Raw genomic sequence first — 121896 nt, forward strand, 5'->3', positions numbered from 1 at the left:
GAGCGTGAGATCCAGGCCAGAACTAATAGAAGCGATCACAACCGAGGATATTGGCAAAGTTTAACGCCCAAATAGTTGAGGATACAATTTCCGATTTGTCGCTAACAAACTTGCTTTATTTACTCGTCGAATCTTCCAGCTTGCTTGTTGTTATTTGAGTCCATTGTGATGGATGTACCTTTATGCATTTTTTAAATTGTCGGCCAGCTACTGGTAAAGTGTAGCATTTTGAAAAATTCTTCGCAAGAACTGACGGCAGCTGTACATATTTTTACAGTTCTTTCTGTAGTCCTACTACAGTTAAACCAAGCAAATTTTGCATATAATTTTCAATTACAAAGAACAAAGTTACATAACATAGTTAGTTTTACAAGTTTTTTGGAGAAATCGCGAAACGTCTGGTTGACGTAACTGGTGACCGAAGAGCTGGCGGCTTCCTCGCACAACGTATCAGTATTGCGATACAACGAGGAAATGCCGCCAGCATCCTTGGTACAATGCCTCAAGGGCCTATTTTAGATATAAGCTAGTTATAGTAATCATCTGTATATATCCATTATGTATATTGTTGTTGTCAATAAATAGATTACGTTTAAAAAATAAAAAGAACAAAGTGTGTTAAAGTGTACGTTTAAGTGTTATCATAAGACTGATTTCTATACGTTATCGTATTTCCAGCACGTCAAAGCTGGTGCAGAGTAGGCTTAGACGGCCTCTAACTATTTATCTATTTTGACATACGAATATAATCCACCCAGATTTATATCTGTACAAAAATCCAAGCGAAGCAGTGTTGTGTAACAAACTAAATTACAAACTGCGGGATGAAATTAAAGGCTTAGTATACTTAAAGTTACGGCCAGAAATCAAGCCACGGCGCAGCTGGCGGCGCTAACTTGCAGGTGGGATTTGCATTAATTTAGGCGAACATGCAACAACAGAGGCACCTGGGTATGCTAAGCTTATACTTATTGCTGGCTAACTCTGGAGCGACAATTAACCGTGCGGCTCGTGACGTGGTCCCGCCGTGACCGAACTCCATGAGTTTTGGCTTACCTTTATTCAAAATTACTATGTATATAGGTACTAAACTTATACCGTCAACAAGAAATTGGATTGACAGAGTTGTTAGATAAAATGAATTTTTAGGGAGATATGAGTCGATTTTACTTCTTGCGAAATAAAGTTGTTTCAAAACGTATGGAAGAAATCATGAAAAGTACAAGATTTTCGTTATTTCGCAGTAAAAAACCTTAAAGATATTAGGAATACAGTTCCTATACATATTTACTGTCCTATAATATTTATTTGTTCGCAAGTGTATCGTACAATGTTATACAGTATAATATATAATTATACATATGGCCCTTAAAATTTTCGACATAGACACCGCACTAGGTTCGTTAAAGTAGCACCATAACTACTGTAAAAAAACTTACGTTTACAAACTTTCAAAGTTTTCATTACAAAAACGTTACAAAATAATTTTCGGTTTTCACATTTTTGCATTGATTTGGTGTTGTTGAACGTGTTTGAGACACGTGAACAAAAATGATATAAATTGAGAACATGCATAAGAAATACCATCCATTATTCTCAAGGTAGATACTACACGTATAAGATATTTAACTATTATTTATGTATTTATTCTTTATTGCATAGTACATAATAGTACAAATGGCTGACTTAATGCCGTACTCTACTCTACCAGTCAACCAATGGTTCAAACCAGAAAAAATATTAAGATTAAGTTAGATATTGTACCTATTTAGACTCTTACTTGATATCTGCGAAATACAGTTATAGTACTTATAGTAACTTACTTTTCAAAGCCAGTGTTTTAAGAATGTGTACATACAATTATTTTCTAAAGATTCATTGTATTATAAAATAAAACACTTAAAAACCTGTCCTTTCTCTATCCCTCAGAAATGAAAAGTCGATTAATAAATATAACCTTGATCTTGATTGATAAATTATAATAACCTTGATCTTACGCCGCAGCGATACGAGAATAGCCTAAGACCCTTAAATCCTCCTAAGAAGTAGATAATGTAATTCGCATTAAGATGAATATTAATAAGATTAACGATAAATTCCTTTAAGGCGCACTTGGATATTTCAGGGATTTAGATTTAATAAACCATTTTATCTACACACATATTATAAACCCTCTATGATGTCTTCAAAACCCGTAAATAAATAATAATAAATAAATAAATAAAAATGTTATTTACTCAGGTATCAACCCATTAAATTACAATAACGCAAATATACAATTAAATTAAATATACAATTAAATTTGTCTAGACTAAAATTAAAGCTAATTATATAGGTGCAGCGGCCAACATTACGATAAACTGTTTTGTTGTAACAAGTTTCTTATCTGTGATGATGTTGTAATTGCTTCATAACTACATCAAAATCGATTTGGTTATACATTCAAATTTGGAACATCTCTGAAAAAATCGGCCAAGAGCATATCGGGCCATGCTCAGAGTAGGGTTTCGTAGTTACTCTTCCGTCACAATAAGCTAAACTGGAGCTTAAAGTATAGTAGATTATTAACCAAGGGATGAACTGTGGATAGTACGTGTTTTTACTATGAAGGGGAAACTTTTTGCGATAACTCAAAAACAGCTAAACTGATCATGTCCGCTATAGTTTTCATTTGATGTCTTTCTTAAGCTCTACTTCCACTACTACTTCCACGATTTTTTTCATATTTTTTGACCTATGGTTCAAAAGTTAGAGGACGGGGGGACACATTTTTTTTTTCTTTCGGAGCGATTATCTCCGAATATATTCACTTTATCAAAAAAAAATTGTTGAAGACCCCTATTGATTTTGAAAGACATTTCAAAAGATATCCCACACTGTAGGGTTGAAGCAAAAAAAAAATTCACCCCCACTTTACGTGTAGGGGCGGTACACTAAAAATTTTGATTTTATTCTACGACTTTGTCGGCTTTATTGATTTATATTTCCATGCCAAATTTCAGCTTTCTAGCACTAACGACCACGGAGTAAAGCCTCGGACAGACAGACAGACAAACAGACAGGCAGACGGACATGGCGAAATTATAAGGGTTCCTAGTTGACTACGGAACCCTAAAAAAGAACAATTCGATTTGCCCTCTATTCTAATATCAATCGAGATGCCTTTTTGTTCGAAATGAAATGTCAATTGCATTATACAATTTTGACATATATTGCATGTTAGTTTGTATCGAATGATACGGAAATAGGCCCCCGACTCTAGTTTGACTCTGAATTTAAAAAAAAAACTACGAATGCGTGACATGCGTGAAAAAAGTTTTCATTTACCGCCATTTGACGTACAGTTTATCTTTTAATTCGTTTTAAGTATAAAATGAATATGGTTTTGTTGTTTTTAAAGTAACTATAGCAAAAGGTGCGTGTAAAATGAGCAATAAAAATATTTCGGTGAAGCCACCACATATCCGCGAGTTCCGCCAAGAGAGCAAAGATGACCCAACGTTGGCTGTAATTTGGTTTAGTGAATATATCATAGAAAGTTTACAATATGTGTGTAGATTAAATAGTGTATGTAGCTACATAATTAGGCATTAAAACACTCCTGTGATCATATTAAGAAACTCACTTCGTTCGTTTCTTAAACCCACACTCGTGTATTTTAATGCCCTCATAACACATAAACAACTATTAATAATTGAGAAATGATTCAAATTGATCTCAAAAATTATTATTCAAGGCTACGATGACTTTTAGGTTACAGTTCAGTCGTTCTGTACGAGTATGAGGACCAACGCTTAGTCATCTAATTTTTCATACGTGTATTTTACAGAAATACTACGAAATATATAAGTAACTGAAACTTCATTTAGGCACCCTAAATTTAACGGTAACAGCCTAAGTACAACACGAAGAAGTATTAAGTCACCTTTCTTTGGCAGGACCTATTTGTTACATGTAATCCTATATACTTGTTCGAAACTTTGAACGTCGGGTCGTATCCATTACCCAAATATTCGGAATCATTCCTCGTAGCAGAAAATTATATCATTCAAGTTAGGCGTCTACCATGCATATAAATGAGTTGCCTAATAGAATCGAACAAACTTTTGTTGCGAGTGTCAACGTTGCCCTTGCGAAAAAGAAATTGTTGAATTAGATAATGCTCCGCTGCTTTTATAGATTTCATTAAATTAACCCTCATACTTTTGGTATTTATGTAAATATAGACGTTATAAATCTCGAAGTTTTTAAAGGATCTGGGGGCCTAGCCAAGATTACAATGGTTGATAGAAAACGCCATTCGTAACTTAAATAATGTATGGATATATATGAATAGTTTGAATTAAAACCCCGATTTGGTCACTGACTCACTCACTCACTCACTGATGATCTTAGTATTAGTACACAAACAACAAAACAATCTAAAACTGGGAACTTTTATCCCCCAACCCGTTAAACTAGGGGATGAAAGTTAAATCTAAAAAACTGAAAGTATCATTAAATAAAATACGTATTTCAGTATTTTAGTAAATCACACGTCACCCTTTAATTTAGGGGATGGAAGATTGTCATAAGCAACTTACAAAAAGAAGTGAAACCCTTGGTGGTTCAAAAACGGTTTTAATATAAGTTACAGATAATTCCCATGGAATCAATACATACAGTACAATACAAATACTCTTTATTGCACAACCTCAGAATAACATTTACAGAAAGACATACATAATACATGAAGACAGAGATGACAACAGGTTATCGCTAAACACATTTCATGCCCAAAAAATATTTTTTCTTAATAATTTTTTCACCTTCATAAAACAAACGGGCAATAAGCCTTCAATGAACTTATTTCCCCATCAGCTTGCCTACTTTGAGACCACTGAGCACATTTTCTTTTTTATAGTTACGTGTGCAATTTGACTATTTTCTGAAAATCCCATCTACTTAGGTTATTACATACGAATATCATCGCACTATTGGGGAATAAGGGAAAATAGGACACTTGTTGTCTAGGGAATTGATGTCTACATCACTTAGGTAAGTTTTAGTACAGATACTTAAGTATAAGAAGTACCTACTCAATTATTTTATTGCAAACAACCCGAGCGAGCACCGCTAAATCCCCCCACTCATTCATTACAATATTTAACTTTAAGTCCGTTTTTCCGCCGGTGCCGTTTATTTCCAAAACAATTATAATCCAATCATAACGCGAGAACGTTCCAACTCGCAAATGGAAATGTCAACGTAATCCCGACAAACGACGTTAACAGGACCACTGTATCTGGATTGCTACTTCGCCATTTCGGTACTTGTGACAGTGACAGTAATGAGAAATTCGACGGCCAGATGCCACTCGAACTAAGTCACGTTAGTTTAGCACTAGGACGCTGGGCTGGACATTCAACAAATAATCTGGTGGTGTAGAGAAAGTCATCAGTATAATATAAAGGTTTGCAACCTTTATAGTCTTCTGGACGATGACTGGCAACAGTTACATGTTTGAACTTAGAATCAGATATCGCTGACAGACGGAATAAAATCTGCAGGCGGGCATTCCAGAAGCACTTCGCATTGCGAATGCATATCAAACAGCCCCTTACATGAGTGCAAACCTTCGCACAATTTACGAATCTTCGTATGATTATGAGTTGCTTGAGTAAACAACCCAGAACATTGTGTACCCTTTTTATTCAGAAGCCATCAGGATGATATGGATATGCACGTAATAAGTAAGTACCTACATCAGCAACAGCAAGTGAGCCATCAAAGTTTGTCGCAAGCGCAACCTTCGTCAATTTCCATCGCGCTTGTTACTGACGTAGACAATTACAACATTCAATTTTAATTATAACTTTCTTTTAATGCAAAAATTAGACTTAAAATGTAATTGATTTACGTATTTAAATGTAAGTGCCATTCCTGGTGTTAAGTTGAAGCATTTGCAAAATCTCGTTTTTGATTACTGAGCATTGTGAAACGTAATGAAGACGATTCAATTTGTTGCAGCTAAGTATACCTACTCTCCAAATGCTGTCGAGGAAGAATTTATGAAAAATCAAAATTGCCTTTATCTTGGCAAGTTTTGATATCTGAATAGCTAGAGGATAATTTAATCTTTCTCCTCCCTTCGGTCGTGTTTTAATTTATCACCACTCGTTTTGAATTTCCTATTTTTCGCACTTGTATCGTAATAAATCGTAAAGTGAATAATTATACTTATGTTGCTAAGAGGGTTGGTTTTGTATAGCAAGAGTGTGTAAGTGGGTGTTTTACTGCGCACTTTAAATACTGCGTACACGAAAGAACACGAGTTTATAATAAGTTTAATAAACGATAGATCCTTCTGTAGGTACTATTAAATACATTTTGAAACTGCATTGCAATGCATTGTTCCGTGTACAAAAGTTTAATACAAAATGATATCTTACCTAATAATAACTGTTGGTTCACAGAACTGGGTTAATAGAGTAAATTAATGTAAACACTCCTCGCGAGAGCACAATGCAAATCGTTAATTAACCAACATAGTAAGAAGGGCATTTCGAACTTTAAAAATCTTATCCCAATTCTTTATTGGTTTTGCATCACGTCCTTTACCTTTGGTGTGAGCCACAGTTATGCAGAAATATCTTTAAAATAGGTATTAAAAAATTAAGATTCGATTCTGTAAGCTTGAATGCGCTTCAAGGTTAGTTTATTCACCGGGCTAATAGTGCAACGGTGCAGCAGCAAAATAGATTTAACAATTCATTCATAACGATTACAGAAGCGACTTTACCCAAAACTTGCTTTGGAGTTTCGTGCCATTGTCTTTAAATTTCGAGGTGACGAAATTAAGTGCAAGTAGGCTTGGCACAGGTGTGCCGTGAGCGTGACAGTACTTATCACTTTCTAGGAGAAATAGACGAGTAGGTATACTCTGGCACAGCGAGCTTGTCAGTACAAAAAGGGCGGCAAATTTAAAAATTGTAGGCGCGAAGAGTTGACTTTTCGCATAGAAAATTTATATTTTGCGCCTTTTTCTACTGACAAGTTGGGTATGTTTTACTATACATCGTGTTTTTTTTAAACGTCGTTTATATAGTAATAAATAATAATAATAAATAATAATAAACGTCGTTTTAGAGAACGGTCTGATAGCGAAGAGTCTCGACCAACAACCTTGAGAGACTCTCGCTAGGTGGTTGGATCAAGGGCCAGACGCAGAAGCCAGAAGGTAATCTTGGACACGGCGTGGATAGTCCGGCGGTTCCTCTCTCTGCGGCCCTGACCACCTTGGGCCCTGCCCCGCAGCTGGCAGCACCCTAGGTTAGGGTTTTTATAATGTGTTTATATTTATTTTGTCTTGTTTTGTAAGTGTTTTTATATTTTACTATTATTCATATTATAAATAATCTAAATAATAATAACACCTTAAGAGCAATTTCTATCTGAGCAACTTTTCAAATCTCGAAGTTTTGAAACTATGTTTTTGTCGCGCTGCGGTGGGCGGGAGTACGTGCGTGCGACAAAGACAACTGCAGGTCGAACTAAAATTCCCACGCAAAAAACTCAAAAATCAAGGTTGCGCTCTCGACTGTTACCTCCTCCAAAACGCAACCAATCATTACGAAATTTTGGAAACTGCAAGAGGAGGAAATAATCTATGTGGTTATGTTTTGATTTTTTGGATATTTGTTGTCATATTTGCATACTGCGCCATTTTTTGCAGCCAATTCAATTGAGCCGTATTTGCGATTTTCAAGGCGCTGTAAGTTTCTTCAAAATAAAGTAATCCAAAAAAGCAAAACATATTGATGATATTGATCTTATTTGATAAAATCATTGCTCTAGGTTAAAAATCCAGGGACGAAACCGTCGAGAGCGTTTGTATTAAAAAATCGCAACTATGAATTCCTCTTAAGGGGTTCTTGTCTCATTCTCACTGAGCTTAAGCGTGAGCGAGTTGGATATGCGTACTCGGGACCGCAGATATCATGTTTTTGAATATTAATTTTTTGTAAGTTTTACATAAAAAAGAGAAAAGTAATCGCTGATTTGCCTTAAAAATATAATTGCGCATATTTAGAAGCAATAAATTGTAACATAATGTTAAAGTGCGTTTTATACCTATGTTCGTGATTTTTTCTATCGAGCGAAAATTAAAAAATCTAGATTCGAATCGCTCAAGACTTAAGTCCCTACAGAAAATCCTCAAGACAGTTAATTCATTTTTTGGTAGCCATATTGTTATCTAAAGAAGCGGTATGATTTTTTTTAAACTCCGCTCCCTGAACCTCAACATATGTGCACCATAAAAATATGTATACCTCTACTACCTTATATACCTTAGCAAATAAAATATCTGCCATATACTAAATTTAAAACAGTGCTTTTTAAATGGCTACTGGCAAAAAAAAAACTCTTTTAATGAATTTATTGCTTATAAAATTCATATTAGTCAAATTTATATTATATATACTTTATTACCATGACATTACATACTAAATTATTATTATTACTTAATTTATGTGTAGTTTTACATGACTGTATTTAAAATGTATAATAGTTGGTGCAATTAAGAATATTTACTTACTTTGATTCATTATTTTATTATCTATTTCTGGCATCGATGTGTATATTGTAAAATTGACTTATTGTGCATTCTATTTTAGTTTAATTTAAGTTAATTTAGTTTAATTAATAATAAATTAATTAAGTTAAAAAGAAATTTGTCTAAACTACACCGTCTGGGCTATCAAATTCGCTGCCAACCTAGCTTGGTCTGACTTTGATTTTATAATAAAAATGACTCAAAAGACAAACTTATCACTTCAATGACTGACTTTCGACCATAAGGTCGATAATTACATGATTATCACTGTCTGGAACAATCCATACAGATAATAAACAAAATTGTACAATTTTATCGAAAGGTACGAGTACCCACTGTCTACGAATAAAAGCGATAGGTATATATAGTTATAGATAAATATATGGGAACAAGCTTTTGCCCGCGACCTCGTCTATGTGGAGTGATGATGATGGTATTGATGATTGATAAAAACTATGCTATGTCCTATCCCGAGCTCCAATTATCTCCGTACTAAATTTCATCTAAATCGGTTCAGCAGTTAAGACTTGAAGAGGTAACTGTTAGAACATATAAACCAAACAGGTTTTAAACCCAATGTTCCTTAGCTGGAAGCTATTTGTTTTTGTCTGTGGTTCTTTATTTTGTCAGTTTACAAACAAATGAATACACGTATCGTTTTGCTGTCTGCGACAATATAATGTTTTACTCTATTCAATCCTGGTAGAATTCCACTCCAAACCCAATAGGTTTTGGGCCCAGGATACGCGAATAATTAGTACGTAAATAGTTTTCGGCAAAAAGTTCAAAAATTAATTCGAAAATGTCGTATGAAAATTTGCCGACGACGACCTCGTCTTCCACGTCGAGTTCCGGGATCGCAGTCAATTTTGAAAAGCTCAGTGGCATAGCTAACTATGGAAACTGGAAGTTTTTGATGCGTATGTACTTGATTCACGAAAATCTATGGGATTGCATACAGGAAGAGTCTACCGGCGTTCCCAAGGTCAGCGATGAGCGTCAACAACAAAGAACGCTTGCAAAAATATGCCTGATGGTGCAGCCGTCATCGTTTTCACATGTACGTAACGCAAAGACTGGATACGAAGCTTGGAACAATTTGAAAAATGCCTACGAAGATAAAGGGCTATGTAGAAGACTAGGACTGCTACGTACTTTATTTGGATTGAAACTAGAGCAATTTAAGGATATGGAGGCCTATCTCTTGAAGATCACTGATTTAGATCAACAACTACGAGACATAAATTCTCCATTAGATGATGATTTCCTGTCAGTAATTATGTTAAGTGGTCTACCACCAGACTATGATCCACTTATTATGGCATTGGAAAATTCTAACATTAAATTGTGCAGTGAAACAGTAAAAAGTAAATTACTACAAGAAAATTTACGACGAGACGATAAGACCGAAGAAAGTTCTATGTTTACAAACCGGGGTTCTAGTTCAAAAAGTGTCAACAAACATCCATCGAAGGTTAAGTGCTTCATATGTAAGAAACCGAATCATTATGCGAAAAACTGTCCAAACAAAGCCAATAAAAGTGAGAAACGCAGTGAGAAGACTGAAAAAGCGTGGAACGGAACGTTGCTAACCGCTTTGGCAGTTGACGTTAAGTCAAACTCCTTTTACATTGACAGCGGCTCAACTTGTCATATGTCAAACGATAAAACGTTATTGCAAAATTATGTTTTGGAAACTCCGCGTTCAGTAACAGTGGCGAATAAAGAAAAGTTGCATAGTGAGGGACATGGAACCGTCGAATTGTTGTTAAAAGGACACAGTGAAACTACGAAAATAAGCGATGTTGTTTACGTGCCGGGATTGTCAACAAATCTTATTTCCGTTGGCAAGATGGTAGACAAAGGACTCGAAGTGCATTTTAAGAAGCAGAAATGCGATATTTATTGCGGCAAAGATGTAATTGCCAGTGCTACGAAGGTGAACGGCGTCTATGAACTGGACATGGCGAGTCAACCGTCACATGGATACGAGCTAGCTGCGGCATGTCACTCTGAGGATTTGGGTGAGCCAGTACTTAAGGTTCTTTCAAGGGATCAAGAAGCTGCTAATCTGTGTGAAATGAAGTCATCCCAGGAGTTGTGGCATCGTAGACTTTCACATCTAAACAGACGGAGTATGGATTTACTAAAAAAAGGTATGGCTAGTGGAATTGATTACACTAATGATAAACATATTCCCTGCGTAGCATGTCTTGAAGGGAAACAAAGTCGATTACCATTCCCCAAAAGGTCTTATACCAGAGCTACTGAGAAACTTGGTCTGATTCATTCTGATTTAATGGGACCTATGCCAGTTTCATCATTCAGTGGTAGTAGATATCTCTTGACTTTCATTGATGATTATTCTAGAATGACTTTTGGATATTTTATTAAAAGTAAAGATGAAGTATTGTCTGTATTTAAAACCTTTAAGAGTTTTGTTGAGAATCAAACTGATTTGAAAATAAAAGCGATTCGTTCAGATAATGGCACTGAATATGTGAATAAACAGTTCCAGATGTTTCTGAAAGAGCACGGCATCCAGCATCAGACAACCATACCATATTGTGCAGCCCAGAATGGAGTCGCAGAACGCGCCAACCGCACGGTTATGCAGGCAGGACGCTGCATGCTGCAGGATGCTGGAATGGACCCGAGGTTCTGGGCCGAGGCATTGAATACAGCAATATACATTAAGAATAAGTCACCAAGTAAGGCGGTAAGAGGGACCACACCTGAAGAGCTATGGTCAGGTAATAAAGTCAATTTATCTAATTTGAGAGTATTTGGCTGTGTCGCCTATGCAATGATCCCTAGTGAAAAACGTAAGAAATTAGATGCAAAAAGCAAAATGTATGTATTTGTGGGATATTGCGATGGATCAAAAGGATATAGACTAATTGACCCTGAAAACCCGTCTAAATGTATTAAGTCTCGAGATGTACAGTTCTTTGAAGATAAAATGTATAAAGATATAAAACTGAATCAGCAAAATTCTACTACAGATGGCCAGTTACATTTAATTAGTGATGGCATAGATAATACTATTAGAAATGCAGATCCTTTAACTGCAGATCCTTTGTCAGCTGATCCTGTTGTGGAAGTATCTGAAACTGAACCAAGCACTTCTAGTTCCAGTTTTGTAGATGATCCTAATGATGTCACTTGGAATCCTGATATGACTACGGATCAAGGCTCTAGTGAGTATGAGGAAATGACAGACTCCGTTAATGCAGAGATTGCAATGACAGTTGCATGTCAAGGTGCTGAACCAAAGACAATTCATGAAGCGCTGTCAGGACATGATAAAGTACATTGGAAGGAAGCAATTGTGGATGAGTACAAGTCATTTGAAAAGAACAGAGCCTGGACATTGACAACATTACCTGCTGGAAAGAAAGCTGTAAATTGTTAAATGGATTTTCAAAAAGAAACTTGGATTGGAAGATTTGCAACAGCCAAATTAACCATAGTAGAAGTAAACATATAGACATTCAACATCATTATGTGCGGCAAGTCGTAAGTGATAAAATTATTAACTTAGAATACTTGTCTACTGATCAAATGCCTGCGGATGTTTTGACAAAGCTTCTAGGCAAAGACAAACATTTTAATTGTGTTTCTAATCTTGATTTAAACTGTTCGGTTTAAGGGCAGGTGTTAGAACATATAAACCAAACAGGTTTTAAACCCAATGTTCCTTAGCTGGAAGCTATTTGTTTTTGTCTGTGGTTCTTTATTTTGTCAGTTTACAAACAAATGAATACACGTATCGTTTTGCTGTCTGCGACAATATAATGTTTTACTCTATTCAATCCTGGTAGAATTCCACTCCAAACCCAATAGTAACAGACATACAGAGTTACTTTTGCATTTATAATATTAGAAGGGATTTAGATCCCTTAAATTATCATATGAAGACTTTTGAAACCCACTTTAATAAACCCAATGTCCATATAATATCCATTCAATTCAAAAGGGCTGTTTTTATCAGGAAAACACATTAAAAAGTAGGCAAAAATATTAAAAAGTACACCTTTAAATTTATCTAGTGTGTACAGAGTGTACACACCGCACTATTTTTCAAGTATATTTACTATCGCGCCTGGAACAGCAGCTATTTTTAACCGTCTTCAAGATTTCAAAAGAGAAGGTTATCAATTCGGTTGTATGTTTTTTTTTTTAACGTTTGTTACTCCATAACTCCGTCATTTCTACACGATTTTGAAAATTATTTATTTGTTTGAATTGATATATATACAGATTGGTCCCGTTTTTGTCAAAACTCAGTTCTGATGATGGGATCCATGAGGAATCGAGGGAACTCTTCAAATGTTAGGAGGCATATAGTGATTTTTGTATTTTCTGTAACAAATCAATCATTTACATTTAAAAAAGTGACATTTGATGAAGTGGAACTGCTGATGATGATCAGGATGGAACTCTTCAACGACGCATAGTACACGTTTGGCGATTTCTCCTCTTCGCTCTGTTTGATAAGTAAATTAAATTTTCAAAACAAATTTTTGTCAAGTTCGAGTTCTGACAATGGGGTCCATGAGGACTCGAGGGAACTCCTCAAATGTTAAAGGCATATATATATATATAGTGATCTTAGTATTTTCATTAACAAATCAAGCATTTACATTTGTAGAAGTGACATTTGATGAAGTGGAACTACTGATGATGAACAGAACGGGACTCTTCAATGATGCATAGTTCACGTTTGGCAATTTGTTCTCTTTGCCAAGCAGTTAGGTTTTCAAGACACATTTTTATATTTCTGTCCTATTTAGTTTTTTTTAATAATTATCTGGTGCTTTATTTAATGCGAAAGACGTTCATGCAGTAATTAAATCAATGGCTCGGGGAAAATCACCTGGACACGACAGCCTTAGCATAGAACACCTTAAGTATGCTGGCTCTCACCTACCTAGAGTACTGGCCTTATTATTTAACCTTTGCATAAGTCATTCTCACTTGCCGGATGCTCTCATGAAAACTGTAGGTAGTTGTGCCAATAGTTAAAAACAAAAATGGCGATATTAGTGATAGAAACAACTATAGGCCGATTTCATTGGCAACTGTGATCGCTAAAGTACTTGACAGTCTGCTCAGCACTCAGCTTGACAAATACCTAAATCTACATCACAACCAATTCGGTTTCAGACCGGGCCTATCAACCGAAACAGCTATCTTGTGCCTAAAGCAGACTGTCAGGTATTATACGGATCGAAACACGGCTGTGTATGCGTGTTTTCTTGACCTCTCTAAAGCGTTCGACCTGGTTAATTATGATATATTATGGCAGAAACTAAAAAAGATCGATATTCCTACTGAACTTTACCACCTTTTTAAGTTCTGGTATGTTAACCAGGTCAACGTGGTGAGATGGTCAAACGCATATTCGGATCCATACAGGCTGGAGTGCGGGGTGAGGCAAGGGGGTGTCTCCTCACCCAAGCTCTTCAACCTGTATATAAATGCATTAATAGAGGAGCTCAGCAGCACTCATGTCGACTGCCACATTGATGACAACTTAAGCTACGCTGACGACATGGTGCTGTTGAGTGCCTCTCCGTGTGGCCTTGGGCAGCTGCTTGGCATCTGTGAGCAATTTGCTAGCAGCCATGGCCTAATATATAATGTAAAAAAGAGCGAATGCATGGTCTTTTAAGTCAAAGGTAGCACCTGCCACCTGTGCCGCCTATTCGCTTATATGGTACTCCTTTGGATAGGGTAGAATCTTTTAAGTATCTTGGCCATGTGGTAACCTCTGACTTGAAAGATGATGCCGATATAGAGCGAGAACGGAGGGCGTTGTCTGTTAGGGCAAATATGGTGGCCCGCAGGTTTGCTCGTTGCTCTGCCGAAGTTAAGGTAACTCTATTTAGAGCCTTTTGCACAACTTTTTACACGAGCAGCCTGTGGATCTCTTATACCCAGAAACGGTACAACGCTCTCCGTGTACAGTACAACAATGCCTTCAGAATGATGATGGGGCTGCCTCGCTACTGCAGCGCATCGGGGATGTTTGCTGAAGCTAGGGTAGACTGTTTCTACACCACAATGCGGAAGCGGTGCACATCCCTGTCGCGTAGGGTGCGGGACAGCTCTAACATCATCCTGAGGGCATTTGCGTCAAGGTTTGACTGTCAGTACATGAACCATTGCCATATGATACATGTACTGACAGGCAAGCCAATATACTGTATGTAGAAATAGTATGTTATGTCATGTGTTTACTAACCTTAGTTGTAGGAAGACTAATTAATGTAAATGTGTAATTTAATATAGTATAATGTAATTACTAACAAACTATATGGGCCTATTTGACCTGAAATAAATGTATTGAATTGAATTAAATTGAATTTCAAGCATATAGGGCAAATCTGCAATGTGTCAAAGTGGGTGCAGTGGCAAAAAAAAACATGTTACCTCCTTTTCTACATAATCAGGCGTAGCACGCTGTCTTTTTAATTTCATTGTATGAAATCTAAAATCAACAATAATTGTTCTTTCACCGGTCTCCCTCAATGAAGTCGGTTTTTTTTTCTTAAAAATTATGTGTAGTTATAACGGTCCAAGTCCTAGTAGGTACCTAAGGACCGACCTTACGAACAAGTGAACGATAGCGCCAACCAACACGGACACCTTTTAACCATGCGCCTATTTACGGCCAATACTCCATCCCAAGGTTTCTGCCAATCTATGATGTCGTACTAATGAGTGACGCGCAGCGATAACAGCACGCCTATTCCCAAGGCCTACCAAGCACGTCGCCTTGCTTACACAAACCAGCATAATTGTAACCTCGAAATCTAAATAAATATGCTAAACCAAAGATTGCTCTACACTGGTTCGTCTTATTGGTTACACTGAGTATGTTTAATTATAACCCAGCTCCACATATCGCTTGACTCAGCAAATCTCTGATAACTTATCACACTTACCCACTGACAAAATGCCATATTGTTTTACATACGAAGCGTCAACGCAACTATCGTTCACGGTTTTTTTAACAATAATGGTCAAATAATGTGAGTGTTATACGCAAAATAATAATGAATAATACATGGGCGACGGTGATATTTTGTTTAAGTTTGATAGTGTTAGTGTCTGCTGACTTTAGTGACAAAGGTAAATAAATAACAAGTATAGGTATAATCACATCAGCAAACCGAGACAGATATAGGTACTTCCTGACGAGTTTTATCTTAATAATAGAAAGTATTGGAAAAGCAAACTCAAGTATTTACTTGTTATATCAAATATCAATAGACTGCCCAATAATAATGATACGGTGTATATATCATGTCGTTTAAGATGACGCGTGCCTTGATTCGTAATGACATGTTTTTAAAGGTTGGATTTGACAAAACTGCGCGTCATCATGAATAACACATTATAAATGATTAACGCATTTTAGTCTTCTTGGTTTACTCTGTGGGGTAGTTATTATAAATGCGAAAGGGACTCTGTCTGTCTATCTGTCTGTCTGTTACCTTTTCACGCTTAGACCTCTGAACCGATTTAGATGTAATTTGATATGACAATAGTTTGTCATAGAAGATATGTAGAAGAATATAAGATAGTTTTTATGCATTATCATCAAAATTCCACGCAGACGTAGTCGCAGGCAGAAGCTACACCGCATGTCCAATAAAAAAAATCGAACAGAAGTTTTACTTTTCTCTTTGTAAATATTTTAAAAATATATTTCTTACTATTTTGGGTACTCAATCCAGTAGCGGCTTACAAAACGTACCTATTTTTCAAATTTGTATGCCCCTTTCAGCATTATAAATAGTTAATACCGACCAATTTGGGTAAACACGAGTAAATACGGGTATATTGATTAAAATCTGAGTATTTACTCGGTATTTACCCCTGAGCTGAGTATAGTACTACTCGTAAGTCTTCAAACAAGTCGTTAGTTAACCATATTAACTACTTGCCAACACTTTTCTTTAAATATGCGTTATTAAGAATATTTTCTTTAAAATTTCGATAAAAAGTTTGCGTCGTCATTTTTTTAAAAAAAATCTCCGGCCGAAGAGACTCTCGAACCTTCTCCACCTCGACGGCAGGGCTGGAGCCCTAGTTGTTCGCCCGCCGTCGCCCCGGCTCCTGCCAAGTCTATTGCGCAGTATACGTACGTGAATACCAAGGTATACGTGGTGTGCAGTATAAATTAAATTACTTCCAGAACAATGCACGATCTCACACTGCATAGGCAAAGAATACCTGTGCATAGGCGATAGATGCTACTGCGCGGTTGGCTATATAACCAACCCAACACAAACTGCCTGCGTCAAATGTCCAGGTAAGTTGGTAAATAAGGTGGTGGTATACATAAATAAATGGTTGATAGGTAATTGGCGATTGATTGGCTAAAATTATCATCCTCTAACATGATTCTTGTGTTTTTTCTACCATTTTTATGGTACTTATAGATACACAAGGCTTGATTTAAATGTAGGTTGTTTTACGAGTAGGTATATCTAGCCCGTTAAAGGGTTAAGGCCCTTCTAGAGGTTTGTTAACCAATCTCCAAGGTGACTTTTGTTAAAATTAAAACTGACTTTTGATTATGGATACCAGCAATAGAAATTTGATGGAAAAACTAGTCACGTTGGCGGGAAGCATGACTGGGAACTGTTTAGAAAGACTTTAGGGATTTGAATTCACAGTTAGAAAGCGCGTAGATACTTACTTACCTCATTCATTATGTTACTTTGTACCTATTGAAGTCCTAATTAGGAATAAATAATCAATATTAGCACGCGTATCTACAATGGAATCGGTTGCTGCTAAATGCTGAATCTTATCAACACACTGTCACAATTAAACGGATCTGAGGTATGATTTGCAGATTATATTTTATTGTAGATAATCTGCAATCGGAATTAATTATCAATATATTTATTACCACAAACAGGCTTTATAATACCCCCGGTTTATCGTGAAAATGGGATTTAAACATATCATTTTATATCTCTACCGCTGCACTTTATTATTTTTCGCGTCATAACATAAAAATAGACATAAAAAGTGTAGTATATTTTATATTTTGTTCTGAGCTATATTCAGAAGCGAATATTTAAAAACAAATTAAAATGAAGATCGAATTTGTTATTCTGCCTGTAAGTAATATATTTTCGACGTGATTTTAAGTCTAAAGGTGACAGTCCATTTCCAACTACAGCTGCACTACCGTTGCGACATTACTGGTGCGACATTACTGCAGCGGCCGACTGCTGCTGTTTGCGGCGTACAGTTGCGGCAGCGTTCGTCAGTTGATTGTCAAAGTCAATGAGTTATATATAGAAATATTATGTTGTCACATTTTTATGCTGTTTATGCTGTGTGTACATGATTGTATGATGAATAACGGTTAGCATACCTACATCGATCTTATTCTAACACATACGTGCGTCCTGTAATTTAGTAGTAGTAAAACTCTTTATTGTACAAAAATGAAAACAAAACAGGAAAAAAACACTCATCATTAGTACAAAGGCGACCTAGTTTTCCAGTTTTTTCACTTTTATCAGTCATGTAAATAATTTATATATACATACATACATACATACATACGTAGCTGCTATCTACTTATTGCTTACCATGAAAATCTTAATTTGAAAATTGTATATTTGCCTCTCTATCGCTTTTGCCCTTTCGAGCTTATATCTGTTCTCGGAAAACTACGAAAAAAGTAAAGAACAGTTTATGCAATGAATTTGTCAGGAAACATAAAAAAAAAACAATAATAGCAACGCAAACAATAGCAAATACAGAGGAACTACCGCGAAACACAGAAACTATCGGAGTTGTTTATCCGCGGGTGTAATAAACACCTTAGAATGTAGTGGTTATATCCTCTTTGCTTAGAGCTACTAATATCTGTGACCAAAGACATTTCTGTACAGGTGAAAGATTTGACGTGCGGTTCGCAGCCGCAGTTGCGGTCCAAACCTAAAAATCACCATGCTACGTCGGTCTTGTCATCATTTTACTCAAAGAGCATATAATCACTACGTTCTTGATTTTACTCATAGAAATAGGATAGTATAGAACGACTGTTAAACTTCGAAAGTGTGACCAAAAACGAAATGCAAGTGTGTGCGTAAATTGTCTATGTGCGAACAAAAATAGTGATGTCATGTCATGTTACAACATATTAATAATCTATCGATGTTTAACTGCTTTATCGACTACTTTTTCAAATGTGTTGTGCACCTTAAAAAAAAGGTATTACTTATAACAATCGTTATTATTTTGAGTCGGTTATAAAGGTAATATCTTAATGATGTCTTGCGAACAACTAATTCCATACCTACTATTAATACCGACAAGTTATCGATACAGTCATATAAACATTTTGTCAAGCCCTAGCGTAAAGTAACAGTTTAGGTTTTTACACAAATTCTAAATTATTGACTAATATGATGAAATATTATTGAAGAAAAACTTATAACGAACTGTATAAATGGGTTTTTTACACTTTTTATGCTGTTAATTTGATAAAATATTTTACGAAAATTTCGCTAGGAATATCATAATTACCTGTGTAATGAGTATTTTCCTGGGTTTTTTGGCCCTGAAACACTACAACCCGGCACACAACAAGACACCATCTTCACTAAATTACCTAATATATATTTTTCACGTCAAAAAATACGACAATATGATCTTGGCCGCCTCGGCCGACTTCGAACTCAAAAAATGATTACTTTTTCTCATATGTAGTCTGCCTCTTTCGCACTCATGGCTTGTTCATATACGTGATGGCTTCCCTTTCGCACACTTCATCTGTCTATTTTATTATGGAATTTGACAATAACACCTACGCATTCAGGCCGCTGCAGTACTGTCGGAGCAGTAGTGCAGCTGCGGTCGGAAATACGTTAAAATTACCATATTAGGTGCAGTCGGTAACGTCATTGATTTTACTATGGAAATTGACAATAACACCAACGCGTTCAAGCCGCTGCTGTAATGTCGGAGCAGTAGTGCAGCTGCAGTCAGAAATGGACTGTCGCCTTTATTCACATTCTTAAATAAAGCCCCCGGAAACCACAGTTGAAACTGCGAGATACTTACACATTCACATTAAAATGAATAAAAATCTCTCATGTCTTGATTTTATGGGTCGTTATATGAAGTCGTAATAAACCGACTGCACTTAAATAATCGAACACGTTCTCATGAAAAATTACGTAAGGAAGCCGTACTTATACATATTAAGTACCTACACTCATTGCTTAAATAAAACAGAACTTATCCACTGAAAGCATCGAAATATTGGAAATGTCAAAATCATAATAATTATTGTCATTGGCACACTAAATACCTAATAAAGTAATGATCATAAACAAAAAAGTCTATAACAAGAATTATTAACCTGGATTAAGAAAGAATAACAGCATGATTAGCATCTGTTATCCACACGCGACGATTAGGAAAAATCAGTACGTACGTCAGCGAACAAGAATAAGTACTCAAATTCCATATACATACATGTATAATATGTAGGTAAAATAAGGGTTCATTTTTATGCCATTTGGCTACGGAACCCTAAAAAGCGGCCAAGTGCGACTCGGACTCGCCCATGAAGGGTTCCGTACCATTTATGACGGATTAAAAAAAACTACTTACTAGATCTCATTCAAACCAATTTTCGGTGGAAGTTTGCATGGTAATGTATATCATATATTTTTTTTAGATTTTTCTTTTTGTTATTTTAGAAGTTACAGGGGGGGGGGACACAATTTTTTCACTTTGGAAGTGTCTCTCGCGCAAACTATTCAGTTTAGAAAAAAATGATATTAGAAACCTAAATATCATTTTTGAAGACCTTTCCATAGATACCCCACACGTATGGGTTTGATGAAAGTTTTTTTTTTAATTTTATGACGTATTAAAAAAAACTACTTACTAGGTCTCGTTCAAACCAATTTTCGGTGGAAGTTTGCATGGCAATGTATATCATATATTTTTTTTAGATTTTTCATTCTGTTATTTTAGAAGTTACGGGGGGGGGGACACACATTTTACCACTTTGGAAGTGTCTCTCGCGCAAACTATTCAGCTTAGAAAAAAATGATATTAGAAACCTCAATATCATTTTTAAAGACCTATCCATAGATACCCCACAGGTATGGGTTTGACGAAAAAAGATTTTTTGAGTTTCAGTTCTAAGTATGGGGAACCCCCAAAATTTATTGTTTTTTTTTCTATTTTTGTGTAAAAATCCTAATGCGGTTCATAGAATACACCCTAAAAATTAAGCTCACTTTAAAGTCAATCCAAAATTACGAAACTGTCTTTTTAGGGTTCCGTAGCCAAATGGCAAAAAACGGAACCCTTATAGATTCGTCATATCCGTCTGTCTGTCCGATTATGTCACAGCCACTTTTTTCCGAAACTATAAGAGCTATACTGTTCAAACTTAGTAAGTGGATGTATTCTATGAACCGCATTAAGATGTTCACACAAAAATAGAAAAAAAAAACAATAAATCTTGGGGGTTCCCCATACTTAGAACTGAAACTCAAAAAATCTTTTTTCGTCAAACCCATACGTGTGGGGTATCTATGGATAGGTCTTCAAAAATGATATTTAGGTTTCTAATATCATTTTTTTCGAAACTGAATAGTTTGCGCGAGAGACACTTCCAAAGTGAAAAAATGTGTGTCCCCCCCTGTAACTTCTAAAATAACAGAATGAAAAATCTAAAAAAAAATATATGATATACATTACCATACAGACTTCCACCGAAAATTGGTTTGAACGAGATCTAGTGAGTAGTTTTTTTTAATACGTCATAAAATTTAAAAAAAAATTTTTTCATCAAACCCATACATGTGGGGTATCTATGGATAGGTCTTCAAAAATGATATTTAGGTTTCTAATATCATTTTTTTCTAAGCTGAATAGTTTGCGCGAGAGACACTTCCAAAGTGGTAAAATGTGTGTCCCCCCCCCCCCCCCCCCCCCCCGTAACTTCTAAAATAACAGAATGAAAAATCTAAAAAAAATATATGATATACATTACCATGCAAACTTCCACCGAAAATTGGTTTGAACGAGATCTAGTGAGTAGTTTTTTTTAATACGTCATAAAATTTAAAAAAAAAAATTTTCATCAAACCCATACATGTGGGATATCTATGGATAGGTCTTCAAAAATGATATTTAGGTTCCTAATATCATTTTTTTCTAAACTGAATAGTTTGCGCGAGAGACACTTCCAAAGTGGTAAAATGTGTGTCCAAAGTGGTAAAATGTTGAACAAGATCTAGCAAGTAGATTTTTTTTAATACGTCTTAAATGGTACGGAACCCTTCATGCGCGAGTCCGACTCGCACTCAAAAGGAGGAGGATTTTTAAATTATTTTTTTGATTGAATCTATATATATATATATATATACAGATTGGTCCCGTATTTGTCAAAACTCAGTTCTGATGATGGGGTCCATGAGGAATCGAGGGAACTCCTCAAATGTTAAAGGCATATATGTATATATATTACCTGGGCGACCGAGCTTTGATCGATTATAACTATTTATTGTAATATGGTGGTGTATAGGTGATAATCTTAACTACATTTTTTTACTAAATTAAACTTGTCTAAAACAATAAAAATTAAAAAATTAAATATAAACTTGAACATATAAAAATAAAAAAATTAGTCACCGGGTGAGATTCGAACCCGTAACACTCGTTTAGCAGTCCGCGTCTTAACCCGCTGGACCAGACGGACAGTGGCCGGGAACACGAAATTAGCGACCATATTCTGCGTCGAAAGAAAAACGCATGAAAACTCGAAAACACATCCCAAACATAAGAATAATCTAGATAGATTGTATACCCCCATATACCAAATTTCAGCGAAATCGTTAGAGCCGTTTCCGAGATGACAGAAATATATATATAAATATATATACAAGAATTGCTCGTTTAAAGGTATAAGATATAGTGGTCTTAGTATTTTCATCATCAAATCAAGCATGACATTTGATGAAGCGGAACTGCTGATGATGAACGGAATGGAACTGTTCAACGCCGCATAGTTCACGTATGGCAATTTGATCTCTTCCCATGTTTGTGACACAACAGTTAGGTTTTCAAGGCACATTTTAGTCAAGCTCGAGTTCTGATGATGGATTCCATGAGGAATTGAGGGTACTTCACAACTCTTTTAAGCAAACTTATAGACATTTTTATTATTATTTCATGTATGGTGTGAAATAATTTATTTTAAATACATAATACTGTCGAATATATTTAGGGTATTTTACCAGTCAACTAGCAAATCTGAAATGTGTCAAGGTGGGTGCAGTGACAAACCTCCTTTTACCTCCTTTTCTACATAATTAGGCGTAGGACGCTGTCTTTTTAATTTCATTGTATGAAATCCAAAATCAACAATAATCTTTCTTTCATCGGTCTATCATTGATCTCGGTTTTTTTTTTCTTAAAAATTATATTCTACTATATATTTTTGAAAGGCTATTTTGTGTCCCGCTTCTGGGCACAGGCCTCCCCTTTCTTTCTCCACTCATCACGGTTTTGTGCACCGATCCGGGTGCATTTAGCAAGCCGCGGAGCCAACGTTACAATCGTTCACGCTCCGTAGCTATCTCTCTCTATCACTCTTCCATATTAGTGCGACTGTGACAGTTGCGTTTCGTTCGCCACGGAGCGTGAACGATATGCACGTTGGCTACGCGACCAGACGTGTCCCGCCCAATCTCACTTAAGCTTAGCGGCCGCGATACCAGTTTTGGAGCGCCCTTCCTTACCCGATCGGTTCCAGGCTATAGTGCGCTCCACTGCTGCTGGCAAATCTCGAGTCGGGAGTTCGGGACCCCTGAAAATAATATGAAATTAAATCAATCAAGAAAAATATGACGTCTTTTTTATTTACTCGCTTAAATACAGGTATAATACGACCACGCTGAGTTTTCACCGACTCACGGCAGTGACATACATAGGATCATAGGAGTGCCATACTAGACATGAAAACTTAACGTGGTCAACAATGGCCAAACCCGTAATAAATTAAATTATTTTACAGGATACATGGAAAAATGTTACGGGCCATGCTGTAACCCACACGGCAATGGTAGCCTTCAGTGCTTTCAGGGGGTCTGTCAGCGTTGCTATGATCCTCTCGACAATTGGATTTGCAGGTCAGTATCAATAATTGTCGATAACAATACTCGTACTTCTACATACCTGTGCAACGGCCAGAACCTTAACTGGATAACAGAAGCTTCGTACAGATTTGCACCAAAAAAGGCCCATGGTTATTTTTATTTCTTATAGTTCTCATGTTTAAAAAGAGTTTATAGTTTGTCCCATTCAACCCATTCACATTAACACTTATTAAAGTATGTACTTTTGAAAGTAGGTAGGCTCAAGAACCGCCCTACTCGGCACAGATACCCTATTTGATGGCGATTGACGACTAGATTGTCATGTTTTTTTGTGATATAGTCGTTAAGTGTCAAGGTCAAGGTACGAAAACCACATATTAACTTACCTTTTTTTACTATACCTACTCTAAGAAACATTCGACAAATTTTATTTTTTTTGGAACTGTGACACAAAATCGAGGTGGCAAACAAACATACGGCTTGGTTGATAGTGTCACGGTTACCGCCCTATTAACCCTTTTTAAGGCACTACATATAATAATTAATAATACAAGGTGCTTTGTTTCAGAGACCCCCTGGATCAAATACTATTGATATCCATAACCCAGGTGGTTATGGCTACAGCGCTGGTGCTGGGCATCATCGCAACATTCGTGCTTCTGTACAAACTGTGTGCTGCGACCAACTTGAGGTACCTGTTGACTGACTGCATCAGAGTGGCGCCACTCTGGCGGCTAGCAATATTACGAGTAGTATTTGACAACCATTTTACAAAAAAACTAAACTTTCACCTTTGCTACCATTGGACCGTAGAGGATTTATATAATCACTTTGTTTGCCGCGGCTAACGTAGTAAGTTTGACAGATTCATGATCCTTAATTTATTTATTACTTTAGTTGGAAACTTAGTACTAAATGCTAGGGGACTCACTAAGTCCAGGGACCGGACCCGCTTACCCTAACCCGTTCAAAAACCCGGGTTATTGTAAAGCTGTGTTCCAAAAACCGCTTCATTTCGGTAAGCTTTTGATTGGCTTACCGGTTAAGAAACTAATCCTATTATTTGAATTAATTCAGGTTAGCGCTTACCGATATTAAAAACCCGGGAAAGGGTTACCGCTTCAAGCGCTGATTAAATACGAACAAGCTGTTTTAACTTTTACGTGAACTGCATATGGTCTATTAACGTAGCGCCCGACGCGAAACACGGCGGTTCCATTCCCTACGTGCACGTGCGAGTGCGCGGCGCGGCGCGGCGGCAGTCGGTATTTGTCAAAGGCTTTGTAATTTGCCGACCTAATATTGCTAATTCAAACAAAAGTGTACGTTAAGTCAAGTAGCGCACAACGTAGATTTCAAAACACATGCTAAAGTTTAAGGCAAATTACCTAATATGGTAAGGCGTTGCATTGATTTTGGTATATTTTTGTTTAGTACCTATTACTCCTATTATAGTCACGTTCTTTATCGTTAGCTGTCTGTGCACATCTCCTGTATCAGTGGAACTCATCAATGGCTTCTAATAATTTTATCGAGTTCGGGCTCATTTTAAAGGTCTTGACTAGTTCTTTACGATACACATGGTGGAGAGGGTCTGATGGTGGAATCGGAAGGTGTCGATGGAACTCATCGATAACTACTAATAATGCTATCGAGTTAGGGCTCATTTTAAAGGTCTTGACGAGTTCTTTACGATACACATGGTGGCGAGGGTCTGATGGTGGAATCGGAAGGTGTTGATGGAACTCATCGATAACTACTAGTAATGCTATCGAGTTTAGGCTCATTTTAAATATCTTGACGAGTTCTTTACGATACACATGGTGGCGAGGGTCTGATGGTGGAATCGGAAGGTGTCAGTGGAACTCATCGATAACTACTAGTAATGCTATCGAGTTTGGGCTCAATATAAAGGTCTTGACGAGTTCTTTACGATACACATGGTGGCGAGGGTCTGATGGTGGAATCGGAAGGTGTTGATGGAACTCATCGATAACTACTAGTAATGCTATCGAGTTTAGGCTCATTTTAAATATCTTGACGAGTTCTTTACGATACACATGGTGGCGAGGGTCTGATGGTGGAATCGGAAGGTGTTGATGGAACTCATCGATAACTACAAGTAATGCTATCGAGTTTGGGCTCATTTTAAATGTCATGACGAGTTCTTTACGATACACATGGTTGAGGTTCATCATTTTTGAAAACCACATTCCCTAAAACCTATAAAACGACATCCATGACAACTTTTATGACAAGTTGCATGGCCGCCATCTTGGATTCCAAAATAGTCATGACTTTCGAAATCCGCACTCCCTAAAACCTATAAAACGACATCCATGACGACTTTTATGACAAATTTCATGGTCGGCATCATGAATTCCAAAATGATCATCTTTTTCGAAATCCGCACTCTTTAAAACCTATAAAACGACATCCATGATGACTTTTATTAAATAGTACGTGGCCGTCATCTTGGAATTCCAAAATAGTCATCATTTTCAAAACCCGCACACCCTAAAACCTATAAAACGATATCCATGACGACTATTATGACAAAAAACAAGGCAGCCATCTCGGATTCCAAAATAGTCATGATTTTCGAAATCCGCACTCCCTAAAACCTAAAAAATGACTTCCATGATGACTTTTATGACAAAATGTGTGGCCGCCACCTTTGATTTTAAAATGGTCATCATTTTCGAAATCCGCACTCCCTAAAACCTATTAAACGATATCTATGACGACTTTTATGACATATTGCATGGCCTCCACCTTGGATTCGAAAATAGTCATCATTTTCGAAATCTGCACTCCCTAAAACCTATATAATGACATCCATGACGATTTTTATGACATTGTACATGGTCACAATCTTGGACTCCAAAATGGTAATCTTTTTGAAATCTGCACTTCCTAAAACGTATAAAACGACATCCATGACAACTTTTATGACAAATTGCATGGCCGCCATCTTGGATTCCAAAATAGTCATGATTTTCGAAATCCGCATTCCCTAAAACCTATAAAACGACATCAATAAAGACTTTTATGACAAATTGCATGGCCGCCATCTTGGACTTCGAAATGGTCATCATTTTCGAAATCCGCACTCCCTAAAACGTATAAACTTTTTCGTTTCGTTTCGTTTTAAACGTATAAACGTATAAACCGCGCGATACACACTGCCGGCAAGATCGACCGTGAGTCACAGCCGTGTCGTGTGAATGACAAATCCTTTGCCACAATTGCTCGGGAGGGCGAGTGGAAAGCGGAAGAGGCCAGTGAGGAATGGATAACTATACAAAGGAAAAAACTTAGAAATCGATTTGTTGGTAACAAAGGGATAGCCACAGTAGATCCGAATAGCAATTTCAAAGCAGCGGACATTAAGGTTCCCATATATATTTACAACGTATCTAAGGAGGCAACTGAGGCTGAAATTTTAAGATTTATTAAGAGCAAAATTAACGTTACTGTGTCTTTACAAAAAATGAACATGAAGAAAATGAAGGATTACGATGCATACAAAGTGTTTGTCCCGAAGCATAAAGCGGATATTTTCCTAAAGGAGGACTTTTGGCCAGACGGTGTAATATATCGCCGTTATGTTGATTTCAGTCGGAATAATAATAACAAAGTGAAATAGTTCGGTTAATAATAATAATAATAATTGAAGCAAAATGAATAGCAGTAAAATTCAACTTATTAGTTTTAATTGCAAAAATGTGATCCGCTCCGTGGACTGCGTGAGGAAGTTGTGTCGTACTGCGGATGTGATTGCACTGCAGGAAACGTGGCTGCTGCCTCATGATATACCTTTCCTGGGGGGCATCGACGATAACTTCGCGTTTACGGGCACCTCGGCAGTAGACACATCTACTGGCATTCTAAGAGGTAGACCTTACGGAGGAGTTGCTCTTATATGGCGAAAATCTACGTGCCCGTGTGTATCGGTGGTTAAGTGCAACAGCGTAAGGCTAGCCGCTATTAAACTTGTTTTTAATGATCGCTCCATTCTAATTGTATCTGTGTATATGCCTACCGCGTCGGCCGATAATCTTATTGAGTTTACGGAATGTTTAAGTGAGATAAGTGCAATAATTGATAGTTGTGGTGTGGAGTCAGTCTACATACTCGGGGACTTCAACGCGCACCCAGGTGAGCTATTTAACCACGAACTATTAGACTTTTGTGCAGAGCAATCGTGGTCGTGCGTTGATATGGATATTTTACCTATTGACACTTATACGTTTGTAAGTGATGCGCACGGGTGTCGGCGCTGGCTTGACCACTGCGTTGTGACTAATGCGGCGAGGCAGTCTATAGTGAACGTTAATGTTATAAAGGACGTCTATTGGTCAGATCATTACCCCTTACGTATTGAGTGCAATGTTAATACTGTAACACCTAAAATGCCATGCTCGGATAATATTGACAACGGCGTGATATGGGGTGACAGAGACAAGGAACAAATAGACAAATATCATGAGTTATGTAATTCTAAGTTCAGGGACTTTGATTTTCCGAGTGATTATATTCAATGTGCTAATAAGAGATGTTTTAATCATAATCATAAGTTATTACTGGATAATATGTATAGCAGTATAACATGTACACTTAGAGAGGCGGCCGAATATACTCGAATATCGTCTGCTCGTAAAAAACACAAATATGTAACTGGGTGGAATAAACATGTCGGTAACGCTCATAGGGAGGCTCGGCACTCTTATCTTAATTGGCTATCGTGTGGGAAACCTAATAGTGGTCATATATATAATAATATGTGTGAGACCAGGCGTATATTTAAGTCTAAATTAAAATACTGCCAAAACAATGAGCAAAAAATAAAAATGGAAATAATTGCTCAACATCACTCGTGTGGGAAATTTTCTAGTTTCTGGAAAGCTACAAGTAAATTAAATCCGAGGCCGGGTACCCCTGTGAGCGTAGCCGGTTGTCATGAGCCTATCGAAATTGCGAATGCTTTTCGTGGTCATTTTCGTGTTCAGTCGCCCCTAGTGGCCCCGGTGCAGGAGCCCGACGCTGATAGTTCTCCCGAGGATTACAGTGTCACCTTCTCTGCCAAAGAAGTATCTTCCGTAATTAAAAAGATGGCAAGAGGAAAGTCACCAGGTAAGGATAGCCTCAGTATCGAGCACCTGAAGTACGCCGGGGTTCACTTACCGAGGGTCCTGGCTATGTTTTTCAATTTGTGTCTTAGTCATTGCTATCTGCCAGATGATCTGATGCACACAGTTGTTGTACCTATTCTAAAAGATAGGACCGGCGATCCCTCTGACATGTCCAACTACAGGCCTATCTCGCTAGCAAACGTTATAGCTAAGATATTGGACAGGCTGCTTGACAGACATTTGGATAGGCACATAAAGTTACATGATGCTCAATTTGGGTTCTGCCCTGGCCTATCCACAGATAGTGCCATCCTGAGTCTCAAGCAGACTGTTCAGTATTACACAGCTAGAAAGACTCCTGTATTTGCCTGTTATCTGGACCTGTCAAGGGCTTTCGACCTGGTATCTTACAATAGGCTATGGCAGAAGATGAAAGAAGAGACTGACATACCTAGTGAAGTCATTTCCATTATTAGGTACTGGTATAGCAGGCAGAAAAACAATGTTAAGTGGGCAGGGGCGCACTCGGAAGTGTATGGGTTGGAGTGCGGGGTGCGGCAGGGTGGGTTAAGCTCGCCCCGACTGTTCAACCTGTACATGAACCGACTCATCGAGGAGCTGAGCAACACCAACCTAGGATGCTCAGTGGATGGAGTTTGCATAAATAACATCAGTTATGCCGATGATATGGTGTTGCTCAGCCCTTCGATTAGTGCGTTGCAGAAAATGTTGCACATCTGTGAGTCATACGCGGAGACCTATGGACTTAAATATAACACAGTAAAGAGCGAATTCATGGTTTTCAAGGCCGGCACTAAAACATATCATGATGTACCACCTGTCAGGTTGTGTGGAGCACCGTTAAAGCAGGTACAGCAATTTAAATATTTAGGGCACTGGGTCACCGATGACCTAAGTGACAACCTTGATATAGAGAGGGAACGTAGGGCGCTGGCTGTACGTTGTAATATGCTGGCCCGGCGGTTCGCGCGTTGTACTGATGCAGTCAAAGTAACCCTTTTCAGGGCGTACTGCCAATCCTTTTACACGTGTAGCCTATGGGTCAGACATACGCAGCGTACATACAGTGCCTTGCGCGTCCAGTATAATGATGCGTGTAGGGTGCTGTTCGGGCTGCCGCGACACTGCAGCGCCTCCGTGATGTTTGCGGAGCGGCAAATTGATGGCTTTTATGCCGTTATCAGGAAGCGGGCCGCCTCGATGATGAAACGTGTGCGCGGCTCCACGAACACCATCCTACAAACGCTGGCCGAGAGGTGGGACTCCCCGATACTTAGGCGATGGATGCAGCTCCATACCACAGCGGGGAAATAATATATTTTTTTTTTTGATTAGGCCAATTTATTACTAACATAGTTCTTAAGGATTTACCCATTGTCACTAACATATTTAATTATAATTTTAATTTTAATTTTTATCTTAATTTATATTGTATTTTAATGTATGGAATTTATTTTCTGAATTAAAATTATTGAATTGAATTGAATTGAATAAAACGACATCCATGACGACTTATATGACAAATTGCATGGCCGCCATCTTGGATTCCAAAATAGTCATGATTTTCGAAATCCGCACTCCCTAAAACCTATAAAACGACATCCATGACGATTTTTATGACGTAGTACATGGTCACCATCTTGGACTCCATCCATGACGACTTTTATGACAAATTGCATGGCCGCCATCTTGGATTCCAAAATAGTCATGATTTTCGAAATCCGCATTCCCTAAAACCTATAAAACGACATCAATAAAGACTTTTATGACAAATTGCATGGCCGCCATCTTGGACTTCGAAATGGTCATCATTTTCGAAATCCGCACTCCCTAAAACGTATAAAACGACATCCATGATGACTTTTATGACAAATTGCATGGCCGCCATCTTGGATTCCAAAATGGTCATCATTTTCGAAATCCGCACTCCCTAAAACGTATAAAACGACATCCATGACGACTTTTATGAAAAATTGCATGGCTGCCATCTTGGATTCCAAAATAGTCATGATTTTCGAAATCCGCACTCCCTAAAACCTATAAAACGACATCCATGACGATTTTTATGACATAATACATGGTCACCATCTTGGACTCCATCCATGACACTTTTATGACAAATTGCATGGCCGCCATCTTGGATTCCAAAATAGTCATGATTTTCGAAATCTGCACTCCCTAAAACCTATATAACGACATCCATGACGATTTTTATGACATAGTACATGGTCGCCAACTCGCCATCTTGGACTCCAAAATGGTCATCTTTTTCTAAATCTGCACTCCCATAAACCTAAAAACCGATTTACATGACTACTTTTATGACTTACTGCATGGCCGCCATCTTGGATTACAAAATAGTCATGATTTTCAAAATCTGCACTCCCTAATACTTATATAACGACATCCATGACGATTTTTATGACATTGTACATGGTCACCATCTTGGACTCCAAAATGGTCATCTTTTTCGGAATCTGCACTCCCTAAAACGTATGAAACGACATCCATGACGACTTTTATGACAAATTGCATGGCCACCATCTTGGATTCCAAAATTGTCATGATTTTCGAAATCCGCACCCCCTAAAACCTATAAAACGACATCCATGAAGACTTTTATGACAAATTGCATGGCCGCCATCTTGGACTCCAAAATGGTCATCATTTTCGAAATCCGCACTCCCTAAAACCTATAAAACGACATCCATGACGATTTTTATGACATAATACATGGTCACCATCTTGGACTTCATCCATGACACTTTTATGACAAATTGCATAGCCGCCATCTTGGATTCCAAAATAGTCATGATTTTCGAAATCTGCACTCCCTAAAACCTATATAACGACATCCATGACGATTTTTATGACATAGTACATGGTCGCCATCTTGGACTCCAAAATGGTCATCTTTTTCTAAATCTGCACTCCCATAAACCTAAAAACCGATTTACATGACTACTTTTATGACTTACTGCATGGCCGCCATCTTGGATTCCAAAATCGTCATCATTTTCGAAATCGGAACTCCCTAAAACCTAAAAATGATGATTTTTATGACAAAGTGTGTGGCCGCCATCTTACTAAAACCGGATACAAATAAGCATCTATATAGTAAGTCAACATTAACGAAAAGTACTTTTACGTCGGTAGTTACAATATAACTATCGAATCAATTACGTAATGCCCATCTCTGCCGCGGTGCCGCACCGGTGGGGGAAAGGCGCGGGAGAGGGGTAAGGCTTACCCTAAACCGAAAGGTTACCGGTTAGTACACGCAAAACACAAACCGAATCAGCTCCTGTAAGCGGTAACCACTTGTTACGATTAGGTTAATCTGAATAATACGGGTTAATCATTATTGTTGGGTAACCGGTTGAACGGGTTACCCAAACGATTAGCTTATCATATGAAGGGGTTACCCATTCGAACGGGTAAGCCAAATGAACGGGTTTTCCGGTCCCTGCTATACTAAGTCACAAAGAACCATTATAACGGCTATCAAAGACCACACTAAGACCAAACATCAAAAAAATGAGACAGTCCGACGGTTCTAAAGCACTCAAAGTGATATAATAAAATTCCAAAAAATATAAAAAATCTATGCCTTAACCAGTTTAAAACAAATTTGTATGCCTGGTTATGTGACCTAAATGTTTATACTATAGAATAATTTTTTAATGTTAAATGTACATAGTAATAGTATGCATGTTGTTCGATAAAACTTTTTAATAGGCTAAGTCTCTGTATTTTGTTGGATCATTAACAATTAATCAAAAATACAGATAATTTTTTGCATGCTTGTTTAAGTAGAATATGGAGAACTTGTACATACTATATTTTTAACAACCCTATGTAACCCGTATTCCGCAAATAAAATTCATTCATTCATTCAAAGCTTTTTATGCAAGGAGTAGACTCCGGTTGGAGCAAAAAGCTATGGAAACTTAACAACAGACTAACTTCAACTTATAACAGGGGTGTTTACGAGCCATTGCGGGGTCAAAGGAGTTTTGGCCAGGTCCCATCCTGCATCCCACTCCATCAATAACACCGATTTTTTTTTTATACTACGTCGGTGGCAAACAAGCATACGGCCCGCCTGATGGTAAGCAGCCTCCGTAGCCTATGTACGCCTGCAACTCCAGAGGAGTTACAAGCGCGTTGCCGACCCTAAACCCGCCCCCCCTCATTGAGCTCTGGCAACCTTACTCACCGGCAGGAACACAACACTATGAGTAGGGTCTAGTGTTATTTGGCTGCAGTTTTCTGTAAGGTGGAGGTACTTCTCCAGTTGGGCTTTGCTCTAGATCTGTAATGACATCCACTGGCTGTGCCCTACCCCACAAAGCGAGATGACATTCACAATGCCCATACCTCTCTTTTGGACGTAGTTTAAGGACGTACCCGGGTCCAAAATTGTCGAATGTGTGGCGAAGAGGAAGATACAGTAATTACACCTAATGTGTTAATGTCACGCCCTCGCCAGACAAAGAATGAAGGATTTTGGAAGCAACCCATGAGCTCCATTATCCGGCACATGGAGATGGTCAAAAAAGTTCTTGAGTAGCTGACAGATCGTTCCTAAGGGGGCAACTACACAAAAGATCCCTATGGGTCGAAGTGTATCTGCAATGGCCCCCGAAAATCATAAGATAGTACTAAATGCTACCTAGTAGTTAATTGTCAAATTGGATCACAATCTTTAAGTCGATGTTTTATTTTTCGTAGTTGGAGTTCTTATTTATACATGTATATACATATATTATACTTATACAATTATTTGACATAAAATAGGGTTGGCAGCTACAAAAGTTTTGATAGATGACGTCAACATAGGTTTTACCTGTCTCTGCCTACCTGGACAGACGGAGTCGCACCATAAGCGCTCCTTTTGTACATTTTTTTTACGGAACCCTAAAAACAGGGATAGGATTGACAGGTACAACCTATGCTGGCGAAATTTGTATAATACTTCGACCGGAGAATCCTATTATAGGTATAATAGGTTCCTTATGTGTACACAAGATGTATTTTGTCATAAACCGTAATTATCTCAAAATTGGAATGGAAAACTCTTGATTGTTTTTTTTAAGTATATTTGTATTGAATTTGACTGTATTATTGTCTTATATTATGTTTGTAAGAGAAAAAAGGTATACTTTAACAAATTAACATTTTGTTTGTATTTCTAGGCCATCCAGCAGTAGAAGTCGATTATCCGTAGGAAGCCTTCAAGTATATGTCGAGGAAAGACTAAGAGATGCGCCGCCTAGGTAAGATGAGGACTGTATATTGTTGGTGCAACAAGGGGCCAAGGTCCGCGGGCAATTCGAAACTCGCACTCAATTTTGGGTGGTACTGGTACGAGTAAACCGTTTTAAGCTTAGAAGGCTTATTCTGGTTGTAACGACGGGCTATGAACTTGATCTGGATTTTGTTATGGATATATCTGTCAGCTCTCAATAGTGACTTTTCTTCAAACAGAAATGTAACTTGTCACTTTTGAGAGATGACAGATCATATTTATAACAAATCCAGATCAAATTCATAACCCTTTATTTTATTACAGTCAGAAGCCCCCAGGGCGAAATGTCAAATCGTAATAATGTCCGCCATCCATGCCCATTTCATTTTCTTTTTAGTTGTCTTGTTTATTGTACAAGATCATGTAGGTAGTAATAATAGTTTTAATCCAGATTATAAATTACTTCAAAATATATTAATATGTAAGCAACATTTCAGGTACTCGCGAACAGCGCCAGCTGGGTCATCAGTGTATCCAGCAGTTGCATTTTTGAACGCAGGATTCGTAAGTACCAATGTGGTACCAATAGCTAGGTACTAGTATTAATAATGAATAGGTAATACTTAGTATTAATGATGAGCTAAAGGTCCCCTTGACTAGTTAAGAAAGGTCCCCTGATTTATAATAAGATTAACCTTTCGTATGTCTTGTCCCGTATACGTCCCATATAATTTGGACAATAAATTATTACTTCAAGGTTATTATTCAGTAGTCAATTTTTGACAAGGGTATATGAAGGGTCAATAGAAATCGTGCCGGTAAAACGTGCCGTGGTCGTATCGTGACGGTAAAACGTGCCGTGGTCGTCCAAGTCAAAGAGCGACACGCTCTTATAATAGGTATATTAGGATACCTTCTTTATTTGTCTTGATACATTTGATTGAAGTGCATAACACAATAAAAAAAAGGTATAAATTATTATAGTTATAACATATTTACAATGATAATTTTATTTGCATTTCAGATACACGACAGCAGTGTCCCTCCGCCGCCTTACAGCCCTGAGAGAAAAGAGGAAGAAACACTACCTCCAAGCCCTCAAATCCATATATAATATAAGGAAGTTATGTATAATTTAATAAAAATAAAAAATCACTTTAAAATTTGAGACCTACTAAATATTTTTTTAGAGGTGTGCAATAAAAAGTTTTGTATTATATTGTACTCCTCTACGATTGCACAATACCTACACGAAATTACAAAATGGCACATGACAGAAGGATTTTTCTATCCGTCAACCATGGACTATGCCGAAGAATAAGTTGGTGCAGGGTCAAGGGTCATACAAATAGAGTAAAAGGAAGAAAAATATGACTCAAGTCTCAAAACCGTAGGTACATAAATATTATATTGGTACGAATTAATAATATTAAAAAGGGTCACTACGTATTTGAAATCGCAGATCTATTGCTCGACATGTTTCGCTTCATAACGAGGAGCATCCACGGGAGCACGCGTTGGCGGACCGACGCAGACTGCCGGGCTACGGCTCTCCGGGACAAATACAAAAGATATATTGGGAGCGTGCACGACTGTCACGCAACCTAGTGACCGCAATTCTAGGGGAAAACGTCAATTCACTACATCTTATAAAACTACTCCAAAACTAAAAACTACTGAACGGATTTTCATACGACTTTCATCTATCAATATAGTGATTCTTGAGGAAGGCTTAAGTATATAACTTGTTAAGGTTTTGTGTAAATTGTTTGAAATATAACGATGTTGTCGGAAAAAATCACGCTGGCTAGGAGCTTTAATCGAAAACGCTGCCTAATCCGTTTGAGCTATAACAACACAATGTATGGTGGGGTTGTTTCTCATTCATAGGTCTACAAAAAAGTCCGCGATGTGAAATGTCTCTTTTAAGGATAACTTACTATATCCATTCTTAACTTCTAGAAAAAGATCACGTAATATGTGGCATTTGCAAAGCTATTTACATGGATACATTATTAACAATTATCAAAATAAATACGTTAGTTATATTAAGCATTTCATACAGATTACAATGGTCCCTTACACCATACAATTTAAATGAATATTTCAGGAGTAATCGTAAATTAAAGTTTCATTTCGAGCCATGTAACTTGTACGAAATGTTAAAGACGCTATCCGCAGTTAGTTCAATTTTTTACCACCTTATGCGCTGGGATCGCTTTACTTACCCCCACCACGCACTTCGCACGGTCCCAATACAAGAAAGAAAATACATATATAACCTTGTGCAATATGTACCTTCACTACTCCAATTGAAAGTGGTCCAAATTAGGGGGTGGTGCCTTGCATTGAATAAGGATCAGCTTATTTTTTTAAATATGTTAATAGAGTAAGCCTGCTCTTGTTAAATTCAAGTTTTTGATCTTAAAAACCCACCGAATCATTTGCGACGAAACTTCGATTTCGTTTTTCGTAGCCTCAGATTGCCTGGACAGTGACGGAATTGGACATAAACTCTGTTTGATGTGAGAGGACAATGAGCTTAAGGCTATGGGAGGTATGGAGATCAGTGCCGGGGTTTTACCCCGTCCAGTATCCAAATTTTAATTCTCCATGCATCCTTATCATATAAGGTTTCTACTCGAGAATTCTCGAGACTATAATTGTATTTGTGTTTTTTAATAAAACGACACGTCAAGATCGCTTATTTTCTTTCTAATGCTAAAAAAACGAATTATAGGGCCATGTAGCAAATATTACAAAACTAAATTACTTAATTTTAGGTATTTTACGTTACTATTAGGAAGAACCATATACATGTACGGTTTTTTGATGGATTCAATTTATTAGTTTTGATGTAATATCGTGTAACGCGTGGTGCTGTGGGAACCTCCGCACCGGCGACAGGTCAAGGCATGGTGCCCGTGGCTCTCCACCATAGACCCGCAGATGCATAACTGTGGTTCACAAACATTGCAGCCTAGACGAAGAGCAACGGCCACCCGCAACGAGTCGTTGTCAAGCAGGGTGCCAAAGTTAGGGGAGCAGGGTACCAAAGTTAGGGGAGCAGGGTGCCAAAATTAGGGGAGTTTATATTAAATAAATATTGGCATAAATCTAGCGCAGATGAAGTATTTCTTAGTTCTATAAATGGTAAAAATCAAGGAAGGGGGTTGAAATTGTTTTAAAAATGTTTTTCATATATGTCCAATCATTTCAGTAATTTATACGTATATTTATCGAAAACAAATTCATCGAAGTTTCTATTAAAGTACTAACAGCACTAAGAACATTGGGTAGTGCAGCAGAGCAGTAGAGCGTTGGCTGCCAACTAGGGATTGGAAACCGGTTAATCAAAAACCGGTTAACTGAGATTTTTGAGCTCGGTTAATAACCGGTTTTGCGGACCCACAAACCGGTTAATAACCGAAATTTAATTTCTTTCATAATTTGTTTTTGACCACTCTACTTTTGTTTTTTTTTTCTACACTTTTTACTAAATGATCAACCTACTTGGCCGTATAGCATTGTTTCACTGTTTGATGACATTTTTTGTTCCCACTCTCCCTGCGCAAAATTAGCACAGTAATATTTCTTGCTTTAATAAGCATGGATTTCCGCAAAGTAACGCCTGATTCTATTAATTGATCGTGATTGTTTATCATAACTCAATCTTTTTGTTTAGCCAAGAGAATGTCTGGCCATGCTCAGTGTAGGGTTCCGTAGCTACCCGTCCGTCAAAATATACTTATTGCAATAAAACTAAAAACGGTTAGGCCGTTCAGGTTCGCTGAAGTATTCCTCGAAAATCTTTATTAAGTTTTACTTTCTCGATTTTTTCATATTTTTTGGAACGGTTCAGAAGTTAGGGGAAGTAGAGGGGAAATCATTTTTTTTTCTTCGGGCCCGAATATAGTACATTACGATACAAGTGCGAAAAATAGGAACTCGTGTCGATTTAAAACACTCCCTTCGGTCGTGTTTTAATTTATCGCCACTCGTTTCGAATTACCTATTCGCACATGCAGATGTTTACAGTACATATATGGCCCTTTAAATGTTTGATACAGTAACGTAATGTGCTAATTTTCGCACTAGTGCGGTAAAGTAGCACCATATGTACTACATAAATAATATTTTCCGTTTCCGTCGTGTAAAAAAATGGTTCATTACGCAGTATGGCTTAGAGCTTTAGCCTGTCCAGATGGACGAAAAAATATTAACCATGGAGATATAAAATGGAGCACACTCTTACTTTTTTTTTATAGTAAATTGAACCTTATCACGGAGGCAGAAAGGTGTTCTTACCAGACTAGAGAAAACGGTCAACTTGAGATAGCAAAAGTGGGGCGCGATGTCTCACTCGCACATGTTGCCAATGTTAAAAACATATTGTGGTAGTATTTATATCAATATACTACTGAAATTAAATACTTTCTTATACTATTTTAATGCTATATACAGAGGGCGGTTCTCAAATCTTTTAAGTAATTTGTAAATAATTATGATGTCAATATTATTAACTGATTAAACCAAGCATGAGCATAACAAAAAAATATATAATTTTAATATGGTAGACATTGTAGAAACTTTGAATACCTATTAATTGGTATCCCCAACTTGATGACATATTTTCGAGATATTTCCAAAACCCGTAAATGGTAGAGCTCAGTATTTAATTGCGAAATATTTGAAAAATGGGTAAAAAATTTTGTGTGACATGTTGTAGAAGTGAAAGTTTTGCTGATTGTGGTACATATTTTTACAGGTGAACCACAATCATTCAATTTTACGATAAAAATACAAGACGATAATTGTCAAACTCATTAGGGTGACCATGATGTCGGCACAATGTGAATCTGTTTTTCACAATTCTTATTAAGTAATTAAGTAAGTTTATCTAATTAGGTATGTCTATATTTCGGCATGATTAAATTGGTGGATTGATAGCTATTACAGAATAATTAATTGCCAAAATTGAAATCCAAAGTCCGAAACGGTTTTAATAACTATTTATATATAACGCGCATGTAATGCCTCTGGTGTTGCAGGCGTCCATAGGCTACGGTGACTGCTTACCATCAGGCGGGCCGTATGCTTGTTTGCCACCGTCGTGGTATAAAAAAAAATATACCTAATCGATTCGATATTGGTTGGACACACATTTCCGTCAGTAGAAAAAGGCGGCAAATTAGAAAACTAGTTGCAATTACAGATCTACGATGAGTAGATGACGCTTAAAGAATTAAAGATAGTTAAAGTGTGCAAAACGTAAGCCATCACGTATAGAAACATACCATGAGTGCGAAAGAGGCAGACTATAAATGAAAAATCGTGACCATTTTTGAGTTTGACAGTGGCGGCTAATGGCCGCCATTTATTTATTTTCAAACACATGTCCGGCATCGTAACACCTTAAGTATTTTAATTAGAAAATATTAATGTCATCCACATGGAATCCAGGGCTAAAACCGCGAAAATCGAAATTCATCAATTGCGGGCGTTTTTCTCTGTCACTCTTATTACGTCTTAGTGAGAGTAAAGGACAAAGATCCCCACGATTTGCGAATTACGGTTTTTGCGGTAGGCCCCCCCAGTTATTAGTATGTGTAAGCGAGAACGAATATCGAAAGAAGTTACGGCGGACCACCTTCCTCACGATCGATCATGGTAGCGGTCCGGTACGCCTATCAGCTATCAGTAACAGCTTTTAGGACGACTAAATTAAGTAAGATTTTGTGAAGCGTTTTACAGAAGAGAATAAACTATATCCATCCCTTTTCAGGGGCCATAATACTAGCACAGCAAAAAGACAGTAAGATTCTCTCTGACTATGCACAAATGACAAAAGATCTTGGCCAAACTATATATTCCACATTATCCTAATATCCCAGATACATATAACTCATGGTCACCCTAATTAGAAAGAGATGCAACGGCCCACCTTTACTTCTCATGTGGACACACTTTTTGGCCAATGTCCCCTATCCGGTTAATCTTATAAGTCCGTGCATTGAACATTCTCGGCTATTAGAGACAAAGCATTTTTTAAATTTCAAATTTTTTACGATGTGCTGATATTCCTTGAAACGGAAAACGATTATCAGGCCCGGAATCGGGACTGATTTTGGGCCCGTTATCGGGAAGTGTGGATGTAATTGCAGGGACCGGACCCGCTTACCCTAACCCGTTCAAAAACCCGGGTTATTGTAAAGCTGTGTTCCAAAAACCGCTTCATTTCGGTAAGCTTTTGATTGGCTTACCGGTTAAGAAACTAATCCTTTTATTTGAATTAATTCAGGTTAGCGCTTACCGATATTAAAAACCCGGGAAAGGGTTACCGCTTCAAGCGCTGATTAAATACGAACAAGCTGTTTTAACTTTTACGTGAACTGCATATGGTCTATTAACGTAGCGCCCGACGCGAAACACGGCGGTTCCATTCCCTACGTGCACGTGCGAGTGCGCGGCGCGGCGCGGCGGCAGTCGGTATTTGTCAAAGGCTTTGTAATTTGCCGACCTAATATTGCTAATTCAAACAAAAGTGTACGTTAAGTCAAGTAGCGCACAACGTAGATTTCAAAACACATGCTAAAGTTTAAGGCAAATTACCTAATATGGTAAGGCGTTGCATTGATTTTGGTATATTTTTGTTTAGTACCTATTACTCCTATTATAGTCACTTTCTTTATCGTTAGCTGTCTGTGCACATCTCCTGTATCAGTGGAACTCATCAATGGCTTCTAATAATTTTATCGAGTTCGGGCTCATTTTAAAGGTCTTGACGAGTTCTTTACGATACATATGGTGGAGGGTCTGATGGTGGAATCGGAAGGTGTCGATGGAACTCATCGATAACTACTAATAATGCTATCGAGTTAGGGCTCATTTTAAAGGTCTTGACGAGTTCTTTACGATACACATGGGGGAGAGGGTCTGATGGTGGAATCGGAAGGTGTAGATGGAACTCATCGATAACTACTAGTAATGCTATCGAGTTTGGGCTCATTTTAAATATATTGACGAGTTCTTTACGATACACATGGTGGCGAGGGTCTGATGGTGGAATCGGAAGGTGTTGATGGAACTCATCGATAACTACAAGTAATGCTATCGAGTTTGGGCTCATTTTAAAGGTCTTCACGAGTTCTTTACGATACACATGGTGGCGAGGGTCTGATGGTGGAATCGGAAGGTATTGATGGAACTCATCGATAACTACTAGTAATGCTATTGAGTTTGGGCTCATTTAAAATGTCTTGAAAAGTTCTTTACGATACACATGGTGACGAAGGTCTGATAGTGAAATCGGAAGTTGTCAATGGAACTCATCGATTACTTCCCATAATGCTATCGAGTTTAAGCTCATTTTAAATGTCATGACGAGTTCTTTACGATACACATTCCCTAAAACCTATAAAACGACATCCATGACAACTTTTATGACAAGTTGCATGGCCGCCATCTTGGATTCCAAAATAGTCATGACTTTCGAAATCCGCACTCCCTAAAACCTATAAAACGACATTCATGACGACTTTTATGACAAATTGCATGGTCGCCATCTTGGATTCCAAAATAGTCATGATTTTCGAAATCCGCACTCCGTAAAACCTATACAACGACATCCATGACTATTTTTCTGACATATTTCATGGTCGGCATCATGAATTCCAAAATGATCATCTTTTTCGAAATCCGCACTCTCTAAAACCTGTAAAACGACATCCATGATGACTTTTATTAAATAGTACGTGGCCGTCATCTTGGAATTCCAAAATAGTCATCATTTTCAAAACCCGGGAGTGCGGGTAATAAAACCTATAAAACGATATCCATGACGACTATTATGACAAAAAACAAGGCCGCCATCTCGGATTCCAAAATAGTCATGATTTTCGAAATCCGCACTCCCTAAAACCTAAAAAATGACTTCCATGATGACTTTTATGACAAAATGTGTGGCCGCCACCTTTGATTTCAAAATGGTCATCATTTTCGAAATCCGCACTCCCTAAAACCTATTAAACGATATCTATGACGACTTTTATGACAAATTGCATGGCCTCCACCTTGGATTCGAAAATAGTCATCATTTTTGAAATCTGCACTCCCTAAAACCTATATAATGACATCCATGACGATTTTTATGACATTGTACATGGTCACCATCTTGGACTCCAAAATGGTAATCTTTGACTTTTATGACAAAATGTGTGGCCGCCATCTTGGATTCCAAAATAGTCATGATTTTCGAAATCCGCACTCCCTAAAACCTATAAAACGACATCCATGACGATTTTTATGACGTAGTACATGGTCACCATCTCGGACTCCATCCATGACGACTTTTATGACATATTTCATGGCCGCCATCTTGGATTCCAAAATAGTCATGATTTTCGAAATCCGCATTCCCTAAAACCTATAAAACGACATCAATAAAGACTTTTATGACAAATTGCATGGCCGCCATCTTGGACTTCGAAATGGTCATCATTTTCGAAATCCGCACTCCCTAAAACGTATAAAACGACATCCATGACGACTTTTATGACAAATTGCATGGCCGCCATCTTGGATTCCAAAATAGTCATGATTTTCGAAATCCGCACTGCCTAAAACCTATAAAACGACATCCATGAAGACTTTTATGACAAATTGCATGGCCGCCATCTTGGACTCCAAAATGGTCATCATTTTCGAAATCCGCACTCCCTAAAACGTATAAAACGACATCCATTACGACTTTTATGAAAAATTGCATGGCTGCCATCTTGGATTCCAAAATAGTCATGATTTTCGAAATCCGCACCCCCTAAAACCTATAAAACGACATCCATGAAGACTTTTATGACAAATTGCATGGCCGCCATCTTGGACTCCAAAATGGTCATCATTTTCGAAATCCGCACTCCCTAAAACGTATGAAACGACATCCATGACGACTTTTATGACAAATTGCATGGCCACCATCTTGGATTCCAAAATAGTCATGATTTTCGAAATCCGCACCCCCTAAAACCTATAAAACGACATCCATGAAGACTTTTATGACAAATTGCATGGCCGCCATCTTGGACTCCAAAATGGTCATCATTTTCGAAATCCGCACTCCCTAAAACGTATAAAACGACATCCATTACGACTTTTATGAAAAATTGCATGGCTGCCATCTTGGATTCCAAAATAGTCATGATTTTCGCAATCTGCACTCCCTAAAACCTATATAACGACATCCATGACGATTTTTATGACATAGTACATGGTCACCATCTTGGACTCCAAAATGGTCTTTTTCTAAATCTGCACTCCCATAAACCTAAAAACCGATTTACATGACGACTTTTATGACTTACTGCATGGCCGCCATCTTGGATTCCAAAATCGTCATCATTTTCGAAATCGGAAATCCCTAAAACCTAAAAATGATGATTTTTATGATAAAGTGTGTGGCCGCCATCTTACTAAAACCGGATACAAATAAGCATCTATATAGTAAGTCAACATTAACGAAAAGTACTTTTACGTCGGTAGTTACAATATAACTATCGAATCAATTACGTAATGCCCATCTCTGCCGCGGTGCCGCAGCGGTGGGGGAAAGGCGCGGGAGAGGGGTAAGGCTTACCCTAAACCGAAAGGTTACCGGTTAGTACACGCAAAACACAAACCGAATCAGCTCCTGTAAGCGGTAACCACTTGTTACGATTAGGTTAATCTGAATAATACGGGTTAATCATTATTGTTGGGTAACCGGTTGAACGGGTTACCCAAACGATTAGCTTATCATATGAAGGGGTTACCCATTCGAACGGGTAAGCAAAATGAACGGGTTTTCCGGTCCCTGTGTAATTGGCGCTATATAATTTTTTTTTTTAATTTCTGGTTATTATACTTCATTTATCATTAAAAACGCGCATGATATTACTAATAAATACAATATGTAGCTCAGCTGTTTTACTGGTAGCTGAGACACGCTAGGGTGCGGGAGCGTTCAGATATCAAACTAAAGTTGTATTTATCGGATCATAAGATATAAGCTTTTCCTCTGAGATTAACAATATTTTATTTACTAACTATATATTATTTTCTTACTACGTAATTTTTCTCTATAAAAAGCGACAGTAAATTTTTCTCTCATAAAGTTTTAATGTCTTGTTGATGTTTTGGACAGACTCGGAATAAATTAATCATGTTTCCTAACGACTGTACTCTAATGCTCATTTTTACCTTGATTTACTTTCGACTTGAATGTGCCCACTTTATTGTGATGATTTGATTTTTTAACCGTAAAAATACTCAGAACTTATCACATATTGTAATTTATTAAAATACAATGGCTGACGAAGAAATAAACGGAGATACAGATGATATTCAGCACGACAAAGACAAGACCCAAAAGAAGACTGCGAAACATGATAGTGGAGTTGCAGACCTAGAAAAAGTAACGGATTATGCCGAAGAAAAAGAAATTTCATCACAGGATATATCTGGCGTGAGTAGAAATCTATATTTTAATATGAAAAAATATTTTGAGGTTATGTGAGGACCAACCTAAAGTTTCCTAAAGATTTGGATGGTAGCGAATAAGATTCTTAATCGCGTTTTCTTGTGCTTTCTAGGCTCTATCTTTAATTGGCGACCGGAGAAACAAGGAGGCAGCGGAACGTCTTGAAAAAGAGAAAGAACTACAAAAAGTGTCAGTTAAAAAGGATGACATAGAATTAATTGTAAGTGTAAATTGTTTAGTATTTATTTTCTATAAGCAGGAGGTATGATAAGGTTCAAATCTCAAAAGAAATGTAGCAGGGCACTTGTCATGACTGGGATAAATTTATATTCAGATGCTATTCTGCATAGCATAGCAGTTCTCAGTCTATTTTCCAGTGAAGAGATTGTATGAATGTAATTATTTGTATTTTGCATATGGTAGTGTATTGTATGCCAAAATACTGTGTTTATATTTGATGACCGGTCTAGCCTTACTTACTGCTAGCCTTTCTCTGCAAACGTTTTGTCTGGTTGCCCTTGGCATAGGCCTCTTCCATATTCCTACATGTGTCTCTGTCTAGAGCCAGCTCTTCTCCACAAGGTTCCAACTACCTGCCTAAATTCGACTTCCCATCTCATTTTTTGTCCACCATCATTCCTTTTCCCATCCCTTGAGTACCATGTTGTGATGTCTTTTGACCATTTTTCTATTTTGTCCGTAAACAGTCTAGCCTAGTGGGTAGTGACCCTACCTATGAAGCCAACAGTCCTCGGTTCGAATCTAGGTAAAGGCATTTATTTGAGCACAGTATTTATTCCTGAGTCATGGGTGTTTTAATATAAGCTATGCAGGCCAACTGAAGTTTTCTATGTATTTATATATTATATTTATCACTGTCTGAGTACCCACAACACAAACATTCTTCAGCTGTGGAGCTGGGGCATAGTCAATTTGTGTAAGAATGTCCAATATTGATTTATTATTTATTTATAATAGTATAAACCAAAGGTTGAATCTTTAGTAACATCACCAAATCAATAAATAAGCAAATCCTTTACAGTTAAGTTACAGCAAATTCCATTTTGCAGGTAAAGGAAATGGAAATCTCCCGGACACTAGCAGAGAGAACATTACGAGAGCACAGAGGTGATGTGGTAGCGGCTTTAACAACACTTACAAACTAGTGCCACTATAGAAAAACTTCTGAAAACCAAAACAAGTCTTTTACCATGTTCGATAACTGTTATTGAATGAAAATAGACTTTTCTATCTTGCTATTTGATTTTTATTGTAATATAAATTGTTGACTGCAATGCAACAATACCATAGACAAATAAGTAAGCTGCTCACTCTATGCTTAAATAAAAAGCCATTTAGAATAAGTTTTAAGGAAGCTTTATAAATAATTATTTTTAATATCATTTACCAAACCTCCCTGTGTTTTACAACTTAAAGAAAACTGATGCATAGAGTGAGCACTCTAAGCTTACTTTTTCTCTATGGCGATACTAACAAAACAAACTACACTCTTATCCATTGTCTCTACTTTACTTTGATGCTATAAGGATTACAATTGGTTGATTAACTTTGTTGACAATAACATCTTGCAAATCAAGCATGCGAAAATATTTGTTATTACAATTGTTCCTCTATGGTTATTACCAATGGTTCACCCATTAGTCGTTATAAACTAATTTGTAGAGCTACTGGGAGTCATATACCTTTTTTTGGCCAACCAAAGTTTCAGTTTCGGCAATTTTCAGGACTAAAGACTGCCGAACCTTTCAGTAGAGTCAGACCGAAATTTCGGTTTCGGCATAAAAATTCTACTGAAATGCACTGCACAGCATACTCTTCTTCCTTAGCAAGTATGCACCCACTGTTGGGCTACGCCTCTCCAAATCTCCAAGCAGCGCGATTTGTCGCTTGATTTGCTTTTTCTTTTAATTATGCTACACAGCATAATAACAAAAGGTGGGACATATTAAAGGGAAAATGGAAAAATTCACCGCATCTGACTTGACTCGGAGCTTGCGACCTTTCGGCGGCGGCGTCCGATGATTTTTTGGCCGGCGGCGCCGGCGTGAAATCGGTGTGACCTTGATTTTCAGGTTTCTTAAGAAAAATCATTAATTTGTTATTCTGTCTTGAAAAATTGATCAATCCAGGTTGCTGGTACGTGGACTACATATATATTTAAATAGGCTATAAGTAAAATGGAGATTGTAAATGAATATAGGATAGGTGTAATAACTTGATTTCCCTAGTAACTGACTTTCATTAAGGGGTTTTCTGGTCCCCTGGGTTTCTGTACTGGCTTTTACCAGCCGTTGCCTCCTCGCCTATCATTTGAGTTTGTCAAATTAATAAACATTACCAAATAATATATGATGCACTACTTGCACTACTCACTATATTTGTTTAAAATTGATCAAAAATATTTGCTAGATCAGAACTAAAGTGATTCTGAATTGATTGTGTGCTTATTTTCTCCTTTTCATATGAAAGAAAATATTTATAGATAAACAAAAACAATGTTTATCGAGGCAAAGTCATTATTCGTATTTAAATTTAATACTTATATTAAAAAAATAAAGAGTACCGCTTTTTACTGAAACCTGTCTTGTCCAAATATATCGCTTTACCAGTTTTAGTTCTGTAGATTTTATAAGAACCAATTTATGTAATTTAATAAAATATCATGCCTATATCTTAACATAAAAAATACCATTTAAAATATACGTTGCACGGGTCTTATATATAATTTTTGTACAACAATATTCATGCACGCAGTTTGTCCAAGGATATTTTCACTGTAACCTGTACATCCACGGTATTGCATCTTACGGTATTACATTTAAATCATATAGGTAAGTACCTATCGAACTAACCACCGTAAGGAACCATCATGACACGATTTTAGCCTCTTTCAATTTCATATTTCTCCAACTTGTCGTAGTTTTCGAAAGTAAACGTCTCTAGCAAGATGATGCAAAATGCAAGTGATCAACACAAAAATAAATGCCCTCACAATTTGAATTGAACCCGGGACCGCCTGCTTCATAATATGTTCTTAATAATTGATAATCCATAAGAATAAATTTAATAATTAAATGTTTTAAACAATGTTTTAATTATAAACTGAAAAAAATGTCATATACTAAGAAAAAGTGACCAAGGTCTCCAGTAATAATATTAATAATAGTGTAATATTTTCTAAAAATAATTTAATTTGTTCTAATACTTCTAATAGTAATGTTATAATTTCCTTCATTTGGAGCAAATATTGGAGAAAAGTAGGACCATTTTACGGTAATCCATTGTATTCCATAAATGTGTTTTAAGCCCCTCTCGTGATGAGCTTAAGTGACATAAATGCTAAGTTCTTTTTAATTATTTGGAAGCTCAATGATGACCCGTTCTTGGCGATTTTATTCCCTATACAATTGTTTATAATTTATTATGATATGATGCTTTAAGCTGACTTTGATAATTTTGATTGAATTGTAGATTGTTACCAAGTGTTATTTTTTATATTAATGCGAAATAAAACAAACTGATAGGGATTGCAAACCGGATTGGTTTTCAATCCGGCCGGATCCGACCGGATTTTGGCCGTAGTCCGGCCGGACCGGATCCGGTTTGGTATAGGGATATAAAAGTTAATTAAATGACATATTTTTCTAGTTTTTTGCGTAATACGTATTCCTAAATCTATAATTTGAAGTTAATAAATAACTTCTTAACAATAAAATAGAACTTGGTAGTAAAAAGTGTCACAATGTCAATATCACTTTAAAAACAAAAATTTTAAATCGGTAATTTATTATATTTAACCATTCAAAAGTGCTCAAATTTTCGTTTACAATTATAAATTTGCTAAGTTTCCAAAGCCTGATGATGGGATGTGGGGTGGGAATTGGAGCTCCTTGAAAGGACAAGTTTTCGTAACTGTTCTTTGATTGAATTCTTTGTAGAATCTGTTCGGAAAGAGAAGAGTCGTGGAATGTATTGTGCCCCATACATTCCACGGCTCTTCTCTTTCCTCACAAACTCTAACGTTGATATCCATTCTAGCATAGAGAAATAAGAAGTACATAGATTGCTCACTCCATACATCAGTTTTGGTACCAAAACGCTTATTATTTTCGTAGTCGGCATCTAGCATCGAGTAGCGAAACTCTCAGTACTGCTACTCGACAATAGATATCGCGGCAAACAAAAAGTCTAATGCTCAACGATTTTCCGCTAATATTATAACCAGAGTAACCGGAACTCTATTTTCAAATCCTACGCTTACTATTATTTATTACTTTTAACGAAGATATTTTACTTTTAACCAATTATGATATTAAATGCGCCCTAATCTATATGCTTATCTTGCTCTAATTTATTTGTCCGAAAAAGTAGTAGACTGTATGACTTAAAAAAATTGTACTTTTTTTAATTTATGGAAAAGTATATTGGTCAAATTATAAGGAACAACACACGACACGACGATCTCATGCGAAAAATAATACAATGTAGGATTGAAAACCATAGCGGAAAAGGAAAGTTGCATAGATCAAATAAAGAATTGGCTAGACGTACTCGTAGAGTAGCATGTACCAGGAGATGAAGGAAATTGCATAAGATTGGATGAAATTGTAAAGACACAAGATTCTCTCTTAAATTTGAATAGAAAACTATATCGGAGAAAACTAAAGATTATCAATATTATCATATTCTATATTCTTCATTCACACATATTGATGAGCCCAACTGTAGTCGGTTAATCTCCTATCACAACATCATGACATGACATGAACCTTCTCTTTAGCATAAATTACAAATGCCTTCCATGGCATCTCCATCCTTTCATTTTTCCTTCTATTACAGTATTTATGTAATCGTCATATCGTGCCACCAACATGAAAGAAGAAGAAATCCTCTTCTGTTCCCAGTAATCGTCATAATATAGTTGGTCAAACCAATTTGTCAGTTAATAAGAACAAAAAAAAACTATACTCGTCCTTTTTTTTGGGTGCTAGTACTAGTGTAAAACAAAGATAGTATGATTCTCTCTGTCTATGTTGACATGAGATCGTCCTTTGACAAACTATAAATATATTTTTATCTTACTAAATTTAAACCTTTTCATTCGTTTTTTGTTCTGTTCAACTTCATACCTCGTATCCGTTGCCTTTTCCTCATCTGAAACGCACAGCGCGTGCTGTATTTAGGCGTTTTTTTATTATACCGGATCCGGTGATTTTTACCGGATCCGGTAGTGCCTGAAAAGTGCCGGATCCGGCCGGATTACCGGATCCGCCGGACCGGATTGCAATCCCTACAAACTGATTATCACTATATAACTATGAAATGTATAATTTTTAAGTAAAATTGTATATTGTGTCAATGAATGATACATATGACTTACTCATTACACAATATACAATTACCCTTATGCGTGTCACCAGTATCACACAAAAATCATAAAACACGCCATTAAAATCGTGGTGGCAACGTGGTATCTAAGACGAAAACAGCATGTTTATGTCAATAAGCTCTTTATTTATTGACATAAACCTGCTATTATATTCTTTGACTTCACTTTACTGATTAAACTGACAATCAAGAGAATTTTAAAGTAAAACAAAATGCTATCTATAAATAAAACCGTACAGTAAAATATCAAATGATAACATGTAGTCCAAAAACTAGATCTTGTTTTAAATTAATGGTAAATCGTTATCGCAGCTACCATCGCAACGACAAAAGTGATGCCAATTTATTTCACTGGAAAATAATAAGTGAAAAAGCATAAGCATCTTTAAATTATACCTTTGACACTATCTACTCACTACGTAACATGCAATAAGTCACAATGAGTATCAATAATTTCCACGCCGATTGTACGCTGGTCAAATTTATCGGCGGCAGCGGCGTGGAAAAATTGTCGGCGGCGCGGCGGCACGGCGCACACCTCTACTCCGGGCTGGTCACTACTACTAAGTTACGCAGGCCGACCGAAGTTTCGGTTTCGTCATCGTCATATAATTCTAGTTTCGGCCAAAAAAACTGCCGTACGTTTCAGCCTCGCCGAAACTATTTTAGTAGTTTCGGCGAGGTAGAGTCCGACCGATGTTTCGGTTTCGGTCGGATACTAATATTTTTGCGATATTTTTGGTGCAAGAAGTGACTGTAGGTGTATATAATGTGCACAATTAAGATTCATTTGCCAATATATTATTATTTCTAACGAAATACAGCTGATACTTAAATAAACCTATAAAAAAATTAAATATTTTGTGGTAAAGACTACTTACATTTTTGGTATAATTAAAGGTTTTACTACCTGATTGCGACGAATTGTGGAACAATTATTTAGCACCATTTAAGAATGATATACGAGTAATACGAGATACCTACGTACTTACAGTCTGAATCCAGAATTATAAGGATGTGCAATCATATAAACCTATTCATACAGAAATTTTGTTATTCTGCTCCCAAAACCCAAAAGTTAAGAACTTAAGAATAATATAAACGTATTCGTTCGTACAGACATTTTGTTATTCTGTTCCCAAAACCTAAAAGTTAAGAATATTGATTGAAGAAATATCGCCATTTTCAAAATACATAGTTCTACAGATTTTTCAATAAGATTTGTTAGCAGAAACAGGCACGACATCTCGCGCCTATTTTTTTTTATTTGCTGTTTTTCTTTATTATGGACGAATAGTCATGGGGAAGCAATAGTGATTTAGTCTGAAAATTAGTAGGTTTACCAATAATTTCCTTAGGTCTCGGCACAAAGTCTTAAATCTGTTGATCTTCGGATTTCTCCGTAGTCTGTAGCTCTCGCAATGTTACTGGTGACTCCATCAGTCCATCTCATCTCCACCAAAAATAGTGGAAAGATCCGTTTAATATGCGTTTAATTTGTGAAAATAGTGCCATCTAGTAAATAGTCTCAAGACTATTTCTTTCCAATGATAGCTGTATTGGTCAACTTAGTAAAACAGATGGCGCCACAATATACAAAGTGAAAAGCAGTCTTATTATATGGAGGGTGGAGGTAAGGAATGGAATCTCCATGTACCAGAAAGTGTCATCAAAAAACCTTAAATAGGTAGCACTACAATACCTATAATACTTGAAAAAAAAATCAAATCATAGACAGCGCATTTCACTCCGTCAATAACGCCTAGGTTCTTAGCTACTCTAGCGCTACTCTTAATATAAAAAGAGATTTCACTCCTTTTAATTCCACACTCCATAAGTCTTATGGCCTCTACAAACGTCGCGATAATCGCATGCGGATTTTCAATGATCGATTGTATTCGTTGCTCCTACTAAGCCAACAATTATCTATTCGCATGCCATTTGTTGCAAGGTCTAAAGAAGCCTTTATCATTAAACATTATAAGTATGTCTAGAATAGCGTATTATAGTTTACCCTAAAAATGTATGTGTATAGAAAAATTACAATTCTACTTTGTCTATTACTCGATGAAATTGGTCAGTTCTATTAAAATACTCTTTGGTCAGTTCTATCTAGTCTATGCTCATCATAAAGGTGTGCTTGCGCTATTGTCGTAGCTTTTGTTTTTATTTTATGAATTTTGTTAAAAAAAAATATTCTTTTATCAATTTTTTAGCTCTACGTGTTTAATTCACATTTGTGTTCATTTTAAATGTGTCAAGTGTCCGGAATCCATAACATAGTGAACAGAAGTCTAAATCGTAAGTAAAATTTGCATATTTTTGAATGTCAATCTAGCGATTTTGTTACGATTATCGTCCTTGGCGTATTATATTTCAAGCAGTTACACTTTTTATCGTTGTTGTAAGTTTGTGATGTGTGGGCTTAAGCAGTCAATGGGTATCTATCAAATATCATGGCACCAATGTGACTTGACAACTGTATCACTCGTCATCCAATTCGTCTCATTTTTGATCAGTGATCACCTTTAATTCACATGATTCTGGCTCTAAAATTATATGTTATATTTATTTTAGAGAGTTTAAATATTACGTATACTCCTTCCCTAAAATTCACAATCTTTCGTTGTTCTAGATAGTCTTAAAATAGTTATAGTGTTGTCTTATTATTAGCTATTCAGAACACACTTTATTCAGTTATAACAACAGCGCTCATGCAATATTCGTAGGTAGCTGAATATAATATTTTAATGGGACTTCAACACTCACACAATAAATAAATAAATATTATAGGGACATTCTAATAATAGAGAAATTGACTAAGCCCTATGGTAAACTCAAGAAGGCTTGTGTTGTAAGTACTCAGACAATGGTATATATTATATATAAATACTTAAATATATAGAAAACATCCATGACTCAGATGACATGAAATACCATTTCTTAATACACATTGTATAAACTCATGGAACAGGATAAATTGTTACTTGTCAAGGCTATTGTTATTAACTTAATCCTGAGCTTATTATTTTGTGTTAATTCCGGTAACATCCTCACCTAACAAAATTAACTTTGCACAATATTTTCTCCAACACTACAAAATCTGTGGCTTCTGCCTCTTACCTAGATATTTTTGTTGTATATGAAACAAAAAGAATCTCAACTGGATGGAAAATCTCATCTTGACTCAATGGATCAAAATGAATGTTTGTTTGAACAAATTAAATTATATTATTAATTATCTCTGCTTGGCCTTAAGGTTGACTGGTAGAGGCTTTATGGCATTTAGTCTGCCTTTTGTACTGTAAGGTTTTCTTTTGTGCAATAAAGGTTAAATAAATAAATATTGTGATGAATCATATTTATAATTACTTTGTTTTAATTAAGTTATTTTCCCATGCCAAGCATTGTCATCACAATAATACAAATTGGATTATAAACAATATTTAGTGTAAACTCCATATTATGTCACTTGATATAACGATTCACTCCTTATAATGTCTACATTTGTTGGCTATACATAGTTGACTTAATGTCCTATGGCCCCTAGATGGGGTAGAGAGTGTCCACAGTGCGCCACCACCTGGATCGGTCTTGAGCTTTGTGCTTGATTTTGCTCCAAATCTTCCCAATAGCCTTCGCCGCTGCAATAATAGTCTGTCGCCAATTCTGCTTTAGCTGGACCAGTAGGGCCAAGATGGTTGGCTCTTTATCATTTGTTACCATGCCTGTCACATTCTAATAAGTATGTAAGTGCGAAAGTGACAGGCATAGTGACAAGTGATAAAAATGGAACCATGTTGGTACTGCTGTTTTCTCTTACATAGTTTCATTACTTTAATATTAATTTCTCTCAATATAAGGAAAACTATAGTGTCAAAAGATGCCCAGTCCCTTGAGTGTCGCTGTTCACATTGTATATTTTATTGAAATTAAAGCAAAAATGGCAAAATTCACCATTTTGAACAACTGAGGCACTGACCTCAGTTGTTGTTGTCCTAAAGCACCCCAGAGGTGCAAAGGGCCTTCACAAGCTCGCGCTGCGCCTTCCTATCTTCAGCTCTCCTTCTGGCCTTGGTTCAGCTCAACCTCATTTAGTTAAGAGCAATTGGAGGTGTTCCAAACTGTCGCAAGTTCAAGTCTTGGAATGGATTTCATCACTGGAATTTCCGCATGTATAGTACTGGCAAATTTTGTTATGGATACAGATTAGACAGATTTGTTTTTATTAAAATCGAATCTGAAATCACCGCATTTATTCCTGATAAACTATAACATACGTTAAGTAGCCATCTTATTAATTACGTCACTCGTTTAGAGGGAGGGAGGAGGTCAAGAAAATGTGACATGTTGTGACAAGGGGGGAGGGGCAGTCACAAACTTTGTGATTTCACTTAAATTTCATCAGTAACGGAATATATATGTATTTATTCACTGTACAGTTAAATAATGAGTTTTTGGAACGAAAATCGTTTTTTTTCGTGTAATTTTCTTTACAATCGGTTTGGTGTTATAAACTACTAATATTTCCTTTATTAAAAATGCTTTTTTATTAAATTAATAATACCTAATTAGTAATTAGTATTGCCGATTACGTTGAAAACAAAATTGACGAAAAAATGTGATGTCCCACCAGGAGGGAGGGGTTTGCAAGTGTGAAAAGTAGGGGAGGGATCAAAATATGTAGAAGTTCCTGTGTCGTAATTAATGGATAACCCCCAAGTAAAAAACAACAATGAATGTAAACCAAGTCGCAGGCAGACATTAGTAATCTTTTTTTTTCCTCACATTATTTCAAAATAATCCTAGACCCGATAAGTCTACACTTAACAGTGCATACATGTGCGGTAGGTTCAGAGTTTCAGAGAGCGGTGTTTTTGAAAAAATGCACCGCTTTTTTAGATAGAGAGAAAATATGGGTACTTAACAAAAATGTAACTTGATGATTTTTTATATATAGGGATAGAAAAAATAAAATGACGAACATAGGTCTAAAACGCGCTTTAAAAATATGTAGCAATTTATTCACAAAACCTAAAAATATGAAAATTGCTTCTAAAAATCAGAAATCATGTTTGAGGTAACTTATCGACCACTTTTTTTAAACGTTCACCAAATTAAAATTCAAAAACGCTTACGCTCATTGAGAGTGAGAGAAGAACGCGAACCTACGGGGCCTTAATAAAACTTGCAAACCTTGCTCTCATTTTCTTTAGTCTCAATGGTCTCACACAGATGGCGCCAACAGTTTCTTAATAACCAAATGCCATCATGCCTGTATAAGGTCATTTTACAAAAGTGTACAGTCAGTTTCAAATAGATAGTGACAGCCAAAGTAGCCAAATATATTGTACAATAGAAATGGGTTTTTAGCTCCTGCATTAATTAAAATCTTTCGTAAAGATTTATAATAAAGAAAAACTTGAAATTTAAACCAAAATTGATTTTTACCAAAAAATACAAATTGCTTATAGTACACGCTATTATTGCTATCGTCTATCAATTCTCTGAGACGTTTCTTATGAGCCCGAATCAGATACTTCTATGTTGTTGTGTTTGTTCGTCGACGTCAGTTCTGTTAAAACAGCTCATATTGCATTATCACCAAAATTACCGAAACATACTTTGACGACCGGTTTGGCCTAGTGGGTAGTGACCCTGCCTACGAAGCTGATGGTCCCGGGTTCAAATCCTGGTAAGGGCACGTATTTGTGTGATGAGCATGGATATTTGTTCCTGAGTCATGGATGTTTTCTATGTATTTAAGTATTTCTATTTCTATGTATTATAGTAAGTACCCTCAACACAAGCCTTATTGAGCTTACTGTGGGACTTAGTCAATTTGTCTAAAGGGGCCGAAAAGCTTAAAATACAAAAGTACAGGGGTCTCGGCCCCGAATACATTTTTATGCCATTTGGGGTCGAGACGCTTGGCCCGTGGGGTCCTAATGCTCTACAACTTTTTAAAGAACTATCAAAAAGGCTGGTCGACTTCACAGGTGACCGAAGAGCTGGCAGCTTTCTCGCACAACGTATTAGCATCGCTATACAGCGGGGAAATGCTGCCAGCATCCTCGGCACCATGCCAAAGGGGCCAAATTTTTTAGACATATTTTAATTTTATTTAGTATTAGTTTTTAGTTTTAATTTAGTTTTATTTAATAGATAAGTTAGTTTATTTTTATTGTGCCCGACATTTAATTATTTTTTAATAAATCTAATAGATAATTTGTGTAATAATGTCCTATAATATATAATATATATTTATACAGCTATGTAAAATAAGCACCTAAATCAGAATCAGGTAATGGTTAATGTTTAGGTATAGATACCTAACTTATAAATACGAGTAATGAGTCAATAGATAGGTAGGTAATATAGATACATTGGCTTTCCATCAGATAAGAGAAGGGTATAGCATAAGGACCCCATAGGCATGGAACGCTACATACGTAATTATGGTAAGATAATTATATGCACGCGGTGTGAGTAAATATTACTTAATGTGCACCAAACAGTTAAAAATACACAGAAAACGAAATACAGTTAAAAGCTACGTAAATACAGGCGGTCTTATCGCTTAGAAGCGATCTCTTCCGGACAACCTTTGGGTAGCAGGAAACTAAGAACTTACAGCATTGAACGGGTAGTGCCGATAGTACATATAATTAAACCAACCGAAGACGCAATCAATTGTGTACATCACTGTTGCGGCCGTTATGATAAATTTGGCATGTATATTAAAATAAATCCCTGCCAACTTCGCGCGAAACGACGACCTTCTGGATGTTCTTTCAAGGTCACCGGGAAGTGGAAAAATGCTGCGGAAGGCCAAACAAATATTGTAGGATTACACAAGACTCCGTGTTGTCAATAACATTTACCTAACGAGTTTGGTTTTGGGATCGGATGTTATGTTATTTTACAAGGTCTGTTAAGAATACTCGCGATTTCAATATATATCTAGCAGAGTTTCTCAGATAGAAAATTATTGATGAACTTATTTTGTAAATTGGCAGGTACTTATTACTCCAATGTTTTCCAAATCTATGATTAATTAAATAAATAACAAAAACACGCTCAGTCAATATTAAGTCCAAAACTGTAATTCAATGAAATTAAGGTTGTTACTTCAATTACAAATTGTTCCTACCTGTGTTCGCATAGTTCCTAAGAAGGTAGTAAGTCCCTGACTACTTAGAATAAAACCCTTCGGCCGCGTACGCAACCAGAGCTTCGTAACCAGATGCGATCGAAAACTATTTCTGCCTTGTACGAAACCGGTTGCGATCAAAAACTAATTCCGTCTTACTTGTTATCAGTTACGATCGAACACTTTTCTTTGTTGTACGAAACCTTTCGACCGTTGATAAAGTCAGCTAAGATTATATTTATACACCTTGTTATACAGTATAAGTACTGTACACGTTATATATCTAGTCAAAAATCAGAACACAAAAATTGTACCAGTTGATAATATTCAAATACTTTATTGGCAAATACAATGTAACCTTGTTCCTTAAAAGACACTGGCTTAAGAGACATGGAGCACTGACATTCAGGATAAGAAATTATCATGAGTATCATGACAAAATATTTGCAAAAAAAACCTATAACTAGATGGCCCAGACATTGGTTTCGTATAAGAACGAGAAGTGTTCGATCGTAACTGGTTACGGGTAAGACGAAATTAGTTTTTGATCGCAACCGGTTTCGTACAAGGCAGAAATAGTTTTCGATCGCATCTGGTTACGAAGCTCTGGTTGCGTACGCGGCCGAAGGGAATTATTAAAATACCTAGTAGTGAAGCTAAACCCGGATTAGAGTTGTTGTATTGTTAATAGTGCATATGAAACGAATGGTTTTTCAAAATATTTATACTACTTGCTATAAAACAAAATATGGATACAAATAGTCTACTAATCATTTATTGTAGAGAAGGAAGTGAAAACAGAACAATGAAAATGAAGGGATAGCACTGACAGCAGTAAACGATTAAGAGGAAAGGGGACAACCGCTTCTCCATACAAACGTAGGTAGTCCTCATTTTCCTCTCTGGATATCAACATTATAGAAATAATTTTTACATAATTTAATCTATATTGACTTAAGCGAACCCTTCGTGTGACTTCTTTCGATTTTTTGATTATTATAAGATTTAGGAGCGAAATCCTAATTCCATACAACATTTTTTTTTTAAATTGACTCTTATAATTATTTAAAAATAAAAAAAAAAATCAAACGAACTAGACAACCTTACAATCTGAACTGGAAAACATAAAAAAAACCCGGACACTGTGGTATTTTTTCGGTGGGTAACAGTACTAACAGTAAAAATTTCTCACGGAATTAAAATACACAAGGTGAATGAATTTTGAAATGTTTTGCATAAAAATGTGTCTTCGAAGGAATATTACTAGTCAGTCCCCTAAGACTATGTGTATGTGACAAGAGGCTTGAACTGAACCGGAGTAGGTCAGTTATTGTTCGCCTTATATTTTTTATGAATGCGTAATCCCTAGCCCTAGAGATATTAATTTAAATAATTTTGTTACTTTCTCTCATTTAATGGCTTTTCATTGAAAAACTTCTATTACAAAGGATCATTGTAATTTAAAGCTCGTTCGTCGTTAAAATGAAGTACCTACCTGCTTACAATTATTGCCGTAACAATGACAGTCCTTTTACCTAACTGTTCAAAAGTCTGTAGATAAATTTAAAAGCCTACGATGTGGCCTCGATACAGTTAAGTCAATCATCGGATCGATTGTGGGGTCCGTGTAGCATGGAGGTCGATCCGACCTTGGAGGGTTTGAAGGATACTCCTGGGGGCCCTCGGAACCTTGAATAATTTTGCCTCAAGGACATAGGGCTCATGATAAATGGAGATCCTCAGTTTCTAGGCCGCGTCGTCTTCCATTAGAGTTGTCCTGAATACGCAATTTTCGGGGCATAAGTAATTCATAAAGTTATTTTCGTTACTGTGCGACAGCTTTCTTGTTAAATATCCGCTTTTTTTTAGGCCGAGAAAAAGCCATCTGCGGTCTGTGGTCGCTGTTTAAGCGCTTTTAAAACTTTATTGACCGAACTTGTTAACATCATTATGCCGCGTCTTTATCTATCAAAAATATCCCACGCATAAGTTGGATAAGTAGGAACTTGGTGCTTTCCATTTAACTCAGAAAGTTAAATATTTATTTTCGTTCATTATCACATTAATATTAGGCACCTAATTAATGTGTCCAACTGTCCATACTATTTATGGAATGTATAATTAGGGTATTCGGCACGACACAAACAATTACGAATTATGGATGTGATATCACAATCCTAAGACTCCTAGGATTAATTTTCTACGGAGTGACAGTTGATCGTTTTTTTACAATGGCTGTATCCTATATATTTATACCAATGTTTTTGCAAACAGCAATACTGGACCGGCGTAGCCGTTAACCTCGTATATTTAAATGAATTTCAAATCATCCCCCATACCTATCTATTATTCTCAACTATTTTTAAATTACAAACAAGCAACAAGACCCTTGTGTTGCAACTTAGTACGACCGATAATTGAACAGGTATATGGCTAATTTACAAAATACGCCCTTATGATTATTCAAAACTAAGTTAAGGCTCATTAAGGAGGGTCTTGTTTGGAGTTGGGAGTCCAAATTTTGGACTTGTGTAATACTGTAGCTTGAGTGAGGTATCGGTTTTTAGCGAATATTCTGTTAACCACAAAAAAAGTTGCTCGTTTTTGAATAACATGAGGAAATGTAAGAAATATTCTTTTTAGACGATCTTATTTTAAGTAGTTGTGGAAACTTTTCTGGGGGCCTTAACCGAGATGACATACGACGACAAACCCCCAACGAAAAGTATGTATGTATCGGGACGACAGATACTACGAAAAGTCACGTGACAGTGAAAGTTTCGATTGGCGTTTTCTATCAACGATTTTTATCTTGGCTGAGCCTCCTATATCGTTTTGAAATGTCGTTTACGCCCTAGTCATTAAGCTCCCGAATGACACCTCTTTTACACCTGTGTGACCGATAATTCGACAGTTAAATATTAATTTACCCATAAAACCTTTAAAGAGATACAATTTGAAAATGGTTGAGAACAACAATTGGTATGGGGGTGATTTTTCGACAAGATTTATCGTACTTTATATGTTAACGGCTCCGCCATAGCTGCTCCAAACACATTGTAAAATACAGTAGTGGAAAATAATCTATCATATTTGTGTTTTTTTAGGGATCCGTACCCAAAGGGTCAAACGGGACCCTATTACTGAGACTTCGCTGTCCGTCCGTCCGTCCGTCCGTCTGTCACTAGGCTGTATCTCATGAACCGTAATAGCTAGACAGTTATCACAGATGATGTATTTTTGTTCCCGCCATAACAACAAATACTAAAAACAGAATAAAATAAATATGTAAAGGGGGCTCCCATACAAAAAAAATATATTTTTTGCCGTTTTTATAAATAATGGTACGGAACCCTTCGTGCGCGAGTCCGACTCGCACTTGCCCGGTTTTTAAGTATTTTTTTATGAGAACGACTAAGGCTGCCTAAACGATTATCATGTGAAAGTCCTTTAGATGGAGAGTAAAATCATATACTACATTTGTATGACACCATATAAGAAACTCGTTTTGTACGAGTTTATTAAAAAGTGCATAAAATAACTAATACTCGAAATATAGGTAAAAGTGGTTTATTAATAAATAAAACAACAAAAGTTACAGATTCTGCACTGAAAATCAAAATATTTGATTAGTACTTGGTACTGAAACCCTTTGCATCAAGAACAGCTTGGCATCTTCGGGACAGTGATGCAATCAACTTCGCGAGGAAAGAACTAGGAATAAATGAATATTATAGGACATTATTACACAATACATGCGTTCCCACTCTTCCTTTAATTGTTCAAATCTTTCGTTGACATTTCTTGCACTCACACGACGACCTAGCTCCTTCCATAAGTTTTCTATAGGATTCAAGTCCGGACTTTGGCTGGGCCATTCCAAAACCCTCACTCTGCGTTTTTTGAACCATTGTGTAACAAGATTAGACGAATGTTTCGGGTCATTATGTTGCTGAAACATAAACGCTCTGCCGAAATTTTGGCGTGCCCAGGAAAGAAACACATCTTGTAATATTCCTTCATAAACTTCCTTCGTCATAATGCCGTTTATTCGATGTAAAGGACCAACTCCACTTGCACTGAAACAGCCCCACACCATAAGGGAGCCGCCGCCGTGTTTGACTGTAGGGAGCTGATACTTGGGGTCATAGCGAGCATTGTCGGGACGTCGTACATAGGTAATTCCATCTGTTCCGAACAGTATAGGTCTTTAAAAATGATATTGAGGTTTTTAATATCATTTTTTTCTAAACTGAATAGTTTGCGCGAGAGACACTTCCAAAGTGAAAAAATGTGTCCCCCCCCCCCTGTAACTTCTAAAATAACAGAATGAAAAATCAAAAAAAAATATATGATATACATTACCATGCAAACTTCCACCGAAAATTGGTTTGAACCAGATCTAGTAAGTAGTTTTTTTTAATACGTCATAAATGGTACGGAACCCTTCATGGGCGAGTCCGACTCGCACTTGGCCGCTTTTTATCGACTTAAATACTACTAGTGACGGACGCTAAATTCAAATTGAATTTCCAAATATGTACCGGCCTGTTAGCGTATAATTGGTTGAGAATAAATCAATATAACCTTTTTTGATTAGATATCAACAAATTCAGTTCTTGGTTTCATCTAATTTGAAATATTTTACAGAAAAATCACAATATGATAGATTTTTTCCGCTACTGTATTATGCATGCACGCTCCATGTAAACGCACCCCGAAATTATTTTCCAACGACTTGCATTTTAACCCCCGACGCAAAAAGCCCGTCTTTTATATGTTTGTCTGTCCATCTGCAGCATCGTAGCTCTCCAACGGAGAGGCCGATTTCGTTGTGATTTTTTTTTTACGTAAGAGAGTTTTTTGCAGTTGTTCTTAGCTATGTTTCATAGAAATGAATGAGGCAGTTTGAAGAGTATCAGGTCGTTTCCAAAATGTTTTTTTATTTTATTTTATTGGTATTCAGGATAACAACAGCCGTACATATAACTAAACATATAAATGCTTACATAAAAGAAGGCCAATGACAGTCATCCATTAAATTGCAATGTGTAACAAAGTAAAATAACAAAAAATTAAAAACAACGAAAATGTGCAATAGATTCAGATACTCCGTATGATGTAAGACATTTTTGGCATAAAATGGATTTTGTTGGCATATCGAAGGGGTTTTTTTAAATTTTCAATTTAATAGTTTGTCTTCTATTTATGTATTAACACTTTCAAGAAGCCGTTATCGATTTTAGTCGCAAAAATGTCAAATTGATAGATTTAGTCGGTGAAATCAACTATTAGAAATAACAAGTACTGTAGGGCTAAGATGGTCGGGTCTTTATCATTTGTCACTATGCCTGTCACGTTCTAACAAGTATGTAACTGTGAAAATGACGGGCATACTGACAAGTGATAAAAATGGAACCATGCTGCGACCGCAGGCCTATTAGCACGTCTTGTTATCTTTCATTTTAATAAATCAATTTTTTGAAAACAGAATTTCGTCCATCAGATTTTTTTTCTGATGGACGTTTAGGTAAACGCGCGTAAAGCACTGATTTTGTCGGTTTTACATGTAAATTTAGTTAAATTTGGACTGCTAAAAATGGTAATTTTGCATCACACATATCCTGTATGTACTTCAACTTTAATAAACTACATTTTTAAAATTATAAATTTGAAGTAGTGTTAATGAAAGTTAGATGAAATCAATTTTGTCCAGATATTACTTTAAAACAAGTGACAATTTCTCTGAAAATCGACTTAATTTCAACGTAATATTGATACTTAAACAATCTACAACTTATGCTGAAACTGTTCTTATACATCATTTTGTATAATTTACCACTATAATTATTTGATGAATTTTTAAAAACTGTCCCTTCTTGTCACATATGTATTAACGGGGACGCACGCTTGCGACTTCATCATTAAAAGGCAAGACGAGAAGACGTGCTAATAGAAACCAATACTTGTTATTTCGATATTACGTAACAAAGGGTGTACAATTTCAACGACTAAATCAATCAATTTTACATTTTTGCTCTAAAATCGTTACCGGGCTCTTAAATATCAAACAATAATTATAATGTTTAGCGCTATACACAAAAAATACTTGTATGGACGGCGGTGACGGCACGGTCATTCATAAGTCCAATGTAAGTACTTGACGCGCCCGCTTTTAAATACGGCGTTTTAAAACAAATTCGTCACATCATTAGCATCGACATGTGAAATTCAATTAAAAGTTACGGTTTATATTGGGCAACGTAGTGAGTTTGTAATGTACGGACGGGTCAGTATCCCGCGCCGGCCGAGGCCGTCGACCTCGGATTGCACTGGCCTGGACGCCTTGCATTGTCGCGCACCCGGTGCATGCTCCCCAATTCATCTCTTTTCATACTTATTTCCATAATAATTTAAAAAATCCATCGTGCGGTAAGGCTGAAAGTGTCTTGTTGTGCTGAATTTTTTTTCTAAAGAAACAAGTTGTTGGAAGAAGGGTTTATTTATGAGTTCATAGATATAGCTCATCGAAACAGATACACATTTTAACGAAACAAACGTTTTCTAGACAGCTGAGTAGAAAAAACTAGGAACTAATGGTAAAATGATAGCCAATTAACCATACCCCGGAGTTATACGTACACTAGTCAAAACATGACAAAAACTGTAAAAGCAGAAACTATTTTATTTTCACAGGTAAATTTTACCCTCGTATATGCTTTTATTCACTCATTCTATCCATTCATAGGCATGTTTGTTGAATCGATCTGACTCTAATAAAAAAGAAGAGCCGTCAATACTGTCGCGTTAACAGTTTAATATAGGTACCATAAGCCCTGACCGTTAATTAAAATGTCCACTTTTTAGAAGCCCGCCTTTATGCAACTAGGTTGAAGTTAAATGAGAGCTTACCTACTTTCATTAAATGCTGATGTTTATACAACTATGTTGTACTGTCGACCTTTTACTAGCTTTTATTTATGCTACCTTCATTACTTTTATGTATGTGCCCTTCCAAGTTGATTCTCAATATCACATCGACTGATCCACTTAGCTTGATATTTTACATGTTAAGGAAAGTATGTCGACTTATATCACTATCTTTTTAAATGAGGACAAATCGTGACAAATTAAGATTATTCTAACTCAACTAAACGTGAAAAACGTCGTTGTACGTGAAAAAGTGTGAAATATGCGATTGATTTTTATATGTATCGGACTATCGAATGAAGTATCTTTAGGTATGTACTTTAAAAGAATACCTAGTTAGCCTAATTCGGTAGCGCCAATTATATTTTCTATTCATTGAATATGTAAAGATGACAAAGCGACTGTCTAATCTAATATACAATTTGAAAACACGCAATTTTTAAATTTAATTGCGCTTTCACAGTAATCATTAAGCTGCAATTAGCATTCTAGAAAGAGGCAGTTAATTTGCCTATTACGACAACGGTTGGTACAGTGAAGAAAACTAGCGATATAAATTTAGCCACTATATAGTCATTAAAGCCGAGCAAAGCATACATCTTTAGCAGAAATTGGACACTTGAAGTCTTGGAAAATTTATTGAATGTTCGTTAACAATGGAATGTTCTAACAAGTACCTATAAGCAATTGAACTCTGTTCAAACTTGCAAGGTATTTTATTGATTACAAACTTTTTATTTACTTTTTATTCGTAACCGTAGCGTAACAAAACAACTGTAAAGTAAATCAGTTGAATAACACATACCAAAATTAAAATAAACCTTCAAGAAAAGAGCGTACCTACTCCCATCTTAAATGCCGGCAACACACTTACAACCCCTCTGGTGTTGTGGGTGTCCATGGGCGGCGGTAATCGCTTACCATCAGGTAATCCGCAGACGTTTGCCTCCTATATCATAAAGAATAATAATAATACACAAGATATTTTAAATATGAGCTCGGAGGTCACATTAATCATAGGTACAAGCTCTTCTCTTCAATGTAGGATCACGTCAAATATCTTTCGCCTTTCCACAAATTAATAATAAAGTAACGATAACAATAACATATCATTGACGTCGACTATACAAAACATATTTCATTTCATATCTAGCTCTGTTTAGCGTCTTAAACCAATCCTGGTATTTAGAAGTTTTGTTACACAATTGTCCTGTTGTTTTGTTTAATAATTCAGCGCTAAAAAGGGAGGGGTACTAGACTGGGTGTGTGATATCGCATGATTCATGACGATGACAAGTGTGCAAATCAGGTTATCGATTGGTGGTAGTGTAACAGCAGCGGGCCGGGCGTCGACCCTGCGGCCCGGGCGCACCACTCGCTGGACCATGCGGCAGGCTTGCTATAAAAATCATGTATCAACTATCATGTAATCGCCATTAACCGGCCATTAATATTGAAATAAAATTTGAACCCATGTTTGCTTTGGTTTCATTGCACCTAAATAACATAATGCCCAAAACATCATAATCTTTATATTATGTCCTAAATTTCAAAACAACTTAGTATGAAAATACCTAAATATCAAATTGTTTTCTTCTTAAACTGGCCAAATGGTCACTATGACTTTTATTCATACGTCCAAGTCTCAGAATACGTAAATGTTAAAAAGTATGTTTGATCAAATGCCGAATTTTCGATGGGACGTTTTTAGGGTTCCGTAGTCAACTAGGAACCCTTATAGTTTCGCCATGTCCGTCTGTCTGTCTGTCTGTCCGAGGCTTTGCTTCGTGGTCGTTAGTGCTAGAAAGCTGAAAGGCATGGATATATAAATCAATAAAGCCGACAAAGTCGTACAATAAAATCTAAAAATACCCCTACACGTAAAGTGGGGGTGAACATTTTTTTTGCTTCAACCCTACAGTGTGGGATATCGTTGGAAAGGTCTTTCAAAACTAATAGGGGTCTTCAACAAACATCTCTTGATAAAGTGAATATATTCGGAGATAATTTATCCGAAAGAGAAAAAAAAATGTGTCCCCCCCCCCCTCTAACTTTTGAACCATAGGTCCAAAAATATGAAAAAAATCGTGGAAGTAGAGCTTAAGAAAGACATTAAATGAAAACTATAGCGGACATGATCAGTTTAGCTGTTTTTGAGTTATCGCAAAAAGTTTTCCCTTCATAGTAAAAAGACTTAATTTAATTAGGTACTGATGATGCAAATTTGCCTATTTGTTTAACTCGGGTGAAAGGTACCGTTTCATCCCTTGGTTAACAATTTACTATACTTTAAGGTCCAGTTTAGCTTATTGTGACGGAAGAGTAACTACGGAACCCTACACTGAGCGTGGCCCGACATGCTCTTGGCCGGTTTTTATTTAACGATAAGACCGCCTGTTGTTACCTGGTTCCATTTTCCTTTAAAATATATTTGTATTTATGCATGTAAAATGTATAAAGAATATTTACTTATCTAAGCATTATCCTGTAGTGTGACGAAGATTAAAATACTGCAGTAAGAAGAAAATCGAATGCTCTTAAATGTACACATAATGCAGCATCCTTAAAACGCGCGGTTTGATTTTTTTGGGTTCAAGGGTCACTCAATATGGTTTTTGTACATTTAAGTCTATTTGGTTGCATAATACAACTTACTCAAAAACTCCCGTAGCTCTTAATTCCGTCATAGGGTCTACGGGACATATTTTTGAGCAACTTGTGTCTATCCATATTTTTACACTTGACTGTAAAGGTGTCAAAAGTTTATTAAACATGTTTGATTTGCTAATAACTGCAATCGCTTCAATCCGATTTATGCAAATGTCCGACGTTGAGTGTATACTAGGTAAAATTACTTGACCTCAACAATTCTGGGATCGTTACACAGCATCTAGGAGTAGTTGATGTCATTCAAAAATAACTTATCTATTATCTTTCTTAAGGATTTGGTCCTCAATTTCGTTGTTCCTTATACAAAATAATTTGAAACCAACTTTGTAACATACCTTTAAAACGTTGAACAGTCCGATAGGCTCGAGCATAGAAGAGGGGGGGGGCCGGGTCACGAAATTTAATGTGTGCTACGGTTGCTCTCCGCTCGACCCCGCTCTGTTGCTGCATATCGATGTAAACCTTCACCTAACCGTATTGCTTCACATCATCTACTCTCAAAATGTACGTAACGCTAAGCGAAATAAAGCTCACATTCCGAGCGAGTATAAACAAGTTATAGGAGGTTGCGTGAAATATTTGCCCATGTGCCACAGATGTAGGTTAACATCGGACGCGCTCGATACCGGCGATGTCGATGTCGACCTGATCTAGGTTACCTAACCTACATCAGGGAGAGACCGCTACACTATGAAATGTAGCGCATACCAACTAAATCAGTTTAAATCATTTTGTGTTATTATTATTATAGAAAACTAAAATAAAAATAAATAAAAATAGCCTTTATTATTGAAGTTTTTACATTTGTAAGTATATTTATTTATCATTTCCATCGGCAACTCCAACTCGTCCCTTGACGAAGGTCTCTTCCAAAGTCTTCCATTCTGGTCTATTTCTTGCAACACTCATCCAAGCTTTTCCTCCAGTCTTATAGAAAACTAATTTACCTTAAGTTTAAAAGTATGCCAGTACAGCATGTCTGAATCAGAATCTGAAATTAATTAATTACCGACAAGTGTCTAAATATTTTTAAGATAAAGTATTACATATTTATGAGTTAATGACCTTTTCATAAAATTGCGTTCAAATTGTAGTGTGACTGTTTTAGGTTTATATCAATTGTATGATTTACTTTTCTACGAATATACTTATTACTTACTCATATGTTAATCCTTCGGCGTCTAAAATGATGACTAAAATATGTCCATATGCAATAAATTCCAAAATAGTGAAATGAATAACGTGGCATTAGTATTATAGTATACCTACTCGCGTACGTAATCTGTAACAGATAAACATAGGTATTAGGTCTATGTCTACGTCATGACAAGTTTTCGCCCATCAAGATTAGAAATTCTAATTTCGTGTTTCTTAGAAAATTTAACCTTTAACTAATGAATAGGTACTTACCTACTATCTGTATCAAAGTCATGCAGATCTTTATCGCACCATAGATAATGACTTTGAATGCTTGACTAAAAATAAATTCAATCAGTATAAAAACATTGATATTTACAGTACCGGCCAATAATATATCACCTTTATGTTTTTTTTTGTATGAGCCTGTATAGAGCAAACAATATAGTTAGTTTGTAGACTGCATATTTTACTAGTCATTTTATACAACTGCAATGAAATAATGTGAATTACAATAGGAGACTCAGCATATTACTAAAAAAGCTCTAATAAAATATGTTGTCTATATATTTAAAAAAAAAAACCTATATTACATGACACCAATTATTCTAATCGCTCGCACAAAGGCCTACTACTAAAGTAGCTAAAAAAGTGAGGTAGAAATTACTTACAAATATAAAAACGAAGTTCTATCGTAAAAACATGAGAGGTGATATATTATTGGCCGGTACGGTGTATGTAAGTAAATTTAAACTAAATGGTTCCTGAATTCGCTTAATGTAATGTTCATAATGATGAGTATTATGATACAATGGGGCTAACAGTGTGCATGCTGATGATATCGCTATGTAGATACATATACTTACTAACGTGCCAGTGAAATTTGTGAAATCGCTGCGCTTATCTCTGATGCTCGATAAGTATTGTTAGGCAAGCCAACTTTTAATGTCACGATATTTAAAATCCAATTCAAGTTTTAATTAAGCTGTGGTGGCCGAAAAGATATGACATCCGACTTTGAATCCGGAGGGTTCAAATCCTGGCTCGTATCAATGAGTTTTTCGGAACTTATGTACGGAACATCTTTTGATATTTACCATTAGTTTTTGGTGAAGGACATTGTGAAATAACCAGCATACATCAGCGAATATATTCATAGGTTCCCCAACCCGCATTGGGCAAACATGAGGTTATAGCCCAAACTCTCGCGCATGAGATGAAGCCTGGGACCAGCAGTGGGACGAACATAGGCTGAATTATTATTAAAATCCACGTGCGAAACCTTTCTAATCTATAAGCTTACTGAAACGTCATTCAAGCTCGCATGTCACATTATGTCACATACTCTATGTGACTGTTTTGCAAATTGCAACAGCAGCGGCTCGCTTTCGTGCGCAGGCAAATGAGAACACATACGAGTATTATTCAATCGCTTGCTGAAATTTGCCGAGTATACACAGTCATATTCATGCGATGTGTTTTATGAATTGTCAATATATACGATACGCAATATTTTATGACTAAGTTGCAGATAAAACAGCGAAGACGATAATTATAGAAAATAATTCTACAGCAGTCTGCTTTTAGCACAACTTTCTTTTCACTTATATTATTTTTAGAAGATCTATTTAGGACGACTGCCCACGGTCTGCCTGCCTGCCTAAATGGGTTTAGAAATTTTCGTTGGTTTAAAAAACATTCGATGTTTTCTATAAAAAATACCTCGAGATGCAGTTTAATATTATAGCCTACGTAAATGTAGAAGTCGTATAAAACTCGTATTGTAATCACTTTAACGTGCTCAAATTCAACTCAAGTCATCGTCAAGTCAGGATTCCGCTTCCCACTCAATTTGCTCCAGGAAACTGCATAAGGCAGTTTTGGCATACATATTAGAGTGTATGGAATGCGTTCCGCCACCGTTCAGCTCACAGCAAACCGTGTATCTCCAATGCTTACATAGCGCAGGCGAATAGAACTTTCAGACGAACCAATGTAACTGTAACCTCAGTACCCATAGCAATTTTCTACCGAAAAGAGCACTTATACTGGAACGTTCGTTTAGCCTACACTCGCCAAGTGACACCAATAAAGCCCCTCGCTTCTGTCTCACCACGGCCAATTGTACGCGCCGATTTCAAAACGAAAGTACCGCGCATCTAGGACGGTGAACGTATTTCTCGCAGCGATCTCTTGCAATTTACCAGCCAGTACTTTGCTAGAGAACGCGGCATGGCCAGATTGCTTCTTAGATATTCATAACTTGCAACAGCTAGTTTTGCAAGTTTCTAATGCCGTGGATTTGTTTATATCTCTTGACTCGCGTGGTGGACGCCCATAACGGACTTCAAGTGATTGCACTTTTGGAGCAAAGCAAAGGAAAGCTTTTTCTCATAGAATCTCGATAAATGCTTTTTGCCTTTACATTTTGTCATAGAAACTCATCTGATCCCCAGCAGATAATGCAATCCTGTCGTCCGAGTGCATTATACGAGTATAGTTTGACCATATTAGTTTGTCAGTGGAGCATAGGCAAAGAGTATATATTGTCTTTTGCCATGAATTTGAAACCACCAATAATAGGCAACTAACTCCTCTTAATACCAAAACTCGTACAGTATCGTCCTATAAAAAAGACGAAAATGCACCTAAAAACGTGTAACGTAAAGATAATTGTAATCGTAACGTAATAAAGTGATTCGTGGTTATGAGCAGAGCTTGGATTCCTGAGCTCTCGTATTGTGCCGGTCAAATGGGGCGTGAAATCGTTGAGCAATTTCTCAGCTGCATCTCTCCTTCCCAGGTATTGTGTGCACCCCAAGCCTGTGGTGCAGTGCTGGTTCCAAAGATTAAAAATTACAACAACTTATACACCATTTTAAATGAATAATAAATGACATCGTTTATGAATATTGTTATACATTGATAATATCGCAGCAATTGGCAGCCTATTTGAGTTTAAAGATTACCTATAGATTTTAAGGAAGGTACTTTGAGATCCATAATATCATTCCAACTGAAATTGGCTGTTCATTTCATATATATATATACTTTCCCGGCCGGTTTCGACCACGGCGACTTGAATACGTTCGTGTGTGCTCGCAAGTGGCTCGCGTAGCCGATTTTATTTGCGAAGACCCGTGCACACGAACGGGCAACCGTCCCGCCCGTCATTTCAACTACGCTATGTAAAAGACGATGTACGATATTACTGATGTAGTAGATATGCACTCACTTATATTTAGGGACGAATCCTTTTACTACTATAGCTATTAGTTAGTGATTTTTTATATACTTATGTAAATATGTTGGGGGAAATCTTACACAGATCGACCTAGTCCCAAACTAAAGGTAAGCTTGTACTATGGGTACTACTAGGCGAAGATATACATACTTAGATAGATAATATTCATAACTCGGGAATAAATATTCGTGCTCAACATTGCAGTCATTGACGTTTATCTAGGTGAAATTTGCTCAAAATTTTTAGACAATAAAGAGATATTATTGTCTAAAATAATCGCTTAATTAAGGTGCCCTAGGTTCAGAAAGTGAAGTATTTGAAAAATCGTACCGCTTTTTTAGATCGGTTGCCAAAAATTTAATTAGCAATCTTGAGGATTTCATCAATTCGAATCCCGATTTTTTGATTTTCGCTCAATAGAAAAAAAATCACTATCATAGATTTAAAAAATTGAAATAATTTATGCACAAAAGCTAAAAATATGAAAATTGCTTCTAAAAATGCGCAATTCTATTTTTGAGGGGACTAGTCGATTACCTTTTTTGTTGTTACTTACAACAAATTAAAATTATAATCATGATTCATCTCGCTCACGCTTATACTCAGTGAGAGTGAGAGAAGGGCACGAACCTACAGCGTAGAATAGTACATTACGATACAAGTGCGAAAAATAGGAAATTCGAAACGAGTGGCGATAAATTAAAACACGACCGAAGGGAGTGTTTTAAATCGACACGAGTTGCGAATTACCTATTCGCACATGTATCGTACAACGTTTTACAGTACATATGGCCCTTTAAGTCTTCGACACAGTAACGTAATATGCTACTTCTCGCACTAGTGCTATAAAGTAGCCCCATATGTACTGTAAACTTTGTTTACCGCACGCAATCAGTACCATCCATTGTAATTCGGGAACGGGTGCTTTAGAGTGACATTTCTGCTGCTTATTATGTAATCTCTGTTGGCACCGGGAGCGCCGCAAGTTGGTTATATCATAAGACATCGTAACTTTTGTTCACTATCTGTTCTAATAGAAAGTTGCAATCCGCTCGCTTTTCCGATTCTGTTTATTACCCAGGAAACTATCTAACACCGCGATAAATTCTAACTTTCATTCGAAACCTTTCGGTGCACGCTTTTCTATTACTTAAGGTTCTTTCTTATTTAATATGCCTGTACTATAACGTATATTTATAGCCGCTTGTAAATTTCATCACGATGGTTTCGAATTCTGGCCCATACTAGGAAACGCATGTACATTTGTACAACCTACGAAATGTCTTTCGATTTGTGCTATTCGTTTCCGACGAAGGACACCTATGTACTCGTATGATATCCAAAAAATTCTTATTGTATGTGAATTATGTGATGTCCTCAATTTGTAAGAAATTGCTGATCATTTTGTTAAATAATTATTTACAATATTTTCAGGTAGAGATAGTAAATGAATTTCATCACCAACTTTCCTGACCTATTTGTGAGCTCGTTCTCATTGTAAATTCAATTTATATTACACTTGTAGAGTTAATTACGTTACCTAAATTACATCAAAAATGTCTTGAGAGGGTTAGCACATGATGTCGATGATTTTGTGTGTAACACACAACTTGTGCCACTTTCTACGGAATGGCACATTTTAATAAGAATGGACTCGATTGCCTAATCTATTCTCTACATTGTTCTCACTTCAGCTCGGGTCAGCACGCACTGGGGCGTTATTATAAACGCTTACCGAACGTTTGGCTCTAGCTAACCATAACCAGTATAATGAGATTGCCAATGCCTATGTTATTGTGAACGACGAGGTCAGAATGATACTAGTTCTCCTGAGTAGTCGACACGCAAGCGCCCAGCAAGTTATGGGAAACTGTTCAGCCTGAGCTAAACTGTGTGTCCTACGCTTTATGTAACGTGCGTAACACCATTTATTAACATAAGATGTCGCCATTCCTTTCAACAATATTTTAGATCTAAAGCGGAATACAAATATGATTCAATATCGCAAATCAACTTCTCGTGACGATGAGTTAATGAATCTTGGTGATGTACGGGTATTTGTGCGTTCTCTTCAGCCTACTCCGCAAACGACATTGCGTTATAAAGAAATATCGACTCTATAAATATTTGTGTAGAGATTAAATCGTTTTAATAAAACGTGTCAAGAGTTTTGGGTTATGCTGCATTATTGCATTGTATACTCTCCTACTTTCCGATAGAGTACATATTGAAGTGCGAACGAGGTCAAAATGTAGGAGACTCCCGCCTCAAAACCCCATTTTTTCACACACTTATTGATCAATAGTAATCGCTGCCACTGATTATTCACGACTTTGGCATATTGCTAAAAATATCTTTTGTCACAAGACTTTAATCCAACGGACTAATTAATCTGAACATCGTTGAGTAATAAAATTACCTAATAAATATTACTCTTCTAGTCTAGTGTAAGCAATCAGTTTTTTTCACCTACATATAGATTTCTAGTTTACATTTTACAACGTATCCTGCTGTCTTCAAAATCAATAAATTAATTATTATTATGCCTTTTGTACATTTTGTTTATTATTTTAAATATGTAACTACTCAGTGACGCTTGTTTTGTTAGCAAATTTGTTATAATCACGTATTCATAGCATTTATAATCTCGATTGTTAATACATTACATTAGAATTTACGGGGATATAATATAGGTACTTTTATTTAAATTATGTGCGGCTAATACTGCAAAAGTATGATTGAAAGAACTGTACTGAAAAAGTAAAAGGCGAAAGTCGTGTGATGATGAGAACGCCGCACCGGGACGCACATTCGCGCGCAAGAAAGCAAGCATTTGTCGCCTAGTAATTGTTCCTGGTTTTCTCCATCTTCACATAACACTATTTCAAATCTTAATCTGTACCTATCTGAGGAAATCTTTTTATGAGGTTTACACGAACTTATCGATGATGCTATTGTTTTAGTGTTTGGTTTTTAAATAAAAACAACCAAGTGTGAGATTTATACAAAGGAATGAAAATGACGGTTATTTAAAATCACATTTTATTTATAGACTGTATTATATAAAAAATATACCCATGTTATAATAAGTAAAGCTATAAACTATATTTCTACTTTTGTTTGCTATAAGCGCAGTACCTAATCTTATTTAATATAATCACTACACCTCTCCCGCCACGTCTGTCTACATGTTCGCGATAAACTCAAAAACTACTGAACAGATTTTCATGCGGTGTTTACCTATCAATAGAGTGATTCTTGAGGAAGTTTAAATGTAATTTGTTAACCCGTGCGAAGCTGGACGGGTCGCTAGTTATAAATATACCTACTTAATAAAACAAACGTGTTTCTGGCATAGGTATATAATGATTGGTAGGAATGGTAGATTAGTCTAATCTACTCTTGATGCCTGTGTACAGTCGCAATGAGACATATCGAAGCAATCACAGTGCTCAGGAATTTCTGAACAAGTGAACACTTTAACATCTTTAGATACTTCTGAACACCTTGGCCGCTCCGATATTTCTGATGGCGGATGTACACATTAATAAAGGCACCTTTTTATTTCGGTTATTTTCTATCATCAGATAATTGTTGTTTAACTTTTACCCTAGAATGTTATGACTTATGACTGTAACACATTGTAGTTGACACACGCATCCGTCGGCCTGTAAAAGCAAATAATGTCAAGGCGGCTTATATTGATTCCAAGCTGGTAATGAGCACAAACTCTACCTATTATCGTGACATCAATTTTATAATTACTGATACCTCGACAGATTTTGTTAGCATTTAAACGTATTGTCATTATTGTGTTAAGGTCATTTAGATATATTGAATGCAGCTCGGCTATTTTTATCGCCGTCGATATTTTCGCCTTCGGTATTTGACATGATTAAGTCTATAATTGACAGATATCGTATCCACATCGATGAGTGAGTAAAATGACCAAATCATAACAGGCCTTCAGCTTCATAAAACGTAACACTCGAAAATTCTTCAGCGATAGATTTTTAGAAACCGACTTGAGAACACAACAAGAAGACAGCTTGCTAATGAATTGGAACTTGGCCTTTCTAAAGTTTCACTGTTAATGCATCGCCTGGTTGACCACATTCGTTTTGGCAGTTTTAACTGACACAAAGTAGCATCGCTTTGACCTTTTTGTCTACGGAAATGTATTTTAAAATTAGTATGTTAAATCCGGGTAGTATTGAGCAGTGAACGGGCCTAATAGTTTTAGTTATTAATGTAATCGCTCAGGTTCATTATTGTCTTCTTGAGTCTTGGCTTCAACTATGTCTAATACTTTAAATATTGTTGTGGGTATTTTTACAACGATATAAATATTGATAAATACTTAAATACATAGAAAACATCCATGACTCCAGAAAAAATATCCCTGCTCATCAGACAAATTAATGGCCTTACCGGGATTTGAAACCAGCGGGCTAAGCACGGTCGCATTTTTATCTTCTGTCACCATGCCTGTCACGTTCTAACAAGTATTTAAGTGCGAAAGTGACAGGCATAGTGACAGGTGATTAAAATGCAGCCATTCTGCCAATGCAGGATTACCAGGACCATCGGCTTTATAGCAGGGTCAATACCGACTAAGCCAGATGGGTCGTCTAAATAGTATTTTTTTATTGTTTCAGAACATTGACGAACCAGCCGAGAGTGGTAGTGTTGTGTAAGTATTCTAAGTATTAAACACCATGTTCACATCATTATTATCTTTGTGCAGTCACCTGAACGGACACGGGATTCAAGCCACCATGGTGTACTTAGTGCTGTTACGCAAGCTCATGGCACTGTAATGTTGGCTGCGTCATTGCTCAATCAGATGCATCTCCTTTCGTGTTGCGTCGCGTGAGAGTCGAGTTTCCCAACCGACGGTGGAGAGTCGGGTTGCCAGGGTGGTGCAAGTGGATTATCGTACCGAATATTTAAAATTATCATTCCAGATGAAACACCTAAACTAGAAAAATATTTTGAATACCAGCTCTAATGTCACATTGACACATATTTATAAGAAGATTTTAAACTTTTACAAAAAAAATATCGGAATGACTACGTTTATAAGTCGGTGTTTACCATTTTGAAACATTACAATTTGGCGCCGGTGCCAAACGACTTGCTGAAGTTTGTGTTGAAGGGAATTTTAAACAATTTACGCATGAAAATTAACAAAACAAACAACATAATAAGACTTTTGTATCGCGGCGTTATATAGGTATAAGAATATTTATTATTTCCCAGCAAAACTTTTCTATAAATTTGAGTACTAGACGTCTAAATAGCATTACGTATGTTTGAATTTGATCGTACATCGTACGTGATTCAAAGTTATGATACATATGATACGCTTCACCTGGCAACCCTGTTGGAGAGCGCAGCGGTTTCCCAATAGAAAGTCCTCCGATGCAGGAAGCAGTGCAGCGCACGTGTAGCGCGCCGGGAGGGGCGCGTGGCCGATGCACTTTCGTGCCGGTGACGTCACACCAGTACCTTTCGACAGCGTCACGCCGCCCGTAAGAGCTCTTATGCAATGGACGCGCTCAACTTTCCAATTTCGACAACGCGCTATTGTGTTGCGCTTTCAAATTTTACTATACCTTCGCCCGTTTGCTGGCGCTTTCTTACGTTTCTCTCCCTCTCTCCACGCGGCTGAAAAATGCTCTGAATGCGATTCGCAAGCGCAACAACCGCGATGCACTTTCACTGGAGCGTTCCGCCTTTTGTCTTTACTGTTTATTCTACACAACTATTAACAAAACTATTAGCGTATTTATATGCATAACTTTGCATGTATGAATATAGTGCTTGTTTACGTTATTTTACGTTTTCTACTCGCCTTGATAGGTTTAGTGGTGAATATTTTGATCAGCCGGTGCAAGTACTTTCACTATGGTGCAGGTTACTTGTAGGGAGTTTCTGAAAGTTTGTGCTATCTTGTAAAAGCGTGCGTGGCGCTCACTGATCACGAACCCTCTAGATGTAGTATGTAAGACTCCTCGTGGTCACTATTTATGAGCACTAACATAATATCTAACAACACAACGGCTATTTTAATTTCATCCACGTTTACGCCTCATGCGCACTTATCTAAATGTACACTTGGTAATATAGAATAGTGTGGGATGCGACTGAGTGGTGCACTGGTGACCCATTGTATCATAACGCAGAGTCTGTATGAGGTAATCTACGTTGGCGCTGTTTCACCGGCGCCGGCGCACGCTGGGTCGGGAGCTTTCTCACCCGCGAGAGCGGCGAGAGCCACCGAGCCGGTACCGAAAAACCTACCGAAATTGATATCCATTACACGATAATTAAACGGTTGGTGTCGCGGCGTCAATAATTGATCGTGAGAGAAAAATATTTTTTTAGTAGTAATGCCAGTGTTTGTCACAGATTTAATACAAATTACAAAATAGTCAATATACCCACAAATCCCTTCATTTTGGTCTTACTGTACTTCCGTATCCCTTCCCACCATGTCTTATCCTATGTTTGATACCGATGCCTGATAAAAGCGAAAATAAAAAGGATAGATATACCTAAATAATAATAAAAAAAATACAACTTAATTGTAAGTAGAGTCGAGTCGAATGTTATCATAAATGTAAAATTTCTATGAAAATATGACGTTTGTAATTAATTGTTCTAAAACAAAGCAATCAAACTATCCCATTACTTAATCCGTCTAAACTAACTCTGCACATATTTACCCTCATTCTCGTGGCATCGCATGAACTATTATATAACAAATAACAATATATAAACCGTCTTAAGCACACGTAACACAGTTCTAATATCGGTCAATAGAGACTCGACCCCTGTTAAACATGTCCTATTTCATAACGAGGAAATGCTGGTTTGTTTGAATAGTTCGATCCACTTTTATCAACGACTAGAATTCTAGAATCCAGCACGCTTAAAAGGTGCTCCACACTCGGCGATCCATACCAGATTGGCACGCGAACAATTGTTCTCATTACACGTCAATCTGGGATCAGAGCTGCGGTTATGATCAGAGGACGTTGATCAGGGAATTGGATAATTGTTCGGAACTTTTTGCCTTGAAACATGAAAGCAGCCGCTTTTAAAACCTTTTTTTACAAAATTTTATTTAAGTTGTTAGTATGTTGTATGTAAGTGTGGGTCAAATCTTGGAAACTACATTTAACCCACTTCCCGATTTTCGATTGAGCTGAAAATTTGCATACATAGGTAAGTCGGGTGACAATGCAATCTTATCGTGCTGTACTGCTGGGGGAGACGGGAGGTGGCCATTGGAACTCTGATGAAACATCACAAACTAATTGTGTTTCGAGTTTTAAGAATTGTCTCGATGAGTATTAATTGTCTGTGGTAAGAAAAGTACAGTCAGCGATAAAAGGTTGTACAGTCAGCATCAAAAGTAGCGGATGAAACAACGCGCCAAAAGTATCTGATATTCCGGATAACTTTTATCAAAAACAAAGTGTAACACCGGTTTCTATCTTGCCCGTTTCTGAAGAAAGTGGGTTCAATCAAAATCAATCTCGTAATACTGACAAAATAAATCCTTTCTTTTAAAAGAGTTGCATATTTCGTGTTTGATCAATCATATTGAAGCGAAAACAGTAGCCAACAAGAACATTTTTTTTTTTTAATATTTCACAGGTTTTAGGCGCTTAGCACACTGGATTCGATTCGCACGTAGCGTTGTCTTGCTGAAACATCGGAGCGACGTGCGATTCGAATCCAGTGTGCTAAATGCCTTTGAATAGTAACTTTTATTTGTTTGTTATTTTATATGTATTTACAAAAATTATGCGTCGTCGTTGTTATAATAATAAAAGTCGCATGGTTTTTAAGTTATCAGGACATAACCAAATTTACCTAAAATTAAACCACACAGTTTATCACATTTCAAAGATTATTTTAAATTTCATTCAATTATTTACACACACACGTACACGTGTGGGATATAGGCTCATCCTATTTAGTTTGGTACTCAACGCAACGGATACTACAATTGTTGATGTTAACATACTTAATTCTACCATAAATGACTAAGTTTACAAATAAATATTATAAGTAGTATGTTTAAAAGCGTGGGATATTGTCGTATTGACATTACATATGTCTTGCATAAAATCAACCGTGTTTGAAATTATACAGCCATACTTGTTTGAAAGCATTGCTAACAATCTGCCGTCTAATAGATACAATCAATGCTTTACATTGAAATTTCAATTGACCCTTATTTAAAGTAAGTGCTATGGAAAGGAAAGGTCAAATCGCATTGTGAATGAGAAAGTTAATCGTGGAAAGTGGGCGCGAGCGGATCTCGCCGAGCATGTGGCCGTTTCTAAAAACTATCACTGGGCCGTTTTTATGCAGCCCTGGTCATAGTTCATAATTTATTCCGCTTGCATGAACATATTGAACATATAAGACATAGGCTGAAGTTGGGCTACCAAACCTTATGTGGCTGAATAAGGTGTCAACATGCAGCGTAGCATTTCATCGTCACTCTCTTCCTCCTTTGATATTTTGAATACTGGCAACCAGTGGCTGTTTGTAAAAACTTCTACTGTGTACTATAAATAAATTAAACATTACAAAGTGCATACATACCGTTGTTATAGGTACATAAAAGTAATTAAACATATTTTCAAAGCTGTAGCCGCTGCTTATAAAAAATTTTTGTTAGTCTACTATAGTGTCCCACTGCTGGGCAAAGGCCTCTCCTCGTTTTCTCCACTTGACCCTGTCGTCGACATTTTCCCACCATTTTGTGTAGAAGTCGAAGAAGCGTCCAAGTCGTCCCGCCATCTCCTTTTCGGTCTGCCTGCAGCCTGCACTCCGTCCTGCACCGTCTATGGTGTTCCGTGGGTCCCACTCAGTAACCATTTTGGCCCACCTTTCCGGGTGCATGCAGCAGACATGTCCAGCCCAGTCCCACTTGATCTTGGTGGTCTTGACGCCTACATCTACAACTCGAGTTCTGGAGCGTAGTTCCGTGTTTCTGATTCGATCACTTCTACGAATACCTAATATACTATGCTCCATCGCTCGGTGGCAAACCTTGAGTTTCGACTTCAGAGCCTCAGCTAATGACCAAGTTTGAGCACCGTAGGTTAGGATAGGCAAGATGCACATGTCGAGAGTTTGCGCTTCAGACACAAAGGAAGGTCGCCCTTCATTAGCGCTTTCATGGACCAGAAGTTCTTCCAGACGTTCTCGATAAATATAAAAAAAATCGTTATAAATTATTGGGTTGTAAAATTGTAAATAGTGACTTTTAGCGAATAACGATATGTTAGGTATTTCATGTATTGCGCGGCCTAACTTTTTCCGTCCCAATAAGTCGATGCAACTTGGAATAGTTATGACGGACTCTTATTGCTATCACATGGAACATGGATATGATATTCTATAATCAGTAATCACAGAATGTGATTTCTCAAGTTTTCTATTGACCCACATGTAGAGAAGATTTGAAGGTGTTTCCTACAGGGCAATGTTAACGATATGACAAAGCAAACATCGCTGATTGGTATGACACAGCGTTTCGCATCTGTAACTGATATTCATTGTATATATAGATGTTTTTTTTTTTTTCAAATACCTTTAGAATTTGCAATATTACGGTTATGGTTTTTCTACTTTCAGATGAGCTTGTTGCTCATCTGACTCATCCATGTCACTAGTAGTCAGGTTGCAAAACTTGGATGTTGCCTTATAAATAAAACTGTATATGTATAATTTTGCCTATGTGACTATATCGCCATACGATTAAATAAATAAATGTCATTAGTATATTATGTATTTCCTTGCGTGTTCAGAGCTTCGTCTGTCTGAAAAGCTGATGCAGCTATCAATTTAACGAAAACGACTTATACCTAGCACACTAATCATTCAATTTCTCTAAACCATAACACAATTATATGTGTTGTTTTCAAGCAAAAGGTACCACATTGTCGCTTGCCATATTCATATAAAGATACAAGCAAATTCCTTATGTTAAACGACCAAGTGGTACCTTTTTCTTGAAAACGTCACATCTTCTGCATAGCAACACTTATTTAACAAGATACACCAATTCAACGCATCCATAGAGATTGTAACCTCGCCTGATGTAAAAGGTGGTTGCATAAAGTCAATTGTAAGACTCTCACTTACAGACGGACGTTACTGCAATAACTCTTCTTCGTGCATAATAGTACTTAGGAAACTTGAGACTTACAAACTAAAATTCCGATACAGCGATATTCCCTCTGCCTCGGAAGGTATTAAACATGTTAAATCTTTTTTTTTTTTTAATCTTTATTGCACAAAAGAAAACCTTATAGTACAAAAGGCGGACTTAATGCCATGAGGCATTCTCTACCAGTCAACCTTTAGGCAAAGCAGAGAGATTGTGGGCGGTGCTACTTTAACAACAAATCTTCCTTGGACCGGGCCGGGATTCCTGAATATTTAGTGCTCCATTAATCTTAGAGATGTCAGTTGTTTATGATTCGCCCTCAGTAGTTTAAGTGCGGATTTACATATTTTACAAAATTATGCAAAATGGAAGATTGGAAAATTCTAACTGTATTAATCAGGAATCAGGACGTAATCTAGTACACCTTAAACATCCTATTTATGAAAATGATTGACTGAATATTACAATATATTCTGATGGCACTTATTCAATTTTTCATTCTTTTATTTAGCCAGAACCGATAAATACTTGAGTTTCATATGTCGCAAATAACAATAATCGATATGACCGTGTGGTGATGTGAGGTGAATTATTTTAATTTTGTCATCACATAATTCGCGCGGATTGTTGTGCTTGAATACTGCCCTCCCAAATAATAAAAAACTAATATACATTATTATTCATATTTAGGACCTCTTATAAAGCCAGACTGTTGCCCCAATAGTTTCATATTCATATCAATTAAAAAATTAGGGACAGAGGTGCAGAGAGTTCGCGGGGGCCTACGCCCCACTGCCCTTGCCGCTGCGACCTGGGTCACATGCGCTAGTGACGCCCGCCGCGCCCTAAATGTACCACAATAAACTCTTTGTACTATATAAAGTACCTACTCGTGTTCACGCGAAGATGTCCGATAAAACGGCTAAGGGGTTGTTATTTATAACCGGTTAATTTCTGTTGAATCATGAAATTATAAATACCAAAAGATATCTAGGCCTTTGGAACAAGGAACGTATTTTAAAACCCTAAATATAGTTCCGAAAAAAGACCTAATTGCATACTAAATGTACAGTCAGTAAAGCTATTAGCTTAGCACCCCTGCATGCAAATGCTAAGCTAATAGTTTGGCTAACAAGGAAGGGTACCCAACTGTCCGACTCCGATTTGATTCATTTTGATATATGTTATAGAGTAGTCTAAAATAACGGACACGTATTTTTTTTAACTGCCCAAACTCAACCTATTGGGAGAAATTGTCCTCCAAAGTACTAAAAAGTTACTAAATCTTCTAACTCCTATAGAAAGTGATGCTCAAGCAACTTGCTAGTTAATGGCTTGTTTGAGTATATGTCTGAGAGCAGGAAAAAATAATGTACACGTGTTTTGTTATATCTGCTTAAACTCAAGTTTTCCTAAAAAAACACCCGTCTTTATGTGTAACTATAGTGATAAGATATTATAAAACTTCGAATGTCGATTTTTTAGGAAAAAATGAGGTTTAGCCGATATAACAAAACACGTGCTCATTATTTTTTGCTGCTTTCAAACATATACTCAAACCAGCCATTAACTAGAAGTGAGTTAAAAAGGGGTTGAAGGTGTGTCTCGCCAAATAAATCCTCACCAGTGAACGTTCGCTTGGCCTGGAAGGATGTTAAAATTATTGCCCATAATGTATTTATCAATAAAGAGGTTGCATTTTCATTTTCAAATGGGGCAAGAGTATTTAATTTATTTTCTGTGTTTATAAACTATACACTAAGTAGAAAACGTAATCTAAAAAATTGTTAGCACAGTCTGGTGAATCATACATAGCTTAATTTACAAGTTTGGTCTGGATTTATTTTGCGTACAATCAGCGGTCGCGTGCTTTGTGATTGGACACATGTGTATGAGTAAAAGTCCTCTACAATGCGTCCTATTTTTTGGAGTGCCTGCATGATTTTTCATAATGGAAACAAGGATTAAAATAATATTATTGATATTACATTTATGCGACTGCGAATATTATTCATTAATTACTTTCAAATTTAATATGAATACATTTTATGTTTACTTCAAAATTTAGTAAATTGACATTAAAACGCGTTTTATTTACCCAGAATACAGTCGTGAATTACTATGATTTCACTATAATTACATCACGCGGTGGTGCACGCACATAAATTTTACTGTGCTTACACTAGGATGGCCAGCACAAGAGAAACCAGAATAGATCTAACGTTGTGTCATTCAATGTTCTCGTAAATAACCAGTTAAATCCCGTGCCAAGTCGCGACTCCAGGTACCAAAACGAGGCTTATCTCACTCCAAAATTTACTTTGTACTGCTATAAGTACATGTGCTACCTTACTAGGTAGGTCTAATTTGTCGCGAAGGTAGGTAAGTACTGCGCAAGTTTGCCTATATAAAATGCATCGACAAGTAGATTATTTTTAGCTATATGCTCGTACTTATTTCAATTAAGTATTATTCTTATTTCAATCTACTTATTGTGTTGCCAAACATTTAATAGTTATTTGTTTTACAATGGGGCAAAGTTGTTGTTTAACCGCTCGTGCTAATATTGATACCCGAGCAAGCGAAAGATGCCAAAATGGAACCACGAGCGTAGCGAGTGGTTCGAGAAGTGGAATCTTGAGCGTTTCGAGAGTTTCAAGGCACTAGGATTAAACAAACTTTGCCTATAACAATGCGAGGAAAATACTAACTATGAAATACCAAAAAAATCAAACCTAATCAAATCCAACTGAGCGTAATAACAACTGTATCATTCAAAAACATCATTTAAAAGTCAATTCTACCAGCTAACGTAAGGAAACAACTCAAAATTTGCATGTGATTACTTTGCCCCACATGTGGATAAAATGAAACTTTCTTATTAGTTTTTGAACAATCAAGAGGGCCTTTACCGGTTGGTGTGGTGAAAAGTATTATTTTATATTTTTATTTTTGTTTTGTAGCACGTTGATAGTTTTAGTGTACGTGCATTTGTGCAACAACGACCAACTAGAATAGCTAGGCGTGAAAATCTTACTTGATCTGTATTAAAAATGCGGAATTATGATAAATTATAACAAATTGGTATCAGCAGGTGAAGCGGGAGGACTCCAAGGCTGAAGGGCGTTTTCTCCTTGCGAGGTTAACCCTGAAGGCTCGGACCAAGGTCGACTGCCTGAGACGTCACATAGGGAGACGATTCGTTCGACTCGATGACTTTGATGTACCCTCGTGGCGCAGCCGATGCACGCGTTATGACTGTGCAACGACTCCGTGGACAATTCCCTTAACTAATGAATAAAGGGCTGCATGTTTACTCATATCCGACCCATTGTTTACTAAAATATATGTAGCAAAAAGTTTGTGACACCAATGTACCTAAAGATCTCAAAAGGACTTTATATAAAGGCCCTCGTTTTTATTTGTCTTTGCTTACTTATAGTGTGTCATATTATGTTTCAAAAGCCTTTGCTGCACATGCGAATGTCATTATTGTTTGTTTACTTATTGAGATCTTTGCGTATTGCTGTTCGTGTATTGTACCTATGTTTATTTTGCAAACATACCTGCTTCAAACCTATATGTGCAATATGTATTGTGTAGTGTTTGCTGTCCACATATTAGATGCGTATGTAAGCCGGCAGCGTGGTAAGCGGGTTTCGACGAGTGGGGTGGCTCAAGGCTCTGCACGGGGGCAACAACTTCTCCCTTCGTGCACTGAACCAACCTGCAACTGAACGCGATGCGCGGTGTCGAACCGAAAATTATAATTCAATTTTACTGCATACACTGAATTGAACCAATAAGTTATCGACTTCGCTTTGTCACCATTTCTTAGATACATCATTATATAATCAATTAATTATTTCTTACCTATATATACAATAACCACTTAATTTAGCTCAAAACTTAGGTCAAAAATATCTACAGTCTACGCCTTTCTCTAAAAACTTTACATAGAGTCGTAATCTTATTCCTTGAGTCTATTTTTATCGGAAAGTCTGGATGATTTTAATCCTAAATCCCTAATAAATTAGACGGAAATGGGGTCAAGAGCATTTGGTAGTAAAACTGTAATGGTTTGTTGATCATAAACTTTCGAAACGCTCTAAAAGGAGAATTGACGACTGTCGCCTTACATTATCTTCCTATAAATTCGGAGGGGGGCGAAATTATGAAAATCGGTGACAATGAAGATGGTAACGGAAAAAGGGTCGGTGTTGCGCAGCTGTCCCGCGGGCGCCGGTCGTCGGGTGCTCCGCCCGCGCTAGAGCGCCTCCACTCTCCGCGCCAGAGGAGTCGCCTCCCCAGCCGCTCGCCACCGCCAGTCGCCCGTCAGTCGTCGAGCGCAACGCACATCTGTCACGCTGTCGCGCGCGACCTCCCAACCATGTGGTGAAGTGAAACTGTCAAACGTGATACAACTCGCAACTATAACATTTTATACTATCTTACTTTTTTTATTAACATTACCGTGGTGAATTGTGATCTCGAAGTGGTGCCACCGTTTTGGAAAATTGGATTATACGAACGAATAATGGCCTTAGCCAGGTGAGCTATTTTGGTTGGTGGAGTCAACGCGGAACTAGTTTTATTTGACCATGTTCGTCGAAGGACTTCGTCTTTTCGGTTGGCATAACATTTGATTCTGAACATTTCGCAAATACCTAGGTACGAATATATCATACAAAAGTTTGTGTATGTTCGTTGTTTTGATTTATTGTCTATTTGTGATGTTTATATTTATATTATAGAATGAGTACTTTTTGTGAATGATGGTGTGTTGATTTCATTTAGAACATTACAATGGGCGAAAGTTAGTGTGCCCCCGCACGCGTATTTAACTTTCCTTGTTGTGTAAGCTGAACTGACGATGACGGTAGAGGGAGCAGCTTAGAAATCGAGTCACTTTTACAAACAATTACCATTATCATCAGTTAAAGACAGACGTGATTAACATTTTAATGCGTTTTTAACTTGCCTGGCATTACTTAACTTGTTATTATTTTGATACGGCGTTGGTAGACGCTTATCTCTCCCCTGACATTCGCCCTCGTGTAACGACATCGACGTTTTCTCTTTATTCTTTAGCACCCTCGTTCGTCAAGGTAGGTAACCCTAAATAGCTTACCCCACTGTTACTTCGCCCACTTACATCTGATGTCGATGTTATGCTTATGTTGAATTTATGACTTTGTTTGTTTATTTCTGACTTTGAAGTCATCCTTATCCAGGATTTTCACCAAACATGTGGAATTTCTTACTTGAACTTGTATCCGTTTTGATTTCAATGTCTGATATGTTAGTAAGAAAACCAAAACGTTTTTACGCTCTTGGCTCTCCAAAATGGTTTAATAAGAAGTAAGGACTCACAGATCCCTGAGCAGGTAGCTCCGGCCGGAAAACGCTCGTGCCCATGAGGCTTTTTTTAAGTTTTGTACCTTTTGCTTAAGGTTATTTCTTTTGTTGTTATTCACAACCTTCTGAATATCAAACTCAATGACTGTCGATTTTAAGAGGAAGCCATTCTTCGTATAAGTTACAGAAACACATTACAAATGCAGTTCTCTATACCTAAAGGAAAATTTTGCAAGCTTTCTTGCCCGCGGATGGGGATTCGCCTCCCAGGGGTCGTTAGCCTCACACAACACAACGGAAAGTGCAAGAAATATCGTTAAGTCGCGGGGGCTTCCGGCTCGATGCCCCAATGTCTGCAGCCCTGTACATTACGAGTATACCACGAAAGTACTTATTCACTAAAGATTCGATACAAATAGATGTACCTTATACATAGCGGATTGAATGTGTGTAAACAAGAGAAACGCTGCAATTTTATGATCTCCCCGCCTTGCAACTCTCGCCAAGATGAGTTCTAGCGACAGCTACTGAATTACACCACATTCTTTACAGATATCGCTTGTTTTACTTATCGACCTGTAACGCTTTTATTTATTTACTTACCTCATTAATTACGGATTAATACCAAACGAGCCTACTTTCTCAATAACAACAACTGATAAGTGTGAACTCATTTCACTGGAGTCTTCATGTAAATAAACATTACGGGGCGGCGTCCATTTGTATTGACTGACCCCAAAACCCTGCTACCTATCTTTATAGAATAAATACAATGAGAGCATCACTGTTGGAGCCATTCCTGTAAGAACATTTACTTACTAACTAGGTTAAGCGAGCAACCCCAAGCGCAGGCGGATTATAAAGCAGCATATTTTATGAGAACATTTCGCAAGAGTATAGAATATATCTGAGGGCAGTGCGAGTTTACAGAGCGAGAGATTGCGGCCAGTCTCGCCCGCGTTTTCTGCTCCTGGCCGATCATTCCCTTTGCTTATCGAATGGAATGCTGAGGCGAACCAGCCGGCCTAGCCAAGGTGACAATCCCTATCGCTACGACAACGAAACGCTTTGTGTCTCTCTATCACTCTTCCATATTTGTGTGACAGTGACAGTTGCGTTTCAATCGCTATTACGGAGCGTAAGCGATTTACATGTTGGCTACGCGGCCACTGCAGCATTCAACTGCAGAACTAAAGAGCGTACTTATACTGGTGAGACTGAACGTTCCAATCGGTGTGCAACTGAAATAACACCCCTGTTCGCTGACAGCGGAATGCGATAACTAAACTGGGCTTTGGCGCCGTGGCATTTTGTCTAAGATAACTCCCGGTTAAACAGAACTGTCCGTTACATTTACTGAAATAATAAATGGCAAATCGTAAAGAATGTCGTCAATTAATGATAAACGTGTTCTGCTACTGGCCATAATCCAAGATCTAATTGTGTCATAAATGTACTAATGTCTTCAATTAGTACAAAGTGGACATGTTATAATGATTTAACAATATAAGTTGATGTTTACTTAACTCATTGTTAAGTCCACATTTCTACAGTATCTATAGGTATTTAGTTATTTTCTTATGTTAATAAGGTACCCATATCACTGTATTCATAATATTGAGCCCACAGACATCTTAAGCGAAAAAAACAACGTTACCGATGTGTAAGTTTATTTATATCGCGGTTGCGTTTTTATTTTACAAAACGCTTGTCGCGTGTCCAATCGAAATACTCCCACACTCGCTCCGACGAGAGTTCAATATTAACTTGGAAAATAGAACAAGCCGATGCGGCCAACGCAGCTTCACCAAATACCACCTTATGCCTCCTCCATAAAATACAGCTTACACTGCATCTATCTCTGAAAACAATTCGAAAGTACTCCGTACAACTTAACGTCCTTAAGATTATACCAATTGTTAATAACTTGCACTGTTATTTGTTAGTGTCAATGCAAGATATCTAAGGCGCGCTGAAATGTGCTAGCGTAATTGGTTCATGTTTACTTCCAGCAGTGGCTTTATTATATCGTTTTATATGCCTAATCTTGCAAGGCCAAGGCTATTTAAAAACTCGTAGCTTCTTGTGTATTTAAGCCGGCGATACACTACCGGGACTGATTAAATAATGACGCAAGCGTATTTTTCATGGCGGACGGTTATCACGCATTCTCTGAAACGTGCATACGTATAGCTGCTTATCGTGAATCGCTATAAGCTCCTCAAATAACCATTTGCGCATTGCCTTGTCGCATAACGTATGTACCTATACGTATTTGCGATAATAGGTAAGAACCCAGGATCACCCATAATGGGTGTAATCTGAATAAAAATTATTTTGTTTTCCTTGGGAGTAGCAAATTATTTGCACTATACGAACGTATAGTCACGTATAACTAACTCTACGAATGGAAAACACGCTCCTATTTCTTCTCGATGCAAAGCTAAGCCATCGCTCTGTGTGCTGATCTCGATTGTTGTTTCACCAATATCTATGCATCTTCGTACGGCTCGTTAAGCTTGGTCTCGACACCGTTTAGTCTATTCAGTAAATGCCATGGCTGTTTCGAGACACTTATTGTCATTCGAAAGAACTTCGTCGATGCACAAAGGCCAAGGCGATAGGTAATCAAGCGTTTTGTTGTAAATATGCGAAAACCCATAAAGTGAACCGCTATGTAACAACTACCCAAACTACTTTGGTTTTGAAAATCCTTATAGTCTAGACTACGTCATTATCAGTGATCGGAACTATGGGAGTAAAACTTTAACAAAACTTATCAAGCGGACGTAAAAAGAGTGCTTATAGCCTTAAAAATATTTGAATATCTATGAATGTAAATATTTTTATGGCTGTAAGTACTATACTATTCCTATCCCTATGGACATGAATATTTTTAGGGCTGTATGCACTATTTTATCTCCGCTTAACAAGTTTTGTTAAAGTTTTACTCCCATAGTTCCGATCACTGGTCATTATAATACATTATTACGTAGTTCTACATCTCGTCAGAGATGTTATTTACAACGCTTACACAACTCATCGCTCCGTACCAACCAGTGTAGTGCAATCTGCGTTTACAGAAAGTAGTTAGATCTATGAGATCAAGTTGTAGTATCAGACGAGCTCTTAGTTAAGACAATAGCTTGAGCACATCAGTTAGCGGGCAAGATAGCGGTCAAATCCTTGCTTGAATGTTGTGCGCAAGGTTTCTCTACGCAAAGAAAATCCGTACGCCGACACGCTTCTTTAACCATCTAGGAATGTCTTTTTCCAACCATTTTAGCCATTGTATGTAATACGAGGTATTTGTTGAAATAATGCATTTATTAAAAACACATTTGTGCATATTGCAGCGCATGCTGTACATTCGAGAGAACGTACGTGACCCGGTCTCGTCAGTTTCACCGGGCACTTTCAGCTTGGTAACGACGGCCGGGCCGCGGCGCGGCGTTGCGAGTGTTGCGACACTCCACCTCCTTTCCACTGAGGATCGTCGGTGTTAAGCCATCAAATTAGTCGCTACGTGCGCCATTCAAAATTTTAAAGACATGGCAAAGATTAATTTCTATTTTTGATGGTCGGTAATTTAGTAATATTGAAACTATGAATACACGCTATTTTGAAATGAAATGCTAAAAACGGTTTTCTTATATTATTTTGGGAGTTTAAGCGTACAATTCGATTCATAAGAACTAGCAGAAAGTTAATTGTGGGTAGGTTACTTGAGATTTATAGGTATAAATCTCAATATTTTCATAAGACGTTCAACTCCAGCTCTGTCAAATATCGTATTAGTGCAAGACCTCATAAACAGCATATAATAGAAATTATTCAATCGATAACAATTGCAGCAATTATAGTTGATTCCAAATCGGTCTCTGAAATAGCTTGTAAATAAATTCAACCTTCTAAAACACCATCCGCTAGGATTATGCATGTCATAGTTTTGTTAGCCTTTAGTGTCAATCTTGGATTGATTAGTACGTAAAGTTATCCGTGGCCGAGTTGTATCGTGGTCGTTACAATAGCGTGAGGCGTTAATTTGCCGAGGGAGCAATTCGGAACGGGGACATTGCGCGTACTCCAACGCTTCGCCGCCGGAGAGCGGTTGACCCATTTTGTGCGTAACACGGTATGGTACGAGGAATCGATGTTATAGCAGCCGAATCTCGAGGCCTCCACGGCGCTTCGCTGATCTGTGTCAGGGTCCTCCCCCGCGCGGTCCCTACGCCCTTTGCGCGCCCTCTTTACCTCCCGCCCGTATTCACCGAGGGTCGACTGACTCGTAAAACTCCAGTACTTATGCTTCCACCTTCCCTGATCTCATTTAATCATTCAATCTTACCTCGGTTCACTGTACCGGCTAGATTACTTTTATAGTTTTGTTGTTTACGAAAAAAATAACTAGAACTAACAGGTAACTGAACTTGATATTGTCTATAACCGTAAGTTGATCACCTGGTTAAAAACGGTAACAGAATTTTGTAACTTTTTGATTTATTGCTGTTATTATTGTAATACTAAATTTAATGGGTTTTAACTATCGAGTCTGGCCCCCACAACAAAGAAAAGTTGTCCACGCTTAAGGTCAATTCATTCACATTCAGAAGTTACTTTCAAGGGTTTTCATTTAGGTAAATCTAATGGGTGACCGCTTTTATTTCTATTGTTTTTCGTACAGTTTTTCGTCTTTTAATTAATTTCATCACAACGCGGGAAAATTAGCTCAATTAGTATGGTTATTCAGTCATCCGAACGAAAATTAACCGATGTGTGAAAGTTGTTGCATTACATCAATGAAAAATCATTCCGTAACTTTGTTTCACATGGTTAGTCTGACTTAACAAGCCAATACTTCCGCTGCCCAATCCGATTTTCACCTAACATTAGAAGGGTGGCGTGGTGGTCGAGCGAAGACCGACCTCCGCTTCGTCACCTTCGCGGCAGCCGGAGTCGGTGGCATTGTCGCCTCGACGCCAATAGGAAGCAACGCGGCCACAGATCGCTATTGGGCTTAAGGCCACTTTCAATGCACCATCTTTTACCTTGTGCCCCTTAGGCGCGCCGCATGACCCAAAACTGAGCGGCCGTAAACGCACGTGTGGCTTCACGAGTTGACGCCCACCGGCACTCGCCTAAACTTTAATCAAGCTTCATTCTACATCATTTCAAACACTTAAGCCCACTTTGCATGATGGCCAATGAAAACTCTTATCCGTGACATAATTCCTAATCTGCCATAGCATTCAAGCCACGATTAATACAGAAGTCAGCGTGCCCCAATTTCTTGAAATCATTTCAAACTATGAATCGACGCGTATGAATAACCTATTATTATCGCTCCCTGACAAACAATGATTAACGCATTGTTAAGATTTTGGAAAGTAGAACGGGGGCGTCAAATTCAAGGTTGCGGACATACATAACAGGACAATATTTATTTTATACCAATTTAACACTAAATTCAAATATTGAACTCCACCTTGAATACATACATCATAAATAACACAACCTCGTAAATGACATATGTTTTGCTCCATCCGACTACAGCCTGCAAAACTAAATAAATAGCAGACCTTTGTTTTACAAAGTAGTTCACGTTGGTAAAAATACAGTAACAACTCTTACAAAATTGGATAATAATATCATAGGTCATAGGTAAAACCAGAAATATAGAGTATAATTGCAGGGCAGGTACATTAATGATTAGAGTTAGTACATTACATTATATTAACACAGTTCGCATGCGAAGACCGAAAGTGTGTATTCGCCTCGTTGTGTGCGGCCTCAACCGAGTTTTGTCGATGCTTTCCCGACCGGCGAACCGGGTCGCGTGCTCGATGTCGCTGCTGACTCCGCTGCTGCGCTGGCGTCGTTAGGCTTACTACACACTTAGCGGGTCGACACATTCGGCGACGCACTAGCCCTAAATTGATTTAAGTCTACTGCCAAACCACCTTAGTCCGAATCAATTCTTACTTATAGGCGCCGACAGTACATGCACAATATTCGCGAGCGCATTAAGATGTGCCAGGGTCAACGGACAATCTAAATGAAATAACATACACCTACAATAAATCATCATAATTGAGCATCATGTTGCCTTTGAACAAATTGCATGTAGGTAAACCCCTCATTGATATATTGTATAAAAGCGACCTTAAACATGGAGTTACAATTACACTATTATTTACCGAGAATTTACGTTTTTAATTCAACAATATCAAAAGGGCATGTTTGTAAGGAAACAGACATTTAAGCGATACGGAACTCTGCAACCGTTGAAGAATTCAGCCAATAATGCTGGGCTGGGACATTACTGAATGACAAGAAGGTACTACTGTAATTGGAAATTCAAAGACTTATATAAAGATTTAATACTGCAATGATTTATCTACTACGACAGTAGCAGATTTGAATAGTTACTCCTTTTGTCTGAACTGCAAATCGGTATGACCTTTAGACAGTGTGACATAGAATTAAATATAATCGACAGTAATGACCCTCGCCAGTACTCCAGGAAGTAGGGTCATGCAAATTTATATTAGGTTGAAGTCAAGGTTTTGCCAATCGTTTTGGTCGTCCCTAGTTATTCATAGGGTAATAAAACTTGAGGCCGAAATGATTTGGCCTTATTCATTTCATTAACGAACGCCGCTAACATTGAGGATCACAAGCAGAAAAAGTATGCGTAGACTAGCGCACCTCACCTACTTGAATTTGCAGCAGTTGATATCTGTTTGCATATTAATAGCGAAACAATGTGGAACACGTTGCAGGGCCTCGGCGGCACAGTTTCTTGTTTGAGTTATAAATCAATCTGTCCCAGTTAGATTAGCGTTTCCACGCGCTGCTTCGATCGGTGTCTTTGCTTTCGAATAGGCCATTGCTTAATGTGATGCCGTTTGATGCAGTGTGGTGTAGTGTGTCCATAGATCACTTAACTAAAGGAGCATGAGTTCTCGCGGACAATGATATTGGGCGCTACGTTCATTTCATTTACGTTTACGATATGAATATTAATATACGTATAAAAATAAACACCTACTCGTATTAGCTATTTATGTTTATTACATAGGCGAAGGGTACCACTGAGTGGTGTAGCTCACGGCATACAATTTAATAAATAAAATAGCATAATACAGTGTCGTATGAGAGTGTTCGTGACCGTTTTATGATGCGGAGTCTTTGACAGGCAGTCTATGAGTCGCTTTCGTTGCGCCCACCTTGCCGTCACGTGCGTTTGGCCCACTGTTGCATAATCGTCTCGCAGCCGCTGACACTGCTCTTTGTATTTAAAACATGTTAAACAGGGACGGCACCGTATCCAATTTGTATCAGACATGACTAATCGTACTATTAGTTATGCCTTATGTAGTCATTTCCTAATTAAACTTGAGCAATGGAAATCAGTCATACAATTTGAAAAGCCCTAAGTTACATTACATTAGCATGGTTTATATCTACCAGAGACTGATGTCGGTTACGGTATAACGGTATGGTAGCGGTATAAAATTACGATACCGATGCATTATACCGGTTAGGCCGCGCGGCTCCGATATAAAGGTATCGCTACTGGAGATGCAACGAATATTCGGCCATTATTCGGTATTCGGCCACAATTTCACTATTCGGTCGAATACCGAATAGTGGCATAGTATTCGGCCGAATACCGAATAGTACATAAACACGTAGATAACGGCAAACGAGGGGTATAAAAAGTAACAAACTACAAGTCAGACTACCTTTATATTCATAGATAGTATGTATGTATATACTTTATTGTACATAGAAATAAAAACACGAAAAACACAGTTACAGAGTAAATTAAATACAACAAAGGCGAACTTATCCCTGTATGGGATCTCTTCCAGTTAACCTTTGAGGAAATGAGTAAAACAGAAGTAACGGTGAATGAATGACAAACACAAACAAAAGTGTACAATCACTGAAATTAATGAAATGCAAGTTTTGAATACACATTGATACAAATATATATAGATTGAAAAATAACCATAAAATAAACATAAATAAAAATACTTAAATAAATATTCAATAGATAGATAGTAATACAAAAAGATGAGAAAAATAATACAAAATATTTTTTTTACACTCACGACGAAATCTAACCCACCGCAATGTCGTGCAGAATAAGCGCAATTTCTATCAAAGACTGCCTACAGCGAGAAATAAGTTGCAACTTGCACAGCGCATGTAAGCGCGCGTTCGAATTTACTTCATTTTAGGTAAAACTTCTTGCCGATTATTCGGCTATTCGGACGATGGCTTCGCCGAATATTCGGTACTCGGCCAAGCCACTATTCGTTGCATCTCTAATCGCTACCATTTAAAAATAACGGTACTGACATTTTTTCCGGTATAGTATTAAATAAAATCAAAAGGGCTTACACGCATAGACAGCTTCATCCAATAGGAACCAAGATGACCTAAAGCGCGGGCGGCTTGGCAACGACGTCTAAGCTGATAGGGTACCTTTAGGAAAGCGGTTAAGGTACCCGAAAAAAGGCGGTTAAGGTAGCGAAATAAATTTATTCGGCTACCTCAATGGATCGGATTAAACCGGTATGACGTCATACCGTTATATAAAAAGGTATCGTTATTTTTCGGTAATGCAGTACGGACACCAGCAGGTGCGTTATATTTTTTCATTAAATAGTTGTTTTTTTTTTTGCTGAGACATCTTGAGCTGTGCGTGATGATAACCAGATGCTAGTGATTTATTGCAAGCTCTGCTACTTCCGACCTTACTCAAAAGATAACATTCGTATTCAAATTTGCTTTGTAGTTAACCTGTTTTGCTTTACAATCATCATATTGATATTATACTTCCGCGTAAAAAATATATAGAAGCCAAAATGTTTACAATATATTTTACAATCTCTACTCTAGCATAAGAAGATATTTTTATTCCATTTTCATACATTCCAACGGTCACACTTATTGCATAAAAAATGTGTGGGTGAAACATTTTAAGCGGGCAAGCGGATCGTATTCAGTTAGTGAATTGGTCCGTCCGTCCTCGGCCTCGCGTTTGCTTCCGCGTAGCAGCTTATCCTCGCTCCGAAGTGCCCATGATACACGAGTAGCTCGCTCCAACCTTGATCCTAGGCCTCCCCGCAACCTTCCCAGCCAGCCGTGTGCCGTCCTTTAATTATTGTAGTTAGGTACTTATTAACACATTATCAACCTTTTCGTTTCCTTTCTAGGTATAACCAACAAACTGGACGCTCAGCTTGGTTGAAGTACGTAAACGATTTCAGTTCTCTTATTTTAATTACAACTTAATCGCTTGCGAATTGATATCGAAGCCGGCGATCACTGCAGCTGCAGCGGTCGTGAAGCGAGGTCTCAGCGCTACACTTCAGCAACAACACTAGTATAACTTAACCCCGCGATCCGTAACAACTAAGCGTAACCAAGGGTCTCTATACTGATTTTACTGAGGCGATACGTCCGGTAAGCAATAACAGCCCAGAACACATAAATTCTTTTATACGCCATGATTTTCAGCGCAACTCGATACTGACATTGAGAGCCCTATTTCCTCTATGATTATAAAGTGAAAGTTACCAATTTATAACAATTATAACGCGTCACAATGGTATGCACACAATAAGCCAGGTTTCGCAAACAGCTTTACAACTAAGATCATACATGTCTCTGTTTCTGAGTTTTAACTTCTGTAATGGGATGTCCGTTTACATTTTGTCGTATTTAGGCAACAAATTTGCATTTACTAAACACTCAACCGTTTTAATAGGGATCAATAATTTATTTATCGGTTAGCTATCAAATAAGGAGTGGTTCAGAAAAAAAGTAGCAGCACATTATGTAAATTTTTCATTTTATTTAGTGATAATTTTTAAGTAGAGCATTTTTGTAGCAATCTGTACATACTATTCTATACAATTAAATACAGAGACAAACAGAGGTTAGATTGGAGAGACTTCCTGACTACTGAAGATGAACTCTAGTTTATTGGTATAATTTACTCGTAAAAGCATACAACTAGTTGTGAAAATTGAAATTCAAGTGTGGCATTGCGGAAAACGGCAGGTGAAGATTGTCAAATTGGGTTGTACAAAAAGTTAAGAAGTACCTACATTGCAATAAAAATGAGAAAGCTCAAACAATCTGATATTTCTCAATATGATTTTATTGTTATATAGTATTTTATATACAGATTACTGAAAAAAATAAACTGCTACATTATTAATAAAAAATATATATATACTAGATAATTCACTGCCATTTTTTTACTAAACCACTCCTTATGGCCATGCGATATAGAACTTGTCCTAAAGTGGAAAACAATGGAAAATCCATTTGCACGTTCCATTTTTTGCATTACCGCCTGTGGGTACGATTTTGGATCCATGCCAAGGGTTCAGTGGATCTGGGAGTGATATCCGGTGTCTATTCCAAACCCAAACGATAAGTACGTACTCGTACACTACAGTCAAACAACGAAAAAAATTTGGTTTCCATTTACATGTCTACGTAAGCGAGCACTCTGCAAATGCGCAAAATATATTGTGATTAGAAGTAAATAATATGAAAAAACAGTATTTACTGGCATATTCTCTGTACCACACATTGATTATTTTATCTTTCAATGTCAAACCGATAACGGCAATATAGTATCACATTGTTTTCACCTCGCGACTGCCGTATGATTTTTAATCAGTTATATTTAACTAAGAGCTTAGTTTATTATTTCCTATTGACAAAAAAAACTAACTAGATGTGTTTACGTGATGGGCATATTTCCTGTTTTCCTAAATATATAAATTTTCCTATCGTCACCTTGACGCTTATAATGGTTTCGATACATGTAACTCCAATGGCATTTTTTACTATGACGGATCGCCATTGCTTGCATTTACAATTGTTCCTGCTATTTAATCAGTTTTGTACTTCACTTAAACACTTCCTCGTTCCATCTTTATCAATTAGCCGTCTATCTCTCTCTTATCGTGATAATTATCTTCAACTAGAATTACTAGTGAATACATAATTTGTATGGGCTTTTATGTACCGATGGAATTAATTACAATAAGTTATACACGTGAATGGTAATGATTGTCGTGGCGCGGGTCACCTTGCGCGTCCCCGCGCATCTCGGACGAATAGAGGTGGTTTTTAGTTCCGCGTTGCTTGCACGCATTTGCGGGCTATGCAAACTAACACGCCGGACACGAACATACCATGCCGAATCAATAGAGTAGGCCTAATAGGCTTTACGTCTGCCTCAATAAATATGATTTAGTGTTTAAAACACTTTAATACCAGCAGCAAGGTAATGAATTTCATGTAGATTCAACTGTCATTTTCACGCATTTGGTATGTACACTCTACAGACGTAGAGGGTAGTAGACGTTTGGTAGTGTGCATGTTATTTATTGTAAAAACTGCGCAGTCTCTTCATATGGATTAATAACTGCCACGGAATTAAACGTGCCAACCAAACCTCATAAAAATGTAAACGTTCAGAAAGGTTTATGATGTCTTTTCCGAGGGTAATCTAAGAGAAATAAGATCGCATTTTGTTTCGAGCTGATCCCCCAACATCGTGGGTGTAGACCGTTTGCGGCAGGCTGCTCTCTTCTGCGTAACTGTTCCTGTCCCTCTCTGTGCCCAACATTAACATAGCTATTATAGGAACATAAACTCTCAGCTTTACCTTCCCAAGTCGTTTGCATATCTTGATAAAAGGCGAATCCTGCGTAGTAACCTCGTACACTGTTTTGTTGAACTGTAGTCTTAGCATACAATGTTCTTTATTACACATTTCAATAGTACATAACTAGTATATAATAATTGTAATAGAGCAGAGAAACTCTTGATTGTAACTTTGGTGATGTCGCAAAATATTAATCAAAACTAAGTAGGTGTTCAACCTATATAGTCACATAAAATGAACATACCTAAATAGAGTTCGACCAAGCTAAGTTGCCAGCGATTTTGATAGTCCAGACTGTGGAAATGTTTTGTAAACGTCATAATTTCTTATAAGTTTGACGTTTAAATAACACCAAATAACTTGAAAATTGTATGAAGTTATGATGTTTAAATAACACTTGCACAGTCTGGGCTGTCAAAATAGCTGCCAACTTAGCCTGGTCTAACTCTATATATATTTCTGCTAACTTGTGTAAGTGGATAGAGGATATAAATTACTCGCTAGAGACAAAATGTTCTTTGGATTTTTAATCCGCGGCAATGTTTGTTTTTCTTCCATGTAAACGTGGTATTGTTGGCTTTGACATTGAGTGCTTATTGTTACACATTACGAACTTCGAGAGTCGAGACGATGACGATCGGCGCAGCCTTGGCGTATAGTATGTTTGATTATTCTGCGCGTCACACCTACAATTTGCGCTGTTATTAACAACATACCTATGGAGAACTGGCCAAAGCCGAACCGAACTGTGCCCGCTTATCTGTACCTACGGTACGACATATTTCTGGCTTCGGAATACTTTGTCATGTACTTACTTAATTAAATGTTACTTCAAATGATACCACTTAAGAACACACTAGAGAATTTGCGGTTTAAAGTAGGTACAACTTCAATATACTGTATAATAGCAGTCAATGAGCAAATGCAAATTAAGGGAAAAACATAACTATGCGTCAATCATATTCGAACTTTTATTATTATTCTTTAGTAGATAGTTCTTAAAATTAATTCAAAAATAACTGTAAACTGCTTAAATTAACAATATAGGAAGTAAAAAACCCTATAAAACCGGCGTCTTTACATCCTAGCAGAAATTCTTGTAAAACTCAATGAAAACTATACAATTGCGTACAATTGAGTATCTTACCCTTTATTCTCAATCGAAGCTTTTTATCTACACCATCTCAGAATCCAGAAAATATAAAACTTTTCTACATGACACATGACGATCTTCCACGTAGAATGTACTTGGTCCATCATTCGGCCTTTGTTGTTGATTTTTGACCGACAATTTAGTTTGTTTGCTTGAGTTGAGGCTCTGGTGATAGTGCCGCCCACGACAAACAATGAATATCTATAACCTAGAAAGTATTTTTATTGTGTTATAGGTTACAGTTTTAACCTTTGGAAAGTATTACACGCTACTTTAAGTGTTCCTAAAATGTATTTAGGAAATAATTGATGTTACCTATTATACTTTAAATCTTTGTTCAAGAATGTTTGAATAGAACTGATATATAATTAAAATGAGCCGCCCTATAGAAAATGGCCATCATTGTAAAACCAAAGAAACGTGATAGCTCAAAAGGTGATGCACCTTTCACCTTTTAATAACTGCAAGTAGTGCAAGTGAAAAAGAAAATCCATGTTTAACTTAATAATGATCTAAATAAAGTTATGCAACTTTTTAAAAATAACAGGTTTTATGTTAATGGTACGTGTACAATTGTTATTTTCATGGATGTGATTTAAAATTAGCAAATTACGATGATCATTATCATTTGTTTTTGTGTCTAAACAGTCTCATCCACTCGGAGTTGAGGGCCCTAACCGGGTCGTCCGCAGGGCATCTGAGTCATGCGAGTCGTTGCCGTTAAGAGGGCATTGCTCAGCTGCGCTCCCCTTGGCTCGCCCGCCGCCGCCACTGCACTCTTTAAAGAACTAACTCACTTCAATGCGGCCAGGACGCTCATTGTTCTACGTCCTTACGTATCGATTGTCTTTCGCGGCCGCCATTTTATTATGGATTGCAAATTAATGGCGATGACCATCGTGTACAAACCTTTTCAGGCCAAGCACACTATAAACGCATTAATCTATTGACGACGTGACAAAATATTCATTACATACTTCATCAAACTAAGCTGTTATTGAAACAGTTACAACTGAAGTGGTTTGAATTTTCTGCTTATTCTATCGAATATGTAGTTAGTAGACGCTGAGTTGGTTTATATTTAGAAGAGGATGGGCGCAGGTCGGATGACATCTATAATAAGATCACGAGAGACCGATGATACGTACCTACCTTCGGCTGAGATTGCCCAAGTTTCCACGGGTTATTGACTTTACCAAACGCACTCTAGATGAGACGCGACCGAAACAATTATAGTACCTACTGAAAATACTTCACTAGCAGAGTGTCTTTATAGAAAGGGCTTCCAAATACCGGAACACTCTTCATCAATCCCAAGATCCCGCGATATTGTATATGAATTAGGAATTTGATAAAAAATTGAGAATTCAAAATTCTAAATATTACATAACTTCTAATAACTTTAAATGACAATGGTCAATCAAATAATGTCGCTATCTGCCGATTCACGCCGATTACTCAAATACGCTATTCGATGATAATTTAATGAGAGTGAAAATGATAGTTTGATGCGGCTGGCGTATGGTGGGCTTCTTGATGCTGCTGAACCTAACCATTTTAATAGTTAATTAATAAATAGACTAATATAGAGGATAACTGCACATTGCGCACATTTTAAAAAATACCGGGATCCCAGAATTGCATTTCAAAATACCGGTATTGAAAATGCCCTAAAAAGATATGATCTAGATATTGGAAGCTTAATTAAGAAGTATATTTTTATGTATATTTGAAAACATGAATCCTTTTGATTGATTTTTTTGTTTAGTTCAATTATAGGCATCTTCTGATGTGTAGAAAACTTTGAGAATATCGTAAACTTTCCTTTACGCATTATAAAAAAACTACCATCGATCTTCCGGATCAATTCGTTAGCTCAAAATATAACCTAATTGGAAATAATCGTTTTCGTCACTGGTATCGTTTTCATCCTTTTTTTGCTCCAGTCGGGGTGGTCCTGCTAGTGGGTGGTCGACCACAAGAACGGCTACTTTCATCAATTGATTTTTTTATAGTTACGGATTTACGAATTTGTTACAGCCATTTACAAATCATAATAGTCGTTTTATGGTCTCTGGTAACCCGCTATTTATTCGTATAACAGCAGTATTGAGGGCACCTATTTCCTTGATCAACATCTTGCGCAATATCTTATTTCGCAATCATCGCTGAAAGGCAAACAAGACTTATTCTATTCTAGTACATTCAGATAACCAAGTCCAGATAACATCATTTGGAAACGTTTTGTAGTCAGTCGGGCACAATGGCGCTATCTAGTGTAGCAGGCTAACTAAGCCAAAGATGAGTAGCTATGATATTGTTAATCACATAATCGCCATAGGTGCGGTTTGCCTGAAACGAATGTAGGTCGGGCCGCTCCATTTGCCACAGTGGCAAATTGTTGATCGTCCTCGTAATGCGCGTGCAATATCTTATCTATCTGTGTAATCCGGCGCTGTGCCCCATCCGATATTGTCATCGAGGCTATTCGGGCGGCCTCGCGGGCGTTACGATCTAGTTGCGCGAGGCACCGTAAGCCTCGTTTAACTCTGGAGCTCAACACTTTTTCGGGGTTAATGGGCCTCACGAAAAGACTGAACATTTGACAGGTCACGCGTTAGCGATTCCGTGGATTTATAATTGCGCCTCTGTGCATTTATAATCTAGCAATTTCTAATACACAGCAAAAGTATTCCATGAAATTTGTACTAATGCATAAAAACACATGATTCATTATGTTCTTTATGAAATGCCACTTCTACATAATATATTATCATTTGTTCTTCAGATCAGCCTTGTTCTGGTTCTGCTTTATGCATTTACAATAAGGTGCCGGACGAGATTATGTATATGAATATAACATTTTTGAAATGGTACAGCGAACGCATCAATTCGCAGATCTCGCAATACCGCCGCGGCCGCCGCTCAAGACTCGTCTCTCCATCGGCGCTGTCTGTTTCTGGGTCGCACCGATTAATTCGCTTACCCTACTTTTGTTCACTGCTGTAACACTTTTATATGTTTGACATAATTTTACCGCTCGAACGTGTTACCCAGTAATTGCATTTACTTTATACCTATAATAGTATATCAACGGTTTCTGTGAAATACAAGTAGCAAACAGTGCCAACATTGCAATCAAAAAGGCATCTTGTCAAAAAGCTAAAATTGGTTTGGAAAAATCTATGCCGCATCAAAAAAAATTATACGACAATTTAGTATCTAAATATGATCAGGAATAGATCTTGTGGGCTCGCTGTGCACACATTAAGAGGAAACACAAGTGGTAATTTTGCCATACAAACGTTCTCAGCATTTTGCTCTCTGGAAAAATCCAAAAGGCCCTAGATGAATATTTTTACGCAGACATTTTCAGCTAAGTTACAGTGGTCCTTATCGCACTAATTTTAGGAGCCGTTCCCATCAGCGCAACGGAGATAGTTACCTAAAATTCTCAAATCTGAGAAGGGGCTCAGCTGTTAAAGGGGTCATCCATAAATTACATCACAGGAATTTGAAGATCTTTTGACCCCTTCCCCCTTCCTTGTCACATTTGCCCAACCCCCTCTTCCCTGATGTGACGTCACATACATTTTTAGCAATGTTGTTTTCAACGAAATCAACGAAAATGAGTTTTGATTATTTTAACTTTTTTTTTGTCTATAGTGATGTTAGAAATTTACAACACGAAGGCGATTAGGAATAAAGATAACCATTAAAACGATTGTCATTGCAAAAATTTGTTATTTAAGTGTTAATAAGAGTGAATAAAAAAATCAAAACCATTTTCGGTTACAGATGTAGTTAAAGTGACGTCACAAAGTCTGTGACTCCCCCCTCCCCCTTGTCACAACATGTCACATTTTCTTGACCCCTTCCCACCACGTAAACGCCGTGTGACGTAATTATTGAAGGGCCACAAACGACAATATTAATACTCTTTTTCAAATTTAGTAATTATATTTAGGTGAGTTCCTGTTGAACCAGTTTTAGGTATGTAAGTAGTAATTTTCGATTAAATGGACGCTGATTACAATTGTATTTTAAACATTATAATAATTTGTCACATAATTTCGATCAACACCATCCTCAATGTCAGTTTCAACCGCAATGACGGTTTTTTTTTGGGCAAGTCGCCGCTGCCCTAAATAATATATAAAACCACAAATTAACCGTACATATTTTTACTACAAACTTGTTATCAAGAGGCTGTGATGAAAAATTAATATACCATCCTATAGGTACCTAAATTATAAACTCATTGCAATTCGTTATCCCGTACTCGTTTAAAATAATACGTCACTCATTTCCTTATAATTTAACCGGTTTATTTTAATGTGGCTTATGTTATATTACTTACGTTTTTAAATTGCCTATTGTTTTGCTCTTTATATAAATAAAACCCAATTTACTTTCACTATAACTGCAATAGGACAATCAACAGTCATAATGTATATAGAAGCTACTTTCCTATGCCGCTTGACAAAGAGGGATCTCTTTGTTAAGATGAATGTAAGACGGTCGCAGGATGTGGTCGCCGGTCGAGGTTCCTCGGAACACATTGTCCTCCTCGCATCACACACTGCAGCGACAGTGGTGCGGCCTACCACGAGCGGATGCGGCGCAGGTCGCGCGGTGATGAAACTGACACAGATTCTAAAACGCGTATTTGGTAATCGAACCCCAACGTGAAAGTCGCACAGGGCAAACTCGCGTACAATACACGTCCCACTTCATACATATCGCTACATTTTTTGACGACACCAAAACCCAAAAGCTTTTTCTCTCTACAGTCATTGTTAACGCACGTATAGGTACTCGTACCTAAATGTGTTCGCGTCCCAGTTTTGGGGAGCGAGACTCGATCGTTGATTGGCTTATATCAAACGTTGCTACATTTTCGCCTTGCATTCAATTCCATGAGAAGTTGCAGGTATTGCCTGTTGGCCACTAGGTCATTCGCAAACTAATAGTTATTACCTTTATATTTATATCGAATACAAAGGCAATTTAATTTCCTTTGTGCGTAAGCGGGTCGTCGTTTGCGGAAAATGACTTTATTTTGCATCACATAATGTATTGCTATCTAAGTAATGTTGTTTTTACCTATTTATAGTAAGTACCTACTGTATTTGCAAACATTTCATGCCGACATACCTGTAACACATACCATGTCGGCGTTTCTTGAAAACTCTTATTTTTATTATACGTACCTATTTACATACCTTTTTTATTATATTTACAAATCGAATGCATTTCCAATCAATTCAGTTTCCTAGTATAACTAGATACAAAAATCAACCTTAAATTTTTAAAATAAGTAGCTTGTTATTGGGAGTATAGACGGCATAATATCAAATTAAAATTTCTTAGATACCGTTGCTATGCGAAATTGAAGGACTAACAAAATATTATATGGCATAGCTAAAAACGTAAATACTCGTAGGTACGTAACTAGGTATAAACTACGTTGTTGTCATAGCTAATATCTCAGTACGTATTCTGCTGAAATGCCCATAAATAAAGTATATTGAATATCCTTGGTGGCCAATATGTACGTATGTGTATAAAATAGTATTACATAATATCAATAATGAATGTGTTATGTATTGTTGTTGCAGGCTCGGCGCGGGCAGCGAGTGCGGCGGTGGAGGGTCGGGCGGCGGCGGCGCGCCCGCTCCGCAGTCGGCGCGCGTGTCCTCGAACGTCGCCGGCGGCATGGCGGTCAGCCGCGTGCCCAGCCCGCTGCACGACGGGAACACGCCCGTCGCCGAGAACTGGTGCTTCACACAGGTAATGTGAAAACATCTAGGTATAATAAACCTTTACCGTATACATAGTACATATATTGACAATAGGTGTCGTACCGGTCTCTAAGCTTGTCCCGCGTTCGTAAAAGACAACGAAAACTATTTAAAGAAGACTTGTATAAAACTATGTAGGTACCTGTGATATTTGCGTTTGCGATTCAAATATCACAGGTACCTACATAGTTTTATACAAGTCTTCTTTAAATATTGCCGAAACTAAATTTCGGTACGTGTTGTTGCACAGAAAATCCAATTGACATGTCTGTTTGTTTCATTAAATACATTACACGGCGGTAAATAATTATAAATTACTACATTGTAAAAAAAAGAGCTTGAGCACACAACAACTAAACAAAAGAAAATTCCTACTTATACAATAATAAAAAATAAAAAACAGCAATACGATTTGATACTAAAATAACTTGATTGATACTAAAAAAACTGAGCAATACGATTTGATAAATAATATAATATTTTAAATCTATTAAGTCTCACAGAAAAGATAAAGATTTTGAAATTTTTCGTTATACAACCTGCACGCCCTTGTAATAAAACTATTTCTTGTGTACGCAGTCCGACAGAGGGGGATGCAAAAGAGTGTTTTTAGGGTTCCGTAGCCAAATGGCAAAAAACGGAACCCTTATAGATTCGTGATGTCCGTCTGTCTGTCCGTTTAAATCACAGCCATTTTTTTCCGAAACTATAAGAACTATACTGTTCAAACTTGGTAAGTAGATGTATTCTATGAACCGCAGTAAGAATTTCACACAAAAATAGAAAAAAAAAACAATAAATTATGGGGGTTCCCCATACTTAGAACTGAAACTCAAAAAAAATTTTTTTTCATCAAACCCATACGTGTGCGGTATCTATGGATAGGTCTTCAAAAATGATATTGACTATTGAGGTTTCTAATATCATATTTTTTAAACTGAATAGTATGCGCGAGAGACACCTCCAAAGTGATAAAATTTGTTCTAAGTTCTAAAATAACAGAATGATAAAACTAAAAAAAATATATGATATACATTACCATGCAAACTTCCACCGAAAATTGGTTTGGACGAGATCTAGTTAGTAGTTTTTTTTAATACGTCATAAATGGTACGAAACCCTTCATGGGCGAGTCCGACTCGCAGTTGGCCGCTTTTTTTTCCTGCAAGCATGTTCACAACGTCTAGGAACTCTAAATGAAATTGAATATAAAAACCGGACAAGTGCGAGTCGGACTCGCCCACCGAGGGTTCCGTACTTTTTAGTATTTGTTGTTATAGCGCCAACAGAAATACATCATTTGTGAAAATTTCAACTGCCTTGCTATCACGGTTCATGAGATACAGCCTGATGAGTGATGACAGACAGAGAGGGTTTTACCCTTTGGGTACGGAACCCTAATAAAAACGGAATATTTGTTATCAAATCATACACCGCCCCGTAATTAAACTTGAGTTCTGATCATTGAAAACTTTTTTTACAAAGCTACAGCGTTATACAAAATTGTATCAGATTAATAAGTGCTACCTGGGCTCCTAAGAGTCCCAAGCCCCAAACGCATTAAATATCCACCGCGCATGGTTGTACAGTCGCCATCATAAATATCGGAGCGGCCAAGGTGCTCACTAATATCTGGACGCGCCTTTATTGTTAAGGCGCTAGAGTGCGTGTTTAGATTTTTTTGAGCCCATCGGCCGATCCTATATATCTGATGGCGACTGTACATTAGACCTATTAGCAACGTGAAAATCAGAAGGCAAAATGCAAACACATTACGTAGATTGTGGCCGAACCCTTGTTGATTTTTACGTCAGTCCTGTTGTCCGAAAACCGCACTGCGTTCAATTGTATGCAAATGCATGTATGTTAGCACTTCATCAGCGACACATGCCGTGTATGGACACGTTGCGTTGACCATCCAAATTAAGTACTGAATCCTTGTCCATATTTTTAATGTTTAACTTATTTCATAAGTAATGAATACTACAAGTTATTTATTTAAAAGTTACCAGCTTTAATCGCTTAGTTTATTTTACCCCTCGGAAACTGTGTTATTTTTAATAGCTAAAGTACCTAAATAGGTATACATAAGATATGCCACTTTGTGTTTTATAACAGTTCTAACTAACATAAAAGCAAACACGCTTACCCATTTGCACACATGCAAGGGTAAAGTTAAAAGTAATTAAGCACTTATGTCATAAGCAGAGTCAACCTCGAACGACCATCAAAATAGACTCCCGGTGGGCACATCAAGCGGAGTGATCGTAAAACTTGCTCTACACCCAATGTCGTAAACATACCCGCCGCCACCCGAAGACGACACGGCGATAATATTGTTTGTTGCCTATTATCTTTGAACTTGAAATGTTAACGACGATGATGTGTAAACTAACAAGGAAATATAATAACACTTCCTCCTTCTCGCAAGTACGTTACGTGTTCAATAATGAAATCATTATGATGGCTCGCTCACGTTGCGAAAAGACGCTGCGGCTCAACGTGACGATCGACACGAACTTGCAAAATTAAAGTAAACCTTACAATATTACGAAATATAAGTATTAATAGAGTACTGCAAACGTGATTTCTATGACTTTTACGACACGTAAATCAACTATATGCTTGGGTGGAATACCTAACTGTGGAGGGCTCAAATCAAACGTGCCGACAGAGGGCAGATTTACGTAGATGTTTGTTCCGGCACACATTCGAGATACTCGCGGTTCGGCGGCGGTTACGTCGCACCTTGCACGTCACTCATACGTAGGATGGTCTAATTTGATTTTACTGTGAATAGAATTTGCAGTTGATACAGTGAAACCCGTGCAATATATATATATATGTATCTCTTTGTACTTGATATTCGGATCGATGCTTACAGTTCTCTATGAAGTTTTCTGGCTGGACGGTGACAGCTCTCGAAACAATTGGGACGACCGTTTACTTCCGACGACATAGTTACCGACCTGGTATTACCTTTTTGATGCTTTTTACCCAAAAATCTATTTGATTCGCGAACGATAACGGTGTTCTCCGCATTATGCTCGACGAGGCGGCACGTACACTTATTAAGGTCTTCGCTCTAGCTTGGTTCAATTTCGGCTAGTTGATCATCATTTTGTTGACCGTTATTAACGGAATTAAATTTTATATATTTCATACAATGTTTGTTAGTTCGTATAAACGTTTTTGAACAATTAATCTAACTATCTAATCGTGTGTGTTAAAAGTAAGAAACAGCAAAGTTCTTGAGCCACTTTTACAAGTACATTTCATTGTTTCCGTAGACATAGGCTACGGCAGTCGAGGTTGGAGCATCCATGGCTGTCCGCTGAGACAATTGCTAGACGCTAGGCTCAATTCATCTCTTTATATCATTTGATGGTTATCAATTTACGCGTTATTATCCGAGTGGGTGGCTATTATTGATCGCAGAAACAATGAGCGCTTCAGTGTATGGCCCTGAAACGCAACCTTAGACCTGGTACACGTTGTGTCGGAAGGTTTTATATAACCACAGACACATGTACAGATAATGGCTATTGACTGATGTCACAACGTATCACCTTGGTGCCTGCAGACAGCTCACCATCGATGTAAATACATATAACGGCTAGCTGAAGCCCTGAAACGTGGCTCGCGGAAGTGACGCGTTGCACACGTGACGCGACGCGCTCAAGGAAAAAACTTTTAGCCAGGAAAAGATAATATGCGCTATCTATAGGTATACTAACAAATCATATCGACAAGCATAAACTATTACATGTTTGACGGCCAAGTTTTGTGATAAATAATAAATGTTTACCTTCAAGTTGCGTAACAACGTATTACAAACCTTTTCATAATAGTGTAGTTTTAAAATCTTATGCTTAATAGCTAAGAAATCTCAGCACTATTAGGCACTGTATTAAGTGACAATAATTGATTGAATTGATATGTAAATAAGTACCTATAGATACTACAGTATTTAAGTATTTATAAATATTTATATATTATATATATCGTTGTCTAAGTACTCTAATCTAAGTCAATTTGTGTAATAATGTCCTATAATACTATTACAAATTATATAGAGGAAGTAACAAGTCGTTTAGTTCGTATAATGTTTCGTTCGTTGGCTGTTGACGCAGTTTATTTTTCTATGGACCTTTTATAGAAGGGACTGATCGGTTCGTCTTTTGTAACAGACACTTGACTATAATAAATATTATTGTAATTACAAATAAATATCAGTAATTTTAGTGATTTTACGGACATTGCTCCTTGTTATCGTGATGTGTTTTTTTTTTTCTCTAATTTCTCGTCCAGCTCGACCCCCATGTATATTTAAGAATAACTTCAAATCAACTTCTAGTTTACCTACTATAACATCATCATAATTATGTAATTTATTAATCTTATATACTTATTCGCCACTATCGCAATGAGATAAGCGTCAGTCAGTAATCGATTAACTTGCCTATAGAGGAGAGAAAGCCGGAGACAAAATTTCTAATTTAAGACGCCCGTAATTGTTGTCTAAGTTGGAAAGTTACCTGTCGGCATAGGAATTTGGGGCTCGCGTTTTCCAAATGAAACTTAACCATAAAGATAGTTCTACTTTGTCGATGAAAGCGTCTTAGAGAAAAAAAAGTAGGCAGGTACATTTAAAGTTTTCATGTTAGAATAGTAATCTGGCGATAAATCTGTCCACGTCTGCCGTATAAGGCAGCCGGACGAGTTGGAATCTGCAAATGGGCGTTATCTGTGAGTCCGCAAACGCGGGGATGATGCGGGCGGCCTCGGAGCGGGTCGGCGACCGGGCGAAGACCCCAACAGCACCGCAAGCCCGCAAGCAGCCAACGGTCGAGGGCAACGACCACCGCCGAAGCCCGCGACCAATTCTCACCTATTCCTCCTGACCTTCACCTTGCTCCAAGCCTCCACCCGCATCCGACTGGGCCCCAAGCTGACACCTTAAGAAATGCTCTAAATACATCTATAAAAGTTTCTGCTTAAGATGTTTACGTATGCGCCGGATCTTATGGATCTTAAAATGTCAAGCCTTTATGAAGCGAATTAAATTTTAAGAAGCATTTGACATCTGTATGTGACGTATGTCACACAAACAGTAAACCTATCTACATTAAAATATAAATGGTACGATATCGCTCAAACTCACGGATAAGCCATCGCTTGGCTATACTACCAATTTAACCATGTAGTTATGACCGCACGCGCCCGGCATACAAAAGTGATACCAAGTATTCGAGGAGACTCGCGAACAAAGGACAATATCCAGCAAATAGTTTTACGATCCATTTTAAATGATTTATTATGTTGATATAGACGGTACATCTCACTTGGAGGCGTGTTCGATACGTCAACATTGAATCTACCCACCCATATGCTTATTGTTTCCAATGAAAGAGACCTAAATGTTACCAAGCCTCAAAATGCCTATTTATTCAACTTTTGCAAGAGTAAATAATAAAATCACTTTATTTTTATTTTTTTTGATCAAATTTGCGTAAAGCCTACTAATGGTTGCCTTTGTTCTTGTTACAGGTCAAAGTGGTGAAATTCAGTTATATGTGGACAATAAACAATTTTAGTTTTTGTAGAGAAGAGATGGGTGAAGTGTTAAAATCATCGACATTCTCAGCCGGTGCTAGTGATAAGTTAAAGTGGTGTCTCCGTGTTAACCCCAAAGGACTCGACGAAGAGAGCAAAGACTACTTATCGTTATATCTATTATTAGTGTCGTGTAATAAATCAGAAGTTCGAGCAAAGTTCAAGTTTTCAATATTAAACGCGAAGCGGGAAGAGACGAAGGCGATGGAGTCGCAGCGCGCATACAGATTTGTTCAAGGCAAAGACTGGGGGTTCAAAAAGTTCATTAGAAGGTGAGTCATACCTTAAAGTTTTATTTGAACATTTTCATTTAATGTTTTGCTAGGCTCAAGGCTATGCCTATACTTGTTTTTTTCTTTTGTTTAGCTTTTACTCCGCTGAGTAAACATGAGGATTTTTATCTGGTCTTTTATGCGGAATAACAATAATGATTTAATTTTGATTGGCTTGGACTCATTATTTGAGTAGGTACTTGAACATTTTAGTTACCTGACCCTGATTTAGTTAGCTGCATTTTACTTCTGCGGCCTTCTTTTTAATGCTGAAACCCGAACTACAACTTCGGTTTTATTGTATTTAAAGCATGCTTAAACGATAAAGATGCATGTTAAGTTTTTTTTCAGATGGGCCGACACCCATAAAAATTACAATCTTAAATCTAAATGCCCATTCATATTTTTTTGACTTTTTCACGGGTGCCACATTAAACAAATTTCCACCGTTTTAACAAGCTCTTCAGATTGGATCTCGAAGCATTTTGTGAGAAAATCATAATGATGTATGTGGTTTAAAGATGTTGCCAGATTTTATCAAATCCCACGACCTGACCGCGGTGTCGTGGTACCACGCCAGTTTATAATATCTTAGTCTAAAACTGTATTTATTTGCATATATTGCTTACTCAGCGCGAGTAAGCGAGTTTAAGTGTGTCCACTTGTCCAGTGTAACTGTGATCTCAGACTTCTTCTGACCAGTTTTCCATACAAAGATATTCACCCATTTTCCTCTCTGGATACCGTTATGGAAAATATTTTTATACAATTATATTAGGAGAGAAGGAGAAGGGTTAGGATCGAAAACCAATTGCATACACATTTTTAAAAGCTAACCTTTATAATAGATACTTACTAAAAAAATCAAACGAAGGTGCTATGGTAGCTATGGTAAATATGTATTAAATTGTGTTAAAATATTTTCTATATAATATCAATATCCAGAGAGGAAAATAGGGACTGCGTTTGTACGGAGAAGCCTTCGAGCGACTGAAATAAAGAAAAGCCATCTGGTTCCACTTGCGGCGCTCAATATTAAAGTTCTGTTTAAACATCGATGCATGACAAAAGCGTTCATGGATTTGCTGCAAAGTGCGAGTAGGAAATGTATGAACTCGTACTCACTAATCAATGTGTAAACAGGCCAGCGATGGGAATGAATGCTGTTGTCCAGTAAAACGTGCGTTGAGTGCATCGACGTTGGCACTCGACAGACCATAGCCGGCGCACATATTAGAGTCCCCAACAAGCTCGGTTCTCCATGCAAAAGTAGTTACGCTCTCATTTTAAAACGACTAGCTACATTGCTCTGAAACTTTGTACTTACAATAGGATACGGTATATCTAGTCCTGTAATTAGTTTATGTAGCTTTAGATACCATAGTTAGAAAAATACAGCGAATTTACAATTTTCATACAAAACTTGTTTTTGCTCTATTTCGTTTGTTTTTTAAACTGGAGTTAAACTAATTACAGGACTAGATATACCTTGTGTCATTGTATGTGCAAAGTTTAATTACAATCCAACACGTAGATTTAAAATGAGAACGAAACTCCGTTTGTATGGGAAGGTGAAATTCGGCCGAGCTTGCCGGGGACTCTAAGCACCGGTTGCACCAACCACAAAGCGGACTGATCAACGTCACCCAGCACTGAACTATCGAACTTTCCATATAATAAAATAAAATGTAGTTTGGACCCGCTTTGACGGTGATAGACGGTTTGGTGCAACCGATCCTAAGAGGGGGTGGCTTTACCAGGAAATTAGAATGAAACAAAAGATCAGGAACGCCGCGCGAATCTTGCGCGACGGAAGATTTCGCGATCGCGCGGGTTTTGACGTTTTTCTTCAATATCTCTGAAAGTATACTTCTGTTTTAAATTTTGCTAGTCAAATCCCTCGGCTCTATCATTAGCTATTTTATACTCAAATTATACTGCTATGGTATGCAGGGTAACGATATTCAATTCAAAATAAATGTAAATTAGCCATGTTTTGTGATTTCTTCTATCGAGCCAACTTAAACCTTTTAAGGTTTTGCTTAGTCTGCCCGCGCAAGGATAGTCTGGTTTTAGAGTGTTTTTTTTCATAGTATTTGCCCTTGATTAAAACGTATAAAAATTCAATATATAACTACCATTTTGCGTTAGTCCCCTCTTAAACACACTCAGATACGACGTATCTGGGTAGAGCGCAGTCCGTTTATTAGATTTTGTACAAAAACACTATAATATATATCTGATGAAGACTGTACTCTATGTATGAATAATGCCATGTTTATAACTGGATAGTCGTTATAATAATCAACTAACAAGTAATAAAGAACATATCGGTAAACATGCCGCTGCACGTGGGCTTTTAAAAGGTAATCGTGTCGCAACAATAAAACGATCGACTTTGATATTATATTCTGAACGAATAAAAGCTGCTTTAGAAGATGGCGGGCGCCAATCTCGCTGGCACAGTATAGACTCAAAAGCAAACACAAATAGACATGGCCAGCATTTTAAACAAATTTGTACTTATTTCATTTGTCTATTATGATATAATAACATTAATAACACTCGATCTTTAGAAGATGGTACGTGGTCATTGAGTAATATTTGTGTGGCGGTGTAGTGGTTTGTTTACGTCATTGGCAGTTTCCATTGATCACGATTATATGAGAACGTTTTTCATTTGCGCCAGCAAATTGTTTACGTTTACATGGTGCCAATACCCATGTCATGTCAAGTTCGCACAGTGACATTGGCAACCGGCATCATGGGCGGGACAGCAATTTAATTATGTGCGTGCAATAGAGATAGCAACAGGCGGGTTAATGTACGAAAATATATATGGAAAGCGTATCTGCTTTAGCATTAGCACTGCCAGCGATACTCTGGCCAGTAACTTGTATCGTCTAAATTATCATTAATGGTATTCAATAAGCAATACGTCGCTTCAGAACAACCTTAAAAGTGAACAGAACCACGATGCGTCATAAAGATATTATTCGAATAACCATAATAGGTAATTATATGAGTAAGCTAAATGTTTAGAAATACATACTTACTTTATTGTAAGACATTACTCTATATAGTACCGATATTTTTAATGGTATAGATAAGACATACTTAATCAAATAAAAGTGCGATAGCATTCAACAACTGTGAACTAACTTGGTCATAGTCACAGTCCTTAAAACCGGACAGCTGAGGGCGTTGACTTCGTAAGTCTTCCGGTTTCACCTATCACTCGAACAAAAACAAGGCAATTCAATAGCGATTCACTCCCGCTGCGATAGTTTAGTATTTCTGCCATAGAAGGCAGATTAACGAGCAACATACTCGAGATCGAGAATGTTTTATGTGTACCTACTGGTAATCACCATTTCAGTTTATATGACTGGCTTGTCTCGCTCTTGTTCAGAATTTGATTTAAGCTTACATACTTACTGGCCTTTCAGGGATATAAAATCTTATTGAGACAAGCCTCGCGAGTGCTTCCCGCCAGAGATTCCATACAAAATTGCTTACCGCACAAAGCCGCGATCGATTTTGCATAGAACTACTGCGCCACGCGCGAGACATGCCAATATGGGCTTAGTTTCGGTCTCCATGCTGACCTAGTACAGAATGGTATAATTACAAAACTGTCAGAAACCTTTGACTGTAAATTAAAAACATCCTCGAAGCTCTGTGATCTATGTATTGTAATTCCTTTGTCATCTAAGGAACTATGCAAATTTAAGCTAGGTAGCTTTATTGCCCAATCGTATTCGTACGTGAAACCTAGCCTAATAATCTAAGTTCAAACATGTAATATTCTCAATTCCAGAGATTTCCTACTAGACGAAGCAAATGGACTTCTACCAGAAGACAAGCTAACGATATTCTGCGAAGTGTCAGTAGTCGCGGATAGCATAAACATCAGCGGGCAGAGCAACGTGGTGCAGTTTAAAGTGCCCGAGTGCCGGCTCTCCGACGACCTGGGCGCGCTGTTCGACAACGAGCGGTTCTCTGACGTTACGCTGGCGGTCGGCGGCAGGGAGTTCCAAGCACATAAAGCGATATTAGCAGGTAAAACTCTCATTCAATTTAAATATTAAAGCCTTTGCAACAAAGTTTGCGACTTGCCAGTTAACAAGATGAACGCTGGTACCGAAACCCATGTTCAGCTTCTCTTCTCGTTTGTTCTTTATCTGTACCTATGAATTTTGTCACGGCCGCGGTACGCAACGCACTAATGTGTATGCTCTAGTGGCTACAATGGGTTACCTACTTACATACAAAGTTGACGCAGGACTTTAATGTTAATAAAATATTTATACCTAAGGTTAATTACAAATATATCTGAGAATAATGTAATTACATGAGAATTTGATAATTATGTTTGTAATTGGCACGTTCATATTGTTCAGTTAGCACTAATAACTCGCAACGGGTCTATACGATAACAATAATGTAACTAACGCGGTTAGGAGCTCGGAATTTCCGCTCAGTTTTTCCTCTCCTAATATAAATACAACGCAATTCTGGTTTTGTTATTTTGAAGTAGGTATGACGCATTCGGCAATATCCCGAAGGACTCGTACCACATTTTTATCGTTATTCCGTTATTGACCCCGTTTTCTTTTAATACTATTGTTTCCTAATTCGTCGATAGTAAAAAAAATGTTTTGTCTGGTTCACGTAATTTATACCACATTTTAACTAGGTTACAATATACATAAATATTTGTGACCGCGGCCGGCAAAAGTCCCACTTTGTCGCTTGCCATAAGGACGCCTTGTCAGGTTATACGTATAAAGATACAAGCACATCTCGTCCTAATAGCAAGCGACAAAGTGGGACGTTTTGTCGGCCGCGGTCACATATTCTATTCTTATGATGTAATGCGGTTTTAGTTCTATGCTTACCTTATTAGTCTTATAACATAAAGGTATAAGTACAATACAAATGATTAAAATCCAGCTGCCTAGATTCCAGTCACCAGGGCTTGCACCCTAAACATAAAAACAAAGTAGGACGGTACTCACTGCCTTCACTTATCTAATCCGCTTCGTCATAAGATACTTTAAGATAACATTAACTGTTTTTAAGTGGCACATTCGTCAGTTTTTGACCGCCGGACAATGCGAGAAATATAACAGTATCTGTATATCTAATAACCCCTATTGTAAACATTGGTGGAAGGGGAAACCGCTTTTTTTTTATACTACGTCCCGCCCGCATACTGCTCGCCTGACTCCAGAGGAGTTACATGCGCGTTGCCGACCCTAAACTCCTCCCCCCTTGTTGAGCTCTGGCAACCTTACTCACCGGCAGGAACACAACACTATGAGTAGGGTCTCGTGTCATTTGGCTGTGGTTTTCTGTAAGGTGGAGGTACTTCCCCAGTTGGGCTCTGCTCTAGATCTGGAATGACATCCGCTGTGCTGTGCCCTACCACACAAAGCGAGATGACATTCACAATGCCCATACCTCTCTTGTGGACGTAGTTTAAGGACGTACCCGGGTCCGAACCGCTTCACGCGAGCGGAAAAGGGTGCACAAAATACGTCTTTTTCTTCTTCCAATTTTTCGGTTAGCAATAAGCTACTTTATGTCAGTAATAAAGTATTAGGAATCGTTATTGATGCCCATTTTAGCTAAAATAATACTTGTTTAAAACAAAAAAAAAATGATTTTATTTCAGGCAAGCACCCATATAAAATAACATGATACACAGAGAATTAAAGCCTCACTTAGACGGTTCAAGAACTTGCATGCATTATTCGATGCATTGCTAACTACAGAGTACAATGCATTCAGTCGATCGACCAATCACCTCAATGTAACGAAAATCGCATGCAAGTTTTTGAACTGCCTAAATGGGGCTTTACAACCACCACATAAACAGACAGACAGTGTATCTATTCCGTTTTCGTTTAATGGCAGTTTTGATGCTTAGAACATTCTTAGTGTAGATTACACGTAAAAATTTAGTTATTATGTACAAATAAACGATACTAACTTGTATGACTCAATCTAAATTACTGATTGAAAATGTATTAGCCAATTAGTTGGCCATCGTTAAAAGTTAGTTGACTAATAACGTTGGACATGCCGGTAGAGCGGAAAAGTTACGTCAGGTCTCGGTTAGAGCTGTAACAGATTAGGAAGAATTGTTATGGCAACCGATTTCTTATGGATAATTATGTTTTGTAAAGTGCTAAGCATTTCAAATTTTCTTAACTCTTTCCACGTCTACTACTAGTAGTTTAGATAGTTTTTACGTGTAGCAGTTCTACTGAACAATTCGTTCGATAAGTGACTTGCATGTCAGCCTTGCTGCACCGCTACCAATGTTTATGCGTATTAAATTATATATTAAGGGGTTGGGTACCGACTCTGACCTAATTCCAGAAAAAGAACGTAAGCTTGAGTGATGATGATGTTCCCCTATTAACATACTTTGCCTTACAATTTCAGCGCGGAGTCCTGTGTTCGCGGCCATGTTCGAGCACGAAATGGAGGAGCGCAAGCGCAACCGCGTGGACATCACGGACGTGGACCACGAGGTGCTGCGCGAGATGCTGCGCTTCATCTACACCGGCCGCGCGCCCAACCTGGACAAGATGGCCGACGACCTGCTCGCCGCCGCCGACAAGGTAACCATGAGATCTATGTCTTTTCTTTTTCATATAAATTGTAACCCCTTGAGTCCGAACAATTTGAAGTGTCAAGGTTTTTGCGTGTGCGATGTCGCATCAGTAAGACTAAGAGGTAGCTTTTTTGCCGAGTAAATATCGTGTCCATCGTTCGTTACCACGTCAGAGCTACGGGTTTATGGACAATACTCCACTTCGCTAGATTCTAGACGATGCTGACGGTAAATAAAGAGGCACTGACAGTGCAGGTTTGTTATCGACTGGAATCTGGCGGTAGTGGCATAAGTAGATTGATTTTTGTTATCAACGTATATAGTTAATCGGTTTGAATACCATTACCATTGGTAAAAATAAATTGGTTTGGTTGACACAAGTAGGTCCATAAAAAATGCTTGCGACCAGAAGAATGCGGTTGGGCAAAGTAACACCCTATGAAAATATGGTTAATTTAAAGTAGCATTGAGTTTGAAGTCTTGTATGGGACTCGAGATGTTAAAAAAGTAAGTGGATAATATTTATGGCGATCTCATAGTAGGGTTTTGTTTTATCGAACTGGTCCCCGTATCATAATTAACAGGTATGTGTCTGTTCCAGTACGCGCTGGAGCGGCTAAAAGTGATGTGCGAGGAGGCGCTGTGCCTCAACCTGTCCGTGGAGACGGCGGCCGACACGCTCATCCTCGCCGACCTGCACTCCGCCGACCAGCTCAAGGCGCAGACCATCGACTTCATCAACACGTTAGTATATGCGCTTTGTACCAAACACTCATTCGTTGTATTCGACATGGCAATTCTAAACAAATTCACGCTGACATATTGACAGCTAATTAGACGGCGTTGTATGGCTACGTATATTTACAACGGTGGTTAAAACGGTTACCACAAACATGACGTCGTATAGTACGATTTTGTATGACTGATAAACTTGGGGCACGGTTTTTTTTATATTATACGCAATTAAAATAATTAATGTATTTGCTTTATGGTGAAACATAAAGAACCGGTGTTGTGTGTGAATTAAAGAAAAACGGAGTCACTCGATAGTTCTGGAATGACTCTTTTCGATATATGGCGGGAGGTAGGGAGATGTAAATTTTGCTGTTCAACATCATTTTGCACTCAGTACTCACTCATTTCATAAAATATACGCGTGTTATGCGCGCGACTACTCTGGAAGACAGAAACTCGCTCACCTTCCACAAAATGTTCAAGTCGTTCTATAAAACGACGAGAGTAGTCAATTCGATATCTGTAATAAAGCGGGGTATGTTATGTGCCGGCAGGTCGCACGCGACGGACGTGATGGACACGGCGGGCTGGAAGAACATGATCTCGTCGCACCCGCACCTCATCGCCGAGGCGTTCCGCGCGCTGGCCACGCAGCAGCAGCAGATCCCGCCCATCGGGCCGCCGCGCAAGCGCGTCAAGCAGGCCTAGGCGGCGCTCCGGGCCCGTGCTCGCTGTGGACCGACGGACCCTCCGTCTTGCGCTCTTGAAACTTCTGCGCTTAAAACTTTTACTTTGGGGCGGGGACGGAGATTTTTGTTAAAATGACATATCTTGGACGACGAGATCGGTCCCCTCCTTATGTCAGAAAATTTAAAGTACGGAAGCGAAGTGAGGCAAGTAGGGAGCCGGGGTGTCGGTATGCGCGGCTGGAAAAAATACGCGTATGAAACGTTTGTAGTACCGCTCGCCTTTTGCCTGAGGAAAACTGGCGTCGTCCATTTATTAATGTATCCGACGCGACGAATATTGAGTTCAGGATGCGTCCGATGGCATTTTAAGGACCGCAAACCTGCGCGGAGGCTGTAATATAGTGGCGACGAGTGCGGTGAACTATTAGTTGGTGTAGTCGTGGATCCCCGGATTCATCCTTTTGTTTACTATGATTGATCTCAAGACGATATTCGATCCTAATGTTTTTGTCTCTCGCGGTCGGTTAGTGGCGCCGCTTTTTAATGATTAATTTTTATGTGTAGATTTACGGAATTTGGACGCTTTTTGCGCGTTGCCGTAGTTCGGATGTAGCGGAGGTTATCGATATGTGTTAAGGCTTGGAGTTATCTTTTTTATGCATGTCGTTTATGTGGAAATTCTCTTGCACTGTTGCGGTTATGTTTTTGTATAAATTATTGCTATTGTATAACGAATACGAAGCTCATGTCTAGAAAATATCCATGTCATGTAAATTTAGTAATATGATTACGCGAACTTTTCGGCTAACAATTATTTTTGTTTAATGTAATGAATCAAATATTTAATAAAAAGTAGCGACTTTTCTGTTCAGGTAATCATAATCATATTGAATTTATTCAACAAAATAATCTCATTCCCGTGCAAAATATCCATTACATAAGATTTCTCGATAGATGTTTAAAAGTAGGAACTTTTGAACATAACGGTTGAAGTAGAATGGTATTGAATGCAATAAATCTGTGAAGCTCTTGTGGCGCGGGTTGCCGCAGCGGGCCGGCGGCGCTAGTGAGCAGCCTGCGGTAGCATTTGTAGAAGCTTAGGTGACTCGAGTGATTGTAAGAAGTCTATTGAAATCGTTGGTATTGTATATAGATGAGCTACGATCCCACCATTAAAGTAAAAATATTTCTAAGTACTAAATTGTAAGTGGTATCACAGGTGAAACCGTCATTTTGTATTGCATCATAAGAATATTCCAAACAAATGTTGTGATGTTTCTTAAATTTTCCATAGGTTTCGCAAACACACATACACAAGTTTTATGTTTTCATTATTTATATGTACGGATAATTTAATTTGAGTGAAGTGGTATGTATTAAAAGTATTGTGTAGTTGGTTGCGCTTCGTCGATTGTACCGCGAGTCATCACGGTCGGCGGTACGTCGACTGATCTTGCTCACTTGATTCATCAAAATTTGTTGATCCGAAATTACAATCATTAATTAATAACCCCGACCACGTTGTTGTTTTAACATCACCCAAGATTGCTATGTGTCAGTAGAAATTATTATGATGTATTGCTTCAATCAGTAGTAGTCGCAAACGAAGCAAATGTTACTAATATCTGTTGATACACAGCGATATTTTAACAAGACATTTGTAAGACTTGAGTGAGTTTGATCTACCCAAGTTAGGTAACTTTGTATTGTTAAACATTGTGGCCAATAAATAGTAATACTTAAAACAAACATTTTATACCCAGGAGGTTAATACCCATGTCCCATTTACATAGCTGACAGGGGTTGTTCGTGTATTAAACTTACCTTTTACATAACAACCGTCAGAATATTAACTGTGATTTTCGACATTGTCAATAAGTTGAGCAAATAAATTAAAAATGATGTAAACATTGTTATTTTCTTCACTTCCCTTGAAATTACATCTCATTATCCCTTAATATCAACTCTTCATATCTTTATCAATAATTCAATAATGAAGGTAATTTAAACAAATTTTGGCATGGGCCAAACTGTTGGTGTAGAGTAAAGTGCTCTATTGTCGGCACCCCACCATTAGCTGTAACACATTCACTGCCAGCGCGAGCTACGCGCTACAAAGATACATTGATTGAGTAAGCTGTGTAAAGTCGAAGACAATTTCATGCTTTGAATTTGATAGGTAAACGAGATGGCGCTGTACACCTTCATACATTTTGCGGTAACTCTGTCAAAAGTTGTCGTTTCGTTTGACATTTCAGTGACCGGAAAACATGGCGAAGTACAATGCCATCTGTTTTGGATGTCAAACTAAGGAGCACGTTTTTTTCTTAGACTTTGCACCGCTCTATTACAATCAATTAATTATCTTTGCCGATAGCAAGGGAAAAACCGTATGTAGCGAAAAGCGCCTACGAACAGAGAACCCCCGTCTAGCGGTTAACTGGCTGCGAATGTGTTAAGTGCTGTAACAGCCATTAAATAATAATAATATTGGACATTATATTTTA

At 37.4% G+C, this 121896-nt stretch overlaps 3 protein-coding genes across 6 annotated transcripts; all 3 read left to right on the plus strand.

Annotated features, from left to right (window-relative positions):
• The first annotated feature begins 15137 nt into the window (after nucleotides 1–15137).
• Nucleotides 15138–35338, plus strand: LOC133520632 (uncharacterized). The gene is made up of 7 exons (XM_061855168.1): nucleotides 15138–15736; nucleotides 16806–16922; nucleotides 23682–23796; nucleotides 24332–24454; nucleotides 34118–34198; nucleotides 34668–34734; nucleotides 35195–35338. The coding sequence occupies exons 1-7, from the start codon at nucleotides 15661–15663 to the stop codon at nucleotides 35282–35284; spliced, it is 669 nt and encodes a 222-aa protein (XP_061711152.1). The 5' UTR covers nucleotides 15138–15660; the 3' UTR covers nucleotides 35285–35338.
• Nucleotides 35339–44383: 9045 nt separating this feature from the next.
• Nucleotides 44384–45940, plus strand: LOC133520634 (huntingtin-interacting protein K). The gene is made up of 3 exons (XM_061855169.1): nucleotides 44384–44668; nucleotides 44796–44903; nucleotides 45754–45940. The coding sequence occupies exons 1-3, from the start codon at nucleotides 44510–44512 to the stop codon at nucleotides 45847–45849; spliced, it is 363 nt and encodes a 120-aa protein (XP_061711153.1). The 5' UTR covers nucleotides 44384–44509; the 3' UTR covers nucleotides 45850–45940.
• A 6263-nt stretch (nucleotides 45941–52203) lies between these two features.
• LOC133520635 (protein roadkill) lies at nucleotides 52204–121297 on the plus strand. 4 transcript variants are annotated; one of them, XM_061855174.1, is made up of 9 exons: nucleotides 52204–52393; nucleotides 75885–75919; nucleotides 96016–96051; nucleotides 105267–105438; nucleotides 111000–111337; nucleotides 115158–115399; nucleotides 117794–117972; nucleotides 118567–118709; nucleotides 119255–121297. In XM_061855174.1, exons 4-9 carry the CDS (start codon nucleotides 105364–105366, stop codon nucleotides 119406–119408), a joined length of 1131 nt encoding a protein of 376 aa, XP_061711158.1. In that variant the 5' UTR covers nucleotides 52204–52393; nucleotides 75885–75919; nucleotides 96016–96051; nucleotides 105267–105363; the 3' UTR covers nucleotides 119409–121297. The 4 variants fall into 4 exon arrangements, with proteins under 4 accessions (XP_061711158.1, XP_061711156.1, XP_061711154.1 ...); XM_061855172.1 differs by lacking the exon at nucleotides 96016–96051; XM_061855170.1 differs by lacking the exons at nucleotides 52204–52393; nucleotides 75885–75919 and adding an exon at nucleotides 85584–85978.
• Nucleotides 121298–121896: the final 599 nt, after the last annotated feature.

This window comes from Cydia pomonella, chromosome 8 (assembly GCF_033807575.1).
Source record: "Cydia pomonella isolate Wapato2018A chromosome 8, ilCydPomo1, whole genome shotgun sequence".
NCBI classification, from domain to species: domain Eukaryota; kingdom Metazoa; phylum Arthropoda; class Insecta; order Lepidoptera; family Tortricidae; genus Cydia; species Cydia pomonella.

Coding starts and splice junctions, on each gene's coding strand:
- LOC133520635 (XM_061855170.1), top strand. Junction 105,439..110,999: donor AGAACTGGTGCTTCACACAG/GTAATGTGAAAA, acceptor TTCTTGTTACAG/GTCAAAGTGGTGAAATTCAG. Junction 118,710..119,254: donor ACCATCGACTTCATCAACAC/GTTAGTATATGC, acceptor ATGTGCCGGCAG/GTCGCACGCGACGGACGTGA.
- LOC133520632 (XM_061855168.1), top strand. CDS start 15,661: ATGAATAATACATGGGCGACGGTGATATTTTGTTTAAGTTTGATAGTG. Junction 15,737..16,805: donor TGCTGACTTTAGTGACAAAG/GTAAATAAATAA, acceptor AATTACTTCCAG/AACAATGCACGATCTCACAC. Junction 24,455..34,117: donor TGTGCTGCGACCAACTTGAG/GTACCTGTTGAC, acceptor TTGTATTTCTAG/GCCATCCAGCAGTAGAAGTC.
- LOC133520634 (XM_061855169.1), top strand. CDS start 44,510: ATGGCTGACGAAGAAATAAACGGAGATACAGATGATATTCAGCACGAC. Junction 44,669..44,795: donor CATCACAGGATATATCTGGC/GTGAGTAGAAAT, acceptor TGTGCTTTCTAG/GCTCTATCTTTAATTGGCGA. Junction 44,904..45,753: donor AGGATGACATAGAATTAATT/GTAAGTGTAAAT, acceptor TCCATTTTGCAG/GTAAAGGAAATGGAAATCTC.